The sequence below is a fragment of the Liolophura sinensis genome, chromosome 11 (genome assembly GCF_032854445.1).
Source record: "Liolophura sinensis isolate JHLJ2023 chromosome 11, CUHK_Ljap_v2, whole genome shotgun sequence".
Classification (NCBI taxonomy): domain Eukaryota; kingdom Metazoa; phylum Mollusca; class Polyplacophora; order Chitonida; family Chitonidae; genus Liolophura; species Liolophura sinensis.
Genome location: NC_088305.1, coordinates 32442002 through 32545362, shown reverse-complemented (window position 1 = coordinate 32545362; position 103361 = coordinate 32442002). Strand labels below are relative to the sequence as shown.

The 103361-nt window shown below is 39.9% G+C and overlaps 2 protein-coding genes and 1 pseudogene across 2 annotated transcripts; 1 reads left to right on the top strand and 2 right to left on the bottom strand.

Moving 5' to 3' along the window:
* Window positions 1-2359: 2359 nt before the first annotated feature.
* On the bottom strand, window positions 2360-21380 carry LOC135477535 (CCR4-NOT transcription complex subunit 9). Its single transcript, XM_064757676.1, has 9 exons — window positions 21292-21380; window positions 18658-18794; window positions 17821-17941; window positions 15950-16037; window positions 14606-14712; window positions 8149-8244; window positions 6630-6728; window positions 5551-5642; window positions 2360-4314 (listed from the first exon to the last, which is right to left on the bottom strand). The coding sequence occupies exons 1-9, from the start codon at window positions 21313-21315 to the stop codon at window positions 4143-4145; spliced, it is 936 nt and encodes a 311-aa protein (XP_064613746.1). The 5' UTR covers window positions 21316-21380; the 3' UTR covers window positions 2360-4142.
* LOC135477716 (uncharacterized) lies at window positions 10746-12133 on the bottom strand (annotated as a pseudogene).
* A 978-nt stretch (window positions 21381-22358) lies between the features above and the next one.
* On the top strand, window positions 22359-68120 carry LOC135477435 (autophagy-related protein 9A-like). Its single transcript, XM_064757536.1, has 22 exons — window positions 22359-22494; window positions 24819-24947; window positions 25765-25913; window positions 32904-33012; window positions 33658-33792; window positions 34327-34462; window positions 35147-35249; window positions 39049-39148; window positions 39553-39602; window positions 40323-40407; window positions 40938-41037; window positions 41322-41362; window positions 47762-47824; window positions 48365-48439; window positions 54077-54186; window positions 55729-55769; window positions 57374-57508; window positions 61152-61331; window positions 61679-61762; window positions 63230-63296; window positions 63779-63867; window positions 64860-68120. Exons 3-22 carry the CDS (start codon window positions 25790-25792, stop codon window positions 65361-65363), a joined length of 2331 nt encoding a protein of 776 aa, XP_064613606.1. The 5' UTR covers window positions 22359-22494; window positions 24819-24947; window positions 25765-25789; the 3' UTR covers window positions 65364-68120.
* The last annotated feature ends 35241 nt before the right edge of the window (window positions 68121-103361 follow it).

The window sequence follows — 103361 nt, the reverse complement described above, 5'->3', positions numbered from 1 at the left end:
CAATGACAGACTCTTTTTTTGTCTGTTCCATCTCACAATACACTCTCTCACCTGCCATTCCACGATATTCCCTACATAACACCTACTTCATCATCAACTGTCTCGTCTACGGTCCCAAAATATAATCTTTATATTATTGACCAGATGTACTTCAATCCAGCTGAAATGAATGGCTCTGATGCATCTAAAACACATATCGATGACAAAGCAAATTGCCTATTTGGGTAATTTAGACTCTCATCTGTCCAACGACTATAGCCCTAAAGGTTTCACTCACCAACAAGAAACCCTCGATTATGACAATCAAAACCAATTTTCAACCCTTCATTTAAATGCCCGTAGCTTAGCTAAAAATTTTGACGAAATTACATGCTTTTTCCATACTCTCAATCTTAACTTTTCAGTCCTTGGATATCGGAAAGTTGACTTAGCCCAGTAACTGAATGATTAAAATCCACTTTATATCCTGCCTCCTGAGATAAACGGAAGGGGGGTTGCACTCTATGTTAATAGCTCTTTTGAATCTTGCAAAATACGCAATGATCTTTCTTTTTTGATGAAGTCTTTATTTGTGGAGATCGCCGCTCCGCCAGATGTCTATGTTGTTGGATTTATTTATCGCCCTCCAGTGAAAAGTGTCTTTTTGCTGAAAACTAAGCCCAGCCTTTCGTAATATACCCGCGAATAAAAAAGTATCATCTTAGGAGACTTCAATATAGACTTATTCAAGTGTGATAGCCATTTACAATCAAAAGATTCTTTTGAACTAATGAAGTGTCACCTTTCCCCTTCCATTACAAAACCTACTAGAGTGTGTTCTCGTCCTGCTAACCCTAAAGACATCTTTACCAATTTCTCCGGTATATTTTTAACAAAATAAATATACCGACTCACATCAAATACATGAAGTACAGAAATAAACTGAAGAACTTGATCTGTTTTTCGCGAAAGGATTACTTCGAAAAAAAAACTTTCGTCGTCATATGACTGAAAAATTAAGTACGACGTACCCAAGTACTCACTCGAAAAAAACGATCAATATCACAATATCAAAGGAACTTGGAAAGTATTGAATGAGCTAATTGGGCGTGGTAAATGCAAGAACATGCCTAAATGTTTTAATATTGATGGGTCATCTGTTTCAGATAAAAGTTTCATTTCCAATGCTAAAATAGGTTGCTAACCGCTTGTCCCTAAATATATAGATGAAAACATTTTCACTGTCATTTTCACCCTTAAGTGCGAACTTTTCCTACCAAACCAGGTTTTTCCGCCCTAGAGAAGTTTTCTTCCGATCACATGACTAATGTGGTTTCCGAAGAAAACAGGGCACATTCTTGTGCAGAAAATGGGTTACAGCCCGATGAAGGAAACAGGGAAAAGTCCGGAAACAGGGCACAGCCCGATGAAGGAAACAAGGAAAAGCCCGAATTCAGGGCACACCCCGATGAAGGAAACAGGGAAAAGTCCGGAAGCAGGGCACAGCCCGATGAAGGAAACAGGGAGAAGTCCGGAAGCAGGGCACAGCCCGATGAAGGAAACAGGGAGAAGTCCGGAAACAGGGCACATCTCGATGAAGGAAACGGGGAAAGTCCGGAAACAGGGCACAGCCCGGTGGAGAAAACGAGCAACAGTCCAGTGGAGGAGTCGGTTACAGCCCAGTGGAAAAAACCTGGCAGTCCAGTCGAGGAAATGCAGACGGGGCCAGTGCAGTAAGGTGAATGCAGGAAAACATTCTTTGTGTTTAAAAGGCAATCGTACCCAGAGTTCAGGCGTACAGCTATGTATTGTTGACAGAAATTCTCCTCATATTACTTCCTGTAGACGAGAATTTGGTTAACTCAAAAAACGGCAATATATTACGAAAAAAGGAAGCCCACACGTAACTGGTGACAGTTTCTTTTTAACAATTTATAACATATACAAAATATACAACATCTATACATGTCATTCACTTCTTCTGAACGCACGCAAAGGCAAGCGATTACCGGTTGTACGGCTTGATACATGTATATGTACACATTAATGGCGGGGTCAGAGAGAATGGGAGCAATATGTTGATTCTATTGATTGGTAAACAACTGGACATTAGTCTCCCAAAGACGAACGAAATACTCTATCACGGTTGGTTTCTGGCCTGACGCCTTTCTACAAAGAGTGCGTGATTTCGCGGCAGGCGCAACTAGTTGGGCGTCGCACAACTTAATTGTGTGTTACAGAGACCGTTTTATTTGCGGAACTCGCGGTAGACTTTAGTACAGACCTTGATTTCTGGAGCAAATACTTTCTGGATTTAATATGGTCCTTACTTAACACACATTATATATATATATATATATATATATATATATTGTATATATTGTTCAAACAACATTCTTTTTAGCCAAGTCTGTGCTCATGCGGGCTCTTTTTCCAACGGCCTGATAATTTTAAGGAAAATATTTACAGCCCTGCTGTTAAAAAAATAAGCTTTTATTACATAACGTTATATCTTAATTATGCTCCAGGAAACTGAGAAATTCGTACTAAATGAATAATACTTAACATCTGTTAACATCTCTTAATAAACAAAACGGCTTCCCTTCGGAGAAAATCGTAAAATGCACGAGAACACTGTTTCAAATTAACATAATTGTGGTTAAAAAAACTAACTTCTTGTTCACTCCAACTTGCAAAAATAATCAAAGCATCACCCAGTCGAGAAGGGCACCAAAATGCACCCTTATCGGGTATAATCCACCTTTACACAATTAAACCAAACCTCAGTTCCTTGAGTATGCATAAACGTTCAGCACCTGAATTTAAATAGCACGTAAAATCTGTGCACTTTTCACTTTGGTGCAACATGGCAAAACAAAAAATAATACAAATAAAGAAATCAACAAAATCGTTGAAGAATACTCCTCTGTCAAACATCTCTTACATTCTTACGCTACATTCGCGGACAACCTGAAAAACATGGACTCAAAAGTAGTTTTAATTTTGCTCTTGTTGCTGACGGCACACTGTCCATCACTATCATTTGACCAGAACATACTTCGATATGTACAGCTCGCTTTCTACACCTCTGACACAAGACCCACTGCAACATGATGTCACTTGAAACAGTCTATATCAACAACACAACTATAATCTTTACTGACGTTCCTTCCAAATAAAGTTTTGGACATCCGATAAATGACCTTAAACCCGCGTGGCATTCGCACGAATTCTCACCAACCTGCCACGAATCGAGCACGCTTTGACCAAACGTGAATCTTTGTGGAAACCCACAACCACAAAATGCCATCCTTCTAAATATTGCTACACTATAACAAAACTGATGTGTTGTTAACAAAACATGTCTGATCAAAGCAAAGATTCATTTGATCACCTTAGAGTCTATCTTTTTCCTTTCAAGACTGAAGAGAAAAGACGAAGCAGTGAATTGGTCACAATTTCACTGAAAGAGAGGGGGGATTGTAAACTGAAGTGTTGAGAATCCAAGTATTTCTGAAACTGCTATCATAATAACCCATGACACAAAAAAATGGATACCCTGTTTTTTACTGGTATTATAAAGCTGGCCAAAAACCACCTTTTCAGACACCCTTTTGCAGCTTTTAAAGCTGAGAAAACTGAATTTCTGACAAATTTTACTTGTAAGCTGGGAAAAAACACATTTCTGACATTGTTTTATTCAAAGCCTGAAAAACAGTTTTTTGGACAGGCTTTGATTGATAGCTTAGGGAAAGGTGTTTTGAATTCTCACTCCAGTGAACTGACAGGAGATGATCATCAGCCCTAGCCTGTCCAGCACATGATTTGGGGGTGGGGATGCAAATTTATCAAACAAATGGCAAAATTTACTGAACCGGATATTTGTTGACTGAGGATGATACAATTAAACAGGTCAAACTATACTGGAATAAATTTCCGGGATGAACAAACAAAGGTTTCAACAAAGTTTGAAATTTCCACTTCTGTCCAGCACAGTTTGTGTAAATTTGACCAATGGCATCTTTTTCTCCATAAGTGTACACTTTCTCCTTTTTCGGCTGAATAATATGACATCGTTTACGAATAAAACCTCCATGAGGCTTTGTTAAAACTTGTTTAAGGCCTGGGGAACATCAGTTTGTGTTGCTGAAGGATTACACTAGTCATTGTTGTTGATGTAACGGCATACCACGTGGGTCTGGTACACTGGGCGTCTCAAGATTCTGCTGGAGTTGCATCAACCAGCGTTTGGTGGAGTTGTCATCCTTCAGGCATGTCCCAAATGTGTTGTCCTTCAGCTGGTCAGGGAGACACTGCCGTAATGCCTCACGAGCCCTGCAATTACAAACGGTCGAGTATAGGGTGAGGTAAACGATTCCTCTTGTAAAATCAGATGTGTTACTATTCGATAAAATCCTAACCACCAATCTCAGAAGCCTAGCCTTTTTCAATATTTCCCTTTACAGTTTGAGGCCGCAGCTCCCAACAGTAGCATGCAAGTCAAAATCTTGCCCACAATGTAAGCCTTACTGTATTTCAACTAAAGGTTAGCATATTTCTATTTTTTTTTTTGTGAAGTATAATTAATTTCTTATTACAAAAACTGACACGTCAGCCTGAAATGTATCATTTTCAGGCCTTTAAGTACATCTTTACAAGCAAACATAAGGTGAAATGCAGAATTTTTGAACCTCAAATTATATCAATTCAAACCTTTATACACAACTTGTACAGCATTGGTATCAATATGAAAAATGGTATCTTAACATTAAACACCTGACGTGTGATTAAGACATTTTACCAAGATTGATCAGAGAGTTGTAGATAACACCTGACGTGTGATTAAGGCAGTTTACACTGGAGTGGTGGCGACATTTTACCACGGTTGATCAGAGAGTTGTAGATAACGCCTGACGTGTGATTAAGGCAGTTTACACTGGAGTGGTGGCGACATTTTACCACGATTGATCAGAGAGTTGTAGATAACGCCTGACGTGTGATTAAGGCAGTTTACACTGGAGTGGTGGCGACACTTTACCACGATTGATTAGAGAGTTGTAGATAACGCTTGACGTGTGATTAAGGCAGTTTACACTGGAGTGGTGGCGACACTTTACCACAATTGATTAGAGAGTTGTAGATAACGCTTGACGTGTGATTAAGGCAGTTTACACTGGAGTGGTGGCAACATTTTACCACCATTGATCAGAGAGTTGTAGATAACACCTGAGGTGTGATTAAGGCAGTTTACACTGGAGTGGTGGCGACACTTTACCACGATTGATTAGAGAGTTGTAGATAACGCTTGACGTGTGATTAAGGCAGTTTACACTGGAGTGGTGGCGACATTTTACCACGATTGATCAGAGAATTGTAGATAACACCTGACGTGTGATTAAGGCAGTTTACACTGGAGTGGTGGCGACACTTTACCACGATTGATCAAAGAGTTGTAGATAACACCTGAGGTGTGATTAAGGCAGTTTAGACAGGAGTGGTGGCGACATTTTACCACGATTGATCAGAGAGTTGTAGATAACACCTGAGGTGTGATTAGGGCAGTCGTTTTACCTGGGATTATCAGATAATCGTAGATAGCACCTGACCACATGCTTGAGGAGTCTGGCTGAAGGCTCTTTGGACAAGTGAAGCACCATCTTACCCTGTCACAACAACAACAGCAGCAGCAATATTTATCTGAGCTATTTCACCTATATGACGGTGGCTAATATTAGGGTGGGAGCAGGAGAGAAATCAATGCATATCTGCAGGTTGCTGGTGGACCTTCCCCCGTGCAACTGGAGAAGAAACAACAGTTATAAAATTATACTGCTGCTACAATGTATCCACAAATGATACTGAATCTAATGAATGGATGAATGTACATGTTCAAATAAATAGATGAATGTACAAATAAATGGTTGAGTTCACAAATAAATGGTTGAGTTCACAAATAAATGGATGGATAAATGGTTGAATGTATAAGTGAATGGATGAATATACCAACGAATGGATGAATGTACAAATGATGTATTTATTTGATTTATCTGATTGGTGTTCTACGCCATACTCAAGAATATTTCACTTATATGATAGCGACCAGCATTATGGTGGGAGGAAACTGGGCAGAGCCCGGGGGGGAAACCCACGACCATCTGCAGGTTGATGCAGCCCTTCCCAATTATAATGTACAAATGAAAGGATGAATGTACAAATAAACAGATGTACAAACAAACAGATGAATGTAGAAACAAATGAATGGCTGAAGGTACAAATGAGTGAAGGGATGGATACACAAATGAACGGATGAATGTATGGATGAATGTACCAATGAATGAATAGATGTACAAATGAGTGAATGGATGGATGTACAAATGAACGGATGCATGTACAAGTATGTATGTCTTTGAATGTCCCTCTATAGTGAGCTCTTTCCGACTTTCCCCCCATGCCCTGCTTGGTGAGCAAAACCATTATCATTACTAAAGGAGTTTTCACTAATACAAGACAAATACACTCTATAAGACTGTGAAGTGTGTACTAATTAATTTTGAGTCAGCTCATTTAGAATCCAATGTGAGAATATACACCTCCCCCATCCACCCCTCCCCCCGTGGAAAGGGAGGTGACCCCAATTCCTGAACTCTTACCAGAATCATGGCCACGTGTGAGAAGCGCTCATAGGTCTGGCAGATGTAGGACAGACCCGTTTCATCCAGGAGTATCTTCTGGAGGATAAATGTGGCTACCTGTAAATGAAGAATGATAGATAAATGTGATCATGAAACTGTCCACATAAACTTACATATATGTACTACTCACAAACACACACAGGTGTAAAAATCTCCATCAAACATACATATACAGGTTTCAACAAACCACCACCAATCACAACTTTTTAAAAATGTTTAGGAACCATAAGAAAAACTTTTTTAACCTTCCTGAGAGCAGTTCCAGTGTAAAAAATAAAACAAACAAAAAAGAAACAAGTTGTACTAGTTAAATATATACCTGAAAAATTTGTATTTTTAAAATTCATGAACATTGTTATTTGCCTTTATATTTGTTCATTTTTTACCTCAATGGTTGTTTAATGCTGTACTCAAGAATTTTTCACTTATATTACAGCAGTCAGGTTTAAGAATGGTGAAAACTGGAGAGCTGTAGTAAATTACCGGCCTCAGCGTACCTCAGAGTACCAATTCAGTTTGAAACGTCTTAAATGCCCTAATTTTTTAATCACAACACAAGATTCGTAGCTTTGTGGATACCCAGCTGGCATCTGCATCCTTGTTAAGATCAGTGTATTCTTTGAGCAGTGGTAAACCCAAGACAGTCACAGCACTTTTGCCTCTTTATTAGTTATTCAATTATTTATTAAACAGCAGTACACAGAACTAAACAAATCAACCTGAATTTGTTGACACATATGGTGGTATGTCTTATACTAACTACCTCCCACAGGGGAGATTTGACCTTAAAGTCTTATCAAACTCTCTCTAAAGTTAAAGAAAGCTCTACTGTATCATCTAACTTCAATGTCAAAAATGTTTGGAAACTTTAGCTGTTTTGCCGACTGATTATCTGTCTCACCATGTTCCCAAGGCACATATATGCTACCTCTTTCCTTCAGGAACTGCCCTACTTCCTCAAAGGTTTTGCATATGAAAGAGCAACTCTTAGTGAGGCTTATACACTTTTTTAATTTGCTTTCAGAGACAAAACTAAATTTGTTGGGTTGACAATTTCTGAACTTCACAAAAAAATAATTTTTATCAGACTACCCACAATAATGTTCTCAGAATATCCTTTGCATAAAGACCTTGCACATATGCAACAAGTTTATAGAATGACAGTCATTCAGTTCACAATCAGCTCCTCAATATTCAGTTCACAATCAGCTCCTCAATATTCAGTTCACAATCAGCTCCTCAATGCTGGCCAATGTCCATTTAATCTATAAAATAACTTCTGTGAAACATTTTTTAGACAGCCATTTTATAGTATTTACATACACTACATTTTATGTGATAAAAAGTTGCCTAAGATTTCTGACAGGTTACCTTGTACAGCAGGACTTCATTTATCTTCAGCGACTAACAAAAACTGAACCTGAAACTCCCCTACTATGCCAGAATGCCAATCTGAAAGTCTTAAGCTTGTACTCACTGTTTTTGAAAGCTCGCTGCCCGCTTCCATTATCCGCAAACAAAGGGGAATAATCTCGGTGGTAAGCAGAAAGTTGATCACTTCTTGTTCATCAGTCTGTGGCAAAAACAAACATACAGCATTACCATCATTAAAATGAATTTCTTTCCACCCAAATCTTGAGTCTGGCATGAAACACCAATCAAATAAATAAATAAATCTTTCCACTCATGTCAAATACTGTGTTTGATCATGTTTCTGTGAAAGCATATCTGTACAGTTACAACATGTACAAGTAGGATTAACTGTAAAAGTATATCTGTACAGTTACAACATGTACAAGTAGGATTAGTTGTAAAAGTATATCTGTATATTTACAACACCTAAAAGTAGGATTAGTTGTAAAAGTATATCTGTATAGTTACAACATGTACAAGTAGGATTAGTTGTAAAAGTATATCTGTATAGTTACAACACATACAAGTAGGATTAATTGTAAAAGTATATCTGTACAGTTACAACATGTACAAGTAGGATTAGTTGTAAAAGTATATCTGTACAGTTACAACATGTACAAGTAGGATTAGTTGTAAAAGTATATCTGTATATTTACAACATGTACAAGTAGGATTAGTTGTAAAAGTATATCTGTACAGTTACAACATGTACAAGTAGGATTAGTTGTAAAAGTATATCTGTATATTTACACCATGTTCAAATAGGATTGGTTTGATCTTGACACTGTTCTTGTACTCAATTCAATGCCTTCTAGACTTCATGTTCAACCTCATTCATGTTTTCCTTTTACGTGGCAATACTACAGCACACGACTTGAGTATATGAAAGAACTCCCTCTAATCATGTTCACTGATTTTACTAAGATATGTATGGAACTTTAACAATAAAAGTGAGGACCTCCAAGGCTGAGGGGGTTAGTAATGACCCAGAATTAAAAGCCTTTCACCAATGCAGTCCCTGTGAGTTCAAATTAAGACTGCTAAATGGTTGCCCAATTCAGACTACTAAAAGTGTTCCCAAATTAGACTACTAAAAGTGTGCCCAAATTAGACTACTAAAAGTGTGCCCAAATTAGACTACTAAAAGTGTGCCCAAATTAGACTGTGAATAAGGTGCCCAATTCAGACTACTTAAAGTGTGCCCAAATTAGACTACTAAAAGTGTTCCCAAATTAGACTATTAAAAGTGTGCCCAAATTAGACTACAAAAAGAGTGCCCAAATTAGACTGTGAATAAGGTGCCCAATTCAGACTACTTAAAGTGTGCCCAAATTAGACTACTAAAAGTGCTACCAAATTAGACTACTAAAAGTGTGCCCAAATTAGACTACTAAAAGTGTGCCCAAATTAGACTACTAAATGTGTGGCCAAATTAGACTACTAAATGTGTGGCCAAATTAGACTACTAAAAGTGCTACCAAATTAGACTACCAAATGTGTGGCCAAATTAGACTACTAAAAGTGTGCCCAAATTAGACTACTAAATGTGTGGCCAAATTAGACTACTAAATGTGTGGCCAAATTAGACTACTAAATGTGTGGCCAAATAAGATTTACATGTAGACTACTAAAATGTTGTCCACATGTACACTACTAAAAGCATGTCCTTATGTAGACTATTAGAAAGCTTTGCAAAAAGTGTTTTGCTTGAGCAACACGATTCTGCACTTATGAAGTATCTGACTTCAGCTCTGCCAACGAACACTCAATGTTGGACTTAAATAATTAACTGAACTTATCAACTTTTGTGAAACCGACCTCTGATCAAAAGGCTGATTAATTTAACTAGCAGGGATCATGTATGACATGTCCTTACTGTATATGACCTAAAAGTTAAGTATTTTTCAAGTAAGACATTTTGTTTGGCTTTGACTCATTCGTCGACCTTACAGGGCGATTGTTGTGAAGATTGATTATTTATTTATTTATTTGATTGCTGTTTTACGCCGTACTCAAGAATATTTCCCATATATGATGGCGGCCAGCGTTATGGTGGGTGGTAACCGGGCACAGCCGGGGGAAACCCACCACCATGAAGACTGATTAATGTCCTATCAGAAAAGTTAGTGTTGGCATAAAAAGTATCACTTCAAATGGGGGATGGGAATGAGGCCATCTCCCACCCACTTGGTTTGTGCTTTGTACAAGTGTGTAGCGGGTTCCAGCCAGTAGGCAGGGCGGGAAGGGGAGGGAAGGGGCCGTCTCCCACTATACTGTCTGACCTGCTGGTTGGAACAGATGTGGCGGGATCGGACAAGCATGGCGTGACAAAGCACCTGTGTGCTTTGTCATTGTTTAACTGTTTCTATGTATTGTTTTGTCTTTATCTCTGAAGGCCCTGGGGAAAAGACAGTTTTGTACAAATTGACTGAGTTACCTTCAATAAATAAAGATATTATTATTATAAGCCTGAACATCACCACCTGAACTGGCTAGCAGTATCTGATTTACTTGACCACTTCAACTGGCTAGCAGTGTCTGATTTACTTGACCACTTCAACTGGCTAGCAGTATCTGATTTACTTGACCACTTCAACTGGCTAGCAGTATCTGATTTACTTGACCACTTCAACTGGCTAGCAGTATCTGATTTACTTGACCACTTCAACTGGCTAGCAGTATCTGATTTACTTGACCACTTCAACTGGCTAGCAGTATCTGATTTACATCACCACTTCAACTGGCTAGCAGTATCTGATTTACTTGACCACTTCAACTGGCTAGCAGTATCTGATTTACTTGACCACTTCAACTGGCTAGAAGTATCTGACTTACTTGACCACTTCAACTGGCTAGCAGTATCTGATTTACTTGACCACTTCAACTGGCTAGCAGTATCTGATTTACTTGACCACTTCAACTGGCTAGCAGTATCTGATTTACATCACCACCTAAACTGGCTAGCAGTGTCTGATTTACTTGACCACTTCAACTGGCTAACAGTATCTGATTTACCTGATCACCTGAACTGGCTAGCAGTATCTGATTTACATCACCACCTAAACTGGCTAGCAGTATCTGATTTACATCACCACCTGAACTGGCTAGCAGTATCTGATTTACATCACCACCTGAACTGGCTAGCAGTATCTGATTTACATCACCACCTAAACTGGCTAGCAGTATCTGATTTACTTGGCCACTTCAACAAGCTAGCAGTACTTGACTGACTTGACCACTTCAACTGGCTAACAGTATTTGATTTACATCACCACCTAAACTGGCTAGCAGTATTTGATTTACTTGACCACTTCAACTGGCTAGCAGTATTCAATTTACTTGACTACCTGAACTGGCTAGCAGTATTTGATTTACTTGACCACTCCAACTGGCTAGCAGAATGTGATTTACTTGACCACTTCAACTGGCTAGCAGTATCTGATTTACATGACTACTTCAACTGGCTAGCAGTATTTGATTTACTTGACCACTTCAACTGGCTAGCAGTATTTGATTTACATTACCACTTGAACTGGCTAACAGTATTTGATTTACCTGACCACTTGAACTGGCTAGCAGTATTTGATTTACTTGACCACTTCGACTGGCTAGCAGCATTTGATTTACTTGACCACTTCAACTGGCTAGCAGTATTCGATTTACTTGACTACCTGAACTGGCTAGCAGTGTCTGATTTACTTGGCCACCTGATCTGGCTAGCAATATCTGATTTACATCACCACCTGAACTGGCTAGCAGTGTCTGATTTACTTGACCACTTCCAACTGGCCACTTCAACTGGCTAGCAGTATCTGATTTACTTGACCACCTAAACTGGCTAGAAGTATCTGATTTACTTGACCACTTCAACTGGCTAGCAGTATCTGATTTACTTGACCACTTCAACTGGCTAGCAGTATCTGATTTACTTGACCACTTCAACTGGCTAGCAGTATCTGATTTACTTGACCACTTCAACTGGCTAGCAGTATCTGATTTACTTGACCACTTCAACTGGCTAGCAGTATTCGATTTACTTGACCACTTCAACTGGCTAGCAGTGTCTGATTTACTTGACCACTTCAACTGGCTAGCAGTGTCTGATTTACTTGACCACTTCAACTGGCTAGCAGTGTCTGATTTACTTGACCACTTCAACTGGCTAGCAGTATCTGATTTACTTGACCACTTCAACTGGCTAACAGTATCTGATTTACTTGACCACTTCAACTGGCTAGCAGTATCTGATTTACTTGACCACTTCAACTGGCTAGCAGTATCTGATTTACTTGACCACTTCAACTGGCTAGCAGTATCTGATTTACATCACCACCTGAACTGGCTAGCAGTATCTGATTTACTTGACCACTTCAACTGGCTAACAGTATCTGATTTACTTGACCACTTCAACTGGCTAGCAGTATCTGATTTACATCACCAGCTGATCTGGCTAGCAATATCTGATTTACTTGACCACTTCAACTGGCTAGCAGTATCTGATTTACCTGATCACCTGAAATGGCTAGCAGTATCTGATTTACATCACCACCTGAACTGGCTAGCAGTATCTGATTTACATCACCACCTAAACTGGCTAGCAGTATCTGATTTACTTGACCACTTCAACTGGCTAACAGTATCTGATTTACCTGATCACCTGAACTGGCTAGCAGTATCTGATTTACATCACCACCTGAACTGGCTAGCAGTATCTGATTTACATCACCACCTGAACTGGCTAGCAGTATCTGATTCACATCACCACCTAAACTGGCTAGCAGTATCTGATTTACCTGGCCACTTCAACAAGCTAGCAGTACTTGACTGACTTGACCACTTCAACTGGCTAACAGTATTTGATTTACATCACCACCTGAACTGGCTAGCAGTAGTTGATTTACATCATCACCTAAACTGGCTAGCAGTATTTGATTTACTTGACCACTTCAACTGGCTAGCAGTATTCAATTTACTTGACTACCTGAACTGGCTAGCAGTATTTGATTTACTTGACCACTCCAACTGGCTAGCAGAATGTGATTTACTTGACCACTTCAACTGGCTAGCAGTATTTGATTTACCTGACCACTTCAACTGGCTAGCAGTATCTGATTTACATGACCACTTCAACTGGCTAGCAGTATTTGATTTACTTGACCACTTCAACTGGCTAGCAGTATTTGATTTACATTACCACTTGAACTGGCTAACAGTATTTGATTTACCTGACCACTTGAACTGGCTAGCAGTATTTGATTTACTTGACCACTTCGACTGGCTAGCAGCATTTGATTTACTTGACCACTTCAACTGGCTGCCAGTATTCGATTTACTTGACTACCTGAACTGGCTAGCAGTGTCTGATTTACCTGGCCACCTGATCTGGCTAGCAATATCTGATTTACATCACCACCTGAACTGGCTAGCAGTGTCTGATTTACTTGACCACTTCCAACTGGCTAGCAGTATTCGATTTACTTGACTACCCTGAACTGGCTAGCAGTGTCTGATTTACTTGACCACTTCCAACTGGCTAGCAGTATTCGATTTACATCACCACCTGAACTGGCTAGCAGTATCTGATTTACATCACCACCTGATCTGGCTAGCAGTGTCTGATTTACTTGACTACCTGAACTGGCTAGCAGTGTCTGATTTACATCACCACCTGATCTGGCTAGCAGTGTCTGATTTACTTGATCACTTCAACTGGCTAGCAGTGTCTGATTTACTTGACTACTTCAACTGGCTAGCAGTATCTGATTTACATCACCACCTGAACTGGCTAGCAGTATCTGATTTACTTGACCACTTCCAACTGGCTAGCAGTATTCGATTCACTTGACTACCTGAACTGGCTAGCAGTGTCTGATTTGCTTGGCCACCTGAACTGGCAGGTTGTTGACCCGTTTCTCAAATCAGGTACGCTTAGCGTTGGAATGGGCAGACAGCATATTTCTAAAATCCGCTAGATGATGCCTAAGTGAAGCAGAACATTGAGCCATTGTTATGTCCAAAATGGATAATAACACAACGTCTAAAATGTTTGAGTTTCTGTTGTAAAGGCCACGCTGTCTTAAATGCGATGTTCTGCGCATGTTCGTGGGTTCCCCTGGGCTCTGCTCAGTTTTATCCCACCATAGTGCTGGCCGCCACTGTGTGAGAGAAATACTCTTGAGTAGAACGTAAAACACCGATAGAACAAATAAATGAATTAATGTGAATGTTGTCATGATGAGCAAAGAAAGGATTATTTGATGTCAAGTTCCTGCTGGCTGGCGTTCGGCAGGTCCCAACTGGGTTATACACAGCCCTCATCTGAATAGGGGCAATTATTGCCAATCAGTAGCAAATACGTAGATATGTACCTTCTTTCGACATAAAGAAAAACATTACATATATTTGTCTCAATTCCCTTTATTATTAAATGGTGTGAAACTAATATTTGCTCAACTAGCAAGGTCCTCGGTACCCTGGTAAGCCTGGATGTGTACTGTACACTGTCTACTGCTTTTACTTACCTTGACAAGAGCTCCAATGACCCCTAGGCTGGTCAACCGGAGGTACTCAAAAGGCCGTGTCTTGCTGACCGTATGTAGGAATGGATACAGAAACAATGGTATGTGAGCTGCAAAGACAGACAAATACATGTACACATGGAAGACAATCAAGGTGCTAGTACATATATCTGTATGGTCATTGCTGGAGAGGTGCTCAAAATCCAAGCTATCTCTCTTATATAAGAATATTCAGAGGGCAGTGATGATGTATGTATTCATGTACTGATGGTTAAATAGCAGCAATGTATACACCCCTAGCACAGTGGCTTGATCAGAATCAAGTGAGAACAATGATTACCACACTTCATGAAATTTGGTGGTCAATATTTAAATCACCATGGATTGCACTCTGTCTATATGTGTATTTATTTTATATGGTCAGCAGCCCTATTTATACAGTGACAGAACATAGATGGCTCTGGGGACAGATGTACCTGGCCTGTCTTACACAACCCTCATGAATTCATCCTTTCAGGCCGGTTTTCAATGGAGTTGCAAAATGCAGCAGCTGTAACTTCCATGACACAATGTATGCAGTGCTACACACAAGGGGCGTACAAGCGTAACTACGCTTAAAAAACTAGATACCCTTCTAATATAGTGCAGTATACGCCTGAAGATTTGTGTCTACACCTAAGTTCTGCAAGCTAGCGTACATGCAAGATTTAAAGCAGACAGTTCTGTCAAAATTAAAAAGTAAATCTCCACAGTGAACCATGTGGTCGACATTCTCCACCTATGTGTTAGATTTCAGACACTGTATGCTACAGAAAAAGCTTCTATGCCTCCACACCCAGCCGTGGAGAATGCCTACCGTGATATTGTCTTTATGACATTCCCGAGTGTTTTTAATTGACCTTTGTGACTGGTAAAGAGGGTGATACGAGACTGGATTCATTGGCATTTGTGGGCATTAAACTGTCAAGTACAGTGATAGGGATAAGACTAAATCAGCAGCAATGCATTCATTATGTCCTTAATTGTGGGAGAAAACAACGTGTTGATCAGAAAGAATGTTTTCTGACCAACAATGCAACCATTCAGAACATTCTAGAATTACACTAATTCTAGTTTAATGTAATTCGTAAATTAAAATCTGAGGAGGTGCCACTGTGGTTTCCAAACCAGCACGGTGTCGAGCTGCTTGTTTTCAGTGATGCATCACTTTGCCACCTTCCCAATGAGAGTACACAAGTCCATGCAATATAAGTTTGGGAGAACTGTGGGTGACTAAAAGAGAGGAAATTGAGCCACTACGAATGGATCGTGAGCTCTTACGACAGTAACAGCAAGGAGTCAGCTCACCTTGTAGGAAAGCAGACCTGGTCTCTGGATGGGAGGCAACACACTGGAGCAGAGCGAGGGCATTGCACACTCTGTTAGATTGATGAGCCTGAAATGCAGCAACAAAATACATTGTTGTAACCTGAAATACGGCACCAAAACACAGTCTGATAGGACTAGTGAACCTGAAATATTGCAAAATACATTGTTGTAACCTGAAATACGGCACCAAAACACAGTCTGATAGGACTAGTGAACCTGAAATATGGCAAAATACATTGTTGTAACCTGAAATATGGCAAAATACATTGTTGTAACCTGAAATACGGCACCAAAACACAGTCTGATAGGACTAGTGAACCTGAAATATGGCAAAATACATTGTTGTAACCTGAAATACAGCACCAAAACACAGTCTGATAGGATCAGTGAATCTGAAATAAAGCACCAAAACACATTCTGATAGGACCAGTGAACCTGAAATATGGCAAAATACATTGTTGTAACCTGAAATACATCACCAAAACACAGTCTGATAGATTCAGTGAATCTGAAATACAGCAACAAAGCACACTCTGACAGGACCAATGAGCCTGAAAAACAGCATCAAACCACATTCTGATAAGACTGGCGAGCCTGAAATAAAGCAACAAAATACAATGTTGTAACCTAAAATACAGCAACAAAATACATCCTGTTATAACCTGAAATACGGCACCAAAACACAGTCTGATATGACTGGTGAACCTGAAATACAGCACCAAAACACATTCTGATAGGATCAGTGAATCTGAAATAAAGCACCAAAGCATACTCTGACAGGACCAGTGAGCCTGAAAAACAGCATCAAACCACATTCTGATAAGACTGGTGAGCCTGAAATAGAGCAACAAAATACATTGTTGTAACCTAAAATACAGCCCTAAAATACATTCTGTTATAACCTGAAATACAGCACTAAAACATTTCTGGTAAGACCAGTGGACCTGAAAATACTCAGTTATAACCTGAAAGATATTCTGGCACACGTAAGACCGATGAGCCTTAAGGTTGGGCAATGGTATTATGCCCTTAGTTGTGGAATTTGGGCAACTGAGACCCAAATTTGTCTCGTAACAGAAGTGTGAAGGACCACTGACTGAATAATACAGTAATGCTACACAGACACAGTGTTTTGGATATAAATGAAAACTTTTTGCCCAGTGTTCTTACCAAAGTAACAAGCTGTTGTAGCTTCACTTCCAACAGCCGCAGTTGAAAAAAATGGTAGTCATGCTAGTTTGACTTTTGGATATGTTGGCATGGTATCATACAAAAATCTAGGGATGTATATTTTTGACGTTGAAGTTGACAAATTTACCACATAAATAGGAAGGAAAATGCGCTACTATTTACCTTAAATACATCACCTAAACACATTCTATTAGGCTAATGAACCTGAAATACAGAATCAAGACACATTCTATTAGGCTAATGAGCCTGAAATACAGAATCAAGGCACATTCTATTAGGCTAATGAGCCTGAAATACAGAATCAAGACACATTCTATTAGGCTAATGAGCCTGAAATACAGAATCAAGGCACATTCTATTAGGCTAATGAGCCTGAAATACAGCATCAAGACACATTCTATTAGGCTAATGAGTCTGAAATACAGCTCCACCACACATCCTCTTATGCTAACTTGAGCCTGAAATACAGCACAAGGACATTCTATTACGCTATTGAGCCTGAAATACAGCATCATAACATAACACACCATCTTTAATATGTCAAATGAGCCTGCCTGATAATGCTTGCATATTAAAAATGCTACATTGTCACAATACTGTACCATAACCCCTTCCAAACAGTAAAAAAAGGAATAAGTCAACTGAAATCGGGTGCCTACCGTCAAATGAGGAGGGTTTATGGCTGGGTAAATATTGATGATCTCTTGCAGCAAAGCAGCTATGGTTCCAAAAGAATGCCATAACATAGGTGCCAAGTCTTGCACAACTTCTCTCTTCTTGCTGTCAACAGAACAAAGAATAATAAGTGAACGCTCTGGCTACTAAAAACGATAGGGGTTTTAAAGAAATCAGCATTAAGAAAAGCTTTTATTGAACTGCCAACAAAACCTAAAAGAGTAGGGACTTTCGGGGAGGGTCTGTCAAGTTACATTCTAACGAAAACATTTTTAGCAATTTTATTTACTTATTCTATTGGTGGGTTAAAGTATTAAAGAACATTTCAATTATATGATGGCGGTCAGGTTTATGGTGGGAGGAAACCGAACAGAGCCTGGGGGAAACCCACAACCATTTCTAATTTCTGACATTTAAAAATACATGTAACTGTAACAATGTAAGGCAATAATGTGTGATAATTAGTCAAGTCTGACTGAAAGGGTACACTTCAATCATCCATCTGGGCTTCTGAGACACATCAAAAAGTGTGACAACTTGCAAAATAAAGATGTTTATGGCAGACCTACAGTTGTGTATGTGTGTTTGAGCAGGAGTGTGTTTACCACACCTTGCAAAAGACCAGAAGTGTGGATTGCACACCTATATTCATTCTCCCCAGATTTTTGATTTAGGTGTGTCTCACTAGGCTACTTTGTTAGACTTTGTTCAGGAGGTTGCTAGGTGTGGGTACGTGATACATGCAGCACACCTTAAATTAGGACAGTAATAAGTCACTATTTTAGCACAACTGGAAATGTTTGCACTTTTCAGCTAAGCACCTGAGCTCCTGTAGAGCGTTCTCCCTGGTGTCAGGACTGGTCAGCTCGACAATCCACTGGTAAATCTTCTCTCTGTCCACCTGTGGTAGAGAGCTGGCTGCAGCTGGTCCGGGCTGTGCAGGGTTTAACATCCTTGGCTGCTCAACAACACAAAATAGGCATGTTGTAAGTTTACTTATAATCTGAAGTTTTAAAACAATGGAATGTTACTAAACCTCTCTGTTATTAAAATGCTGTGGTGTTGTAAGTGTAGTGGATGACAAAATGGGGCAAATTCACGCATATCTACTTGTGTCACGTCTCAAGTTTACAGCTGGACTAAGTCTGGAGCAAGTAAGACAGGTTACCCTTTCTCATATAGAGGAAACGTGGATGGAATGGTCACCACAACAATGTGGCAGGGTATGGGCAGTTAAGTCTGCTGAAAAATATTGTGGACTGCAAGCTGAGCGAGTACACCAGCAGAATGTGCTTCTGATCGACCAGGTAAAGCTTGCAGTAACTCTTTGGGGAAGTGCCAACATCAAATGCAGCAAGTTGTTACAGTTTAGACAAGAAATTGGCTGTGAATCTTTAATATCAGGTAAGGTCTAGTTCACAGAGGAGAGGACGTAAACATTTACTTTATTTTTTATTTATTTGATTGGTGTTTTAAGCTGCCCTCAAGAATATTTCACTCATACCAGCATTATGGTGAGAGGAAACCGGGCAGAGCTTGGGGGAAACCCATGACCATCTGCAGTTTGCTATCAGACCTCTTCATGTATGGCCGGAGAAATGCGTCCATAGTATGGGAACAGAGCCTTCCAATGAGAATGTTGACAGAATGAAAATCTGAGGCAAAACTGTATTATGTGCAAGCGTCTGTGGAATTACATTCATGTCGGCTTCTGGTCAATTTTTATCTTATTCCTTGGAGTATATGAGTGGTAATTCCATATCTAACAATTGTGCCTTACAACTGTCACAATGTCAACATTTTTACATGTGACAGCATGCACAAGCACACCAACTGTATTATGTACAAGCGTCTGTGGAATTACATTCATGCCGGCTTCTGGTCAATTTTTATCTTATTCCTTGGAGTATATGAGTGGTAATTCCATATCTAACAATTGTGCCTTACAACTGTCACAATGTCAACATTTTTACATGTGACAGCATGCACAAGCACACCTGTGTTTGATCTTTCGTGCCAAAACGTATCAACTCACTGTCAGAATGTCAATTCCTTGTCATTTTAAAAGCATCTGGCACTTCAGACTTCTACCTCACTCCATAATAAGCTTTCAAAACATCAGTGTTGTCCATTGTTGCATGTTGAACTGTTGTATAGCTTGAGATACTCAAATAACAAATTTTAAGAAAGTGTCAGTTTCTCAACATGACTGACGTACCAACTGATCTGTCATACTCGACAAATTTTTAGTTATATGATGACGAGGATTCACTTAGTGTATGTATATACTGCGTCTTCTTGAGGCAGGGTGAGTCCATGCTGCCAAAGTGATGCTGCCACTGAGGAATCATGCAGAAGACACCAGGCATGACACCCACCCAGTCATCCATCCAAGCAGTCAGGACTGCTCTAACTTCCCAGTGTTGAGTGCCAAGCAAGCTAGAGGCAGCAAGTGCCATTTTTAAAGTCTTTGGTATGACCTGACTTGGGTTTACTCCCTGATTTCCCCAACTCTGATTTATTTATTTATTTGATTGGTGTTTTATGCCATACACAAGAATATTTCACTTATACGAGGACGGCTAGCATTATAGTGAGGGGAAACCCATGACCATCCGCAGGCTGCTGGAAGACCTTCCCACTTACGGCAAGAGAGAGAGCCAGCATGAGCTAGACTTGAACTTATAGCAACCGCATTAGTGAGAGGCACCTTCGTCACTGCACTTTGCTGGTGCGCCACCTGAGGCCACGAAGGCCCCGTCTCGACTTTGAGGAGGACTCTCAACTGTCAGTCTATCAAATGACAGCAAGTTCTGCCTTAATAATGTATCATTACATCCAAAATTTTACATTAATGCTACGCAGAACAAAGTAATTTATTTCACTGGTGTTTTACGCTGCACTCAAGAATATTTCATTTATACGATGGCGGCCAGCATCGTGGTTGGAGGAAACCCGGCAGAGTTTGGACAAAACCCACTGCTATCCAAAGGTTGCTAACAGCAATATGAAGTAATAATATAAACGCAATGACCAATGCTCAGTTCACACAAGTTTTCAGCTACCCCTAGTCCAATCTTGTCTCTCCACACGTACTAACTCGTACTGTATGATAAAGTATGTGTGTAGATAAAAGCTTCTGTGGCTCAATTTTCGTTAACGCACGGAATTTTCAACACAACGAGGAAAGCCCTTTAAGCCACAATGAAGCTTTATGTACTGACAAAGACATCCACAATGTCTCCATACTTGCAATAGCGCGCTAAGCGTTGTGAGCTTACCACTCAACAAACAACATCCAAACTGGGCTATAAAGTGGATAATAGACAATAAACAGTGACAACAACAACAGCACCACCAATGATGATAAACGCGAAAATTTCACAAGCAAAGGAGACATGGGCGCTCTCAGGAATTTAAATGATATTGTAAGAGTAGTATACAGCTTTACCTACCTGTTGTGAGGCAATTGCATTCATTTTGGAGTCGAAAGGGTGAGTTTTACAAAACAAGAAAAACAAGAAGCCGACTACAGCGTAGCCTAGATCTCCGGCCCTGGGCCAAGACGTCTTCACTTCCGGATAGTCTGGTATGGTTTAATTTTTGTTCCAATCACTTTGTACTGTCCATGCGACAAGTGAGCGCGATAAAATTGGGTAGGAAATTAAGCATCAGTGGCTTATTTTTTCAGAAACAGCATTGACGGGATTTGAGTTTCTGTACAAGAGGATAATAAGTGGTATAATGTTATGCTCTTGAACTTTCAAGCAGCCCGTAGGCCTGTGCATTGTTGTTGGTATAATTACATTGACAAGGTGCTAAAAATTTAGCTGCAACAGAAATGTTGAGCAGCGCCAGTGTCATGAGTTAAGACAAGGACGAAAGAATAAACATTCATTACGTACATCAGTCATATCTTTTGATGTACCTTCGGATCATTGTATCCACCCATGTATCGGTATGTTCATAACTGCAAAGTACATGTATCAATATATGATACGATTACTTAAATAATTCAATCACATTTGGTGAACGTTTATGTTATAAATATCTGCAGAGACCGCCGTATGAACAGCATCATGAGTTGTCTCCCATTTGAATGGACATGGGGAAATGATAAAAAGCTCGTTGTCCTTATTTTTCTTTTGTTTTTACATTCTGATTCGCCTTGTACCTGCATGTAAACGCTTGGTTTTCAATGCATATTGGAAACATGCTAAAACATTACAGCTAGGAGGACACACACATATATATATATGCTCTTGCCAGGTTACAAGAGTCCTACTGCCATCTTACTATATTTGCATGGAACCTGTCCATAGAGCGATCGACGTATTGTCAAATAGTATAGGCTACTTAAAAAAATTACATGTTGAAACAAATTAAAAAAGAAAAAAATATATATATATATAAATTTACATCATCTTCAGCGTATGCTGAAAAAACTATGAGAAAATAATTTTAACCAATTCATCGCCTTTGAATTATTTGGTGCATTCTAGACATTAACAACATCCGTGTTTTGATCGGAAGTGGAAATGCGTCTTTTGACAGACGCCTATCATAGCAAAAGCTAGTCAGCATTCAATCAGATTTAAATTTAGACGAAGGCAAATTATGAGTGTTTTGGAATGATTAAGAAACTGGTAGATTTAGTGGTAAGTTGTGTGATATGGCTGTTTCTTGCTGTTTAAGATGAATTGCGTGTTTCATGTTTACTGACAGTGACACTGCGTCGATTTTAAGGTCGACCTTTTCGACCTCAGTATATGAGTATTCAATAACTGAATAGACTGAATGCAAGTGAAATGTAAGCATCCTTTATTATTACACATTTTGATGGATTGGGTCCTGTCAGTTATGACAAGAATGATGCAAAGCTGTCATAATGAGCTGTGTGCATGTAGACTGTGTTTCTTAATGGCCTGTGGAATCAAATTTCACTTTCAGTACTTTTGAGAACAAGCGCAAATTCTCAGTAGCTGCGAAATCCCGCCAAAAGATATTTTCTAAGACCTGCCGTTTAGGGACTTTCCTTGTGGAAAGAATGGATGTCCAAAAAAACTTGCCCATCAAAGAGATAGATTGGTGTCATATAAACAGTGCAACAAAAGTAAGTTCCCCCTAAAACGTTTGATATCTCTCGTGGTATGTACCAGATGGCAGTGAAATTTTCCACAATCTCTGTCAGTAATCAGGTGAACGCAGTGTATCAAGGATTAACGTGCAGGTGCAGTTGTGGGCTAATTGTCATACACAAACTAAAAATTGGTCGATTTTGAAAATTTCATAAAAGGAGTCAAGCAGATGTTTTAACACCAACTCTTTATTTTATCGCAGAATTTGATCATTTTCACTCGAAGACCAGTAATTATCAATATTGTGTGTAGCCGCCACGAGGTTGTATCACATTTCGACAACGTGCTCGCACATGTTGATGAGGCGTATGATCTGACGTTGCGGGATGGCTAAGCACTATTCCTAAAGGAGGTGTCTCCTATCGTCAAGAGTGGATTCCATCCCAACTCGATGATAGACTGATTATTTCAACTGATCCCAAAGATGTTTGATGGAGTTGAGATCTGGAGAACATGCGGGCCACTGGATCTGGTTAATGCTTTCAGTTTGGAAGAAGTCATTCACAATCCCTGCACAATTTGGATGCTCATTGTCATCCATGATAGCAAATCCATCTCCAACAGCGGCTATGTAGGGTAAAACATGCAGTCAACATGTCAACAAAATTTGAGCAAAGTAGCCAGCAGCGTTACTGGTTGCATGCAGTTCACCCTGCCGATGCTACACGTCTCCTAGAGTCAACATGACGGGGACACATGCGTTTCGACAGTGGAAAGAACGTTGCCCCTTGTCGTCTAGTCCATCGAACTGTATTTGTCGCCCACTGCAGAGGCGCTATCTTATGACGGCAAAGCAATAAGGCTTTCTTCACCAGCTGCCTGGGACATACTCCAACAGCTTTTAGGCATCTCCTGATTGTTTGGGCACTCAACTGTCTAGCCCTGACACCAGCATGTAAGATAATCTCGATCTGGTACAATCAGACTTGCAAACCTGATGTCGTTCTGTTCCTTAGTGCGACGTTTTCGATCCGCTGATCTTGCCCTGTGTGGTTGCCCTGGGCCTTCCACTTCTTAACATCTGATGCAAGAAACTTCGCTCGCAATTTCCCAGAGGCGTCTTGTGTCATCCCCATTTGATGTGCAGCCTGTTTTACAGGGGTGTTAGCCTCCAAAAGGCCAATTGCAATCACCCTGCCTGTATGGCATAATCCAGGCATGGTATACCACAGTCACAGAACGTGTCACATTGAATGTCCAAGACTTCTGGACAGTAATATGGGCGATTCAGGTCTGAGAATCCTATATTGGTCACCTCGGACCCGATGCATGTCAAGTTTAACCGCATGAATTTCTTGTGGTGTGTGTCGTGTCCTTAATGCCCACCCACATGAATATATCACAACTGGTAACATGAATTTTGTGATGTAATCAAAACTCCTTTTATGAAATTTTCAAAATTGACAGATTTTCAGTTTTGCGCATGCCCATTAGCGCAAAACTGCACCTGCATGTTAATCCTTGATATACCGCGCCTGCCTGATTACTGGGATAGTGTGTGTACAATTTCATTGCGATCTGATACATACCACGGGAGATATCAAACAACATTTTAGGGGGAACTTACTTTTGTTGCACTGCTCATTATCTTGATATGTCATATCATTGGGTGGGGGTCGGGGGGGCTCTGTGGCTCAGTTGGTTAGCCGTCTTGCTGGCCGTCGTCGTATAAGTGAAATATTCTTGAGTACGGCCTAAAACACCAATCAAATAAATAAATTAATAAATTATATCATGGGATAGAATTCACCAGACAATGACACTGTGTCCAGATAAGTCACTCATTTACGTGTTTTTTTTTTATGGATTTTGCCCATTATTGATATTTTTTCCACGAACTACAGGCTTTGTGAGACTCACAGGACACCTTGAAGTACCGACGAGGGTAAAAGTGAAGGAGAAATGATGTATTACAGAATCTTTTGTCACATGATTCGCGTACTGGAAGTGGAAACAAAGCGAATTTAATCCCGGTGAGATAGGCATTGAAGACCATTTTAGCATGAAAAATAAAAAACATAGCTCTTAGGTAAGAAAAGTAATCTAGGAAAAGTAATCCAAATTTTCCTGGCCTTCAGACGTGATAGTTTCAGCGTCCTGTACGTAGTTAGTAAATTTTAGGAATCAGCAGAAATCAGGATTTTGCCCATTTAGCTCCTTGTGAGAAACCTGTATGCTTGAAAATATGAATAATTACCAAGCACCTGAGAAATGTAACATGGTGGTAGTTGTTTAAGTGTGTTTCCACTCCTAATCAGAAATAACTATGGTCAAATGTTATTTGTTCTCTTTTCTTTTAACTACACGTAACTTTGCTGTTTGAACTACTTTGGAGATGAGGGCGTGGGTGGGTATTCCAGTGAAGGCAACCTTGTTGAACTCCAAATGACCTACGAATGATTTCAAGCAATCCAAATCAATCAGTCAAAATTTTTCAAAATCCAAAACAGAATCTCTTTCTATAATATAAAAGCCAATTAATTACAGGAGGGAACACATTTTTTCATTACGAGACACTTTTAATGCCTGGACTTGTGGCAAGTATTAGGTGTTAGTTATGAACAAGGTGAAAGCTGGACTGTAGGTATGCAGAAAAACAAATGTTGACCTCAAATTTTCAGGGGCTTGTGTGCATTTAAATATGCATTTTTAGATAAGGTACCAAACTAAAGATGAAATAAAGGTACAGTATTACAGAAATTCCAGATTAAGTAACATGGTCATTGACTGTGATTGCCATATAACATAGAATTATTATTTTATACAGAGTAAAGTTTTTTTTTTGTACAGAGTTAGTGTTGGTAAGGAGGAGACAATGGCGCAGTATGAAACAGGCTACCAGGCTCTGGGCACATATGACGATGATGAAGAAGAAGATACAGAGTTACCTCTTCATGAAACGGGTGTCATGATTCACCAGGTCCCTTCCAGTAATAACGGTAAGCAGTGGTTATACATTTACCTCAATACAAAATGGGTGTCATGATTCACTAAGTTCCTTCCAGTCATAACGGTGAGCAGTAGTTATAGATTTACCTCAATACAAAATGGGTGTCATGATTCATCAGGTCCCTCTTCAAGTAATAATCGTAAGTAACAGTTGTAGACGCACCTGTACAATGTACATGTAATGGGTGTTATGATTCATCAGGTCTCTCTTCAAGTAATAATCGTAAGTAACAGTTGTAGATGAACCTGTACAATGTACATGTAATGGGTGTCATGATTCATCAGGTCCCTCTTCAAGTAATAATCGTAAGTAACAGTTGTAGACGCACTTGTACAATGAACATGTAATGGGTGTTATGATTCATCCGGTCCCTCTTCAAGTAATAATCGTAAGTAACAGTTGTAGACGCACTTGTACAATGAACATGTAATGGGTGTTATGATTCATCAGGTCCCTCTTCAAGTAATAATCGTAAGTAACAGTTGTAGACGCACCTGTACAATGTACATGTAATGGGTGTTATGATTCATCAGGTCCCTCTTCAAGTAATAATCGTAAGTAACAGTTGTAGACGCACCTGTACAATGTACATGTAATGGGTGTTATGATTCATCCGGTCCCTCTTCAAGTAATAATCGTAAGTAACAGTTGTAGATGAACCTGTACAATGTACATGTAATGGGTGTTATGAGTCATCAGGTCCCTCTTCAAGTAATAATCGTAAGTAACAGTTGTAGATGAACCTGTACAATGTACATGTAATGGGTGTCATGATTCATCCGGTCCCTCTTCAAGTAATAATCGTAAGTAACAGTTGTAGATGAACCTGTACAATGTACATGTAATGGGTGTTATGATTCATCCGGTCCCTCTTCAAGTAATAATCTTAAGTAACAGTGGGTGTCATGATTCTCCAGACTCTTTCCAATATTAACAGTGAGTAAGGCTTGTGGAGTTACTGCAACAGGAATAATGGTATAAAGTGATGGTTGTAGATTTACTGCTACAGGAAGCAGTCATCATGATTCACAATGTCCCTTCCAGTAATAATGGTATAAAGTGATGGTTATAGATTTACTGCTACAGGAAGCAGTCATCATGATTCACAATGTCCCTTCCAGTAAAAATGGTAGAAAGTGATGGTTATAGATTTACTGCTACAGGAAGCAGTCATCATGATTCACAATGTCCCTTCCAGTAATAATGGTATAAAGTGTTGGTTATAGATTTACTGCTACAGGAAGTGGGTATCGTGATTCACAATGTCTCTTCCAGTAATAATGGTATAAAGTGATGGTTATAGATTTACTGCTACAGGAAGCAGTCATCATGATTCACAATGCCCCTTCCAGTAATAATGGTTAAAGTGATGGTTATAAATTTAATGCTACAGGAAGCGGGTATCATGATCCACAATGTCTCTTCCAGTAATAATGGTATAAAGTGATGGTTATAGATTTACTGCTACAGGAAGCAGTCATCATGATTCACAATGTCCCTTCCAGTAATAATGGTTAAAGTGATGGTTATAGATTTACTGCTACAGGAAGCAGTCATCATGGTTCACAATGTCTCTTCCAGTAATAATGGTATGAAGTGATGGTTATAGATTTACTGCTACATGAAGCGCGCATCATGATTCACAATGTCTCTTCCAGTAATAATGGTATAAAGTGATGGTTGTAGATTTACTGCTACAGGAAGCAGTCATCATGATTCACAATGTCTCTTCCAGTAATAATGGTATAAAGTGATGGTTATAGATTTACTGCTACAGGAAGCAGTCATCATGGTTCACAATGTCTCTTCCAGTAATAATGGTATGAAGTGATGGTTATAGATTTACTGCTACATGAAGCGCGCATCATGATTCACAATGTCCCTTCCAGTAATAATGGTATAAAGTGATGGTTATAGATTTACTGCTACAGGAAGTGGGTATCATGATTCACAATGTCCCTTCCACTAATAATGGTTAAAGTGATGGTTATAGATTTTCTGCTATAGGAAGTGGGCATCATGATTCACAATGTCTCTTCCAGTACTAATGGTATAAAGTGATGGTTATAGATTTACTGCGACAGGAAGTGGGTATCAAGATTCACAATGTCCCTTCCACTAATAATGGTTAAAGTGATGGTTAAAGATTTTCTGCTATAGGAAGTGGGCATCATGATTCACAATGCCCCTTCCAGTAATAATGGTATAAAGTGATGGTTTTAGATTTACCGCTACAGGAAGCAGTCATCATGGTTCACAATGTCGCTTCCAGTAATAATGGTATAAAGTGATGGTTATAGATTTACTGCTACAGGAAGTGGGCATCATGATTCACAATGTCTCTTCCAGTAATAAAGGTATAAAGTGATGGTTATAGATTTACTGCTACATGAAGCAGTTATCATGATTCACAATGTCCCTTCCAATAATAATGGTATAAAGTGGTGTTTATAGATTTACTCCTACATGAAGCAGGCATGATGATTCACAATGCCCCGTCCACTAATAATGGTTAAAGTGGTGGTTATAGATTTACTGCTACATGAAGTAAATTTGCTGACTGTGATTGCCGTATAACGTAGTATTACAGAATTTCGAGATCAAGTAACACAGTCATTGACTGTGATTGCCATATAACATAGTATTATGGAAATTCCAGATCAGCTAACACAGTCACTGACTGTGATTGCCATATAACATAGTATTATCGAAATTCCAGATCAAGTAACACAGTCGCCATTATGTTGAATGATTTACTGCTACAGGAAGCAGTCCTCATGATTCACAATGTTCCTTCCAGTAAAAATAGTATAAAGTGATGGTTATAGATTTACTGCCACAGGAAGCAGTCATCATGATTCACAATGTCCCTTCCAGTAATAATGGTATAAAGTGATTGTTATAGATTTACTGCTACAGGAAGCGGTCATCATGATTCACAATGTCCCTTCCAGTAATAATGGTATAAAGTGATGGTTATAGATTTACTGCTACAGGAAGCAGTCATCATGATTCATTATGTCCGTTCCAGTAATAATGGTATAAAGTGATGGTTATTGATTTACTGCTACAGGAAGCAGTCATCATGATTCACAATGTCCCTTCCAGTAATAATGGTATAAAGTGATGGTTATAGATTTACTGCTACAGGAAGCAGTCATCATGATTCACAATGTCCCTTCCAGTAATAATGGTATGAAGTGATGGTTATAGATTTACTGCTATAGGAAGCAGTCATCATGATTCACAATGCCCCTTCCACTAATAATGGTATAAAGTGATGGTTATAGATGTACTGCTACAGGAAGCAGTCATCATGATTCACAATGCCCCTTCCAGTAATAATGGTTAAAGTGATGGTTATAGATTTACTGCTACAGGAAGTGGGCATCATGATTCACAATGCCCCTTCCAGTAATAATGGTTAAAGTGATGGTTATAAATTTAATGCTACAGGAAGCAGTCATCATGATTCACAATGCCCCTTCCAGTAATAATGGTATAAAGTGATGGTTATAGATTTAATGCTACAGGAAGCAGTCATCATGATTCACAATGCCCCTTCCAGTAATAATGGTTAAAGTGATGGTTATAGATTTACTGCTACAGGAAGCAGTCATCATGATTCACAATGCCCCTTCCAGTAATAATGGTATAAAGTGATGGTTATAGATTTACTGCTACAGGAAGTGGGTATCATGATTCACAATGTCCCTTCCAGTAATAATGGTATAAAGTGATGGTTATTGATTTACTGCTACAGGAAGCAGTCATCATGATTCACAATGTCCGTTCCAGTAATAATGGTATAAAGTGATGTTATAGATTTACTGCTACAGGAAATGGGCATCATGATTCACAATGCCCCTTCCAGTAATAATGGTTAAAGTGATGGTTATAGATTTACTGCTACAGGAAGTGGGCATCATGATTCACAATACCCCTTCCAGTGATAATGGTTAAAGGGATGGTTATAAATTTAATGCTGCAGGAAGCTGGTATCATGATCCACAATGTCCCTTCCAGTAATAATGGTTAAAGTGATGGTTATAGATTTACTGCTACAGGAAGTGGGCATCATGATTCACAATGCCCCTTCCAGTAATAATGGTTAAAGTGATGGTTATAAATTTAATGCTACAGGAAGCTGGTATCATGATCCACAATGTCCCTTCCACTAATAATGGTTAAAGTGATGGTTATAGATTTACTGCTACAGGAAGCGGGTATCATGATTCACAATGCCCCTTCCAGTAATAATGGTATAAAGTGATGGTTATAGATTTACTGCTACATGAAGCAGTCATCATGATTCACAATGTCCCTTCCAGTAAAAATGGTTAAAGTGATGGTTATATTTTTACTGCTATAGGAAGCCAGCATCATGATTCACAATGTCCCTTCAAGTAATAATGGTATAAAGTGATGTTTGTAGATTTACTGCTATAGGAAGCGGGCATCATGATTCACAATGCCCCTTCCAGTAATAATGGTATAAAGTGATGGTTATAGATTTACTGCTACAGGAAGCAGTCATGATTCACAATGTCTCTTCCAGTAATAATGGTTAAAGTGATGGTTATAGATTTACTGCTACATGAAGCAGTCGTCATGGTTCACAATGTCCCTTCCAGTAATAATGGTATAAAGTGATGGTTATAGATTTACTGCTACAGGAAGCAGTCATCATGATTCACAATGTCCCTTCCAGTAAAAATGGTATAAAGTGATGGTTATAGATTTACTGCTACAGGAAGCAGTCATCATGATTCACAATGTCCCTTCCAGTAATAATGGTATAAAGTGATGGTTATAGATTTACTGCTACAGGAAGCAGTCATCATGATTCACAATGTCCGTTCCAGTAATAATGGTTAAAGTGTTGGTTATAGATTTACTGCTACATGAAGCAGTCGTCATGATTCACAATGTCTCTTCCATTAATAATGGTATAAAGTGATGTTTGTAGATTTACTGCTACAGGAAGCAGTCATCATGATTCATAATGTCCCTTCCAGTAATAATGGTTAAAGTGATGGTTATAGATTTACTGCTACAGGAAGCGGGCATCATGATTCACAATGCCCCTTCCAGTAATAATGGTATAAAGTGATGGTTATAGATTTACTGCTACAGGAAGCAGTCATCATGATTCACAATGTCTCTTCCAGTAATAATGGTTAAAGTGATGGTTATAGATTTACTGCTACAGGAAGCAGTCATCATGATTCACAATGTCCCTTCCAGTAATAATGGTATAAAGTGATGGTTATAGATTTACTGCTACAGGAAGCAGTCATCATGATTCACAATGCCCCTTCCAGTAATAATGGTTAAAGTGATGGTTATAGATTTACTGCTACAGGAAGTGGGCATCATGATTCACAATGCCCCTTCCAGGAATAATGGTTAAAGTGATGGTTATAAATTTAATGCTACGGGAAGCGGGTATCATGATCCACAGTGTCTCTTCCAGTAATAATGGTTAAAGTGATGGTTATAGATTTACTGCTACATGAAGCAGTCATCATGATTCACAATGTCCGTTCCAGTAATAATGGTATAAAGTGATGGTTATAAATTTAATGCTACAGGAAGCAGTCATCATGATTCACAATGTCTCTTCCAGTAATAATGGTATAAAGTGATGGTTATAGATTTACTGCCACAGGAAGCAGTCATCATGATTCACAATGTCCCTTCCAGTAATAATGGTATATAGTGATGGTTATAGATTTACTGCTACAGGAAGTGGGCATCATGATTCACAATGCCCCTTCCAGGAATAATGGTTAAAGTGATGGTTATAAATTTAATGCTACAGGAAGCGGGTATCATGATCCACAGTTTCTCTTCCAGTAATAATGGTTAAAGTGATGGTTATAGATTTCCTGCTACATGAAGCAGTCATCATGATTCACAATGTCTCTTCCAGTAATAATGGTATAAAGTGATGGTTATAAATTTAATGCTACAGGAAGCATTCATCATGATTCACAATGTCTCTTCCAGTAATACTGGTATAAAGTGATGGTTATAGATTTACTGCTACAGGAAGCAGTCATCATGATTCACAATGTCCCTTCCAGTAATAATGGTATAAAGTGATGGTTATAGATTTACTGCTACAGGAAGCAGTCATCATGATTCACAATGTCCCTTCCAGTTATAATGGTATAAAGTGTTGGTTATAGATTTACTGCTACATGAAGCAGTCATCATGATTCACAATGTCTCTTCCAGTAATAATGGTATAAAGTGATGGTTATAAATTTAATGCTACAGGAAGCAGTCATCATGATTCACAATGCCCCTTCCAGTAATAATGGTATAAAGTGATGGTTATAGATTTACTGCTATAGGAAGTGGGCATCATGATTCACAATGTCCCTTCCAGTAATAATGGTATAAAGTGATGGTTATAGATTTACTGCTACAGGAAGCAGTCATCATGATTCACAATGTCCGTTCCAGTAATAATGGTATAAAGTGATGGTTATAGATTTACTGCTATAGGAAGTGGGCATCATGATTCACAATGTCCGTTCCAGTAATAATGGTATAAAGTGATGGTTATAGATTTACTGCTACAGGAAGTGAGTGTCAAAATTTACCAAGATCCGTCCACACATAGCTGTGTGGGAAATGAGTTGTACTGAAGAACATTTCAGCCATCAAATTTGTGGGCCAAGGAAACCAGAGTTCCTGCTGTAATCCACTGCCCTCTGCTGACTTTAAATTGCAACCACACCAGAGACAGCTGCAATTCAACATGTGCAATCTCCTTCTATGCTCATGGTTACATATATCCAGAGGATTTGTGCATCAACCACAATCCTCACAAGCACCTGCCCCCCGGGATATTCCATTGCCACTGCTTTTCTTGGTTAGACACCAGCTGACATGATTGTGTGAGACAGTGCTAGCTTGTCAAGAATAAATGGACAGTATAACTGACATTCATCTTCTTTCTTTACAGCTCGCTGGAACCACATAAAGAACCTGGATGATTTCTTCACTAGAGTGTATCATTTCCATCAGAGAAATGGCTTTGTCTGCATGGTGTTGGAGGACATTTTGCAGTTAGTGTAAGTGTGGGGATATCCTAGCCAGCATGCTGTGCAGTACTTAAAATCTCAGAAATTACTATTCCTCTGGTTTTTTTCTGTTAAAGTTATTATTGTCATCAGTACTGCAGTGTTTATACGCCTAGAATATGGTTTGGGATATCAGTATTTCGGGCCGGTGGGCAACCTTTTCAATTTTGCCCTTAATAATCATTGTAGTCAGTTTCAAGTTTTAGATTCAGCTGACCTCTTAAAGTCCAAATATTTCTACGAACAGAAGTGAAAAAAATGCAAATTTCATCATATAATTTAAAACTAATACTAATGTAAAACTAATACAAGTCAACAAAAATATAATTTGTGTTTTTAAGACAAGTGTTAGACTATTATAATGATAAACTTGCAAGTATCTGTAAGGATGATGGATATGTGGTTTATGTAAGGCCCCAACAATAAAATTTTAATCTAATTTTGAATTTAATTTCCCAGAGGTGAAATATGTTCATCAGAAGGTGTGTTCTGGATATCTTTTCTGAATGTGACCTGGTGATCTTCCTTGAAAACCACTAGAAATTCAGCATTGACAAAAAAATTGCTACTGGTAATCAGTGTTGCTATATGAACATGACTTAATATATTATGTGCTGGTCATTTTGTTTGTTTCAGCCAATTTGTGTTTGTGGTGCTGTTCACAACCTTTCTGGTGGTGTTTGTGGATTATGGTGTCCTGTTTGACACCCACTCTGCAAAGAAGGTCACCATACCAGAGGTTATTCTGCCCATGAGTAAGGCAGGTGAAAGGTGAGATACACGTGTGGATGTACCCGTATCAAGGCTGCTACTGGATTATCTTCAAGAATTAATAGGGTGGAAAGGAAACTGCTAGATGAATTGAGTATATATATAATTTAAGGGGTTAAATGCCCCTATTGTTATAAACATAAAAAAGAATAGGTGTGTGATGCCTGACTTATACACCCATCACTAGTGACACATATTGAACGGTATGGAATGAGCACTGCACCCAGGCCTACATGTACATCCATAGAACTGCTTGACTTAGAGCTTTCAAATTTTACGTGCTGATATACCTATACACATCCTGAATGATTTCCCATGGCAAATTGGAAAGCCCCAGACAGTGCATAAAAACCCAAGCTTACATACATACATGTATGTGCAAATCGGTTGTATTTTGTAGACATGTAGACTACTGTTTGATTTTGTATAGTCAGCCAGTTAGTGTGTGTGTATGTGTACAGTTGTGAGGATTGTATAAGCTCTTAAGTTACTACTGATATTTTCTCATTTCTTTTCCTATCTTGTACATGACAGGTTTCACTTTGGCCTGGTGTTGTGTCTGCTGGTGGCCACAGTCTTCTGGCTGCTCAGGGTTGTCAAGGTTATTTATAACATCTTCAAGTATTTTGAGATCAACACCTTCTATAAAGGAGCATTGAAGATATCTACAGTAAGTCATTTGGCGCTTGTCTTTTTTTGCATACAAGAGGTGAATATTCTTGATTATGGCGTAAAACACCAGTCAAATAAATAAATGTTTTTATGAATAAATGACTCTTGTTATTTTCCCCTGGGTTTGGCATCAGTTCAGTCCAAACTGAATTACATTGGAGGATATATCCAAAGAACAAACTCAGATGGTTTCGCCATGGATATAATGCAGTCACCCATTATGAAAATTTCTTGAGTATGGAATTTAACAGTGAAGTAAATCAAATTGTGTATAGCTGAAACTTGTCAGACAAGTCAGGTGTCCAAAAATGTTAAATGCTTCATGCTCCTGAGAGTGATGTGTTTCCAAGGAGTGGACTTTCTAACATTCCATTTGTGTCATTGTTAAACAGCATTGTGGGTAAAATACAAACAATAATAAGTTTTAAAAAGTATGAATATTTGCACTATATATTTGGCTCATTTTCTGGTAATTTTCATTTTTGGTTCTCAAAAATGAGTGTGTGATCAAACACTTTGACCACTAACCAGTTTCACCTGCCATAGATTCTTCCATGCACCTCTTGCTTTGAAAAGCTGTTGTGTTGTTGTTTTCTGGTAGCTTGTTCCGTCAGCTTCGGTCTGACACGCTGTCTAAACTGCCATGTTGTTGTTGTGTGATTTCCTGTGCCTTCTGCTTCAGTCTGACCTGGCTAACATGACCTGGCATGAGGTACAGAGGCGCGTGCTGGAGGTACAGAAGGAGCAGCATATGTGCATACATAAGCGCAACCTCACAGAACTTGGTAAGCCCACCCTTATGGACATGATTGACAAGTATCGAGGATAGAATAGTTCATCTTTTCAAGTATTGTCAAGTTCTAAACACAGGGTTCTCACAGGTCAGAGAAAGTCAGGAGCATCAGGGAAAATGGGACTGCCTCTTCCATACACTGGAATATCACACAATTTGCAATTTTTGTTTGCTTTGTCCCGGAATATCACAGATCAGAGAAAATCTGGAGTAGCAGGGAAAACTGAATTGCAGCTTGCATACACTGGAATATGAGGAAAAACTGAATTGCCTCTTCCATACACTGGAATATCAGGAAAAACAGATTTGCCCCTTCCATACACTGGAATATCAGGAAAAACAGAATTGCCTCTTCCATACACTGGAGTATCAGGAAAAAGAGAATTGCCTCTTTCATACACTGGAATATCAGGAAAAACAGATTTTCCCCTTCCATACACTGGAATATCAGGAAAAACAGAATTGCCTCTTCCATACACTGGAATATCAGGAAAAACAGAATTGCCTCTTCCATACACTGGAATAGTAGGGAATTTAATGGCTTTGTTCCAAAATATCAGGGAAAATTGATGTCAAGTCTGCTGTAACAATTTTAGTAAGTCAAATAGCTCCTTGATGTTTGGTGTTTTCAAATATAAAATTCGAATGTACCTCTACTCAAAATCTGCTTCATGTTTTTAACGACATGGTTTAGGAAATGCCAATGTACAACTTCTGCGACTAATGGCATAGGTTTGGATAGGGTTTCCGAAAGTAAGCTAAGGGGGATAACTCCTCACTATACTTCCACGCCATCATCGCCATGTGATTTGTACCCATCAGTCGATCAGCATCAAACCGTGAAGTCTTTCCAACTCGCAGAAGCTCGGGGCATGGACTCAGTGTTTCAGAAATGATGGGAAGGAAAACTGAGTTTGTAGTAGCAAACTACATGTAAGTGTCAGTACTGACAGTTGACCTTGTACAGTGGTAGACAGTGTAGATCAAACTACCTGTAACTGTCAATACTGAGGGTTGACCATGTACAGTGGTAGACAGGGTAGTACCAAACTACCTGTAACTGTCAATACTGACAGTTGACCCTGTTCAGTGGTAGACAGGGTAGTACCAAACTACCCGTAACTGTCAATACTGACAGTTGACCCTGTACAGTCCTAAACAGTGTAGTGCCAAACTATATGTAGGTGTCAATACTGACAGTTCACCTTGTACAGTCGTAGGCAGGGTAGTACCAAACTACCTGTAACTGTCAATACGGAGAGTTGACCTTGTACAGTGGTAGACAGGGTAGTACCAAACTACCTGTAAGTGTCAATACTGACAGTTGACTTTGTACAGTCGTAGACAGGGTAGTACCAAACTACCTGTAACTGTCAATACTGACAGTTGACCTTGTACAGTGGTAGACAGGGTAGTACCAAACTACCTGTAAGTGTCAATACTGACAGTTGACTTTGTACAGTCGTAGACAGGGTAGTACCAGATTATCTGTAACTGTCAATACTGAGAGTTGACCTTGTACAGTCATAGACAAGATAGTACCAAACTACCTGTAACTGTCAATACTGACAGTTGATCTTGTACAGTCCTAGACAGTGTAGTGTCAAACTATCTGTAAGTGTCAGTGCTGACAGTTGACCTTGTACAGTCATAGACAAGATAGTACCAAACCAGCTGTAACTGTCAATACTGACATTTGATCTTGTACAGTCCTAGACAGTGTAGTGTCAAACTATCTGTAAGTGTCAGTGCTGACAGTTGACCTTGTACAGTCATAGACAAGATAGTACCAAACCAGCTGTAACTGTCAATACTGACATTTGATCTTGTACAGTCCTAGACAGTGTAGTGTCAAACTATCTGTAAGTGTCAGTGCTGACAGTTGACCTTGTACAGTCATAGACAAGATAGTACCAAACCAGGTGGTATCTGAAATCAATCCTACTGGCCCTTTGGCTGATACAGGTACATGTACTTACTTGTGGCCAGCTTTTTCTCTTAGTCAGTTTTGTCATCATTCTTAAGATATCAATATCTTGACAGATTTCTCACAGAGTTTCATTTGGGCCAAAATGATCATTACACTAGTATAAGGTTTACTCTTTTTTTTAATATGAAGTTTATTTTCTTATCTTTAAATAAAGTTTATATGATAAATAAACTGGTCACTATTTTTCTGAAAATTCTAAATATAAAGTGTGCTTTTACCATATGTTTGTAATATTTAGTATTAATTTATGGATTTAACTTTTCTGTTCCCAAATGGGTTTCATGACCTCATTCCAGTGTGGGGAAGGAAAGTGTGCATACATGACTACATTTGGGGACATACATCATTTCAGGACACATATATCACACCACATAAAAGATCATGAAAGTGGTTTTGTTTGATGAGCGAGAAAATGTAAAGATGCAAAACAAAATAGATGGATGTTCACATCCAGATGTGGGAAGGCAACATTGTCACAGCTAGATACTTCCTCTGAAATAATGGGATGTGCGACAGCAGAAGATATTCTAGAGGCCTTATGCAAACTTATATGCCTGTAACTTATTTTTTCCTCTTCCCTCTTTGTACCCAGGATGGATCAGCATGGATTCTCAGTTATTCAACCTCAGTGATAAGAATATTAAAAAAAACGAGTGTTTATAAATCATGGTATATTGTTATTAGTATCATCGTGGGGCCTTAGTGACAGTAAGGTTAACCAGTTCATGATGCTTGTGTGGCTACTTGTGCAATATATTCTTCATTAAGATCACTAGTCTTCAACGCCACCCTGCCCCCCCCCACCAACCCCCCCAAATCGTGCATTCTTTTTCTCTGAATATTTCATGTGGGAAGTCTATCAGTAATTTGCCGAAGGTTAATGGTTTATTCCAGGTGGTCTGGTTTGCTCCACTCTTCAATGTTAATTACCAGCAGCATGCATGATGTGAAAACTCCATGAGTGTGGTTTTCAAACAAGAATCAAATAGATACATAACTATATTGTCCTCATTTGCCCAGTCCCCTGATGTAGGCCATAGCAAGAGCATTACTTAATATTACTGGTATTACATGCAGTAATGTTACTTGCTTGGGCTAACAAAAAAATAGCACAGAGTCTGTATATTGTTGCACTGTGTCATGTTTAGCATGACTGTTTAAATATAGCACTTCAGTAGAACAGTCAGCAACCATAGGCATATGCTTTATTGAGTATCGTAAGACGTTTGACAGTAATCAAATAAAGTGATGTGACTGAAATAATGTTGAAAGCATTGAGAAACTGTACACAACAATCCAAACATGCTTGTTCCATCGACTTACACTAACAGTCACACCAATCACCTATTCGATAGTTTGAATTTTACCATTGAACATCCTGAAATTTTAGTACTAATGGACTGGAATATCATGGAGTTTTAAAGCCCCATTTCTGTATGAACCCTGTAAAACACTACGGCCATGTTGAACTGCTGGGATAGAAAAAGCGAGCCTCATTCAGTTCAATTAATGGCTGTTTGGGAGCACACCTCTTGCAGTCAGAGGGGTAGATTTAATGTTTGATTTGCCTACTTGGGTTGGGTTGGGTGCAAACTTGCAGTTGCCACATCAGGAATTAACAACGTCTTACATCAGATAATTCATTGCATTTGAAGTAAATCAATTAAGCCAAACAGTTGCTTACTATACATGTAAATGAATGCGCTATTGCTGTACTATACTGTGTATGTTTGTATTGTGTTCTAGAGTATTTAATTACCGGAATGAGCCATTGATGAGAAAAACCATTTCATTTTTGCAGATATTTACCACAGAATCCTGAGGTTCAAAAACTACATGATAGCCATGGTGAACAAGTCTCTGCTACCTTTAGAGGGAAACATTCCTTTTGTGGGGACATGGTGAGAGTTTACTGGTGCTCTTTCTAGCAAGGCTTGAAGTTTATGCCTGCTCACCTGCCTTGAACATCTGAGATATACATGTATATGTACATGTACTTGGGACAGCCATGGGCAGGTGGCTTCAAATTTGAGTCAAAGAAGTTTATAAATTGTTGTGCAGTGAAAAAAAGAGTTAAAGATGACCCATTGTTAAGAGTATTGTATGGGTTTTTTTCAACATATTCAAAGAATCAGCTTTCACCCCATGCTTAAATAATAAGCAGGGGAGAATACCCCTGGTAGTTTGTGTTCTTAAATCGACAGATGGAAGGTATTCACCAGTCATCTGGAACACCACTGATGCTTCATGTAAGAATGCTGTTTTAAGTGTATATGTAACTTTGACATGATGCTTTCCTTTCCAGTTCCTTCCTCAGTATTGGACTGAAGTATAACATTGAGATAATTTTATTCTGTAAGTATGAACATTGTTTTTTATATTAAATCCCATTTCCAATTCCAGCAAATTTCTGTAAAAATCATGTATAATGATTGTACATGTATAAAGCAACGGGGGAAAAGATACCGTTTACCACGTGGGTTAGAATTCTGAAACATGCTGTGTACTCTGAGAACATGTCGCAGAATATAGAGTATGGATGTTTATTCGAAAATTGTCGGCATTTAAATCTGCACTCTGAGTAGTATGAAAAGAAAAGAAATGATAGCAAAAGCTGCTCTGCTGAGATACATGTACAGAATTCAGCTATTCATTCATTCTTGTAAGCAAGTGTTGCAGCTATTGTTACACACATTTATATGAATCCTCAATGCTGTCACTGTGAGTTCAAGTCCAGCTCATGCTGGCTTCCTCTCCATCCATACGTGGGAAGGTCTGCCGGCAACCTGCGGATGGTCATGGGTTTCCAACAGGCTCTGCTCGGTTTCCACCCGCCATAATGCTGGCCGCCGTTGTATAAGTGAAATGTTCTTGAGTACGGTGCCAAACATCAATCAAATAAATAAATATATGAATCTTTTAATCTGTGTACATTGTGTAACTAACATCGTAACCCACACAGTACTGTACATGTTACATTGTTTCTTAGGTAGTTACAGGTGGCACTATATGTCCTTTGGAAAACACAACCTGTAAAATTGCAGTAAATTTTTATGCGTTTGCCGTAATTGTCAGGGGGTCCATGGTCACCGTTTGAGAACAACTGGAAGCTGAGAGATGAGTACAAGAATATGCATAACAGAAAACGTCTGGCAGAACAGTTGAGTACAAGTCAATACCATTTTACACAGCGTCATCTATTTTGAAGTATTCCAAGCTTGTAATATTGTGTCAGACTTTATTTGCCCTGAAAATTTGTCTGAAAACAATGATTTTTTTTGAGGGAATAAAGGTCATACAATTTTATTTATTGGTTCCGTTAGTCAAATGATTTTTGATTCTGAAATATACATTTCAAATTCCTACTAGAACATCATCCTATCTTCTAAACAAACCTCAAAGCATGTGTGTAACATCAATAGACCTCGAGAATCAGGCAATATGAGATGCAGTATTCTGAGATGATCTGTTGCCATATCAGCACACAAAGTTGGCAGATATAAAGTGTAAAGTGTTTGAAGTTTGGAGAAGTGTGATTATCTCCAAACTACATGTAGAACTATTTTGGATGCTTGCTAATAAATTTATTGATTTGTATTATTATTTATTGTTTATATTTTCTGATTATTACAGGAACATTCTATTTTAGAACATGTATGTAAATTGTCTTTCTTTTTCTTTATCTTTCAGATTAGCCAAAAGAATATTGTGGATTGGTATTGCTAACTTCATTTTGTGTCCAGTGATATTTTTATGGCAGATTTTGTATTCATTTTTCCGATATGCAGAGGTAAGTATGCTTATAGCCTGTTAATGGTAACTGTATTCAGTACTGTCAAGCTCCTGAACATGTATCAAATAACACAATTAGATGATGACATTTGTTTTTCTTCATACTCTTCATGCTTAAATGTAAATATAATGTAGTGAGAATGGTGCCCTGAACAATCAGCCTCTCACCTGTGAAGTTGCAAGTTCAAACCCGGCTGAAAAGGCAGGTTTGTCTATTACAGTGGGCAGCAGTGGTTTGGGGACATGAATAAAAAGCCATGTCTTTTGATTTTTATTTCACAGCTGATAAAGCGCGAGCCAGGAGCTCTTGGTGTTAGACGATGGTAAGTGACTGGCACAACTGGGTGGGCACGTTTGGGCCATGTTTTGTTTGATGATGGTTGATAGTATGACCAGACTGGGTATCCCAGATCAAGAAATTCTCTTGATATTATCGCACATGTGTGATAAACAGAAGCCATCAGTAGACTCAAAGTTTGTAAACATCTACACCTACATGTACACTGTACGTTCTGCACATTTGTAAAGGAACTCATGTTTCACCAGTTATTAAAGTGCCTGTTTTCATATCTGATAAACTACTTTGCTGAATCTTCATACATAAAGTACAGTACACAGTTTACAATACACAGTTTACAGTACACAGTTTATGGGAAATGATTTTGGGACATACGATGTTTAACTCGGTACTGTACCCAGTTTATGGGAAATGATTTTGCCACAGGATGTTTACCTCGGTACTGTACACAGTTTATGGGAACTGATGTTGGGACATAGGATGTTTACCTCAGTACTGTACACAGTTTATGGAAACTGATTTTGGGACATAGGGTGTTTAACTCGGTACTGTACACAGTTTATGTGAAATGATTTTGGCACAGGATGTTTACCTCAGTACTGTACCCAGTTTATGGGAAATGATTTTGGGACATAGGATGTTTACCTCAGTACTGTACACAGTTTATGGGAAATGATTTTGGGACATAGGATGTTTACCTCGCTACATTATCCAGTTTATGAGAAATGATTTTGGGACATAGGATGTTTACCTCAGTACTGTACCCAGTTTATGGGAACTGATGTTGGGACATAGGATGTTTAACTCGGTACTGTACCCAGTCTATGGGAAATGATTTTGGGACATAGGATGTTTAACTCGGTACTGTACCCAGTTTATGGGAAATGCTTTTGGGACATAGGATGTTTAACTCGGTACTGTACCCAGTTTATGGGAAATGATTTTGGGACATAGGATGTTTGACTCGGTACTGTACACAGTTTATGGGAAATGATTTTGGAACGTAGGATGTTGAACTCAGTACTGTACCCAGTTTATGGGAAATGATTTTGGGACATAGGATGTTTACCTCGGTACATTATCCAGTTTATGGGAAATGATGTTGGGACATAGGATGATTAACTCGGTACTGTACACAGTTTATGGGAACTGATTTTGGGACATTGGATGTTTAACTTGGTACTGTACACAGTTTATGGGAACTGATTTTGGGACATTGGATGTTTAACTTGGTACTGTACACAGTTTATGGGAACTGATGTTGGGACATAGGATGTTTAACTCGGTACTGTACCCAGTCTATGGGAAATGATTTTGGGACATAGGATGTTTAACTCGGTACTGTACCCAGTTTATGGGAAATGTTTTTTAGACATAGGATGTTTGACTCGGTACTGTACACAGTTTATGGAAAATGATTTTGGAACGTAGGATGTTGAACTCAGTACTGTACCCAGTTTATGGGAAATGATTTTGGGACATAGGATGTTTACCTCGGTACATTATCCAGTTTATGGGAACTGATGTTGGGACATAGGATGATTAACTCGGTACTGTACACAGTTTATGGGAACTGATTTTGGGACATTGGATGTTTAACTTGGTACTGTACACAGTTTATGGGAACTGATTTTGGGACATAGGATGTTTAACTCGGTACTGTACACAGTTTAGGGGAACTGGTGTTGGGACATAGGATGTTTAACTTGGTACTGTACACAGTTTATGGGAACTGATGTTGGGACATAGGATGTGTAACTCGGTACTGTACCCAGTTTATGGGAACTGATGTTGGGACATAGGATGTTTAACTCGAACTGTACACAGTTTATGGGAACTGATGTTGGGACATAGGATGTTTACCTCAGTACTGTACCCAGTTTATGGGAACTGATGTTGGGACATAGGATGTTTAACTCGGTACTGTACACAGTTTATGGAAACTGGTGTTGGGACATAGGATGTTTACCTCAGTACTGTACACAGTTTATGGGAAATGATGTTGGGACATAGGATGTTTAACTCGATACTGTACACAGTTTATGGGAACTGGTGTTGGGACATAGGATGTTTAACTCGGTACTGTACCCAGTTTATGCGAAATGATTCTGGGACATAGGATGTTTAACTCGGTACTGTACCCAGTTTATGGGAACTGATGTTGGGACATAGGATGTTTAACTCTTTACTGTACACAGTTTATGGGAACTGATGGTGGGACATAGGATGTTTACCTCAGTACTGTACCCAGTTTATGGGAACTGATGTTGGGACATAGGATGTTTAACTTGGTACTGTACACAGTTTATGGGAACTGGTGTTGGGACATAGGATGTTTACCTCGGTACTGTACACAGTTTATGGGAACTGATGTTGGGACATAGGATGTTTACCTCAGTACTGTACCCAGTTTATGGGAACTGATGTTGGGACATAGAATGTTTAACTCGGTACTGTACACAGTTTATGGGAACTGATGTTGGGACATAGGATGTTTACCTCAGTACTGTACCCAGTTTATGGGAACTGATGTTGGGACATAGGATGTTTAACTCGGTACTGTACACAGTTTATGGGAACTGATTTTGGCACATAGGATGTTTAACTTGGTACTGTACACAGTTTATGGGAACTGATGTTGGGACATAGGATGTTTACCTCAGTACTGTACACAGTTTATGGGAACTGATGTTGGGACATAGGATGTTTAACTCGGTACTGTACCCAGTTTATGGGAACTGATGTTGGGACATAGGATGTTTAACTCGGTACTGTACACAGTTTATGGGAAATGATTTTGGCACATAGGATGTTTAACTTGGTACTGTACACAGTTTATGGGAACTGATGTTGGGACATAGGATGTTTAACTCGGTACTGTACACAGTTTATGGGAACTGATGTTGGGACATAGGATGTTAAACTCAGTACTGTACACAGTTTATGGGCAATGATGTTGGGACATAGGATGTTTAACTCGGTACTGTACACAGTTTATGGGAACTGATGTTGGGACATAGGATGTTAAACTCGGTACTGTACACAGTTTATGGGAAATGATTTTGGGACATAGGATGTTTGCCTCAGTACTGTACCCAGTTTATGGGAAATGATTTTGGGACATAGGATGTTTAACTCGGTACTGTACACAGTTTATGGGAACTGATGTTGGGACATAGGATGTTAAACTCAGTACTGTACACAGTTTATGGGAACTGATGTTGGGACATAGGATGTTTAACTCGGTACTGTACACAGTTTATGGGAACTGATGTTGGGACATAGGATGTTTAACTCGGTACTGTACACAGTCTATGGGAAATGATTTTGGGACATAGGATGTTTGCCTCAGTACTGTACCCAGTTTATGGGAAATGATTTTGGGACATAGGATGTTTAACTCGGTACTGTACACAGTTTATGGGAACTGATGTTGGGACATAGGATGTTTACCTCAGTACTGTACACAGTTTATGGGAACTGATGTTGGGACATAGGATGTTTACCTCAGTACTGTACACAGTTTATAAGAACTAATTTTGGGACATAGGATGTTTAACTCGGTACTGTATACAGTTTATATGAAATGATTTTGGCACAGGATGTTTACCTCAGTACTGTACACAGTTTATGGGAACTGATGTTGGGACATAGGATGTTTACCTCTGTACTGTACACAGTTTATGGAAACTGATTTTGGGACATAGGATGTTTAACTCGGTACTGTACCCAGTTTATGGGAAATGATTTTGGGACATAGGATGTTTAACTCGGTACTGTACACAGTTTATGGGAACTGATGTTGGGACATAGGATGTTTAACTCGGTACTGTACACAGTTTATGGAAACTGATTTTGGGGCATAGGATGTTTAACTCGGTACTGTACCCATTTAATGGGAAATGATTTTGGGATATAGGATGTTTACCTCAGTACTGTACACAGTTTAAAGGAAATGATGTTGGGACATAGGATGTTTACCTCGGTACATTATCCAGTTTATGGGAAATGATTTTGGGACATAGGATGTTTACCTCAGTACTGTACACAGTTTATGGGAACTGATTTTGGGACATAGGATGTTTAACTCGGTACTGTACACAGTTTATGGAACTGATGTTGGGACATAGGTTGTTTATCTCGGTACTGTACACAGTTTATGGGAACTGGTGTTGGGACATAGGATGTTTACCTCAATACAGTACACAGTTTATGGGCAATGATGTTGGGACATAGGATGTTTAACTCAGTACTGTACACAGTTTATGGGAAATGATTTTGGGACATAGGATGTTTACCTCGGTACTGTACCCAGTTTATGCGAAATGATTTTGGGACATAGGATGTTTAACTCGGTACTGTACACAGTTTATGGGAACTGATGTTGGGACATAGGATGTTTAACTCGGTACTGTACCCAGTCTATGAGAAATGATTTTGGGACATAGGATGTTTAACTTGGTACTGTACCCAGTTTATGGGGAATGATTTTGGGACATAGGATGTTTACCTCGGTACATTATCCAGTTTATGGGAAATGATGTTGGGACATAGGATGTTTAACTCGGTACTGTACACAGTTTATGGGAACTGATTTTGGGACATTGGATGTTTAACTCGGTACTGTACACAGTTTATGGGAACTGATTTTGGGACATAGGATGTTTAACTCGGTACTGTACACAGTTTATGGGAACTGATGTTGGGACATAGGATGTTTGACTCGGTACTGTACACAGTTTATGGGAACTGATGTTGGGACATAGGATGTTTACCTCAGTACTGTACACAGTTTATGGGAAATGATTTTGGGACATAGGATGTTTAACTGGGTACTGTACACAGTTTATGGGAACTGATGTTGGGACATAGGATGTTTAACTGGGTACTGTACCCAGTCTTTGGGAACTGATGTTGGGACATAGGATGTTTACCTCGGTACTGTACACAGTTTATGGGAACTGATTTTGGGACATAGGATGTTTAACTCGGTACTGTATACAGTTTATATGAAATGATTTTGGCACAGGATGTTTACCTCGGTACTGTACACAGTTTATGGGAACTGATGTTGGGACATAGGATGTTTACCTCTGTACTGTACATAGTTTATGGAAACTGATTTTGGGACATAGGATGTTTAACTCGGTACTGTACCCAGTTTATGGGAAATGATTTGGGACATAGGATGTTTAACTCGGTACTGTACACAGTTTATGGGAACTGATGTTGGGACATAGGATGTTTAACTCGGTACATTATCCAGTTTATGGAAACTGATTTTGGGGCATAGGATGTTTAACTCGGTACTGTACCCATTTAATGGGAAATGATTTTGGGATATAGGATGTTTAACTCAGTACTGTACACAGTTTAAAGGAAATGATGTTGGGAGATAGGATGTTTACCTCGGTACATTATCCAGTTTATGGGAAATGATTTTGGGACATAGGATGTTTACCTTAGTACTGTACACAGTTTATGGGAACTGATTTTGGGACATAGGATGTTTAACTCGGTACTGTACACAGTTTATGGGAACTGATGTTGGGACATAGGTTGTTTAACTCGGTACTGTACACAGTTTATGGGAACTGGTGTTGGGACATAGGATGTTTAACTCAGTACTGTACACAGTTTATGGGAAATGATTTTGGGACATAGGATGTTTACCTCTGTACTGTACCCAGTTTATGCGAAATGATTTTGGGACATAGGATGTTTAACTCGGTACTGTACACAGTTTATGGGAACTGATGTTGGGACATAGGATGTTTAACTCGGTACTGTACCCAGTCTATGAGAAATGATTTTGGGACATAGGATGTTTAACTTGGTACTGTACCCAGTTTATGGGGAATGATTTTGGGACATAGGATGTTTACCTCGGTACATTATCCAGTTTATGGGAAATGATGTTGGGACATAGGATGTTTAACTCGGTACTGTACACAGTTTATGGGAACTGATTTTGGGACATTGGATGTTTAACTCAGTACTGTACACAGTTTATGGGAACTGATTTTGGGACATAGGATGTTTAACTCGGTACTGTACACAGTTTATGGGAACTGATGTTGGGACATAGGATGTTTAACTTGGTACTGTACACAGTTTATGGGAACTGATGTTGGGACATAGGATGTTTAACTCGGTACTGTACACAGTTTATGCGAAATGATTTTGGGACATGGTCAAGGTTTGTCAGATGTTTGGTTAAGTGGGGGGTGGTTTAACCCGAGCAGACAATATCCGATATCATTTGCTTATGAACAAACACCTTTCAAACAAATCAAGAAAATGGAAAAAATATAGTTCTGAAATACATAAAAACATTTTTTCTTCTTGTCAAAAATGTTCACATATCAGTTGGTTTTATTGGACACGTGCTTAATTATTTGTATTTGCTTTCTTTTGTTTCCAGGTCTAACTACGGCCGTCTGTACCTGCGACATTTTAATGAGCTTGACCATGAGTTTACAGCCAGGTGATGACTTTAACTTTGTTTGAAAATAAAAAGTAAAGCTATTTTTTCATGCAGTTGATCTCACCTGGCACTGTACTTAACATGTAGTTCACTTTTTGATGTATTAAGCTTTTCTGTGATGTAGATTTTAGGTTTTCTTTGTATTAAATTAGCTGATTAAATACATGATGGCTGTAAATTTTACTGTCAGTGATAGTTGTTTACTCGGCACAGTTTCCATCACTCATAAACCATAACTTTGTACACATGAAATATGCAAAGAGTACTGTGTAAGATTCTGATAAAGGAAATAGAGCAGACTATATTGAACTCTTACAGCCTACAGAGTAAAACCAGAGTGAAATGACAATGTGATAGCTGGCAAAATGCCCACATGTAAACAATGAAATATATCACCTCTCATCAGTTTACCTTAATTAGGCTTTGGTTCTATGGCTTAGGGAGAATTAGGGAGAAAAAAGAAATACAATGATGGTACTCCCAATTAATTAAGTGTCAGTGGTTTAGAGTAAGGTGTACCATTTCTGCATACTGTTACAGACTGAATCGTGGATACAAGCCTGCCACCATGTACATGAACATCTTCACCACTCCCGTGCTGGTTGTTCTTGCCAAGTAAGTGTTCGCAATCTGGCTTAATAATCTCCATGAGACCTTCACAGTCACCTGGTTAGGATGCTCGTGCAACACGACCCCAGAGGCACTCACCAGTGAGGTTGCTTTCAGCTCAGGTCCAGCTGATGCTGCCTTTCTCCATGGTCATACAATGAGTCTGCTATGCAAAACCACATGTTTTGGCTAAAGTTTATGTCAAGGGGTTTCCCAGGTAATTAGCCCCTCATTCCTTCACCCCACACCTACTTGTTGTTGACAGTACTTAATATATGTGATCAAAACATGTTTTTATTCCCTTAAAATGATTCTGAATTTTATATTTTTTTTGTTTCACTACCTATTTTGAACATGTTTACATAAGAAGTCAATTGGAAAGGTGGGAATAAAACCCCTGGGGATCTTGTGGTAGCAATATTAAAACTGTAATTAGCTATTCAAGCCATTCAGGCTTGAATCCCTATTGTATCTGTTAGGATTATTTGTTTTTATTATTAGGGGTTCAAGCCATTCAGGCTTGAATCCCTGTTGTATCTGTTAGGATTATTATTTTATTATTGTTTTTATTATAATTATTATTATTCTCACCAAAATTGTCCTGTGTTTCTAAAGAAAACTATCAGTCTGAGGTTCATGAAATTTTAACATGTTAGTCTGTAGGACTTGAAGTTGAGGTGGCCATCATGGTGCATTGACTTGAAATTTAGCACAAATACCAAGCGTTCCATGGAGTTCATTTGGACAGCAAAAAGTTGCAGTATGTATGTAAATTAGGCTTTGACTAATACATACAATGTGACGTCATGGGAAAAGGAAAAATTTGTATCTGATGATTCTTTGCTATTTGACATAGTTTGACATGCTGATCACGAATCCGGTCTTATTTTTGCTCTGCGATGTATATTTTTGTCACAAATTACGATCAAACGCGAAAAAGCGCAATTTCCCTGATTTTTGCAGGTCATATGACAAAAAACTATTACAGCTGGAAACCTGAAAATCAGTAAGTGCAAAGCGCTATACATGTACTCTATGTGTGCTGAAAAGCGTTGAGCTGTATTGAAGAAGATGGGACATGCATGCCTTCAAATATTGTCCAAAAGTTGATTTACTCATCTACATATACATGTACATGCCATACAGTGTACTTACAATGCACTGATGACTACGAAGAATGTAGGCTTTCTAATTAAGTTGGTTATGTATCTATACATGGACACCATTAAGGTAACCGAAAGTGGCACCGCACAGGCCGGCAATACCGGCTTGAACCCCGGCATCGCTGCTTCAACAGCTGTATTTATTATTATTATTATTATTCTCAACAAAATTGTGCTGTGTTTCTAAAGAAAAGTATCAGTCTGAAGTTTATAACATGTTTGTCTGTAGGACTTGAAGTTGTGCATCGTAACTTTTTGGTCAAATGGGCTCACATGACTTGGTGGCCATCTGGGATTTTGGTGAAAACCTTAAAAAATCTTCTCCAGAACGGCTAATGCGAATGAGCTGAAATTTTAACTGCCGTTGCACCAAACCTAGGTACATTCAGCATGGTAATGAAAACTTTCTGCGTTAAAAATTGTACAAGCTCGCTATTGGGTGAATGCATCTTGTGACCAAAAAATCTGTTTTTTGCTAATAATTTCTAAAATTCCAAAGATATGGTCCAGCAAATAGTCCTATCTGATGTGGTTTTGGACACTTATTCGGAATATAAAATTTTTCATAAACCGGAAGTGACATCATCAAAACTTCAAATGGGTATATCTCCTAAACCAATGAAGCTAGAGATGCAATCTTAAGGCCTTACATCAAACCATGGCAAGCAGATAACTTTTGCTCAGCCGGAAGTGACGTCAGCAAACTGGAAGTAGTAAATGCCAAAAAAAATCACAGAATTGAAAAACTTCTACTGCTGAAATGTCTGAACAGAAATGCGGGAAACTTTGCTACGTAATAGATCCAGAGATGTGCTCTTACGACTAAAAAGTTGGGTAACCTGAGTCAGGTGATCTGGCGGCCATTTTGGGTTGAAGTGAAAACATTTGACAGCCATTTTTTCCCAATGTGCAAACTCCGATTGATTTGAAATTTAGCACATAGAACAAGCGTTCTGTGAAGGCTATTTGGACAAGGATGCAATATCAATGCAAATTAGGCTTTGACTATTACATAAGGTGTGACGTCATGGAAAAAAAAATGTGGTTTGAGCTCCTGATCACCAATCCGGTCTTATTTTTGCTCTGGAATGTATATTTTTGTCGCAAATCGGATAAAAACAGGAAAAAAAGGCAATTTTCCCATTTTTGCAGGTCACGTGACAGAAAACTGTTACAGCCATAAAGCTAATAATGGCTGAGTGCAAAGGGCTATATGTGTACTGTACGTGTGCGGAAAGTCGTTGAAGTATCTTAAGAAATGTGGGAGTTGCAGTGCTTGAAAAATTGTCCAAAATCCGATTTGGCATATTTGGCACTTCGAGGTCCCCGTGTTATATGATGCATTTTAAATGCATTTATGTCTAGGGTGAATGTACACATTTTGTAAGCCTGCTACCTGACATAGTTTCACGTCATGATCATGAATCTGGGCTTATTTCTTTCCTGCGACGTACAGTTTTACAGCAAGTTGTGATCAGATTGCGAAAAAAACACAATTTCCACCATATTTGGAGGTCTTGTGAGAGAGAACCATTATATCTGTAAAGCAGAAAATCACTGAGTGCAAAGCGCTATACATGTACTCTATATGTGCTAAAAAATGGTTGAGCTGTGTTGAAAAAGAGGCGACATGCACGCCATCAAATATTGGCCAAAGGTTGATTTTTTCCATTTGTCACATCTACATCTACACATCTACAATGCACTAATGATTGCCAAGAATGTAGGCTTTCTAATTAAGATGGTTATGTATCTATACATGGACATCATTAGGGTAACTGGAAGTTACTGTAGAGTATAAGATGGAAAAAATATATTTGTAGACTAAACCATGATTTCAAGAAAGTATAGTCTGGAGTCATTCATAAGCAAATATGGCTGGGCATTCATTATGACGTTGCAGTGATTTATTCTGTGTGCGAGGGCTTTGGGTGTAACAGGAAAAGAAAGATTTGTTCTATTAAATGGCCAAAACAAGTTTAGTGTAGAATGTCTAGTTGTGTGATGGTGAATATTTTGAATCCTTCCATTGTCAAATGGAAATTTACTAGTAGTAGATATGGAGGGTAAAACTTGTTATACACAAATGGAAATATAAAAAATTTTGTTGACAGGTAAGGACATATCAAGAGTGATACAAGATATGCAGGGTTTTCATATTCAAATATTCTTTAATATTTTATACTAAGCTGAAGTTTTTTGAAGTTATTTGTGATATTCTCTTGTGGGTGCAGTCAAATGGAATGTGTCATTAAGCCATATCATTAAGACACATATCATCCACTAACTCTTTCCAACGATTACCCCCCCCCCCCCCATGTATTAAGAGTAACATAAGACAGTTTCTTTTTTTTATTTTGTTTTATTAATGTTTAGTATTAATCTATTGCCTGTCAAGCAAGCGAAATTTTGAGGGATGTTGCCTTCTTTATGCTGACAGTGCTGGTCATGTTGAAAGTCACACATCCCTATATTACCTGCTCATTTGTTTCTCTCCCCTCAGGAATGTTGTCTTCTTCATGGGGTCCACCCTGACAGTGCCGGTTGTATTGACAGTCACACATCCCTGCATTACCTGCTCATGTGTTTCTGTTTCTTCAGAAATGTTGCCTTATTCATGGGGTCCACCCTGGCAGTGCAGGTTGTGTTGACAGTCACACATCCCTATATTACCTGCTCATTTGTTTCTCTGCCCTCAGGAATGTTGTCTTCTTCATGGGGTCCACCCTGGCAGTGCCGGTTGTGTTGACAGTCACACATCCCTACATTACATGCTCATGTGTTTCTGTCCCTCTCAGGAATGTTGCCTTATTCATGGGGTCCACCCTGGCAGTGCAGGTTGTGTTGACAGTTACACATCCCTACATTACATGCTTATGTGTTGCTGTCCCCCTCAGGAATGTTGCCTTCTTCATGGGGTCCACCTGGCAGTGCAGGATGTGTTGACAGTTACACATCCCTACATTAAATGCTCATGTGTTTTCTGTCCCTCTCAGGAATGTTGCCTACTTCATGGGGTCCACCCTGACAGTGCAGGTTGTGTTGACAGTTACACCATCCCTACATGACATGCTTATGTGTTTCTGTCCCCTCAGGAATGTTGCCTACTTCATGGGGTCCCACCCTGGCAGTGCAGGTTGTGTTGACAGTTACACATCCCTACATGACATGCTCATGTGTTTCTGTCCCTCTCAGGAATGTTGCCTTCTTCTTGGGGTCCACCCTGACAGTGCAGGTTGTGTTGGACAGTTACACATCCCTACATGGCATGCTTATGTGTTTCTGTCCCTCTCAGGAACGTTGCCTTCATCATGGGGTCCACCCTGACAATGCAGGTTGTGTTGACAGTTACACATCCCTGCATTAAATGCTCATGTATTTCTGTCCCTCTCAGGAATGTTGCCTTCTTCATGGGGTCCACCCTGACAGTGCAGGTTGTGTTGACAGTTTACACATCCCTACATGACATGCTTATGTGTTTCTGTCCCTCTCAGGAATGTTGTCTTCTTCATGGGGTCCACCTGGACAGTGCAGGTTGTGTTGACAGTTACACATCCCTACATTAAATGCTCATGTGTTTCTCTCCCCTCAGGAATGTTGCCTTCTTCATGGGGTCCACCCTGACAGTGCCGGTTGTATTGACAGCCACACATCCCTGCATTACCTGCTCATGTGTTTTCTGTTTCTTCAGGAATGTTGCCTTATTCATGGGGTCCACCCTGGCAGTTCAGGTTGTGTTCACAGTCACACATCCCTACATTACCTGCTCATTTGTTTCTCTGCCCTCAGGAATGTTGTCTTCTTCATGGGGTCCACCCTGACAGTGCCGGTTGTTTTGACAGTCACACATCCCTGCATTACATGCCTCATGTGTTTCTGTCCCTCTCAGGAAATGTTGCCTTATTCATGGGGTCCACCCTGGCAGTGCAGGTTGTGTTGACAGTTACACATCCCTACATTGCATGCTCATGTGTTTCTGTCCCTCTCAGGAATGTTGCCTTCTTCATGGGTCCACCCTGCAGTGCAGGTTGTGTTGACAGTTACACATCCCTACATTAAATGTTCATGTGTTTCTGTCCCTCTCAGGAATGTTGCCTTCTTCATGGGGTCCACCCTGACAGTGCAGGTTGTGTTGACAGTTACACATCCCTACATTAAATGTTCATGTGTTTCTGTCCCTCTCAGGAATGTTGCCTACTTTCATGGGGTCCCACCCTGACAGTGCAGGATGTGTTGACAGTTACACATCCCTACATTAAATGCTCATGTGTTTCTGTCCCTCTCAGGAATGTTGCCTTCTTCATTCCACCCTGACAATGCAGGTTGTGTTGACAGTTACACATCCCTACATTAAATGCTCATGTGTTTCTGTCCCTCTCAGGAATGTTGCCTACTTCATGGGATCCACCCTGACAGTGCAGGTTGTGTTGACAGTTACACATCCCTACATTAAATGCTCATGTGTTTCTGTCCCCCTCAGGAACGTTGCCTTCTTCATGGGGTCCATTTTGGCAGTGCTGGTCGTGTTGACAGTTATAGATGAAGACGTCCTCACAGTAGAACATGTCCTCACCACAATGACAATTACAGGTTTGTGATTCTTAATGTACATGAAGAACCCAAACGCTTGTTCTTAAACTACATGTATGGGTATGTACACCTGCAACTGACTAACCTGCTTGGTATCCAAATGTATACATGTAGTTTTGTTACATCTTGCGCTTGGTAAAGTTTTCTGTACCAGACTTTTCAACTTCAATCATAAGATGAAGTTGTTTTCATACCAGCATTAAACATGTACTATTTAGGTTTGATAATGCAGGTACAGGCTGGCCATTCATAGTGTATCATGCAGGTACATCTGTCCATTCATAGTGTATTGTGCAGGTACAGCTGACCATTCATAGTGTATTGTGCAGGTACAGCTGACCATTCATAGTGTATCATACAGGTACATCTGTCCATTCATAATGTATCATACAGGTACAGCAGGTCATTCATAGTGTATCGTGTAGGTACAGCAGGTCATTCATAGTGTATCATACAGGTACAGCGGGTCATTCATGGTGTATCATACAGGTACAGCAGGTCATTCATAGTGTACCGTGTAGGTACAGCAGGTCATTCATAGTGTATCATACAGGTACAGCAGACCATTCATAGTGTATCATACAGGTACAGCAGGTCATTCATAGTGTATCGTGTAGGTACAGCAGGCCATTCATAGTGTATCATACAGGTACAGCAGGCCATTCATAGTGTATCGTGTAGGTACAGACCGGCCCGGATAGCACAGTTGGTAGAGCGTCCGCTTCGGGACCGGTAGATCCAGGATCAATCCTTGGTCGAGTCACACCTAAGACTTTAAAAAAAGAGGAAGTTGTAACTTCCTCGCTTGGCGTTCAGCATGAAGGGGATAGTGCAACGACTGGTTGACCCGTATCAGTATAATGGCTCGGGCGGGGCGGCTTACTTGCCTTCGGTAAGTCGTCTCAGTGATGCAGCACTAAATAAAAGAGCGGTGGAAATCCGTCCTGCAACAAGGAGGCACATTACACGTGCATGCACCCTAATGATTCCTTCGTCGTCATATGACTGAAAAATTGTTGAGTACGACGTTAAACCCGAAGCACTCACTCACTCGTGTAGGTACAGCAAGCCATTCATAGTGTATCATACAGGTACATCTGTCCATTCATAATGTATCATACAGGTACAGCAGGTCATTCATAGTGTATCGTGTAGGTACAGCAGGTCATTCATAGTGTATCATACAGGTACAGCAGGTCATTCATAGTGTATCATACAGGTACAGCAGGCCATTCATAGTGTATCATACAGGTACAGCAGGCCATTCATAGTGTATCGTGTAGGTACAGCAAGCCATTCATAGTGTATCATACAGGTACAGCAGGCCATTCATAGTGTATCATGCAGGCACAGTAAGGCATTCATAGTGTATCATACAGGTACAGCAGGCCATTCATAGTGTATCATGCAGGTACATCTGTCCATTCATAGTGTATTGTGCAGGTACATCTGTCCATTCATAGTGTAATAATATTTAATTAAAGACTGAAATAGAATTACATGAACATGTATTACAGGCAGGTCATGTTTTTTGTTTAACAGGTGTGATTGTGACTTGCTGTAGAGCTCTCATTCCTGATGAGGTGAGTATATGGGCACACAGGTGAAGATAATGTGACCATGTCTGACTCATGTGTAGTCCATTTTTCCATGATAAAATGTGGGTGTGGAAAGCCTACCAATATTTCTGCAATGGCATGTATGGACCATTGTATTCATATTCCCATTTCCATTCAAACGCTTGACCAGAACAGAGAAGTGTAGAGTACCATACATCATGGACACTGTTAAACCTATAACTGTTAAACTGGCTCACCATTATAGTTTGTATTGAGACATACATGTACAAATGTATGGATATATGCATACATGTATTTACTTACTACATACATGTATATATACATGTATGTATACATGTATACCAGTAGCCGGCTGTGTTTTTACGTGTATACAAGTAGCCTGGAGTATGTATTCATGCACGCCAGTGCCTGGAGTATGTACACATGTACACCAGTCACTTGGAGCATGTATACATGTATACCAGTCGCCGGCTGTATTTGTGTGTGTATACCAGTAGCCTGGAGGATGTATGCATGCATACCAGTAGCCTGGAGTATGTATACATGCATACTAGTAGCCTGGAGTATGTATACATGCATACCAGTAGCCTGGAGTATGTATGCATGCATACCAGTCGCCTTGAGTATGTATACATGCATACCAGTCGCCTGAATTATGTATACATGTATACTAGTAGCCGTGAGTATGTATACATGCATACCAGTAGTCTGGAGTATGTATACATGTATACCAGTAGCCTGCAGTGTGTATACATGCATACCAGTCGCCTGAATTATGTATACATGTATACTAGTAGCCGTGAGTATGTATGCATGCATACCAGTAGTCTGGAGTATGTATACATGTATACTAGTAGTCTGGAGTATGTATACATGCATACCAGTCGCCTGAATTATGTATACATGTATACTAGTAGTCTGGAGTATGTATTCATGCATACCAGTAGTCTGGAGTATGTATACATGCATACCAGTAGTCTGGAGTATGTATACATGTATACCAGTAGCCTGCTGTATGTGTACGTGTATACCAGTAGCCTGGAATTCTCTTTAAAAAGTGTTTCTCATCTAAAATGAACAATTTATCTTTTGACTTTACCACGTAAAGCTTACTAAGTGTTACATGTACATGTACATGAGATGTGGTCATGGGTTTCCCCTGGGCTCCTCTCACCATAATACTGCCCGCCGTCGTATAAGTGAAATATTCTTAAATAAGCGTAAAATACCAATCAAATAAATAAATAAATAAATGTACATGAGATGCCCCCACAATATTTTACTTGTGTACGTAGATATATAAAAATATTCATTAATAGCTAGAAGTGGGTAACACTCATGCATGTCAGTTATGTCTCAATGAGACTGGAGATCCTTGTTTATGTAGGCCCTCATTTGACTATCATTGTGTGTAACATAAATTATAATTTCCACAAAAGTTAGTACTTACACAAAATTGACGGCAAAACCACCTACTTTTTTTGTTGTGTTTGTTAACTGTTGACATATAAAACAGTCAGATTCAAATGCCTATTTCAGAATTGTACATGTATACATAGCCAATAATGTTCATGTCAATTTTACTTTTGTCCGTTTGTTGTATTCAGCATACAGTGTATAACCCTGAACACCTGTTGACTGGCATTCTGGCTCAGATACATTACATGCCTGAACACTGGAAGGGCAATGCTCACACCCTCAAAGTCAGGAATGAGTTTGGACAGCTGTTTGAATACAAGTTCGTAAGTATCTCCCTCAGATATCTGTAGCCCTGTTGAATTTTTGGAGGACATACTGTATTTTCTGCTTCATATTTTTTCTCTAAAAAAAGTATGCATCACTTTTGACTCAGCACCAGTGATGAACGTTCATTTTAAGTTTGTCTTTACCTGTTATGTGTTTGGCTTTGCCTGCTTCATGTTTGGCTGTATACCTCCTCTTTGACTGACCTGTAGCAGAAAGTCCTCCTCTTTGACTGGCCTGTACTAGAAAAACCTGTTTGACTGATGTGTACCACAAAAACCTCCTACGGGTCAGTAACAGACTGACCCGTACCAGAAAGACCTCGTCTTTGACTCACTTGTTCAAGAACCTCCTCTTTGACTGGCCTGTTCAAGAAAAGCCTCCTCTTTGACTGACCTGTACAAGAAAATCCTCCTCTGACCGGCCTGTACAAGAAAAACCTCCTCTTTGAACGGCCTGTTCAAGAAAAGCCTCCTGTTTGACTGACCTGTACAAGAAAAACCTCCTGTTTGACTGGCCTGTACAAGAAAATCCTACTCTTTGACTGGCCTGTACAAGAAAATCCTGCTCTTTGACTGGCCTGTACAAGAAAAGCCTCCTCTTTGACTGACCTGTACAAGAAAAACCTCCTTTTTGACTGGCCTGTACAAGAAAAGCCTCCTCTTTGACTGACCTGTACAAGAAAAACCTCCTCTTTGACTGACCTGTACAAGAAAAACCTCCTCTTTGACTGACCCGTACAAGAAAAACCTCCTCTTTGACTGGCCTGTACAAGAAAAGCCTCCTGTCTGACTGACCTGTACAAGAAAAACCTCCTCTTTGACTGACCTGTACAAGAATTTCCTCCTCTTTGACTGACCTGTACAAGAAAAGCCTTCTCTTTGACTGACCTGTTCAAGAAAAGCCTCCTCTTTGACTGACCTGTACAAGAAAATCCTCCTCTGACCGGCCTGTACAAGAAAAACCTCCTCTTTGAACAGCCTGTTCAAGAAAAGCCTCCTGTTTGACTGACCTGTACAAGAAAAGCCTCCTCTTTGACTGGCCTGTACAAGAATTATCTCCTTTTTGACTGGCCTGTACAAGAAAAACCTCCTGTTTGACTGGCCTGTACAAGAAAATCCTACTCTTTGACTGGCCTGTACAAGAAAATCCTGCTCTTTGACTGGCCTGTACAAGAAAAGCCTCCTCTTTGACTGACCTGTACAAGAAAAACCTCCTTTTTGACTGGCCTGTACAAGAAAAGCCTCCTCTTTGACTGACCTGTACAAGAAAAAACCTCCTCTTTGACTGACCTGTACAAGAAAAACCTCCTCTTTGACTGACCCGTACAAGAAAAACCTCCTCTTTGACTGGCCTGTACAAGAAAAGCCTCCTCTTTGACTGACCTGTACAAGAAAATCCTCCTCTGACCGGCCTGTACAAGAAAAACCTCCTCTTTGAACAGCCTGTTCAAGAAAAGCCTCCTGTTTGACTGACCTGTACAAGAAAAGCCTCCTCTTTGACTGGCCTGTACAAGAATTATCTCCTTTTTGACTGGCCTGTACAAGAAAAACCTCCTGTTTGACTGGCCTGTACAAGAAAATCCTACTCTTTGACTGGCCTGTACAAGAAAATCCTGCTCTTTGACTGGCCTGTACAAGAAAAGCCTCCTCTTTGACTGACCTGTACAAGAAAAACCTCCTTTTTGACTGGCCTGTACAAGAAAAGCCTCCTCTTTGACTGACCTGTACAAGAAAAACCTCCTCTTTGACTGACCTGTACAAGAAAAACCTCCTCTTTGACTGACCCGTACATGAAAAACCTCCTCTTTGACTGGCCTGTACAAGAAAAGCCTCCTGTCTGACTGACCTGTACAAGAAAAACCTCCTCTTTGACTGACCTGTACAAGAAAATCCTCCTGTCTGACTGACCTGTACAAGAAAATCCTCCTCTTTGACTGGCCTGTACAAGAATAACCTCTTTTTTGACTGACCTGTACAAGAAAAACCTCATCTTTGACTGGCCTGTTCAAGAAAGACCTCCTCTTTGATTGACCTGTACAAGAAAAACCTCCTTTTTGATTGACCTGTACAAGAAAAACCTCCTGTTTGACTCACCTGTACAAGAAAAGCCTCCTCTTTGACTGACCTGTACAAGAAAAACCTCCTCTTTGACTGACCTGTACAAGAAAAACCTCCTCTTTGACTCGCCTGTACAAGAAAAACCTCCTGTTTGATTGACCTGTACAAGAAAACCCTCCTCTTTGACTGGCCTGTTCAAGAAAAGCCTCCTCTTTGACTGACCTGTACAAGAAAATCCTCCTCTTTGACTGGCCTGTTCAAGAAAAACCTCCTCTTTGACTGACATGTACAAGAAAAACCTCCTCTTTGACTGACCTGTTCAAGAAAAACCTCCTCTTTGACTGGCCTGTACAAGAAAAACCTCCTTTTTGATTGACCTGTACAAGAAAAACCTCCTGTTTGACTGACCTGTACAAGAAAAGCCTCCTCTTTGACTGACCTGTACAAGAAAAGCCTCCTCTTTGACTGACCTGTACAAGAAAATCCTCCTCTTTGACTGGCCTGTTCAAGAAAAACCTCCTCTTTGACTGACCTGTACAAGAAAATCCTCCTCTTTGATTGGCCTGTTCAAGAAAAACCTCCTCTTTGACTGACCTGTACAAGAAAATCCTCCTCTTTGAACGGCCTGTTCAAGAAAAACCTCCTGTTTGACTGACCTGTACAAGAAAAACCTCCTTTTTGATTGACCTGTACAAGAAAAACCTCCTGTTTGACTGACTTGTGCAAGAAAATCATCCTCTTTGACTGATCTGTACAAGAAAAACCTCCTCTTTGACTCACCTGTACAAGAAAAACCTCCTGTTTGACTGACCTGTACAAGAAAATCCTCCACTTTGACTGATCTGTACAAGAAAAGCCTCCTCTTTGGCTGGCCTGTACAAGAAAAGCCTCCTCTTTGACTGACCTGTACAAGAAAAACCTCCTGTTTGACTGACCTGTACAAGAAAAACCTCTTTGACTGACCTGTACAAGAAAAGCCTTCTGTTTGACTGACCTGTACAAGAAAAGCCTCCTCTTTGACTGACCTGTACAAGAAAAACCTCCTCTTTGACTGACCTGTACAAGAAAAACCTCCTCCTTGACTGACCTGTACAAGAAAAACCTCCTCTTTGACTGGCCTGTACAAGAAAAGCCTCCTCTTTGACTGGCCTGTACAAGAAAAACCTCCTGTTTGACTGACCTGTACAAGAAAAGCCTCCTTTTTGACTCACCTGTACAAAAAAAACCCTCCTGTCTGATTGACCTGTACAAGGAAAACCTCATCTTTGACTGACCTGTACAAGAAAAGCCTCCTGCTTGACTGATCGGCGTAAGAAACACCTCCTCTTTGAAAGCCACAGGTGAACTAGGTTGATCTGGATTATAGCCTCATGCTTATTAGAGGTGCCATGAACAACATTTTGGTGGAGTGAGCTACTGATGTTCCAGCATCCCTGCTCCCACAACCCCGTATATACATGTGTATGTTTTGGTAGATGTTACACATATTCTGTGGGAACATTAGTTTCTGTCTATAATTGTCATTTGCCCTTCAGAATGTCTATATATTGTTGTTAACCACTGGCTACCTCATTGTTCACAGACTTACCTGTGTGAGGAATTGCTTAGTCCATTCATCACACCTTTCATCCTGTGTTTTGGCCTGAGGAACAAAGCCCTGGACATCGTGGATTTCTTCCGAAACTTCACAGTGGATGTTGTTGGGGTAGGGGATGTATGTTCATTTGCCCAAATGGACATACGTAAACATGGCAACCCTCAGGTAAGCCATCAGTAGAAGAATACATGTTTTATTGTTAATGACAGACTTGCATGTCAGTTCCCCAGAAACCATTGAACCGAGGTTTAAATGGATTTCAGGAGATACTCAATTGTCTAAGAACACAAGGAAGAATTAATTGCTATGGTCCACTGACGGTATTTCTTGAGGCAAAGTTACCATGAATGGGATATTGGCATACGAGGTAAATGAATGATGAGCAAGATTTGATTTGTTTCTAATATGCCAAATGTAAAGAATGGAGAGTGGATTGAAATTTTCAAGAAAACTTTGGTGGTTGATATTGTATATATTTGGTGGTGTGTGAAAGTGTGTTGTTGTTGTTGCAGTGGGTGGTCAATGAAGAGACACAGGCTGACTCGGACCATCAGGGAGAAGACGGGAAGATAGAGCTCTCCCTCATGCACTTCCATGTGAGTTCAAGCTGGCTATTCTTTATGACCTTGTCGCCCAGAGGTTGTTATCCATCTCTGATTGTCCTTGTGGTATATTTGAAACAAGTTTTTGGAAAATGTTCAGTATATTTGTTGCAAAATACTTAAGTTCAGCAGACTGATAGTACATCTGACTGTCGGAAGCATGTTGGGATCCATGCTGCCTCTGTTGGCTTTGATGACATTATAGTCTGTATAGTACATGTGTTTGTGAGGTTGGTAAAGGTGAGTTGCAATACAAAAAAATTTCTGCTAAATTGTTGTGAACACGCTTCTCCTGTTATTTGGGATTTTTCTTCATGAAAATAACTCCGATGTTGCCCAATGTACCATTCTATAGATAAAGTCCATCTCTTATCATTCTTTGGTTTTTAGAACGTTGTGACATTATTAATAGTTCTCTTCAGTCATGGTTAAAACATGTAACAGTTTTTGTGATGTTCTTGATAGTTAGACATGTCAGATGAATATACATGTATGAGGGCCATTTTGATGTCACAGTGTTTCAAATTTCAAGGGGAACAAGCAATGGAGCTTGAGCAAATTATAGACCGTTCAGATAAGTGTGCTGTATTGCTCTTTGTTTATTTATGTTATTTGTGTGGTGTTCTGTGCCCTGCTCAAGAACATTTCACCAGCATTATGATGGGAGGAAAGCTGGCAGACCTAGAGGAAGCCAGCATTGGTGGGAGGGGTTTATTTCTATCCAGACATGCCAGAGAACAGTTACAAATTGCATACATGTACATGTGCACCTGTGAATAGAAAAATGGTAATACTTTCATTCTCATATACATGTATTACACGCATACATTACATTAAATACTCTGCTGTAACTTTCAGTTTGACCTTGAAAGTAAAAGAAAGCTAAAATATGAAGTAAGGTTCAAAATAGACAACCGAAAACTATGCGTAAAAATGCTTTCATTTATTTGTTTAGATTTCTTAAAGAGTGTTGAAAGGCATTCAAATATTTGAATACTATGGTGGGCTTTGTGAATCACACTGACGGTATCTAGGAATTCTGAGGTCACACCACATTTTTTTCGCAATGTTCACCAAAAGGAAGGAATTTTGGGGAACATTATATCCGTAATCTTTTACTCATGGGTGGAAAGATCTCTTATAGAAAGGTGTCGTGATTAGAGTGGGATAAACTTCTGTGACATTAGATTTCCTAACCTCTGACAGTATGGTCAATAAAGCCCACCTTAGAATTCAAATGTTTGAGCGCCTGTAACACTTTTATAAAAAAAAATATAAAAAAATAAATGAAAGTGTATTTGTGCATAAGTGGTCTACTTAGTGATACCTATTTCGATTTTTAGGCGTCTTTTACTTTTAAAAATAAAGTTTGCTGGTACAGCCCCATGTATTTTATAGTTGTAGAACTGCATCATCATTTTCATCAACTGCTACTCTGTAATCAAAATTTTTGTTTTCCAGCTGACAAACCCAGAGTGGAGGCCTCCTGAGAACTGTAGCATGTTTCTCCATAACCTCAAGGAACAAGGTAAACGATGTATTCTACAGATATATGCATGTCTGATGTACATGTAAGGTTTTAGGATGATCCTGCATGTAGTCCTACCATAATTATCCGATAACCAAAATGTCTGAAATATATCTGACTGACATACATGTATACATGTAAGGCTGATATGAAATTATTACCAGCCCAAAACACTTTTGCTGTATTATCCCTGTAACTCTGTGAGTGTAGAATCAAGTATACATAGTAAGGCTGATCAAAGGTTACCAAAACCTTTTAAGTGAAAAAAAACTGGCCTCAATGGCTTCTTCATAACATTACATGTATATTGCCACATAAATTGTGTTGTATGTATTTTGTTTTCAAGACTTTCTTATCTATGGGAAACAGATTTTAAGTGAAGTTCATATGGGGTATGTAATCTTCCATGGTGAGTTCCACTGCTCTGTAGGAGTACAGCTGTGATGCAGTCTTCTTCATAACGTGTGCCTCTGTCATTTCAGCACACCGGGATGCATCCACAATGAGTGCCATGCCGGGAGACAACCCTCTCTTCAACTCCTTCTATAGTCTCGGTCAGCCAGGTTACAGGGTGAGTAGTCTAAAAGTCTCGTTCTGTTATACTTTGATTTTTCCCACCACATACAATGTCTAAATTTAGAGACGTGCGCTTCAGAACTTACTTACGTCGGGATGCATTGGGGAACATCAGCGTCGAAGCAGAGAGGGTTATCGCAGGTATTAACCCATCACACTAATCAACGCAGATGATAATATAGTCACGCATCTGAACAAACATCACAAGGTGGTGCATACAGAGAAATTTAGACAAAAGCTAGTAAGAAGTTGCCAGAGTGAATTGTTGGTAAAAAAGCAAAGGATATATAATTTGGTTCTGTCAGTTAGGCTGTACAATAACCCTTCCAGATATGCTTGTTTTAGCAAATATACATGTAATTGTAGCAGGAATATTTAGTTTCTTTTTTTTTGTTTGATTTGATTAGTCCATATAATGAGCAACTACTCATATCTTTACTTTTCCACAAATGTGAGGGAGACATAGAAATGTAATTGTTTGCTTCCAGCAGTAGTAATAACTGTCCTAAAAATTTGAAAAATTAGGGTATGCAGATTAAAACAAATCATTTGTTTCCTTGCAGTGAATGTTTCAAATATTGTCTCATGGTGATAAAAATTTCTGTGCAGATTCACTTCGTTGCAGATTGACGATTTATGCATTGCCTTTTGCATATTTAGCAGTTTGGATATAAATTATGTAAATGAGTTTGCTTTATTTTAGCTTGAACCCATCCTCATTGTAAATGTGTGAACCTCTCCAGCCGTACATGGGAAGGTCTGTCAGCAACCTGCGGATGGTCGTGGGTTTCCTTGGGCTCTGCCTGGTTTCCACCCACCATAATGCTGGCTGCTGTCGTATAAGTGAAATATTCTTGAGTACAGCATAAAACAGCAATCAAATAAATAAAATGAATCAATAAATGTGTGAAAAAGATAACTGCTTAATTACATATGTAACTGTATGGTCTTGATGTGAACAAAGGACTTGTTTGTCTTCCTCTGCAGTACTCCAGCATGTCTAGTGTGGCCTTACAGAGTTGTCTGTCTCCGTCATTTGGTGGCTCCCTGGCGCCCCCTGTCACACAAACTCGGCCACAGTTCAATGTTCGAGGAGCAGTTTCCCACACAGAGGGTCCGTTGGGATCAAGCAGTGGAATTCTGGGAAGCCTTCACACATCTGGCAGCCTGCAGGGCAGCCTGATTGGACCGTCGCCGTCTAACATACATATAGACGAAGGCACTATAGAAATGCTTTCTAATGACATGAGCTTCAGTGCTTTGTACATGCACGAAATGAGACACAGACGCTCCAGGGGAGTGGTTGAGCAGCTGGAAGATCTCCACGCTAGGGCACTGTGGCAGCAGAGACCCGAGAGTCTGCCTCATATCAGTACTGTACAGCCCCACATGCCGGGCATCAAGGAAACTCCCCAGGAGGAGGAGAGTGACGGCTGTGTGGAGGACCTTAGTGGCAGGCATGACCAGTCCAGCAAATCACAGCCCAGTTAACACAGACTGCACTCTGGGCTGGTAGTACCTGGTGGTAGTGTTGATAAAACTTCTTAGAGAATGCTACTGGTCATAAAACTTCTTGGAGGATGCCAATGGTCATAAAAGCTTGTGGAGAGGTTTTCCTCCGTTCCTGGAAATGTATATGTGTTCCAGCTGCTGAAGATGTCACATTCTGGTATAAAAGAAATTGTCGATGGGAATTCTACGGAAGTGTCCCCTATCTTGAAGAACAAGGCAAACGTCATAATTCAGCCATAAATATTAACTGAGACTAACATGACTAAGGGGGTAATATTCTGGGTGATTCTAAAGAGAGTTTGAATTGAGTTCCATTAGAGAAACTGTGAAATAGGGTCCTCGTCCATAGGAATATTTTTATTGTTTTAATCAGTGTAATTGAGTTTTTTGATTGAGTGTGGCTGGGTTGATAGTGCTGCTTTTGTTTTATACCATTACATGTATACCTGTGATATGCACTCAGGTGTGTTTTCACTTGTGGCAAAGTCTGTTTCAATGAAATGAGATAAAGCTGTGACAGTTTGATGTGTGCAGATTGGACGATGTACAATATTGCGTGTTGAAGATGAAGTCAAACTTGCAAATAAATGTTACAACTTTAGACTAGGCAAAAGGCTTTAAGTGAAAGACAGCAAAATGTAGAGCTACTTGTAGTATATGTAAGTGTATAAACTTCCAGCGGAAAACGGTACGTCTCAACTGGATTTTAGTCAATTTTTTTTTTTTTGATTATTATTTTCACGAAAATCATACTTGTAGTCATGTGGTCTTTATGAACCCTATTCGATGACAAGTTATTTTTAAAGCTTCATATCCACTCCAAATGTTAACATAGCCCTTTCATGTGCACTCAAAATGTTAACGTGGCCCTTTCATGTGCACCCCAAATGTTAACATAGCCCTTTCCTGTGCACTCCAAATGTTAACATAGCCCTTTCATGTTCACTCGAAACGTTAACATAGCCCTTTCATGCGCACTTAGGTACATATTTACACAGGTAAATTTTGTACAAATAGAAGAGTGTTACAGAACTGGCATTCAGTATTTAAATATGGTATTTCAAGCCCATGTTAAAATTGAAGCATTGGACTGCATAATTTTAAGGTAAACCGCATATGATTTCATGGAATATTTCACCAAGTCACCCTGCTGTACTAATTTGATGACAAAATCACCTGATAATTATATGATTAACTGTGGATTAGGGTAGTATATAGATGGGTTTATGGACATGCATATGCAAAATGTATGTACCATGGGATTATTGAGAAATAGAAACATTTGCACAAGAATATTTTAATTATTAAACCGAGATCAGCTTGAATTTATCTAGCCAGCATGAACATACATACATGTATCTCATCTCTGTAGGCCTAATGTGTGTAGCCATGGATATTATTTGTTACCATGGAAACATTGGGCAAACCCAAGTGCAGAATGAGACTTAAGTGGAAAAGCTGTCTGATAGATCAATCATGTCTTTAAAGGGCACTCTGAAACACCAAGACCATTACAGACTGAAGCTGAATTTGAACTGCAAATATTTTGTGAAGAGAAGAAAGCTGCACTGGGTTTAATCTCAGTGCTGTAAAATTTTTATAGAGCTACTTCAACACTTGAGCTACGGTTAAATGACCTCTGCATTCAGCTCAGCGCAGCATATGCAGTAATTTTACCACGTCATCGGATCTGCTTTTCTGGACATGTTGTATTGTGTTAGAAATCTGTATGCTCGACTTCCAGCTCCGTGTCATGTACTTTCATGATTTCCCCATCAAAAGACAATTATATTGTATAGTACTCTCTGCATGCTACATGTGTACACTGTACATAACAGTATTCGTGGTCACCAGGGCTATAACACCAAGGTATGTATATACAGAGCACCTTATATAGAATATGGGAAGTTGCCAGGGGTGCAAACATTAGATTTCTGACAGTGATGTGCTTAGTGAAATCTTTTTAGTGATGTTACATACTGGGTACTGTGGTCATAGTTATCTCTCTGGCATTTTTCAAGTGATACATTTGATTGATTTTTCACCGTACACAGGTCCATTTAAACGTTTTGTTCTTTTTGTTTTGTGAAGTTTCGCTATCTTCTTACCAGATAAACTTAGATGTTGACTTTAAAAATGTCATTTTAAAGCCTTTATGTGCTTTTGAAAGTGCATTTTTGCATACCCGTACTTGTAACACACTTAAGGTGAAATACAGTATGAAGTCAACGTCATTTTCTGAGATGTACATCTCCATGTATATACAATACTCCTATACGTATAGATGACCATATCATAGATAATTAGGCTACTCAGTGCGGGGGTGAATGCAGGAATTTCTCTGGAGCCCTTATCTGGGTTTTTAGATGAATTAACCGAAGGAAAAGTTGTGAACATTTCATTTGCAACTGATCCTTTGACAGTTAAGGCAAAACGATCCAAATGTTGTGTTTAAATGCAGAACGAGAGGCCCCCGGTGGCTCAGTTGGTTAATGCGCCAACGCAGCGTAATGACCCGGGAGTCTCTCACCAATACGGCCGCTGTGAGTTCAAGCCCAGCTGATGCTGGCTTCCTCTCCGGTCGTACGTGGGAGGGTCTTCCAGCAACCTGCTGATGGTCGTGGGTTTCGCCAGGGCTGTGGCCGGTTTCCTCCCAATATAATGCCGGCCGCCGTCGCATAAGTGAAATATTGTTGAGCACGACGTAAAACACTAGTCAAATAAATAAATAAATGCAGGACGTCATTTGTTGTATAAATTTTGGATCATTTGATGTTTTAGAGTCCTTATGTGGCTTATGTGCCTGAAGAAGTAAACTTCACTTCGTCTTGTCCTTAGGCATACGTATCTGGAGCCGTTTTGAGTTGCTGTCCCGGATGCCGTTGTTCGAACAGGTACAATTAACGGGGAACATGTATCCCGCCTGGATAAAGTCAGTCCAAGCGGTGTAGGCCTACTCTTCTGTGATTTGGTGTAATACATCACCGCTTCTGTATACTTGTGCCCGTAAAGCGGAGTTATTAGTTCATAATCAACACAGGGTAGAAACAGTACAGAATATGTTCTTTCACCGCTTGGAGCTGAATTGTCCTCCCGGAAAAAGACCCCTAGTCCAATGCGGCCTTAGATTGATTACGTTTTGGGCGTAATCAGTATCCCCTTATCCACTTCTCACTCATAATTTGTCGATATTCCAAGCCGAAATTATATCTAAAGTTATAATTAAAATGTTGATGAAATTATATGTTAAAGCAACATTATAACGTTATGCAAGTTAAATTTCTGTGGTTATGTTTAGTTTCACTGAAACGAAATATTCTGATTGTTTTGCTTGAGTAATTTGGGCACATCCGTTTTGGACACATCCTTTAACATCACTCTTTAAGGGATAATCTGAAGCCTTGTCCTACTTCATGTAGACCAATCTGTCTGTCTGTTTCTTTAGATCAATTTGTGTTGATCTCTTGACGTTTGTATGCTGCCAGAACGCCACTGGGTGAAACATTCAAAAACAGGGACTATTAATGAAATGAAGCTTTTCTGTCATGCTCACTAATACTCTGAGTGTTATTGCATAATAAAATAAACAGTCATTTGTGTAAACCTTTGTGAATTTAGATATACATTCATCTGTAAAATATAGTTGTACGACGAGTATGTTCTTTGGTTGTTTATTGGAGATGGTTCGTCTTACAGTCCTGATTTAGAATGTTTAGTTTTATAAGTTTGGCTTTGTCGTCTAACCGGTAACAAGGGAATTAACTCACTAAAAGTTTGTTTGCGCTTGTCACTGAGAATTGTTTCCCTCTTATCCAGGCTCATGAAATGTTGCAGAACATGTGATAGCACTCGGCATGCAGTTGTCACTTTTGGATAAAAACGATGACTGAGGTAAACAGTTATGAATTAAACTGATGGATGGCATTTTCCCTCAAGGATACATCCACGAAGCTGTTTTAGGGAGGTTTTTGAAACTTTTTCAAAGTGAGCAATGTGAGGGTGTAAGATTTTGAAACAGCTACAGTAAAGAAACAAGCAGGCGTTTTATTATTGATGAAGAAAAAACTTGAGACCATCGAAAAGTTTAATAAGCCGAAGTTCTCGACGACCCACGAAGATAATGAACTGTAACAGAAGGTTAGATTGGCACTGAAGTTACTCCCGTCAAAGACGGTCAAAACATCCCCTAGCCGTGAGTGTAGCCCTCGTGTTTACTCAGCGGTATTAAGAGACCAGTATCAGGCTGAGATAAACATCTAACATCGATCCCGGGCCGAATTACCCCCAACCGCTCACTTTTACTCCGTTTGAAGATAACCACTGTGTTTTCTTTGCGCTGTGCCCTATTTTGTTCGGCTCTCGTGTGCCCTTTTCGATTTAATGATATCCAAAGTAAACGATTGTTTTAAAGTTAGCAGGAAAAACATTCAACTTAATTGATATTTTGATAGATGACATGTCTCTTTTGACCAGCTTGAACCGAGGTGCGGTTAAAACACAAGGCGTAAATGTATGTCAGGCTAAATGTTCCAGAATGAAATATGGCGCCCAAACGAGATGAATTTCCGTGACCCTTCCAAATAATGATCAAACAATCCCTTCTTTATGGCTGTACTTTGCCGGTTTTAAACATTGGCGCCATTAGGATATCAAGCTTACGAAGGGAAGAAGACATCTGTCCTGAAGCGGAACCACTTCATACTCAAATCATAGCTAAACGTGGTGCACTACGAACACGCAGTCCAGTTTTTCTTCCTGCTCGTAAGCCTGGATAGAAAATGTTTCACGTTCATTGTGTAGCGTAAGTATGTTTAGAGTTATTTTAGGAGATGAATATAGAAACATAACTAAACGATCACAGCCATTTTGTTCCGGTGTGGTTGGTAACTTTATAAGTCAACTTTTAATATGAATTGTTGCGGGGTCATGGGATACACCGTTAGGAAAAAGGGAGACACGATTTCACGTCACGGTTTCCTTGGCCTGAGAGGGTTAGCGCGCCAGGGCGGCTTAGGAGCGTCCCTCCTCCCCCCCCCCCTCCTTTCAATGCGGTCGCTGTGAGTTCAAATCCAGCTCATACTCGCGCCCTCTCCGGCCATACGTGGGAATGTCTTCCAGCAACCTGCCGGATGGTCGTAGCTTTCCTCCAGGCTCTGCTTGGTTCCCTCCCACCATAATGCTGACCACCGTCTTAAAAGTGAAATATTCTTGAGCGCGGCGTAAAAAAAAAAATAAAAATAAATCTTACCCAACACTCTAATGGATTAAAGCCAAAACAGCGTCCGCGTCCATGGCGCCAGCGGAAACAGGATTCTCCATGTGCGCGATTTTGCTTTCTTTGAACTGCTATATCTCGATTATGCAGCAACATAAATATAAAGAGTTATGATTTTTAAAGTTTATGTGGGATAATGACGTTCTAGTGATGCGACAAAATATATATATATTACAAGAAGACACTGTCTTTGTTGTGGTCTATAACAAAATTGAAAGGAACGTCAGATCACAATAAAATATACAAAACAAAGAAGTTATTCTACAATAAATTAGTAGTTGCATGTATCGGCTGGAAAAATCGGAATTCACGGCGACTTTGTATCCGCAGGAATTTGCTCCTAATTACCACTCCTAATTTGTCATCTCAGAGAACACCGCAATAGGTCAGCGCTTGTTGTCCATTGAATACTTCCTGATACCTCCCGATAATGAACCATTTTGGGTTTTCCTCCACCTTGGACTGCATTGATGTATGCCAGCATACCGCGTGACCCATACTTGTGTTGGTGGATTGTCGTAATTAAAGTTTCAAATAACAAAAAAAAAATATGTTAGATGAATGGGCCTTTCATGCTTTGGCCTGTTTTACACGATTGTCGTAACGTCAAGTGTATCTATCATGGTGACGTACGTGTATTTCTTTACTATATGTTGTCATGTACTTTACATCAACCACGATTTCGGAAGGCTTTGTAAAACGGACATGTTGAGGCTAAGTAGCTTTAGAATGGAAGACTTTGAAAACAAAGCTTATGAAACATCTTGCATGTCTTACCTGTCTTGGTGGATTTGCGTGCACATTTTCTTCGAAAACAATTATGAAGGGACTAGAGATTATTTATTGTCCTGGGATTGGGGGTTCTGGTTTCTTACCGCTGCTTTCATGCCATTACCAGTATCCGAGGTTCGCAGGGAACTGTCCTGTTTAATATAATGTATTATGGTTCATGCATGTTTAATGTTCTTGTTTTATTAAAGTACCACCTAAATAGAAAAGAAGATCAAGCTTCGTTCTCAGCTTGTGTATGTTGTTTGCCAGGAGAAAGGCTTAACTAAAGCCCAGACAAAGCACCTGATGAACCTGGAAACGGAGCTATGTTAAACCATTACTATTATATCTGCCCAGGTAAGGTCAGGCTAACTCTGACCCATCAACATCCTTTGTCGTATTTAAGAGTGGAATATCCATCCCCCGTTTACGGTTAATTTCATGACGTGACCTACAAGGTTAATATGAAAGATGTTCGGCTATGTAGAGGTTTTACAAAAACCAATCACCACAGGATGAGTTGTTCTATACATGGTGTTAATGACGTGAGCTTTTCGAGAGCATCTTCTCCCATCGTCAGATATTATACAGACACTACGAGTTGTACCAATCTATACATGGAGTTGTTGACATGAGCTTTCGAGAGCAAACTGCTCCCATCATCAGATGTTATACAGAAATCATTTTTAACTGCTTACAAGGTAACAAATAAACCCACCCCAGCACCATGCCTTAGGCAGAATTAGGTAAAAAGAATGCTGTGATATTAGTTACAATTTATAAGACGTCAGTCATCTAGAATGACTCAAACGACGTGTCGTCAAATTTTATATACAATTACATTAAAACAATGCATAGGGACCAGACCTCTGGCTTTCGTAGTTAACCAGCAGACATAGGTACAAAGATTGATGCCAAAAAGCCGGTCATTGTTTCCTTCCAGAAATTGCCAGTTGAGACAGGATTTATGATGGTCAGCCGTATTACCCTTGCTGCAGCTTGGATTTATTTGAAAGTATGTATAGGGTATGTACGTGGTCTCCAGTTTAACTGATGGCACTTGATCCTTTTTTTCATCGTCTCTGTAGTTACACGCCTCGTGTCAGTAGTTACACACCGCTTGTCGGTAGTTACAGGCCTCACGTCGGTAGTTACACGCCTCGTGTCAGTAGTTACACACATGTGCGTACATGTGCATCCGCTAAAACCGATTAATGCATGACTCACGACAGGTCGTGTATGCCTTTGACGCGTGCCAGGGCGGTAAGACGCAACTCAGCGGAAGTGACATGAAACTCACGCCTCTGACGCGTGCCAGGGCCATATGACGCAACACAGCGGAAGTGACATGAAACTCGCGCCTCTGACGCGTGCCAGGCGGTATGACGCAATTCAGCAGAGGTGACATGCAACTCATGCCTCTGACGCGTGCCAGGGCGATATGACGCAACACAGCGGAAGTGACATGAAACTCGCGCCTCTGACGCGTGCCAGGCGGTATGACGCAACTCAGCGGAAGTGACATGGAACTCACGCCTCTAACGATAAACGGTGTGTTTCATCTGTACAATAGTTTAGCGAAGACTTAATAAATTTTACTTCTTGTTGCCTCCGTTGGTGCTCAGCACTGGGAGGTTAGAGCAGGGAAACAGGGCTCTTATTTCCGTTGTCAGTATAATACGCCTGAGTGTCATGTCTGGTGTCTTCCGCATGATACTTCAGTGGAGGCAGTACTTGGGAGGCAAGGACTCTCACTGCCGCAAGAAAACAGTTTATGTACAAACGTCTAATGAATTATCGTCGTCATATGATGTAAAGTCCCCGGGCATTCACTGTGCTTCAGTTCAGTTTGATCCATCAGTAAATCGAGAGACCAAACGCGACATTGGCTTTGTTAGATAAAAACTGTTAATAACGGTTTTGACAACAGATAAGAATGAACATGACAGAGCAACCAGGGGGTACGTGTAAATGTCATGCTTATCAAAACACTGATAATTTATACTCTTATATAGGGAAGGTCCGTAGTTGAAAACTAACTTAGAGATCAGTATTGTCTGGAATTGGTTAATATGTCAAATACGTAATCGCCAAACAAAAAACTGGTGCAGATTTTGGACGTATAAAAAACACTTTCACAGATTTCTTTTTGGAGACAGATAATGTTAAAGTATCCATATACTGATTTTGGCAACTAGCACCCTTTAATGGGTCATAAAGGAAAAACCGTAAATGTTGAAATCTTATATTGTAATCATACACTTGGCGTATTTAACATGAATACCGTATAATCGTGAAATTACCGAAACTGTGTGACTGTCACGTGGGCATTAGGGTAGGCTATGGAAGCCAGCATGTGTAAAGCGCATACTTTAAGACCTGCTCAGAAAATGCTGCGTAAACTCATCGCAGTTAAATTCATCATTCAAAAAGTCCATCCTGATTAATCCTGTTTCCCCAGTTAAAGGAATCTACCTGTCTAAAATTACGACAAAAAGTTTTTGGATGACGATGACCGTGTTGAAATCTATACTAAACACTGTTTTTCTTCTTCTTATTGCAGTGTTTCACAAGAAATTGATGTGATTTTTGTCAATATAGAACCGAGGAATGGCCAAGAGCAAAACCCTACTCCAGTGTACTTTCCAGTCTCCGAAACAAGTGTTGTTGATTTCAAACCTATTCACCATATTGACCCGTCTGTAAGGTGTGGCCCTATTTGTAGTATTCAGTGATCTATTAGGACTTCCCAGGTACTGCTTCCCGTTAGATGTGCAAAAGGCGACCCGTACTGCACAAGTTCTGTCAAACGGAAACCATGCCCCATTTGCAACAAAACCAACGAGTGCGCGCCATCGGCATGCTGGACGCTGTCATGACCATTAGAGCTGTTACCACAGACCTTCACGTTAATGTGTCGACGATTAGTCATCGCAGAAGACGTCTGGAAGAATTTGGTACGACAGCTAATGGCCCGCATGCCCGCGGACCGCGTGTAACGACCCCCGACGAAAACCACCATATTCGCCCCCTCCACCTCCGTGACCGTTCCAGGTCAGCTACTGCCATAGGTAATGGTAAACGGTCGGGCTCCATAATAACCGGATTTCCGCTCAAGCGGTTCGGAATGGCCTCAGAGAAGCGTACCTTGTCCCTGCGCGACATCAGGGTCGGCGCGACTGGGCTAAGTTTCATGTTCGTTGGCCTTTGGCACGATGGCGGCGTGTTAACTCAGCGAGTTTGGCGGTGGGTCGGTAAGCGCTATTCCGGCGCCGCCGTCGTGAGTTGGGTGCAATGTAGTGGTGTCGGGGTACTTCTGCGCGGGGATAAATCATGACCACCGCACTCAACTTCAGTTCATCGACGGTGACTTGAATGCGGTCAGATATTGTGATGAAATCATGCGCCTAACACTCGTCCCACTGGCATGGAGTAACATTTCAGTACGACAGTGCTCGTCCCTATGTTGCCTCTGTATATAGAGCATTTCCTTAGTCCGAAAACCTTGAAGTTCTCGACTGGCCTGTGTATTCAACTGTTGTGTCACCAAATGAACATCTGTGGGATGTCCACGACCGGCGTGTTCGTCGGTGACTTCCACTTCAGCTTAATATCGCGGAGTTGCGTGTGGTAACACTGGAGTGGGAAATTGAGCATCTCATCAGGTCTATGTGCCGGGTCTATGTGTAGCAGTGCAGCAGACAAACGGACGACATACTCAGTACTGAAGTGTGGAAATTCCCAAACTAACCTCACTCCCGTCTCCTGACCTGCCTCAGCGATAGCATCGGTTTTCGTTTTCCATCAGTTAGGGATATGTATTTCTAAGAGTTCATTTTATGCCCCCACCCCCCTGAAAAGCGGTATTGAAAGGAATTTGATAACGCAATTTTAGGTATAGGTATTTTACCGTAGTGGAAATCAGTGGTCAGATATTTGCGTTGAGAAAACAGATTGGAGACATTTCAAATACGTAACAAACCACTTTGAGTAAAGCCGTGTTGTCGTAATGCGTAGAATGCATTTAACACGTTAATACTACCTGTGGGTACAAACAGAACAGTTATTGACCATGCACACTCAAACCACAAAGAAACGAAGCGAAAATATGTTTAACTTCGGATTTACTGTTTTAGATGTTTTTACGTATTGTAGATAATGTATAATTTGCTTATTTGGTACTGTAGTTTGTGGAAAATGATTCCCTCACTAAATCAAATTTATGATCGACGGTCCCTTGGGGGTAATCTTGTCGTGTGATAAATATATACCTGTCCCCCGAGACGCCGTGAGGTCAACAACACATCGACCTCCTCAGTCTGTGATGGCTCATCTAAACGGACACAAGCAAAAATTGGGCTGGACCTTCAGGAATGGGTTCTAATGCGACTCACTAGAGTTGAAAAGCTGTAAGTGGTGGGAATGGAACGTCATGGGGGACCTCACGGGTCCAAACAGGAAGACATAGGGCGACGCGGACTAACCAAGATGACCGTTTCATGTACGTGTATTTCACTTACATGTATATGACCTGGGTTAGTAGCGAGCATGTATGGAAGGCTTAGAAACTGTCAACTCTATAGAAAGATGTTAGTTTAAAACGATCTATGCGTCAAAGACACAACGTTCAATAAAGATGCACAAAAGCAGCTTTGGGCGCAAGCGAGGTGCTCAGTAAACAGTTCAGATTTTACAATCTTCGGTGACAACATTCGGAAAGGCGTCTAGAACAGAAACAATTGCTTCTGCTACACAAAAAGCGTTCCGTTCCTTAGTTTATTTAACCCATACTGAAAAGAAGATACCCGGCATAAGACGACGATCTCCTCCGCTAAACCATCTTGTTTGTAAGAAGCTTTGTGCTGATTCAACAAACCTCTGAAAGAAAGAATCAATTTAATACACGAACACGAAAGCGCACTAAACCTGTTTATCTATTTAAATGTTTAACCACGCTATTTGCTGCTTGAATTATCCTTGCTTACACACAGATATGCGTTCTGCGGATTATTTTCTCTCTATAAAAAATCATTTAGAAATTCCAGTGGTAAAGTTTCGTTATTAATGATGGGTTTTTCGTTAGTTCTTGTACTTTGATTTATTTATTTGATCGGTGTTTACGCCGTACTCAAGAATATTTCACTTATACTAAGACGGCCAGCATCATCGTGTGTGAAAATTGGGGAAAATCCACAGGTTGCCGGCAAACCTTACCAGGTACGACCAGAGAGGAAGCCAACATGACTTGGACTTGAACTCACACCAATCGCAAAGGTGAGAGGCTTGCGGGTCATTGTTGCACGTTGGCGTGCTAACCCTCTCGGTTACGGATAGCCTACCTGTACTTTATGTAGTACTAATATGTTTAATTCAAACTGTTCTTTAAACACTTTAACTCAAATGATGAAAATTAACTGGGCCAAGAAAAAATGATTGCTAAAGGTGTGATTAGTTTTAGCGTTATCTGTAATTAGCATTTAACAAGTTTCATGTAATGATTTTTAAAAAACGCATTGAATCTGTACAGATAAGCTGAAAATTGGGCTGTTTCCAGATGAAGTTTTGGAGTCAAAGTGTTTGTTTTATGTCACCAGGGTTTACCTCTACAAGTTCAAACAACGTTTTAACGAGTGTCGGTTTGGATTTTATTTAACTGGTGACATCAGGCTGTAATGTACTTGATAAGTAATTTTTAGCACACAGATCACCCATGATGGCGATCCAGGTCTCGGAAGACATTGCACCTCACTGCCCAAGTACATATGCATCATACACACAAGACAAATGACAAAATCTCAGCAAAATCAGCAAGTGAGAGATGAATTCAGCCCAGTACAATCTCAGCTCATTCATTGCTGCATAGTAGTATCAGATTTTAAACGTCGGATGGCATAAAGTACTCGCACCGTTATGTGGCGTTATTGGGAGAGGCCATTACATAGTTATTTACTAGATGACACGACTACCTGACTGGCCGGAGGCAATGACAGCAGATAGACTCTGCGTTACGCACGTGTGACGATTGGAGACAAGAGGGATACACCAAGGACAAGCGGTGACGCAGGTAAAAGCGGGTATCTAGCCAAACTTCTACATCTGGCTCCTTTCCTGACTGATCAGATAGGCCCCGTGTATAATATGGATCGTTAAATGTTACTCACGTATCTGTTCATGACTGATGTTTTACGCCGAGCTGACCCATGCGTATTTGTCCATGACTGGCGTTTTACCCCAAACCGGTCCATGTGTATTTGTCCATGACTGATCTTTTACGCCAAAGCGATCCATGTGTATTTGTCCATGACTGATGTTTTACGCTGAGCCGGTCCATGCGTATTTCTGCATGACTGATGTTTTACGCCAAGCCAGTCCATCCAAACCTGTCCATGTGTATTTGTTCATGACCGACATTTTACCCCAAACCGGTCCATGTGTATTTGCCTATGACTGGCGTTTTACGCCAAACCGACCCATGTGTATTTGTCCATGGGTGACGCTTACGCCGAGCCGGTCCATGTGTATTTGTCCATGAGTGATGTTTTGCGAGGAGCAGGCCCATGAGTATTTCTCCATGACTGATGTTTTACGCCGAGCCGGTCCAAGTGTATTTGTCCAATACTAATCTCTTACGTCAAACCGGTCCATTTGTATTTGTCCATGACTGATGTTTTACGCCGAACCTGTCCTTTGTTACTTCTCCATGACTGATCTTTTACGCCGAGCCAATCCATGACAAGCCGGTCCATGTGTATTTGCCCATGACTGGCGTTTTACGCCAAACCGATCCATGTGTATTTGCCCATGACTGGCGTTTTACGCCAAACCGGTCCATGTGTATTTGTCCATGACTGATCTTTTACGCCAAACCGGTCAATGTGTATTTCTCCATGACTGATATTTTACGCTGAGCCGGTCCCTACATATTTGTCCATGAGTGATGTTTTACACCGAGCCGGTCCATGTGTGTTTGTCAATGAGTGATGTTTCCGTCGAGCCGGTCCATGTGCATTTGTCCATGACTGATCCTTTACTCCAAACCGGTCCATGTGTATTCTAGCATAAGAACGTACATATATTTAGCTTTGTTATTTTGGAAACCAGGAAACCGAGCAACGGCCTGCAATTGAGCAGATACAAACTGTACCTGTTATTGCCTTCGCTTGGCGCTCAGCACTGGAAACTGTGACCCGGTTTCAGTACAATGTGACTGAGTAGGGTATCATGTCTGGTGTCTTCGTCATAATACTTCAGTGTTGGCAGCATTTTGGCGGCATGGACTCGGCCTGCCACGAAAAGACACAGTGTATGCACACACACCCAATGCCTCCTCGTCGTCATATGAGTGAAAAAGTGTTAAGCACGATGTTAAATCCTGCCAAACATCCATACAAAGTCGTCATATATGTGACTGTAAAACTGTTAATGACCTATATACATGCATACCAAATATACTGACTTAAGGTCGAATCCAAATGAACGTGAGTAGGAATACGAAAATGGCAAGATTCATTCTTATCTGTGGCAGTTTTCTTCATCGCTCAGCCAGCGGAAGGTTCGGGTCGTCTGACAGTAGGACGAGTACATGTGTATCTCCATTTTGACCAAGAGAACAGTGCCAACTGTGGCAGTTTTACGAGTCTGTCTGATTCCAGATGGGCTCATTCCGATGTAAGTAACCGCTGTCTTCACAGTCATTTCAGCGAAGCTGTCAGGAGACATGGCGTGTTTCAAACAATACTACCCACGGCATTCTCCACAGACATAAAACTCAACCGGATACTATTCATTGTTCTTAACCACACAGTCAGGTATTGAAGCACTACTGCTCTCTGACTGATGACCCACACGTATTGTCAAGGTGCTTGGGTTTAGGCGGTATACTCCGAGGAATAAATCATTACAGTAGCTCCTATTTGACTTTAATGGTAGGAATCACTGTTTTACACGTTTTACTACTTAATTTTGAAGCCATACATGCACCAATGGCTAAAGATTGGTAATTCGTTTAGTGCTAACTGAAATCATGTTAAGTTGGGGATAAAATGGGCCTGAGGCCTGAGTATAGAAGTCAGGCTTGTTGGTGAATGTTATCACTGAAGCATATTGGTCCAATATGGGCACAATCATGTCTCACAGCTGGATACAATGATAACATGAACCAGTCTGATGACTCACTCAAGACCACCTTTCATAGAACTTGTAGGGCCCATTTCAGTAGAACATCTGTGACCGCTAGAGAACCGCGCATGTAGCGCGCATTACAACATGAAGAGTATCCCCGGAGCAGCTACGACAGTTTGATAGCAAATGGTCACACGCAACCGGCGAAATACGACCTCTTGACATTTTCCCTCAGTTTTATTCTATAACTGCTTAAAATTATAGCCAATTACACGCTCCCAAGCACCATGACTTAAGCAGAATTAAGTGAAGATATATGCAGTGAAGTTAACAGCAATATATTAAACGTCACTGCTCTGGAATTACTCAGAATGGTGCATTGTCGCTGTATTAATATACAAAAACATTAAACCATTGCAAAGGGTCCAGGACAGGAAGCTGCTTAGTCCACCAGTAAAATCATGGTAGGAAAACTTCTTGAATGTAGTTTTAGAAATTGGTGTGTTTGTGGACTCGCAACGTCCCATCATGGTTGACGGCTGGTACACGAATGTCTATTTCAACAACTGAATTCCCAGCAGACGACAGGCCCTGGACCAATTAGGGAACATTCTCTTATCCAGCTCTTGGACCAATGAGGGAAAGTTTTGAAATCAAGCTTTCTGTATTTTAATCAACGCTTTATAGATGTTGAGAGATTTATCGGATACCTTGACAACCAGCAATGGTTTGTATTATGCTCTGCCCGGTTTCTTCAAAAGATACTTAAATGTACAACTGCGGTATTCTAAATAATGCTTTGGACAGGTGTTACCATGTACAGGTACTACAGTAAACGGCATCCTCAATTCATTTGCGTTATATATTATGACGTCTTTAAATCTTTTGTCTGGTAGAGCGTCCGCTTCTGGAGCGGTAGATCCAGGATCAATCCTGAGTCGAGTCACACCTAAGACTTAAAGAGGAAGTTGTAACTTCCAGGCTTGGCGTTCAGCATGAAGGGAATAGTGCAACAACTGGTTGACCCGTATCAGTATAATGGCTCTGGCGGGGCGGCTTATTTACCTTCTGTAAGTCGTCTCAGTAAAGCAGCACTAGATAAAAGAGCGGTGGAAATCCGTCCTGCAACAAGGAGGCACATTACATGCACTCTAAGGATGCCTTTGTCGTTATATGACTGAAAAATTGTTAAGTGCGACGTTAAACCCCAAGCACTCACTCACTCACTTAATCTTTTGTCGGTGTCATTGAAGTAAAAGCTATTCTCTCTGTCGCATTTGTTGCCGTGATTCGAGTCGACGTGATTCGTCTTTGTGGTATTTGTTGTAACAGGTTCTTTGAGGCGAAGACAACTGTATGAAGGCACAATGGACGGACAAATCTGCACTGACTATCCGGCTACGCTCGGGGATTTAATCAATTTACCAAGAGGCTTGTGCACAGATGTAAACTTAATCAGGACAAATCTACTCGCCGCATCCTATTTCAGATAACCGTTATAAAAAATATATACTCGATTTGGCCAATTCAATTTTGTGATAAACTTGCCGTACATTGGGATAAATTATTTCCATAATCAGGTTTGTAATACAACGCCGTAAACGTGGTTTCGTCTGGAACGACTGCATGGTGGCCCGGGGCGCAGTTTAACCTATCTGCGGTTATTTGATACGCGCTCTGTTTACAAGAGCCGGTGAGCGGATCTAATGCTTTGTCTAGACCGGGCAGTACAGGGTGAGGAGTGATCACACCACTACTAACCGTGGAGAACAGAAGAGACACTATATAATAACTAAGTAAAGCGCATCCCACGAGGCCGAACGTATGGAGTAAGATGCGGAGTTTAACCACTGGATTGCTTACATGACTAACCCATCCACCCAGCCATTCCATGTCGTTTTTGATACGTTAGGCCGTTCATCCCCATATAATGGGGTAGGCAGGATCAGTAAGATCAGACTTGAGACTTGATATGATTAATCCAGATACTTCGTCGCTTAACGCTTATTACAAGGAAATAAACCAAATATCGGTCAGCTTCGCCACGGTATATTAACGTGACAGTCTTGGGCTTCATATCTGGTGTCTTTGGCATGGCCATTCAGTGAGGCAGCACTATTATTTTATCGTCATTCTGACCGCCGTGCTACTGGGGGGATACTGGCGAGACGTTGAAGTAAGAACTCAGCGACGGTAATCTCAAAGTAAACAACAAACGAAGTGCATATATTACGTCATAGTATAAATTAGGTCATATTATGCTTTACGTCATAGCATATATTACGTCATAGCGTGCATTACGTCATAGTGTATATTATCCGCACTAGATTAGGCTTCTGATATATTGTTGCTATGTACAAAGAAGCTGTAAATTCTAGATGTGAGTTTCAACAAATAAGTGTCATATGACGGTGGTCACATGTTTGTTGCGACAAGCTAGTCAGATTTACATAGATTCCCGTATATATATAACTCCTGTATCACTGTTACATTTCGAGGACGTATGTCACAGAATGGGGAACATGGTTTTAGTCATATCTTAATGACTATTCGTGGAGCTGTGTTACGGATGGGTGACACGGTTTTAGCCATTCCTCGATGACTTTTCTTGGAGCTATATCACGGATGGGTGATATGGTTTTAATCATACCTCGATAACTTTTCCATGAGCTATGTCACATATATGTATGGCAGATGTGGTTTGCGGAAAGCCGCTGTCATACTTCTTTCACATTTTCAGGAACTCTAGCACAATATGCAAAATGGATGCACTAGAAGATAAAATCTTCTTTGAGATAATAATAATAGTATAAACCCATGTCCCATATTGAAATTGGGCAGTGCATAATATTTTTCATGAGAATGTCACCAAAAATCATAAAAGAATGACAATGCCACAAGTCATATTCCTGTTGGAATTTGGAACAGAAGCTGTAATTGTGACAAGTCTTTGACGCGCGATGAGACAGAGATGAAATGATTTCCACAACGTGGTGCACCTTGGGATAAGTTGGGATTTATCAGATTCAAAACTGCGATATATATATTTAAAATGTCTCTGTACTGGAAACAACAAAAACATTCCATAATGAAAAATTTAAATTTACACAGCTCCTACATGACGTTTATATTTCTTGATAATAGTATAACTGATTATAAAGTTTGAACATCTGATGTTTCATAACAATGGCGTAAGTGAACTGACTGACTGGGTCTGAAATTACTTACATTGCAGATTATAAGTAAACAGGTTAAATACTTGTAAGTCATTCAAAACCCACCAACGTTAACGCATTCGAACTCTTTTTAGTTGTTACTGTACTTTAAACCTTTATTGAAACACCTTCCTTTCATGGGACTAATATAAGAGGCAGTCTGATATTTCACGGAGCTAATCCGGACTTGCCCTGCTTCTCACAACATTACCGCTGAATGTCTGCTGGACTTCGCCTATCGTACCGGTTGTGATATTCCACTGTGTTCATCACGTGTTGTGTAGAACATTATCGTTCTGTGTTTATTGCCACGCCCACGAGACGGGTCCTCTGACAATAAAACATGGCGGCCGACCATAAAATATGACAGCTGGCCATAAAATGGGATAACAGGCCGTAACTGCCATGTCGGAGAAACAAGATTGAACAAGACACTCAGGAGATTCTCTCTGAAAGGTTAAACGCTCTTATCCAAGGTCAATGTGCAAAGTGAACGACGTAATCGGCGCGTTCAGTGAATAATAACAGTGGCTCAAGACGAATAACAGAAAAGCATAACCAATGAAATGATTTGGCGAAGCAATTATAGGCCTGTCAAAAAGTATTATTGTGTAGCATTTTACTGCTTTGAAAGTCTGTATTTTTGTCTGAGATTTTGTAGATCATTGTGTTAACTCATGTATTTGTTGATATGCTCTGAAGAGCACAGACTGAATGTTTTCTATTATGGCGGCTTCCTGTCTCAAATGTCACGCTCGTGGCCTTTAAATGACTGCGCAGAAATATAGGTTACACATGTGCAATTTGAGCAACTGGGTCCAAGAATTGCCTCCGATCAGAAGTATGAGGGAGCACAGATTGGAAATACTGCCACACGGACATCTTAGAATGTTTGTTACACTATAAATCTCTGCACTGCTATTTTACAACTAGTGAAAATAATCAGAACTCGCATGAGGAACAACGCGAAACTTAACAGGGTGACAATAACTAGAATTTGAAAAACAAGAGGAACTGGGTACCCATGAAGAGAAGGTGCATCTGTGGGGGAAACGTAATTTTTGAGGATTTTTCACGATATTCTGACATCTGTCGTACGTCTGAAACGTGGATTCTTTTAATATCTACCTACCTCTTGATTCAACCCGATGTTTGGATATTGTAAATAGGTAGGTTTTAACATAAAAGTCGTCAGTTCCTCCATGAGCCAAGGTCCAGAATTTCACATATTGGCTCCACACAGGGTGGCCAAATCTCCTTGCTATTTTTAAGTTGGTACAGGTTTTCATGTTTCGATATGATAGCCCTCCCAGATAGGTATCTGAGTTATGCCCCCTTTAATAAACGTACCTACTTGTCAGTGTGCCGAATCATATATTGCCTACAGTCATATAATAACAACGCTATTTGAGGCCCCAATCAACTCAGGAACAGAGTGTTTACCTTTAGGAATACTTCCTTAACTAATTCAAGTTCGAGGGCCTCGGTGGCTCAGTTGGTTACCGCGCCAGCGCAGCGTAATGACCCAGCAGCCTCCCACCAAGTCGAGCTCATGCTGGCTTCCTCTCCGGCCGAAAGTGGGAAGGTCTGCCAGGAACCTGGGGATGGTCGTGGTTTTCACCCGGGCTCTGTTCGGTTTCCTCCCACCATATTGATGGCCGTCGTATAAGTGAAATATGCTTGAGTACGGCATAAAGCTTCAATCAAATAAACAAATAAATAAATTCAAGTTATTCGTCTCCAACATAATGGCAGATTTGTTAATGAAAGATGACATTTTAGCTCTCTCTGGGTTGGGGGAGGGGTAAGCTACAGGGGGGAAAAGGACTGCCTCAGCAATTTTCTTTGCAGTCAGACAACTACAGAAGATATAAAGCTTATGTTTTATAGCATTTTAGGGCATTCTGTCGTGGTTGCGTTAACAATTAACTGTTGACTTCAAGTTTAAAGATCCCTGGTAAATTCCAAATGGCACATATGGTGGGTCTTTCCATGACCCCAAACAATAACGGAAACTGCAAGACATTTGATTCCTTCAGAGGGACTTTCACACTCTCACTTATCTGTCAGTGTGTGAACTAACATCTGGCTTCTTAATTTGATACTTCAATTGCATGGTGCCTCTAATTTCAAAGTAGTCAAGTGCACTCTGCAAAGAGCATTACGGAATATTTTGATCCTTAATCTTTACGTTGGTGGTATTTTCAATTACCAGTATTATGGATTAAAAGTCAATAATTTGATCAAAAGTTTGCACTGAAGTTGTAGTTTTACAAGGTTTTAATAGGTTACATGTACGGGAATGACACGAAAATATGTTTACGTGAGCTAATCTACCTCAACTCACCGTAATAATGGGCGTAAACTGTTGACAAACTGTTATCAACCCAGCTGAAAACCTCGCAAATCTTACATGAAATGTGCATGTAAACTGAATATTCAGCTAATAGCGTACATGAAAATGTAGCCAAAATGTGGATTGCTGAATTTTCACTGCTTCATAATCAATCCAAGCCGCCCTTTTAAATTCACCTTATTATATTAACTGAGAGTCCACGATACACTGATGTACTTTATCTTGCTTTTTGCAATATGCGCAACGCCTTATAAGGTGATTTTTGATTTTATCAAAATGTGTGATAAAGCTACCATTGCAGAAAGGCTATTATATCTTAATTTACGTCTGCTGACCCCATGAACATGTTAGTACCAATTAGATTTGGACACCTTATGTAGTACCAATATCATGTCTGGTTCGTGAACTAAGTGTTGTGGTCGGGCATCTGATGGTTTGAAAACGTTAGTGCGACTGCATAAACTGCTCCTGGTAATAAATCCCGCATGAAACGTGTGCAAGAGAAGGTGCACCAATACACAGAAACAGTAAGAGATTTACTGTGTGCTCTTTACTGATCCTTACCACGCGGTTAAAAGACTTCAAATACTTACTAGTAAATTACGAACTCTTAATTCTTGCTGTAGTTTCCAGAGTTTACTACTCATACAAACCAGTACTATTAAACTTTGTCTTTTCTCACTTTAATGCTCATAGCTCTGCGGGATTTCTGAACGCAGGATTTGAGAAAGTTAGTGCTGGTTAAGTCCGGATAACACTTGGAGACCTGTGAAGTGATAGTCTCCTCAGTCTTACAATTCCATAATTACACATCCAAATTTAAATCTTGTTTCGGAAGAGTCTGGCCAAAACCATTTAATAATTCACCATTTTTCGGCGGCTGCCAGAAGCAATCGCCATTGGGACGTCGAGGACTTTTATAATCAAGTGACGATTCAAGACGTTATCAGCCTCTAATCTCTTCCAGAGTCCAGAGTCGGACCTTGGGGACTAGTCGCTTACACCAACGACCATTAATTTATCACAAGCCTCTCTGACAATCGTACTATTACTTAACACATCGAACAGATCGTGCTGTGAAGTTCAGATATAAAATAATTATCAAGGACTCTGTGACATTTAATCTGAATAGGGAGTCAATACATGACGCCTTCTACTGTTTTGACACAAATCTGACCTGAGGAAATACATCCAGAGGAATGCAACTCCTCTGTAAGTGTTTGTCTCGAATAACCTTAGCAATATTTCATCATTATAATTACCAAAAAGACATGGTCAATCAAAGACTACATCAGTCACGTACTGGAATCACTTTGCATTGCTAAGTTGACCCTTAAAGTCTATCTGTGACTGAAACCATCATGATGGGAAATTCCGGTACGGTCAGTGATAGTAAATAAGTCTGTTTGAGGAGTCCACATTCCGATTCAAAGATATACCTGAAGAATATTTGGCCATATATTGATATTATAATTCGAATAAGAACATCCCATAAAATTAGTTGTAGCCCATCTGTATATTTTATAGTATACGCATGTATTTGCAATGAAGTGCACATAGATTTAACGTGAGGACAGATGGAAAACTGCTTCCTTGGAAATAAAAAGGTGCAAAAATCGTTTGTATTAGGACGACATGTTATGTATCAAAGAAAGTTTTACAAGAATATGATAAAGAAAATGAGAGGCGAAAATATCTGAAAGAAATACAGGAAGAAACTACTAAAGTAATGTTCAAAAGAAACATTTAAAGCCTGCAAATAAAGGTACCACATGTTTTCGTCAGTTTTGTGGTTTCTTGGACGACTTTACTCTTCACTGACCGGAGACTGTTCGAATTCTGAACACAAGGAAGCGTGCTTAGCGGCCTTTCTGTGTCTGACAGATGATGTCTGATGCGCCCGGGAAGGGAATACTGTCCAGGGAAGTCATCTCCTGCTTGGGCGACCGGAACAACGACTCGTTGAGATTGTGTGTCTGTCTGTTGTGACGCTGTGTTGACTCCGTGCACTCCCATCGTGCTCAAGACCACGGAGTCCTGCACCGGCTTCGGCAATGAGATCCTTGTAAGGCGGCTAGCTGGTCGGATGAGGAAATGAAGGCGGCAGATCGGATGCGAACAGCTGATGATCTGATAGAGGGAATGTGAGGAATGTCAACACAACTGGTTGATGGAAGCAAGAAAACCACACAGCTATCAGTGGGAAGACAGCTTTAAACTAAACGCGGAGTCACGAACTTGCAGAGTTTTAGCGGGTTTTGATGCCGCGTTAGACTAACTTAATAAGTAAAAAAGTTAAGATTTCAAGAATGTTAACAAAGTTACTGCATACTGCCCGATTGCGTTTTCCTACATAGATCAGTCAGTAAGCAGGCATCTTTGAAACTGTACACATTTAATTTTATTTTTCATAACTTTTTGCGTAATTTATACAACCTTGCAAGATCTTAGCCTAGATAACACCATGCCCTCATCAATCAATGGAATTGAGAAGTATTCATACAGGCGATTTCCACATCACGCATGATAGTCATGGTACTCTCATGACGTTATTCAGAACACGCTTGCGCGTTACTTATTTGAGAGGTGGGTCGTTTCCATGTGAGTTAAGATGCCTGCCTGTCATTTACTAGAGCAAATAAGGTATTGGTTCTCGGACATAAATTTTGGACGTCAGGAGCAATACTGGGTCAATAGCACTTGCTAAAGGCCGGAGGTTTCCTCCACCGATAAGGTGACCTCCGTGTATAATGAAACCTTCCTGAAACAGTCTTAAACATCAATTTAAGTAAGGACATTTTCACTCAAGATGTCAACTGAAGGCAAGCTTAGGATGGAATTACAACTGGCACCGACAAGCTGCAGATAAAGCTGATATAAATGGATATTATATATGCGAATGCACTTGCCAAACCACGTACTGCAGGAATATTTTGAAAGATGAGATTGGATAGACAACCCTTAGATTATAGACAATTTGACGGATGACAATAGTCTTGTTTGCATTTTTCAGGGAAGCATAACCACTCCCTCATTTTCTCCAACTCGTCACCATTGTTCTCATATATGTCAAAAAACGAACCTTCAAATACAATGAATTACTTGTCATGACAAATTTTGTGCGTAAATCCCCACAAAAGCCAATAATGATTGGCAATAAGGGAAAAATTCATCTGTTCTATTCGGAGCTTAGATTGAAATGTTACGCAGCCGCCTTGTTGACATTTTGGCGTTTTATTTTGTTTACGGCAGACATGATCCATTCATTCGTCTTTGTGTTCTTGTCGTTTGCTGCCAAAATCCTTGGTTTATCTATCTCTTTTCGTCCTTTGTTGGTTTGTGCTTCTTTCAATAGTTTATTTCAGATGTTTATTTCTACAACATACCCCACACAGTAACCATAAACTTACATTGTATACATGAGTTATATTTTAACTTATTAGAATAGCTGAATTGATCGACCGATTGTGTGATAGTTCTCTAACGATAAGAATAGCCTTTGTTCTTTTGTTTATTCATCATAAATTAGATGATAAGTAAAGGATGATTTTAAGTACATTGGTTTACAAGAATGGTGAATGACATAGTACACATCGTCAACAGCTTATTATCAGGAAGACCTTAAACAAATGTGTACAAACCTATATTTAAATTTAAATTAGCACATCTTTTAATTGATTGATTGGTTGTTTTTTTACGTCGTATTCCAGATGTTTTTACCTCACAAGAGCGATGGTGTCTAGTTTTATGTGGTGGAAAACAGATTATCCAAGAGTGGCCTATAAATTCCATGTTCGAGGCCGGAATTTAGTTAGTTAGCATACTTATACATTAACTTATGTACGACATATACTTACATACTAATGCATATCAATTTGATATGTGGTTTCCTTTCAGCCCTCCTTTGCCTCCTTAATCTTCCATTACTTCATTCTTGCCATATAGCTTTATATGAATTCAAAGGATTAAGTACACTCGATGTACATGTAGCTATACCTCTTGGCGCTGGTGAAGTTTAAATGGATGGAGTGAACAAATTATTAATAATTGTATTTCAGACTTGGAATTTGCATATCTATATATATTAAATAAAATGCAACATGCACATAAAGATTAGCTGGAGGGGCACAAGGCTGGGATAGTAAAGAGTGTTGTCACGTAGCCTCCAGTTTAGACCGAGAGAGTGTATCACGCGTAGATTAATATATTATCATTATGTTAGATAAGCAATCTATACGTCAAGCAGCAGACAGTTTTAGGTATTATTTCCACCAAATGTTGGAATATTGTTTATTGCAAACATAAAGCTATAGTGACACAGTCCCGTCGTTAACGCCGCCACCGTATTAAATTACGATAAACCCTTCACACATTACCATTTTTAATAAATCGATCAGAAAGCGGCCATAAATCACAGCGTTATGGAAGGAGGCTAGGAGAAGATCACGTGCGGTCAGAAGTTAGTCACTGTGTAAGAGATAACTTTTTATGTTCCTGATCTAGGTTTACATGAATAGCACCAATTCTTTTTCGCTTTCCTTTTTTTCTACAGCCTTTCATCTTGAATACTTTGTAAAACGGTTTCACATTTCGTGACGCAACATTAATATTCGTGTCTCTCATCTCTACGCTGATTTACATTGACGTTTAATTAATTTTCATTCCCTTGCAAAAGACAGATTTTCATTTCTTTAAAACGGGAGCGAAATATGCGTCGTATATCATGGGGCAAACGAGTAGGGGTGGGTTTTACCGGAAATTGAAAATTCGGAAGAGAAAAGCGAGGAAATCCCTTTTGACAGGGATATTTATACGAGTGGAATGACTTTTATGCAACAGCTCAGAGGGTTATAAAACGCTGTTGTGGTTTACTGAATGAACGATCCATTATGGAGCAGGATATGTAGAGCTAAAACAGTCCAATATCTGACAGCCTGAAGGTGTCAAGGTAGGAAATACCCTACCCCACCCCCCTCTGATCTCGCTCACTGAAGATCGCCATCGCCAATTACCCTAAAGCCTTCTCCCCCTCCCCCCCCCCCGCTCAACCCCTCAGAACCTCAACCCCATTCCTCCCCGACACACCAATATAATATCACCAATAGCGACAACAAAATTCATCATAACACTTCTTCTACTCAGTATCTGCTAAAAGCAGAACTGTTTATTGGCTTGGTATTTCCCTGATTCACATTATGCGCACAGCCGGAGAGGGCCAGTCAGGTGCAGGGCAATTTCCTGACAGAGGATTTGCTAGCCTGACCATATTGCCGACGGATTCGTTCCCCTACCAAAGGATCTGCTGACCTGACCATGTGAGCGAATTCGTTCTCCTCTCTGAGTATTTTCTGACCTGACTATCTTGGTGGATTCGTTCAAGAACCTCGTTTTCGTCCAGTGGTTTGCTGTTGCTGTCGTGTATTGACAATATAAAACCAAAATTACAGTTACAGACAATTCTATATGAGACTGTAATGATGAAATGGATAACGATCGGTTATGCTGTCGAAAATTGATAACTTTTACACATCAAAAAAAAGAAAAAAAATACTTGCGCAGGAAATGCACCACTTTTTCCTAAAACGAAACAACTTAGTTAGGAATGAATAAGATGAATTCTTAACTGGTTAATTAACAATGATTTTTATTGCATAGAAAATGTAACCAATTTAAATTACGATTTAAGTTATTTTTATTGGCGCTTCACTAAAGCATCACAGGATAGAAAGGAATATGCACTGGGCTTTAATGGAAACTTCCACAGACATGCATTGCTCAATGACTTACACTAAAATAGGTGTATGTAAGTGGCTGGCTATATTCTTCAGTTATTGTCTTTTCACCGACCAGTCATATCTACATGTACGTGTTTGCCGTAGAAAGAGGAAGATTCTTCATAAATATGTAGAAATTGTATCGAACCAGCATTTCAGATGTAGAAAATGCCACCCAGCCGACCGTTACCCTTTTTTTCGCAACTTGCCGAAAGGCGCCCTTTGAGGACCACGCAGTGTAATGTACAGTTTACTTCTGAAGTAGATTCTATAAAAATGCTGAACTCGGTTTTGACCAGCTTGATGCCAAAACTACGCTAAATCGCACGCATACAAACAAATCTTAGATGCTGATGACGAAAAACACAGATCCCTTTGAAAACAATCGAGGTCTTTAGTTTCAGAAAAGTCGACCGTGGTTTGAAATTCCATAACGTGTGTAAACGAAAGACCATTCTCTGCGTTTGTTTTCCGCTTAGACTCGTTCCTTTGTCCTCGGAGATAAGAGAGCTGGTTTTCGAAGAAAGGCCAGAGGGGATGAAGAGAGAAAAGTGCCCAGTAACCCGTGAAAAAAGCCCATCAACTCGATTAGCTATTATGTCATCTAATCTCGACTAACCCATAAAAATATGGTTGGAATTGTTCGGGTCACGCACCTCAGCCCCGGACACCGCCAGAGAGGTCCGGTGTGGGGTTAGTGTCGTCTCAACTGACGTCTGAGCGTGTACCCAAGAAAAGAGCGGACAAACCTTGGGGTCTTCGCGGACCGTTGGAGTGGTCTATCTACTTCACTCGCTGTCGAACGCTCAATGAATCAAGCAGAGAACCCCGTATGGTTCTAATGTACTGTGGACGATAATAGAATCAACTATTGTCTTGATTAGCGTGGGAAAGCATGTCTTCATATTTGGGTGATTAGCCACAAATCAGAGGGAAATCCAGCACGACACAAGTCAATATTACCAATGATCTTGAAGGAATAAATACTTTTTCCAGAATAAGTTTCGCTGGAACTTGTATTTGTGTCCAGTGGATTAATGGAATCGATAATATTGTGGTCTGTCAATCAGCAATACAAATTACGAATCAGGTCAGAGAACTGTTTGAACATCATAGTGTCACTGAAACCTTCCAGTCATCAAAAGTCACCAAAAGGGCGATCAAATATTAGTCATTGAAATTTAAATCACTACCATTTATGAAGAGTCCATGAAGCCTACATATTAACAGAAATGAAAATTCTTGTAAGCTGAACCCCTTGTTCCAGCTGCTTTACGGCTAAAGGTAAAAAGTCTTACTGTACCATGTGACCAGTAAGAAATGTTAGGCAACTATTTGAAGCGTCATGGATCAAGGATTTGATGTGTAAATTAATATCTGCGAACGTTGCCGAACATTTTGGACAAGTCACTTGACACAGTAGGACATTTTTATATGTATGTTTGGAGGCAAAACAATTCGATCTGCAATCTCCCCCTGTTTATGATGGTATATGCGTCTATATTTTGGACTATACATATTTTATACCAACATCGTGAATATGTATGAGAAGTGTCATCAAACTGTAGCGGTATTTACCGTTATAAATTCGTATGTTTCTGTTCTCAATAGTCAGTCATAAACGTGTTTAGAGTTAAATACCATTTAAGACATCTCTTAGGGCTTTAAAAGTTTAATCGAAAATTAAGTCACGTTGCACCTACATGAAGAAATAAAATGCACACTTGGGAAAACAGGTAGTCGATATTTACTGTTATACCAAACAGCTTGGGTTTCAATCCGCTTTGTCTGTATTTTTTATTTTCTTGTATCTTCAGACCATGAAGGACTTTAGGCTGAGATCGCTTCGTGGCCAATGTAAACTCCTTCTCTTCGAGTTTTTCCTCATCTAACCCACAAAGTGTGCTGCACTGTGTTTAAACCTTTCCCTTCTGAAATTTGTCGAAAATAATTCTGAGGTATTTTGACGCTATGGCCTATTTCATTTCCAGAGTTCGTGTCTCAACCCAACGCTTTCTGTTTGTCCAAGGGCTTTGATCGGCAGAATGGCACGTTCTTCCCCAAGCTGCCAAAACTCTGACAATCCAAGCTTTCAAGACTAATCATCTTTGCGAATCAAAACTTCAAAGGGTCAAACCAAAATTTCTGGGTAATTTTGTGCATGTATTAAGATGGTTTTGCCCCGATCGTACATGTAATATATGTAACGGGTATGATTTCTAGCTGAAAGTGAAAAACAATTAAGCTACACTGAAATAGTAGAGCAGCAAAGTCCAGTTGTAGCTAGACGGTAATCAGGGTCAAGGTCGACTTAGATTAACATTTACCCAGGCAGAGATCTATCAAGGCAGGACGATAAAAGAAAATCCATGTTTTCTTGGTTAAGTCAGTGGGCATGTATAACACCCACGCTGACCGGTCTGAATTCGGACATTCAATGGCAATCGGCAAGTGTCAGGTCTGATGTCTTCTGACCGACAGACCTGCATGCGCAAACATGACGTCCCGTTGGCCAGGGGACGCCGTGGTCAAAAGCTAAAAGCACGCACTGAGTTAAAAAGCAACTTGTTCATGTCCACTTCAGTGGCTCTCTTATTACACTTACAGTGAGTTCAGTTTTGCCCAGATCAAGGACAGTTACTTATTGAAAACCCCGAAGTAAGCTAAGCTGACCAGAGACCGTATTTCACGCGTTTTGTGTGGGCATTTGCCAGCTATCTTACAGTCGTCATTGCTCTACTTTTACTCTCTATGCTGTAGTCTTGTTTATTATATTTATATCTTGGTTTGGACCTTAGTATTGAGACTGTGTTGACCTGAAAAGCTTGTTGATGGTTGACAAATGGTTATCAAGATAGAGAGACACCGGCTTTACCAATGTTTGTAAGACTGTGTACATCACTTTTATTGAGCAACAACATAGAAATTACCAAGACTGTTTCTTGGTTCAAACAGGGATTGAACCCGGGTCTTTTGCTTACAAGGTGTGTGGTTCTAACCTCTCTGTTACCAGACCGGGGGAGAGCAAGTAAGAGAGGTACGTAGTTTTCGGAATTAACCTTTAGATATGTCGTGATAACACATTGACAAAAGTTTTGGTGTATAAACACATTTCTGTTATAGGCTCTAAGCGTCCCCTGGCGTTTATTCGGAAAGACTATGTGATTATTGTTGTAAACATGTAAAAGATTGATTTTCATGTGGTGGATGATTTCAGGAAAAACAAATAGACGATAAACATGTAAAAATGTGTTCATTAGAGTAAACGTGATATGTTTACATAGGTTGAACATGTGATATGTTTACACAGGTTGAACATGTGACATCTTTACATAGCACACGTCAAATTATTACTATAATATACACATCGCTTTAATTGCTAAAGACCGTCTTTATAAAGAAACACCAGGACAAGGTTATAAAGTGAGAAAGAAAGGTATTTATGAAGGAAACTGCTATTTTTAGTGTATATGTGATGGCGCAAACCTACCAGTACTGTGTGCCGTTCTGCTGATTGATCACATTAGACTTCCTTTCCCGTTCGGTCAGTCTAGGTTTGTAGTGGAAGCGGAAGGTATCATGAATCTTTGAAGCAGCTTAGTCTAGCTCCATCGCATTACTTCCACAACAACTAATGTGATAAATTAAAATGGAATGTTGGGACTCGACATTTCTGGGAAATTTGAAAGCTTGTCTAAACTAATGAATTTAGAAGGCATAATACTACTGTATCTGGTATGCCTCACCTGAAATCAGTGGCTGTGGTAGTCCCCTAACATGCCGTTTGATATTGTTGGTACGTGAACTTAGCATTGGAGATGTCTTAAATGAGGATGTGTTTCCATTCCAGGCAATGTTCTATGTATGAATTTAAGCACTGGATAGCCTTAGCACAGGCGAGGAGGCACATAGGGATTGCAGATGAGTGTATTTGTGGTACATGGTTTTACTGATATGGCACAGAACTACATGTGGTATAAGTGAAATATTCTTGAGTACAGCGTAAAACTTCAATCAAATAAATAAAGCAATAAAAATATTTGCTTCAGGTTACATGTTACATCCGCCAAGATTTTGAAACAATGGCATCCAAAACAGGTTTGAGAAAATTGTGATATGAAAGTACCAGTCCCTGGAGATATCTATAACACTAAACCAGCTATTAGTGCAGTACGGTTTTCAGGGCAGTTCGCCATCACTAAATAGCTCTTGTCATCGTAAAACTGTCGCATAAAAGTGATTAAATGCTGTCCTGGAAAATGAACGGTACCTCATTATTAGTGCAGTAATATTCCAATTAACGGTTTATAGCTGCTAGCATTGATAATGGTGAAATACAGCTTTAATCGTCTTTAGTGCGCAACCTCTAGTACAATGCTAAGATCATATCCAGACTGACGCTGTCGTTATTTTATGCACCGCTATTAAGAATGTACGGAATATTAGGATTGGAAAATTCACTGACAATTCAAACCATTTGGAAGATTGACTCTTCATGTAAGACTCTTGGCATTAAAAAAGGCTGATATATATCTTAACAATCAACCATGGTTTTTGTCAAATGAAGTTTTTGATGCTACATTTACACCGATTTGAATGCAAAGCTGCTCCAAGTGGGATAATTCTGATGTCGTTCATGAGTAACCTCGCTATCAAATGTAAACAAAAAGGAAAAGAACTTCGCAAGCACGTTTCATAAGGAGTGTTTGTCCCCTGTTTATCATTCCAAATAAAATGACTATGAACCCAGCAATCGGTTTGCTTTCATGTTTTCTGCAACATAAAATTCCTCTCTCCTTGAAGATTTCCAGAACTGGAAATATGTCTTTTCTATTGTAACGAATGTATTCGGACAGGTGTAGGACAGTTTCATTTGTCTAAGCACTACAAAGATCGTTTCACATTGGCCAATACCTCAAAAGAAAACACTATCGGGTAAGAAAGCTGAACGACAGGAATAATTCCGAAGCGCCTGTGCAGGTTAATGAGGAATTGAGTATAAAAGGACACAGAGCACCGGCATGCCTGAGCATATGTTCAGGATAAAGTATAAGTCGAGACCAGACGTCCAGGCCGTCATTGTGGAAGCGATGAGATCGGTGCGTGTTCAGAAAGCCGATTGCGTGGACTGAGCACAGAGGCATTGTGATCAAAACAACGTATTCAGCTTTATTCAGCTGGTTGATCTGCCGTGGTTATAATCCCCTCCTTCTGAATAATTGACACGGTCACGAGATGGAATATATGATGAAGTTTTAGGGGCCTCTCTCGGATGCCGCTCGGATACTTTCCATCGCGGTTCGTGACCTTAGAAGAGATCGCTCCGACTGAAAACACAAATGACACATAGATGATTATCTTGGCATACTACAAGCTTTGCCTTGGTCAATGCACGCCTGGCGAACACATACATTATGGCCACCAAACAGGCTTCTCGAGCACCAAAAGTGATCCTGAACCGGCTCGCGTAGCAGACACAAGGGCAACGAATCTCTTTCTTAGAAACGTGGTGAGCAGAAACCTTTGGCGATCCGCCACCAAACACGTGTGGCGAGCACAAGCGATACGTCGATCCGCTCCAAACCGCTTAAACGTTACGTTTTTAAGAAGTAAATCCTGGTCCATAGTTTTAACGGCCATTTCCCTGATTTTTTTTAGAAACGCGCCATTTGATTGCATTTGATTTGTCTGTTACCTTGTAGATGTACAGTGGATAAGACGGTTGGATTAGTGTTACAGGGCAATATGGTAGACCAAATTATAGAACTGAACTCTAGAGCCTGTACAATAAAAACAGAGCAGTAACTACAGCGTGTTAGTTACCAACTGGTTACGCGTAACGGGTGAAATCGGTGCCCAGTTTCACGACACATCTTAAGTTCAGTAAATTGCTTAAGTCGGAAGTATTTTAAGTATGCTGAAGTCCAACAAAGAGTGTTTCTCAAAAAGTCAACGGGGCCTCCGTGGCTCAGTCGGTTAGCGCGCTAGCGCAGCGTAATGACCCAGAAGCCTCTCACCAATGCGGTCGCTGTGAGTTCAAGACTAGCTCATGCTGCCTTCCTCTCCGGCCGTACGTGGGAAGGTCTGCCAGCAACCTGCGGATGGTTGTGGGTTTCCCCCGGGCTGTGCCCGGTTTCCACCCACCATAATGCTGGCCGCCGTCGTATAAGTGAAATATTCTTGAGTACGGCGTAAAACACCAATCAAAAAAAAATCAAAAAGTCAAATACTACACAGGCATAGTATTTTTATATTGCTTAGACAAAACACATTTGATTAAGCAAAGAAACTTAAGAAGATCAGAAGCCGTGATCTTATGCCCATTTAAACCAGTTCAGGTTTTATTTCTAACTGTTCCTGCAGATCCTTAAATACCAGCAAATTACAACCCCTACACAAGACAATGCAAACATCACTGGTCTAGAATGACTCAAAGTGCTGAGTTGTCGTGACAGTAAATAATCGTACTAAAACAATACAGAATAGAGAATAAGCATCGACAGTGCTTAGTCCACCAGCACTGATTTATGCAGCCATAGGTGTACATTATAAACAGCTATATATACAGCTACATTCAAATATATCTTCCTCGACTTAATGGATGTAAGATGAAGGTCTTACACAGCGGGCTATTGACATTCGGCTTTTTGTTTCGGTATTTAGTTGACTGTTCACTGATTACAGGACATAATGTTATTTGTTCCGTTGTTAACACATGGTATTTACATAAAATGATATGTTGAATATAAGATATAGTTTTCGAATTTGATACTGAAATGTTAAAAGCTTCAAAATCACTTAGGGTTTTCACCTTTCAGCTCAAATACTTAATACTGTTTCGGATTGTTAACATATTCCTACACTTCAAAAGCATAATGACAAAAAAATGGAACATAGAATTGACTGTGTAGGACCTTTTCCTGATCAAATGTGGAAGCAAGAGTTCGAAATGTCCGTTATGCAACAGCTATCGTGTAGATACAGATTCTTTCCCCAATAAAACCACACAATATTCAATTCTGTCTCGTTATTTGTCGCGTCTGGAAAAATGTTGAAGGATTTTACGGCTTAGTCCATGCATATCTTAAATAATTCTTTAATGTACCTTGACCATCGAACATAGGATTTGGGATGGAAAATTATTGTCATGTGTAGGGTAGATGGGACTCGATATACAATCAGCGAGAGGGTCGTACCATTGGAAAGCCTAGCTTAGCCTGTAATCCAAAGTTGATCTTAGATAATCGGCTTGCATTGAGTGACCGGATCAAGTGGTCAAGCCTGGTCTTAGTGTGCTGACCCCCTACATCACGGGGAGGCCACACGTCCCACGAGACTAGGAGCTGCCTTTCTATGTAGGTTAATATGTAGTCATATGAACTGATTAATTTCCCTTACGATGTAGCCGTCAAAATGTCTTTGGCATTAATTCTGAAATGTTTGTCCACCAGGGTATACTTATACAATCGATCCGACCGTCAGGACAGCGCATTTGCATATCATATCACGCAGTTCCAGCGACTTGAAATGTCCCAAGGGAAGCTGGGATATCTGATTCTGGCATCCCAAGGTCAGCTGACCGGGTCACGTGGCTGGCAGTATCAGGGCTATAATCTCGTAACCTCTCGCGAAGAAGTCACTGTCCTGGTGACCTTCTGGACCTATGCGCATGGTACGCTGTATCCGGCCAGTCAGGGGACGATGTGCCTGGTGTGGATTATCTTACTTCACGATCTCATGATGTCCCAACAGGGCTCCATTAAGATCCATGACTAACACCCCCACCCCCGGCCTCATTCTCCTCTGATAGCCTACTGACCGTCCGATCACACAACACCGTTATTAATTAATAACCTTCGCAAGAACAAACATAATATACGTTAGAAAATCACAAAAACAAGATTTTATTTTTCGATGGGACAACTGGCGGATAGGATTGCAGATTATTTGGAAACTGACTTATTAAGTGTTATTAACATTAATTTAAACATTAGATTTTTTATCATTTAAACGACGTTAAATGTCAAGTTATCAAAGAATATCTACAAACGACATGGCTTTTTTTGCGATAGTGCTTTGCTGAAAACCCGTTTTCTTGGAATGAGAGATGAAGTAGATAAATTGATCTCCGGCCCACCATAAATGGTAGGCTGACGAATGCCCTCCGAACGTCAAGAAATCCAGCTGGAATGGTATGGATTATGGTACTTAGATATCATCCCATTTGGGCACTTCGGCTTTGATTCCACATCGCCGCTGTTGAGGGAGACCATATATAGCGTCAGCCCCCGAATGTTTGGCAGAATAATAAAACATCGTTACCGTGAAGAAACTATTTCTGCTATAACCGCACGCTTTAGCAAGAATCCTACGTGTTAAAGCATGCCAAAGTATATCATTGGCTGTTTATACATAAATTATGTGTTTATCAAACTTTGCTCGTTGTAACAACGTATAGATCACTAGTTTTATTACACAGCATTGTTTATTGGTCACGAAATTTGCCCATGTTGCTTTTAACACGTGATTTGAAACTAATACGTGTGACACATAGAAGGAAACGTGTTGTAGCGAAATTGGTCAATTTTTTTTTAGCTAAGAAATGTTTTCTGCTAAATTGAATACAATTGCAATCGATGCTTTTGTACTTTATATTTTTGTAATCGATGCTTATGTAATATATATTTTTGTAATTGATGCTTTTGCACTTTATACTTTTGTAATTCATGCTTCTGTACTTTATATGTTTGTAGTCCATGCTTTTGTACTTTATACTTTTCGATGGCAGCCTCACAGAGTGATTAACATATATTCTTTGAAACTGTATCAGTTCGCGTTTATGTGATTCGTTTGACGTTCGACGAATGACAATCACTTGGACGGGATGTTTTACAAAAAACTAATCCCTCCGGAGAGCATCTCTCGGGTAATAAAGTCGGCCTTATACATCCAATTACAGGCCGGGTGACGTGTACCCAGCCTCGGATGAAATTTGTACTCGGAACTAGTGCATGTACATGAACTAGTGCGTGTTTGGTTAGGCTCTCAGTTTCGTATCTCCCAACACAGGTTCACACAGTAATCATGATTTCCACATATTTTTTGCTGGTTTCCACCAAGTGTCACGATGTTCGAAACGTTCACTTTTCTTCAGGATCAAAATAACGATGTAAACCCCAAGTGCCTTCAGAGCCTGCCGGTCAAACACCAAACAAAGTGATCTTTGTACTTTGATAAGTATACTAATTTAGCGCACACTAAGAGCTCTTGCTGGCCAGTCTTAATGAACAAAGACCGAAGCTCCCAATTATGCTTTCCAGTGCAAAATTCACGAAAGGCGGTTCGGTCAAATTGGTTGCAGGTCAATTCTGTGGGCTTACCAATCCTGTTCTACTGCTATCTACTACCTCTCTTGTACCGTTGACATCATAATGGTATTGGCTGAAACGCAAGTGCGTTCGCTTTCTATTCTGGATAACTTTTCCGTCTCAATGGTGACTTCAAGCTGAATTGACCAGAGTTCAGTTTCTTACAAATGGATGGGTAATTCCTTACCATTTTGCCCATTTTCGTTTTCAAATACATGAATGAATGAGTGAATGAATGGGTGCTTATGGCAATCATTCGTCAATATGTCAACCATATCGTGGCGACAACGACATAATGAATAGACTAGAGGGATTATAGGCATCAACAACTTTAGGAGAGAAAGGTTTCCCATTGTAAAATATGACTGAATGTGGCGTTATGGCTAGTGCATGTGGCACGGAGTTTCTATTCCCAACACCACGACCATTCCGATATTTCTACCGCGGTTTACTGTCTGAAAGTTTCGTGATATGACCGAAATGATGTGACCGAAATGATGTATTCACATCAATAGATTAACACATCGAGTTTTTACCGGCGCACTAAAGGTGATGAGAAGTTGTCGTGATTACGTCATTGTGAGAAAATACTGACGAGTATGAGGAAGGTGAACTTCCGGTCTGACGCAAATTTTGATCGCTTTCGTCAAATATCCTAGCTAATAATGGCCAAGGTGGTCACGCGGGTGTCTTGAGAACGTGGCTAGACTTTTGTACGGCGCAGAAGGTGGCATGGTTAATTGATGGCTTTGATTAAGGGGAGTTAAGCACCAGTCATAAAGCGTCATGTCGTGAATTATCCAGTACACACATAGTTATTACATTGGAAGGGAAGCGCTGCGGGTAATGTGCTAAGACTCAAGCCTTTACCAGTAACGCGCTTCCTTAGAACCGACCATGCCCAGGACGAACATTAAATTATAAAAATAACAGTGATACAATCAGGAGGGTATTGTGAGAGCCATTTAATTTGCTCAAGGAAGAGAAATCTAATGGGATGCTTTGTTTTTTGAGATTTTAGAAACTGATCGCATTAACAAAGCCAGTTTATGACAGCGAATTCTTGAATCAGAAATCTAATAAAAATATGATTAAATCTCAAAGGAAACGTTTAAGGACATAAGGATCTTTAACATTCATGTTTTTTTCACTAAGTTGTACGGACATAAAATCTGGGATGTGTTCCGTAAGTTTGCTGTACTGGAGTAATCTAAAGTAATTACCGTTTAGACCTAGTTAGTTTGGCAGAAGTAAAATTCAAATGTAAACAGAAAATATTAAATATACGCTGAAAGACATGTCGAATATACTATTTGTTAAGTCCTCGTATTACAAACGCCAGCGGGTCAGGGTTGTAAAGAGAACCCTTCCCTAACTTACGGGTGAGCTATCAGCTGATAGATGGATGCTATGCCTGTATTGACTCTTACTTCAAATAACAATATTCGCTGAAGTCTATACATTTGCCTGATTGAAATCATGTCTGTGTTACTGAGTGGATGAAAGCGCTTCGTCTTCAAAGTGACACGCGAGAAAAAATGTAAAGTCAAATCTCGTTAATTGCTTTCAGCGATCTTGGAAAGTTACTTTGCTTTGCACAGTGCGTGGCCATGTTAGTTCGAATTGTTTGAATGTACTTAGTTTGCATCTTTAGTGAGTTAGTACGATCATTAGTACTTTACATGAAACCCTAGTGGTGTAAACATATGAGATGGCGGAATTGCGTCAATGATTATATAATTCAATAAAGCCTGGCTCCGAAATGTTAAAGTGCTGTCTTGCTTCGACTCTCAAACATTTGGACAGTGAGATTACATCTTTGAATCCCGGTCTCGTTGTGTCGGCTGTGACTTTAATTCATAAGATTTGTCGTGTACTTCACGATCACCGCTTTCATCCATCCATAAACCTGACTAAGTTAAACAGGTACTGCACTAACTCAAACCAAATAAAGAAATAAGCTGAGGAAATTGGTGATTGACTGGTTTCTTCCCTCGTTTCTTCTCTAGGTCAGGAAACTAGACCGCCGTCGTTTAGTTAAAAAAATAATCCAAAAAAAAGAAAAAAAGAGAAAAAGAAAACAAATAGTTCGTTATACACCAATCAAGATAAATTACTATTTTAGATGTCACATGCATGGATTCGTGCTTGTATTTTAAGGTAATTTATAAGGCATGATTTAATTTTCATGTCTAGTTCCTTTGCACACTCTATTTTAACGCCACAAATTATTGGTATGGTCTTGAAAAAAGTTGGGTTGGTGTGAAAACCTTTACAATAACTAACGTTTTAGAATTTTCTCCAAAGCAATAACAAAAATGAAAAAAAATCCGGAAATGTAACATTACGACTGCTGATTAAAATTAAGAAATTGATGACAAATGAAATTAGGTCTTTATTGCGGAGTGAATAGTATCTCAGCCCACAGACTAGCACGGTACTTGTGTTCGACCTATACCGTATAACACCTAATTCATGTGTCAATCAATACAAACACAGCGGCACCAGAGTTTTATTACTGCTGATGTTCTTTATACATGAAAATGTGATTTTAAAACATCATGAATCAATTTAATCATTGTCTACAAGTTATCAAGCTGGTTTCTGGCATGTGTACTTTTCTGCTCGGAAGGTTTCACGCCTGAGGTGTGGGAAGTAACCTTTTGGTGGATCAGAACTACACAATAGCGTCACCTGTTGGGATTAGATGAACAGGACAAAGGGAAGTAATCCGGCTTGTGTCGTAACCCACGTTACGTAAACCGGCTGTGTTATCTCATATCGCAGGCTTCTGCGTATCAGTTAGACGTGTTTTCTTAACTGCGAATGTCATCTCCCTGTCAGTAGATTCAAACCTATATCACGCACTTGAAAGTAACGTTCTGTGATTTGGTGTACAATGAAAATCAATTTACGGTTTCATCGGATGAGATAAAAAATCTTATTGGATATGATTTATAGACGTGTCAGATCAGATATGTAGATATTTTATGTAAAATGTATAAGCACGTCATATTTCGAGTTTGTCAACTATCAAACTTGTTCATTGTGACGTATAGACACGTAGGATATTTTATTTGTTTATTGTCATGTATAG

Bases quoted from the DNA above. Each gene is read 5' to 3' on its own strand.
- LOC135477535 (XM_064757676.1), bottom strand. From the start codon at position 21,315: ATGAATGCAATTGCCTCACAACAG. The intron at 16,038-17,820 runs GTAGGCACCCGA...GCTGCATTTCAG, and splicing joins TAAACCCTCCTCATTTGACG to GCTCATCAATCTAACAGAGT. The intron at 8,245-14,605 runs GTAAGTAAAAGC...TTTTTGCCACAG, and splicing joins TCATTGGAGCTCTTGTCAAG to ACTGATGAACAAGAAGTGAT.
- LOC135477435 (XM_064757536.1), top strand. From the start codon at position 25,790: ATGGCGCAGTATGAAACAGGCTACCAGGCTCTGGGCACATATGACGAT. The intron at 25,914-32,903 runs GTAAGCAGTGGT...CTTTCTTTACAG, and splicing joins GGTCCCTTCCAGTAATAACG to CTCGCTGGAACCACATAAAG. The intron at 33,793-34,326 runs GTGAGATACACG...TGTACATGACAG, and splicing joins ATGAGTAAGGCAGGTGAAAG to GTTTCACTTTGGCCTGGTGT.